The 118,809-nt window shown below is 51.7% G+C and overlaps 2 protein-coding genes and 1 long non-coding RNA gene across 16 annotated transcripts; 1 reads left to right on the top strand and 2 right to left on the bottom strand.

Annotated features, from left to right (window-relative positions):
* Window positions 1–8,086: 8,086 nt before the first annotated feature.
* Window positions 8,087–14,900, bottom strand: Hgfac (HGF activator). Of its 3 annotated transcripts, none has more exons than XM_006985575.4 (14): window positions 14,734–14,900; window positions 14,000–14,171; window positions 13,802–13,898; window positions 13,541–13,620; window positions 12,804–12,926; window positions 12,528–12,659; window positions 12,317–12,427; window positions 12,053–12,227; window positions 11,726–11,811; window positions 11,035–11,290; window positions 9,884–10,023; window positions 9,480–9,620; window positions 9,244–9,392; window positions 8,087–8,342 (listed from the first exon to the last, which is right to left on the bottom strand). In XM_006985575.4, exons 1-14 carry the CDS (start codon window positions 14,845–14,847, stop codon window positions 8,160–8,162), a joined length of 1,959 nt encoding a protein of 652 aa, XP_006985637.1. In that variant the 5' UTR covers window positions 14,848–14,900; the 3' UTR covers window positions 8,087–8,159. The 3 variants fall into 3 exon arrangements, with proteins under 3 accessions (XP_006985637.1, XP_015859511.1, XP_042141786.1); XM_016004025.3 differs by having other exon boundaries at window positions 11,708–11,811; window positions 14,734–14,895; XM_042285852.2 differs by lacking the exon at window positions 8,087–8,342 and adding an exon at window positions 8,357–8,464 and having other exon boundaries at window positions 11,708–11,811; window positions 14,734–14,897.
* A 1,797-nt stretch (window positions 14,901–16,697) lies between these two features.
* On the bottom strand, window positions 16,698–108,881 carry Rgs12 (regulator of G protein signaling 12). Of its 11 annotated transcripts, XM_076545724.1 has the most exons (19): window positions 107,907–108,119; window positions 90,480–92,462; window positions 75,656–75,772; window positions 58,490–58,511; window positions 38,491–38,660; window positions 37,525–37,617; window positions 36,670–36,813; window positions 35,210–35,389; window positions 34,780–34,933; window positions 33,619–33,695; window positions 31,872–32,066; window positions 31,504–31,577; window positions 30,894–31,020; window positions 29,417–29,513; window positions 27,876–27,955; window positions 27,336–27,489; window positions 25,264–25,845; window positions 17,138–17,203; window positions 16,698–17,026 (listed from the first exon to the last, which is right to left on the bottom strand). In XM_076545724.1, exons 2-19 carry the CDS (start codon window positions 92,358–92,360, stop codon window positions 16,977–16,979), a joined length of 4,263 nt encoding a protein of 1,420 aa, XP_076401839.1. In that variant the 5' UTR covers window positions 92,361–92,462; window positions 107,907–108,119; the 3' UTR covers window positions 16,698–16,976. The 11 variants fall into 11 exon arrangements, with proteins under 11 accessions (XP_076401839.1, XP_042141779.1, XP_076401837.1 ...); XM_042285845.2 differs by lacking the exon at window positions 107,907–108,119 and adding an exon at window positions 108,717–108,881 and having other exon boundaries at window positions 16,698–17,203; XM_076545722.1 differs by lacking the exon at window positions 107,907–108,119 and adding an exon at window positions 108,558–108,669 and having other exon boundaries at window positions 16,698–17,203.
* LOC121832726 (uncharacterized) lies at window positions 108,226–117,995 on the top strand. 2 transcript variants are annotated; one of them, XR_013042721.1, is made up of 4 exons: window positions 108,226–108,639; window positions 110,839–110,972; window positions 116,567–116,752; window positions 117,332–117,995. It is a non-coding gene; the product is annotated as an uncharacterized LOC121832726 (long non-coding RNA). The 2 variants fall into 2 exon arrangements; XR_006076420.2 differs by lacking the exon at window positions 116,567–116,752.
* Window positions 117,996–118,809: the final 814 nt, after the last annotated feature.

Below are 118,809 nucleotides of genomic sequence, written 5' to 3' on the forward strand. Positions count from 1 at the left end.
GCTCAGTCTCTGTGTTAGTTTGGGTTCAATGGCTTCATCCTTTGCACCTGCCCTTCCCCCACCTCATGGAGCCTCGAAGCACCCCAGATGACAGATCAACCTAGAACAGCCCTGGCCAAGGACATTCCCCAGTCCCTAGGCCTTCCCCACCCCCAGAGGTAGCCATCCTCGGGGCAGACAGAGGAGGTAGGTGTATCCACTCTTTCGGTCTTGTTCCCTCCCATTCAACTGAGTATCTGGCAGAACAGACCTCTGTGCGAGTGGCTGTCAGGACCAGGGGCCACTGTGTCACCTCATTGCCCATGTCTCCCTGGCTGGTCTCTCCCCCTTCTGAAAGCCAGCTTGCACCAGCCTTGCATCAGGGAGGGCCTAGTGCTGCTTCACAACAGCCTTGCCTAGTCGCGCCTGCCCTGCCAACTGGCCTCTGAGCCTCTGGATTTCTCTTCCTCAGCCTGTTGCTCAGGCTAGAGTCAATTAAGGTCTCTATGGCTTTCTATGGCCACCCCAAGTTACTGTGGAGGCTAAGTGCTTTGTCAGGCCTATGTCATGGACTCCCCAGATATAAGACCGCCTTAAGACCCATGACCTAGGAGCACCCCAGGAGACAGAGAACAGCCACAGTTGGGAACTGACTGCATCCAACAAGATAAACTCAGACAGGCAATGGAGTCCTGTGAATTTGCCCATCCCGATCCCCAACCCCAAGGAGCTCTGGCCCAGGTAGAAAGGGGTTAATGGCCAAACTGTATTCTGCTTGTGCAATGTGTGTTAGTGTTCCTCCATCCTGCACAGACTCCTCAGGCTGCTTCCTGTCTGCTCCATACAGAGAAGCTGAGGGTCAGAGTGGTGGAGGACTCATGGCCAGGTCTGACCCACACATGCTGACCCCAGAGCAGTAGTGAACCTGGGAGCCCTTGCCACGGCCCTTCCAGGAATCTGGAGGACAAACCTTAAGTGGACCATAGGGCTGATTTTAATGTTCTCCTGATGTCTTGCTGGGGCCTGATCCAGGGAGAGGTTACCAGGTCTAGGACGGAGCTCTGTGTGTTCCTCACCCTCCATCTCCTGTGCAACCCATCTGCACCTTCCGCAGAACAGTTGCTGGCCACAGAGCCCCATTCATACTCCCCACACATCGAAGGCCCCTGGGGACTGGCTCAGGACAGCCGGTATGGAGTCCGTTGGGGGTTGTAGCCATGGCCACATCCTCCAGCCCAGAAGCCTGGCACTTGCTCTTCCCTGCAGGGAGGGGCCATGTCCTGCTGCATTCCAAGCGCTGGCCTTGGCCCAAACTCCAGCCACGCCTGGCAGCTGCACCTGCTCCCGCACTGGCCCCGGAAATGCGGGCGCCACAGGGATAAACAGCTTCCTTCTCCCACTCCACGTGGCCCAGGAGACAGTACTGTGGTTACCAAGGCTGCTGGAAGGTGGGAAGAACTATCTGCCTCGTAGAGAAAGAGGTGGTCTGGCCACGAATTCTGTGACCTTGGCTCTCTCTGTGCCTCAGTTTCCCCAGATGTTACAACCAGAGTTGCTGGGGCTCTACATGGTGAAGCTATCTCTGGCCACTGAAGGATGGCCAGTTGACCAGAAGGATGGCAAGCCTCTTGAAGAATCAAGGTGACAGCTGGAAAGAGTGGGATGACAGGAAGGCACCCTCACATGTGAGACATGATGACACTCAACCCCTGCCTGGCACCTGGCACCACTGCGCGCTGGACACCACAAGGCTTTAAGGAAGCTTACAGCTGTGGTCACGGCTGCACCCCTGTCCGAGCTCACAGCCACAGTGCTGCTGCTAGACACTGTGGGCAGCTAAACTACCACCACCACACCCCACGACCTCGGGACGATGCTGTTTCCACAGTGGCCCTGCAGCCAAACCTCAGTGAGATACTGTACTTGCCACTTACTGGGCAAGAGCATGCGCATCATCATGTGGCCTGAGCTTCCTGTTGCAACCTGGGTTTGTTGCCAAGGGTGACTGCATAGGCAAGAGGCTCTCAGATGATCAGTTTACAGGTACGGGGAGGGTGGGACCAGGTGGCCTGCCTGGCTTGGCATCTCTAGGTGATGGGGGATGCTGGGCAGACACACTCCTACAGGCTATGGCAAGCACCAAGCCCCATGTCCACCTAGTCCCATCCCCATTATGCCCTCCACTGGCTGAAACAGTACGGACGACTCTAAGCAGGGGAAGTGGGGGAGAAGTGACCACCACTTCTGAGCCCAGCCGTGAGATGCACTGTGCTATCATGCAAACATTTGTCACTAGTCACATGATGAGAGGAAGGGTATTATGGACTGGATAGCCTCCCACCCCCAGCTCCCCAGCCATTTGCTGACGTTCCCACCCCCCATGTGACCATGCAGACATGGAGCCTCTCTCTATGAGGGTATTTAAGGTAAATGAGGTCATAGATGGGGCCCTAATCTGATAGGACAGGTGTCCTTATAAAATGACAAAGAGATCCCAAAGAGTGCTTTCTCCTCTGCACACAGGAAAAGCCACAGAAGGACCCAGCAAAAAGGCAGCTGTCCATAAGCCAGAAGGACTGGGAGCTGAATTTGACAGCCCTTTGATTTCCAGGCTCTTAAATGGCCGCATTTTTTTTTTTTAAAGGAAATAGGCTTATTGAGTATGCTACAAAGAAAGCTGGCGTGGCAGTAGCAGAAAAGGAAGAGCTACCTGCTTAGGTGTCTGTTCTGTCAGGGCAACTGCTACCCTTTAGACCTGCAGTGGCTCCCAAGGCCACAGGTTAAAGCTTTGGTTCCAGCTCCTATTGCTGCTATTGGGAAGTAGAGGAACCCGTAAGAGGAGAGGCCTGAGAAGGGTCTTCAGGACATGGCAGGGCATATCATGAAGGCCCCAGCAGGCCCCGGCTTATCCCCTTTCTCTTTTGTGGCTTAGCCTTCAAGTGGGTGGATTGCTTTGCTGCATACATCCAATGCAGGCTCAAGAGAAATGAGTCCAACCATGGGCCCAAGGCTCCAAACCTGTGAGCCCAAGAGCCTGCTCTCTATGTAAGCCGATCAGTTCAGATTGTAAATGACAGCCTTTGAGTCACAGCAACAGAGACAACTAATGCCAGCGGCGGCAGCAGAGTGAGAAAGTAGCTGTGCTGGGTTTGAATGTGGTCCTCTATGGTCACCCTTTAGAAATGTAGTACTCAGATTCTTAAGTTAATAGTGTTAGGGGTGCTAGTTAGGATTGGTTGATCTTGGGAACGGGACTCCTTGGTGGAGTTAGTGGCTTTAGAAGAAGAAGAGGAGCTCCATCTCACCTTGTGATGGCCTACACCACATTACACCACAGCATAAGGACTCAGCAGACACCCAGCACATGCCAGAACCACACTCGTGGACTTCCAGCCCCCAGAACTGTGAGCCAAATGCACCTCTTCATAATTTATCCAGTCTCAGGTACTCCATTGTAGCAACACAAACGGCCTAAGACACCTGCAAACAATTCCTTCCTTACACTTACACCCTTTAAAATGGGGCCATGCACCCTCTCCCACTAAGACATGGACATCTTCCCCACCCTCTAAGTCTGGCTTACTTTGATTAAAGGAAAGCTCAGATCCACTTCCCCTTTTGTAGTATTCCCTCTGCCGCATGAACAAGTCCAAGCCAACTTGCTGGGTGATGAGATCCAATGGTCCTTCCACCCTGGGCTCCAGTCGCCAGCCATCCATTCCCGACATATAAAGGCCTACAATCCACTGATGACTCCATAGCCTACACTATGGATACCTCTGCTCAACACAGAAAACCCACCCTGCAGAGCCTGGCCCAGATTATCAACCCGAAGAACTGTGAACTAAGTAAACAGCTGTGGTTTCATGTCACCGAGTTCCGAGTTCACTTGTGGTACAGGAAAGGCTTCTGAAATAATCAGTTATCAGTGGGGGACACCAAGACCTGCAGGTCTCTGGGACCACTGGAGAGATGAAACCCAAATCCTTGAAGCGCCATGGGACCCCTATGGGAACATGAGCCTAGACACAGAAGCAGAATGCTACACTCTCACCTCCACACATATGCCTAGCGCTTCATACCAAGATCAGACAGGATAGAAACCATCCGGGCAAGGTAGTAAAAGTTACAGTAGATTGCTCAGTGGGAGCAATGGAAGCCAGGAGCCAGTGGGATAACTTCCAAATGATGACAGAGTAATCTAATCCTCAAATTTCCATGTTTCTGATATCTGGAGGTAGAAGGTAATTGGGGCTAAATTAGGTCACAAGGATGGGGCCCTGAGATTAGTGGCCTAAAAGAAGAGGGGAGACCTGAGTCAGCAGCTTGCTCCGTCTCACCATGTGATGTCCTGTTCCATGCTACAATGCAGCACAAGGCCTTGAACTCGCAACCTCCATTCTTTGTGACTTAGCTAGTGTCATCATTAGCCCCAGCTGTCAACTTGACACAAACCTATTGTCAGCTGGGAAGAGGGGACCTCAACTGAAGGACTGCCCAGATTAGACGGGCTTGTGACCATGCCTTGAGGCGTTTTTGTAATTACTCATTGAGGTAGGAAGGGCCCAGCCCACAGTGGGCGGTGCCAACCCTAGGCAGATGCATAAGAAAGTTAGCTGAGCCAGCAAGGGGGCCAAACTAGTGACCAGAGATCCTTCGTGGTTTCTGCTACACTCTCTTGCCTTGAGATCCTACACTGGGCTATCTCAATGGTGGATGGCAACCATGAAATAAATCCATTCCTTCCCAAGTTGGCTTTGGTTAACAGAAAGCCACTAGGACTGATGGTCTCCACGTTCAGTTATAGCCACAGAAAATGAGCTGAAACATCGGTGAACACCCTTGCGGTTTCTCCAGCTCTTAGTTGACTTAGTTCATCTTCACTGTTAACTGGATTTGGAATCGCCTAGGAGATACACCTCTGGCCGTGTCCGTGAATCCATTTCTAGAGAAATTTAACTGAGGAAGGAAGGCCACTGTGACAGCTATTCTTGGCTGTCAACTTGACTACAACTGGGATTAACTGGAAACCAGAAATAGAGGGCACACTTGTGAAGGTTTTTTTGCTGGGTTTGAAGTAGGTGGATCCACTTCTAGTCTGGGTTTTGAGGCAGGAAGACACATGCCTTTGATCCGGATCTTGAGGCAGGAAGATCCGCTTTTAATCTGGGCCACACTTTCTGTTGGAAGCCTGAGGACATGGAAGACAGAAGCTCTTGCTCTTTGCCTGCTTGTCCTCCCCTTGCCAGCAAGTCCAAGTCCATTCCTTCACTGCCATTAGAATCCACTTCTGGATTCCACCGTATACTAAGACCAGCTGAGACATCCAGCCTGGTGGGCTGGATGGTTACTGGACTCTTGGACTTTCTGTTTACAGCTAGCCATTGTTGGATAGCTGGATTGCAGCCTGTAAGTCATTTCAATAAATCTCCTTTACATGTGTGTCTGTGTGCATGTATATATGGATATATAGAGAGTGGGAGATCCATTCTATAAGTTCTATTATTCTAGAGACCCCTGACCAATACAACCACCCTGAATGTGGGAAGCACCATTCCATGGGCTGAGGTTCCAGACTGAATACAGGACAAATGAGGGCCTGAAAAGATGGCTTAGCAGTTAAGAGCATGGGCTGCTCTGTCAGAGGATCCAGATTCAATTTCCAGCACCCAACATGGTGGCCAACAAACATCTGTAACTCCAATTCCAGGGAATCCAATGCCCTCTTCTTGCCTTTCTGGGCACCAGGCATGTATGTAGTGCACAGACATACATGCAGGAAAAACACTCACATGCATAAAAAATGACAATAAAATAAATTTTAAAAGAAGAAGATGAACTGAGTGCCATCATTCTCTCTCTGCTTCCTGACTGTGGACTGCCTCAGCTCCCAGGGCCAGGCCTTCCTGGTGTGATGGACTGTACGGGAATAAACTGAGAGCCAGAAATCATCCTCCCTCCTTACCTTTGCTTTTTGTTTTGTTTTGTTTTGTTTTTCGAGACAGGGTTTCTCTGTATAGCTTTGTGCCTTTCCTAGAACTCACGTTGTAGACCAGGCTGGCCTTGAACTCACAGAGATTAGCCCGGATCTGCCTCCCGAGTGCTGGGATTAAGGGCGTGCACCACCACCACCTGGCTCCCTCCTTTTCTTAACCTGCTTCTTCTAGGCGTACTGTCCCAGCTACCAGAAAACGATACAGTTAAGTTAAAAATCTAAATTTTGGAGGATGCAGACTTCAGAAGAAAGAAGATCCCCAGTGAATCCTAGAACTGTTTAAAACCACGAGTCAGGAGACACCACCCTAAAGAAAATTCCAGGCCAAGTACAATTACAGATGCATCCTACCAGTTTCCGGAGAGCAGATCATCCCAATCGTGTCTAGAATCTCAAAGAATTTTGAAGAAAAAGGGAATGCTCTAGAACTTATTGTGTGAGTTTATAAAGCAGTCATTTAAAGGACATAAGAAAAATGATGAGTAGATTCCACACAGAGACATAAATAGATCAAAACAGTAAAACAGCAGAACAGGATGTGTCTGCCACATCCCAGTTGACTGGTCCCCTGGTAGGACCAATCCAAGATGTGGTCAAGATGAGGGGACCAGGAATGGCTCGGCAGCCCTGGACAGCTATGGAAGGGTGCAGGTCCACACAGCTGGGGCCATTCTCCTTGGTTTACTGGCTCATTTTCTCCCCAGATCCAAATACACTCATCCATCTGTGAAGACCTGTGTCTTAACCTTCTCTTCCTGTGCCGACTCCAGTCACACTGGGCTAGGGTCCATCCTAATTGTCACCCAGGGAAATCTAAATCAGCCCACTAGCTCCACTAGCTCTTAGTTGACTTAAAGGTCACTGGACCGGTAGACCAATGTCAGCCAGCAGCTGGCCCGGGCTTCTGTTGCCTGGGTAGAGCACACTCATCTTGTCTACACCATCCTGACCTCTGGATGCAGTTCTAAACTATCCAGGACGCAGAGTTGAGGGTCTGGCGGAGCCTGGGTCCTTCTGACCAGGACAAATGCATTGGGAGAGGGTTCTGCTGGATCAGTCCCCTCGAGAGTCTCACAGGATGTCATGAGAGTGGGGTGCCATCCACAGAGAACCTCCTGGTACCTCAGGTAGCAGTAGAAAGGTTCCTGGGTGGGTAGTGAGCCCACAGGCTAGGCACTTGAGGACTTCTGGGTGGGTTGAGGCAGAAGCATCGCCCAGAACTGAACAGACTCTAGGCAGAGCATGGAGAGACCCTGCTGCCACAGGAAGAGCAGACCACAGTGTACAAGGCTGCAGAGGGAGAGCAAGATGAGCCTAGGTCACCCAGGGAGGTCAGGCATGGGAAAACCTGGTCCCAGCTGAGACACCGAACAAGATGCCATCTGCTGCCCCAACTCAGGCCACAGGGTCAAGAACCATGTGCTTGGTCTCTGTGTCCCAGTCTGAGTGTGCTTGCTTTGGGCACTCATAGGGACAGCTGACCTCTGGCTCATCCTAACCTGTTTCCCTTACCTACCCCAGCTGGTAATGAATTTTCATGCCAGAGACTCTGAAGACCCTTGAGACATACCCAGCTCCTCCCACAGCCTACAGGCTCAGGAAGTCTGTCCCTTGCTCCCCCACCATACTGTCCACTGTCTCTGGCCCCATCTTATCCTTTCCAGAATAAGCTAGCTCCATGTCCTGCCTGGACAGAGGCAATCCTGGCTCCTATGTGTTTAGTAGCAGCAGTAGCCAATTACTATAATCCAGACGGGGGCCCTGCTCCTCAGGTCTCCTCTAGAGCTTTCACAGCCGATGGGAAACTGTTGGCAGGCTGCCATCTTGAAGCTAGGTGCACATCCTTGTTCATGGCCTGGGGAACTGGACTTGGCTTCCACGTCCTGCCTTAGGATGTTTAGGGTGCCTGGACCCTGGCCTGGTATAGGGCCTAAAGGAGTCTGACTTTGCTGGGCCCCTGGGGCCATCTTTGTGAGGTGGAAGGCTCCTAACCACACTCAGGAGCTATGCTGGCTTCAGGCCCCACCCCTGAAGCCACACCATCTACAGTGAAGACCCAAGTCATGGCTTGGGAGCTAGACACTGCCCAGCTGAGGCAGTGCCATTGCTAGGTCCTTGGAAACATTTTTATTGTTGGTAGTAGATAGGGAATTGTGGGCAGTCCCCCCGCCCCCCGCCGGGGGTCTCAGGAGGCAGCTGCTGGTCGCCTGGGTGGTCGAATTCGATCATTGATCCAGTCCACATAATTGGACACACGGGTGTAGACTCCCGGCTTATTGAGTCGCCCACAGCCATCACCCCAGCTGATGATGCCATACAGGTAAGCCACACCATTCTTCTCACAGACCAAGGGCCCACCTGAGTCCCCCTGGAACAGAGACGCGGCTCAGCCACCCATGCACCAGCAGCCAGGAGCCTGACTCAGGAGCACCTGGGCTTCCAACTCTGCAAATGTCCTGAAGTAAGAGGCCAGCAAGAGTCTCATGCTCCCTGAAGACAGAGGATTTTCAAGGCTGACTGCCTGCAGACAGGCGGCTGGCATTTCTGAGAAGTGTGGCCTCTCTTCCTGACCTCAGTCAGTCAGGAAGGCATCTCATTCTCAAACTATTGGAAAAGTATTCTCACCGCCACAACCCACACCTCTAATTCTACTCTATGAGGAACACATGGACAGACACTCTTGGTCCCAGCATGCCAGTACCACTGCCAGAAATGCCTCCCCATGGCCTGGCACACTTCTCTACATCTCATGGAACAAGTGCAACAGCCCCCTCCCCCAGGAAGCCCTCCCTGGTTACCCCGGAATCAAGCTCCACCCACTCTGCCACTTCACACCTGTGGTACCTCAGAAGAGGGATTTGACTTCTCTGAGACTCAGTTTCCTCACTTATTTAAAGGCATAAAGCCCTTTCATGTTAAAGCAGGTTGACATGTAACCATGACCATGGCCTGATCTATGAAGCCCTTGACGAACATTAGCTATTGATTGATTGACTGATTGATTGTTGAGTACACAAGAGAACTGTCGCCTTTGAGGCCTGGACAGCAGGGCTTTATCTGGGCTCCGTGTGATGCTGGGCCTGCCTTTGACTTAGTTTCCCATCTGTTTAGACGGTCCTCCTCCTCCTGCAAGGATGTCCTTCAGAAGTGCCAGGTGGTCCCCAGTGGCACCCTCAGACTCCCTGCTAACCCTCAAGCTCCCCAGGGGCCAGGAAATCCCAGGAAGACCCCATCTGTGTGGTCCTGGTGGGGGCCGGGCAGCAGCCTACCTGGCAGGCATCAGACTTGCAATCAAAGTAGCCAGCACAGAGCATGTTGGGGCTGATGTCGGCACCATACACCTCAGGGCTGCTACACTTGTGGTCGGCAACAAGGGGCACCAGTGCCTCGCGCAGGGAGCTGGAATATTCGCTCACATCTGTGGAGTACCACACTCTCAGGGCAGGCAGGCTCACAGTGCCTTGGCCCCCACCAGGGTGGCACCGGGGACCGCCCCCCCACTCACTCTCATCCATGTGACCCCAGCCTGCAATCTGACACTTGTGTCCCGTAGGGAAGGAGCTGCCAGCCTCAGGCAGGCAGATGGGCTGAACAAACTGGGAGCGGACAGCACAGCGGTCCCCCTTCTTCTTCAGCCGAATCAAGACTGGACAGGAGAGGGGCCAGAGGTCAGCCTGGACAGCGAAGCCATACCCGATAGAAATACATGGCAGGCAATCCCATGAAATGGGCAAGGGGGTGGGGGGAGGTGGCTGGTGGCCTAAGAGACCAAAGAAGGACACCAAGATTCCTCCAGCACCTCTGACCCCTGACTGTGTTCCCCTCGTGTGTGCCTGGCTCCTACCCTGTCTGGACTCTGGTTTGGGGTACACAATCCACACCCCCACCCTGCTGAGGCCCCGAGCTCACCAAGGTCATGGTCGCTGGGGTTGAACACCGAGTACAGGGAGTAGGGCACATACTTCTCGATGCCAAATGTCTGCGTCACATCCGTCGTGCGGTTGAAGAAGTGCTGACCCAGCACCACTGTGATGCTGTCCCTGGGGGGACTGCACAGGAAGCCGGCAGGAGAGGGTTGGGCCCCCAACCCTCTCCTCGGCACTATCAGGCCTCCCCAGCCTTGGACCCATACTTGTTGGTCATGGCCAAGCAGGACAGTCACAGCCCAGGGAAAGGTCTGCCCAAATGTTTTAAACCCAATGTGACAGCAGAGTCGAGACCACCCAGGGTGGCGGGCCACACTGGCTCGGGCTCAGCAGCCCTGTCTTCAAGGACAACTTCATTCATAAGCCAGTGGGGTCCTCAGGTGAGATCTGCTCTGAGTATAGGCCACATGGGTGGAGATTTGATCTGCCTAGAGGCCTGGCCCCAGCCTGGCCTCCTGGCCTGTAGGGTCCCCAGATGTAACTGCTTTAACCCCAGGACTCGGAGCTAGGGGGAATTACCGGCACTTTTCTATTCAGGCCGGTCAGCCTTGGTGTCTCGGGGCTGCAGCCTCGCCGAGTGGGGACATGAGTGGACCTTGGGCCCTCGCTCTGGGAGCCCATTCAGTGGACTGGCCCTCAGTTTCCCTGGCTGTGCGGTGAGGGTTCTATTACCTGTCCTAACTAGCCTCAACACCTAGGCATAGGCACAGGGCGGTGTATGGGATACTCCCCAACTCTGGCACCTTATCGATCCCCACCCCGCCGCTGCGCTCTTGGAGAGGCAGGGTCTATGCAGACACCAGGACTACATCACCACTCCTCCTCACAGGTTTCCAAGGCAGCTGCAGGAGATGCCCCGCCCTCATGCCCCATGACCACATCAGTGCCCAGCACAAGCATCGAGCCACAGTGGGACCAAAGGTGTGTTAGGGGAACAGAAGAATTGGTCAACAGAGCGGGGGACAGAAGCGTGCTGAGGCTGGGTAGGAGCCCATGGGGTAGATAGAGGGTAGGGACATGGCATGTGGGTGGCCCCCGAGGAGGGGTGGATGAAGGCGGAATGGAAGGGTAAGCATGTGGGAAGGGACAGAGGGCCAGCTCTGGTTGCCCTGGAGGGTGGGTCACTGTGCTCACCTGTTGGAGAAGCAGTGGGCGGCAGACACTACCCAGCAGGTGTGGACGAGGCTCCCAGCACAGAAGCTGTTCCCAATGTAGATGGCGGCCAGCCAGGGGTGTGAGCCAGGCAACGATGACGAACCACCGATGATGCGGGGTCTCAAGAATGTCCTCTTCTTGTGCCTCTTGCCACAGGTCGGACGGGCAGCTGGGGCCGACTCAGCCAGGGCCACCAGGTCCTCTTGGGGTTGGGACTGGACTCTGACCAGGGATTCTGGGAGTGGAGGTCATCAGTTCATACCCCATGGGTTTCCCTGGAGACAGGGAAGAGTGGGGGGGGGCAGTCCTACCTGGACCCATAGCCCAATTCCTCAGGCCTAGCCCTGCTCTGAGCAGTCACCCTGGGAGGCGCTGTCCCCTGCTCCACAGAAGGGGAGAATATAATGCAGGCTAGCGGCTTTCGCAAGACCAGATCACCTGATGAAGGGTGAGCTCTGTCTCTGCCTCTCCTACAGTCTGGGACCCCACTACACACCCAAGATGGCCAGCTGTTCCCAGTGTGAGAGCATTGGAGCACAGGCCTCTGAGAGCTGACCACCCCAGGGTCTAACTACAGGGTGCCACCGCGTCTCCTCTACTGACCGCCTGTCTGAGGGGCCTCAGGGAACACCACCCCTACTCTGCCCCCAACCTCTCAGGGTGCCCGCACCGCAGGCTGCCAGTCGGCAATACTCCCACGACAATGCATTGTCCTTCACCACATAGCACCAAGGCCTCTCGTCCTTGTCTGGGTTCCTGGGGGCAGACAAGGGAGTCACACTACCACCTTAACGTCCAACGGGGGTGGGGGGAGCACCCACAGCAATGCCAGAGCTTGCTCTGCAGACCCTGGTGGGCACACTTGCCCCCCTCCCCGTCCCAAGAGGCAGAGGTTACTGGCCATCTTGGCAGTGTTGACCCCCGCTGAGACTGGGGAGCCACTCCGTCCAACCCTTTGCCCACGCAGAAGGAGTCACAGTGGCCATGAGATGCTGACCGACAGTAAGCATGAGGGCCCAGGCCGAGCAGGGCAGCCGCACCCACTGAGTCCACATCCAGCTCCTGGTAGAGCAGGTCGGAGTTCCAGGCCAGGCAGCTCAGGCCTGAGGCAGTGGTGCTGGCCACGCCGCGGTACTCTGTACCATTTCCCAGCATGCAGAGCTGGGCAGGAACTGCGGGCACAGTGGGTGCAGTGAGGCCAAGCCACAGCAAGGCCCCCTGACACCATTAACCCCCCAAGACTAGAGAGAAAGCGGCTCACCAATGTTGCAGAACCGCCCAGCATAGCCCAGTGGGCAGGCGCAGACGCTGGTCCCGGTGCCCACAATCAGGTGGCAGGTGCCTCCGTTCAGACATGGACTGCTCAGGCAAGCTAGGGGAGAGCTCGGAAACTGAACCTGGCCTTCGGAAACTCACAGAGGGGAGCAGAGCTCAGGCCTTTCCCTGTGCCCCTCCCGGGTACCGTGGCATACCTGTGTGGTGGGTGCCTTCACACCGGGTCTGGCCCTCGGTACAGCTGCACTGTTCCACCTGTCCCTTGCTCACGCGGGCCCAGCGGTCGCCCACTTCAAAATACTCGTAGCGCGTTTCATCAAAGCATTTCTCTGCAAACCACACAGTGCTCCCACAGCACCCATGCGGGTCCCCTCCTCCCCCAGGCAGGCACCACCCACCCCAGCCTGGACCCAGCAGCTGCTCTCCCAGCCCCCCAGAATGGTTCCACTCCTGGGCCCCCGAGGTCGCCTCACCTGTGCCACAGTCCTTGCCCGTGAAGGCCGGAGGGCAAGCGCAGTGATAGGACACATGGTCATGGGTACTGGAACATGTGCCCCCATTGAGGCAGGGCCCAGAGGCACAAGGATCAAGGACAGCTGGGTACACGCAGGAGGAGACATTGTGGGTGGTGGCAGCGGTCTTTGGGGTCCCTCCATACCCCTTGCCTGCCAAGGGCCTCTGGTGAACTCTCACACTGCCCTCTCCGGGTTGCTGGGTGAGCAAGTTCCCACCTCCCAATGCCTCCGATCCAGCGTCTGAGAGGGTGCCTCATGGTCCCGCATTCCACACCCTACACATCTATGCACGTTCTGCCTGGCAACAGGGTCCCCTCCATGTATCCTGGGACAGCACACCCACAGATTTCATGGTTTGTTCTTTTGGACTCCTGGCGCTATCCCAGGGCCTGTCCAAGGGATAAACCTCACCACAAGAGGGCGCCCTGGTACCATCAATGGCCACCAAAGCCATCCAGGGTACAGAGAGGCCACGTCCTGTCTGGGTGAGGCACCCTCTGCTGCCCTCTGGGGCTGCTGGCTCTAGAGACCTCCGGGCTCAGACGACTCACACTCACAGACCAGCCCCACTCTGTGCAGAACACGGCCACAGGTCACCGTTGTCTTCACCCTGCTGTTCGAACCTTCTACCCGCAGCCCAAGCACCCTGTCAAAGCTCTTCCTGGGGGCTCAGGCTGGCCCCTCCACACACCAACCTGGGCCTTCCACAGGCAGGGTGGCCTCTGCACAGTAGCCCCAGGCTCGGTCCCGGTCGTAGTTGTGTGTAGTAGCACACCTGAAGGGTCGGACTGAGGATGACATGGAGCCCCTGCCCAGAGCCCCGCCCATCCCTGCCTAGGCACCCTGTTCACCAGATCCACCTGCTTGGCAGTGAGACCTACTAGCTGCAGGGCTCATGAAGGTCCACAGTGGGGACTTGGATGGGGTCCTCAGCCCCTCCCCACCCTGGCACTCACCACTTCCGGTAGGCACTCCCCTCCGAGGTACAGGAGTACAGCATTCGGCCCCCGTAGCGGAAAGGAAACCTGCATGGCTGCCCGGACTCAGTGAGCACTGTGGAGGGTGGAAGTGGCAGGGGACAGGGGCTCCCCCTGGGTACCCACCCCCTGCCCCACCCCTCTTTGGCAGCTGCTCAGTTGCAGTGTCTGACCTACCTTGGCCCCCGGGGGGGCTGCTGGAGGGAGGGAGGAGCCTCCCACCTTGGGATCCCTCAGTCTCTGTCTCTGGAGCACTTGCTATTGAGGTATTGACACTCCCAGAGGTCACAGGGATCGTGGGAGTCACAGGGGTAGCTGTGACATTAGGTCCTGGGGACTCTGTGTGGTTCTAGGAACCCAAAGGGCCACAGCGGTTGTCAGCATCGGACAGCCCTTCACACTCGGACTCTACCAGTCAGATATAGAGTCTGAGCTCCCTGGGACAGGTCCATGGGACAACGGATGTCTCCAAGACCTCCTCTGGCCTTTCTTTCCAAGTTTGAGTGGTTCGACAAGCTAGCCTAGAGTCCCAGGCCCCCAAGTCACCCTGGTCTTGAGATTCAACCCTAGAATCAGTTCTGGGGTAGACGGGAACAGCTGGAAGAACTCAGGTCTCCTACACCCCATCTCAAACACTGAGATGCAAAAGACGCTCCAGGGACCCCACACTCACAGGGCCTGGGCTACACAGGAGGTAACAAGGGGGTCCCCAAAAGTTCAGGTCCCCAAGCCCCCCAGGTCAGCCTAGCCCAGCTCTCCACCTCTCCGTGCCAAGGACAATCTCACCTACCAGACCACCACACTAGGCCCCGACCCACTCCTCACCCCTACTCTGGGGCCATCTCCTCTCTCTGGCCTCTTCCCAGGAACCCCGAGTTGGCCACATTGTGAGGGAGAGGATCATTGCTCACCCTGCCAGCCTGGGGCTGGGCCCCCCGAGGCACCACCAGCAGCAGCAGGAGCAGCAGGAAGGGACATGGCCTGGGTAAGGGACAGAGGCTAGGAACCCAGGCCCACCGCCCCATGGCTCCTCCCGAGCTGGCGGAAAGGGCAGCAGGAGCAGAGTAGCCAGGGCAGGTGGCCAGGGCAGGTGGGGTCAAGGCTGCAAGACAATGATTAACCCTGCCTCCCACGTGCACCCTATCAGGATCGTCCTGACAAGGCCACGGCTCCACCCTGCTGCCCCAGCTCTGCCTGCCCTGCTGGGGCAGCTGTCGTGCCCTCGTGAAGGCTTGCACTGCTCCTGGCCCCAACACCATCTTCAAGTCTCAGCCTCCTCCATGAAGTCTTCCAGGGTGACTTGGGGCAGGTCAGGGTCAGGCCTCCCCGGCACGGTTGCCTGGTCACAGTGCCGGCCACTCCTGTTTGTGAACCCTTTCAGGACTTCCTGCATGCAAGGCCCTAGAGGCTCCAATTCTTCCCATCCTACCACGAACTTGGGTGGAGATGGTACTGTCCCCAATCTGCAGATGTCAATTCAGGGTAGAGTGTGCCTTCTCTGCCCAGGGCCACATAGCAGCTAAAAAGAGTTTCCCCCAATGGCCTCAGAATAGTAACTCCCTCCACTGCTCTGTTTGTCTACTTATCTTAAACCTGGGGTACCCAGGACCCCAAGATACACATCCTTACTAGACAGCCTGGGCACGCTGGGTAAACTTTCCCAGCCCTGTGGGGTAGTCTGCATCACTCAAGTTGGGAAGGCTATACCGAGCATCCCTGAGCCTATAGCTCTGTGGCCCTAGCCAGGCACTGGGGGCCCTGGGCAAGCTGAAGTGGAAATCTCCACCCATGGCTTTAGCTGTGGTGGGGCTGTCTTGGGATTGCCTCTCCAGTGCAGACACCAAGCAGCACCCAAGCGTGTTAAAGTAGGTGCTAGAAGCATGGTGCCATATGGTGGGTACTGAGGACATGGTGGTTCTGGTCACAGAGGTGTTGAGACATGGTGGTGCTGGGGAAATAGTGGTACTGGGGCCCAGTGGGTACTAGGGTGAAATGATGAGTGCTGGGACATGGTGGCCACTGGGGACATGGTACTGCTGGGATGTGCATGACGGGGTACCTAGTATGTATGCTCTCTGAGAAACCTTCCAGGCAGCCCAACTCCAATTCCAAGGAAGGTTTCGGGAGAAGCCTCTCAGATCATTGCTGGAGCCTCTACTGAGGCATCCTGGGACTATGGCAGTGTGTCTTTCGGCCTCAGCCCAACAGCACCCTATGACCCTTCTCCACCACCTCCCCACTGATGTCTCTGGCCATATCAGGACTTCTCGTCGCTCCTGTCTCAGACTTTGACATACTTGGCTCTTGTCTCCAGTCAGGTTTCAGCTCAGATGTCCCTCTCTGGAGATTCTCCCAGGTCACCTGAGTGAGACTAGGGTTGGGGGACATGGCCAGTGACAAGAGGGCTCCAGTGTGCAGTGGAAACTGTAGCTCTCAACCAAGCCCTGGCCTCATCAACCAACCTCAGATGAGACAGAAGAGCACAGGTGTCCAAGAACCCCAGCTCATCAGCAAGGGGCAATGTGAATGGACAATATTGGGGGTACAGCTGTCCTTGTTGTCCCAGGGGCGGTCCTGGAGCCCACACATCTGGGGGCGGGATTCTGACCTTCAGCTCCCAGATGCCAAGCAACCTTCTTCTTCTTTTTCCACAGCTGAGGACCGAACCCAGGACCTTGTGCTTGCTAGGCAAGTGTTCTACCACTGAGCTAAATCCCCAACCCTGCAACCTTCTCCTTGTAGCCACTCTTGACCTCATGGCCAGGCACCATTTCCTCCCTGGGATTCTTCCTTCCTGGGGCCATGTCCAGGAGTGAGGGCTCCTGGGGGTGGGGGGTAGCATGTGATACCAGCACTTAGCACATCGCAATACATGGCACGTCTTCAGAAACGTTTTATTGGGCAAAGTCTGAATGCCAAGGCAGGCTGCTGTGGAGGTGTCTAAATCCAGCCCCTGGAGACGAGGTTGTCCCTTCAATTCCTGCTTTGGTTCCTGAGGAATGTGGCAGAGGGTGCTCCTCTCAGGCCCCTGAGGACCCATTATTGAAAAATAGGCCCCTGCTGTCTCAGAGACATGGCCTTCCCCTCAAACGTCCATAGGAACATGGAAGACAGTACAGGCTGGAGCAGTAGGACTCACGAGATCAGAATAGCTTCAAACAAAGGTAGCATGGTGGGTGCTGGCCTTGGGCCTGGTGGGCTCACCTGGGATGGGGCTCAGGCCAGGATTATTTGATAGAAAAGGTCCATCAGCTTTCACCCTCCTGGGGCCCAGCCGCACCCCCAGGACGCTGCCTCCCCACCCAGGAGACACACCCGCAACGAGGTCCACATCGATGATCCTGTTGACTGGGAGGCTTCCGCTGCCTCGGGCCCTGCCCCCTGTCACGGGGAGAAGAGAAGCTGTCACCTGCTTGGCTCAGCCCTGGGCTTCCAAAACCCACCCCATCCTCCCTGCACAAACACCAAAATACCCCAGATCCACTCCAGACAAGATGATCTCTAGCCATAAGGCATGGACCTGGGCAGGAGGGCTGGGAAGGTCAGAGGGCACTCAGCTGGCAACACCTCCAGGCCAGTCACCATGCCTACCAGGAGACTCCAGAGATGATTCTCCTAATTGGCCATCTTACAGTGATTGGCTCTGATGGCAGGCAGTACCACACAGTCTCAGCTGGGAGGGTCATGAATCACAGGCAGTTCTGACATAATGAATAAGGGACCCAGGGCTCTGGGGACTGGGGAGCCCTGGGCAGTCCTTGACCCTAGTCCTTCCTGTCACAGGACTTTCCTACACCTGTATACCTGTACCCTGGCGTCATCTGTCAGCCTGCTCGGAGGGTGTCACCCACCAGGGGGCATCTCTCTAGATGTTGGTCTTTGCAGCGTCCTTTGCCCACGCTCCTGAAACACTACGGATGCATGCTGTTCCCTCTGGTGGGCATCCTTCCCCAGGCCTGTTTGGCTCGCTCTCCTCATCTTCCAGAATGACAGCTAGCCTCCTTCCTGACAGGCTTCTAGTGGGGACAATGAACTGATTCCAGGCCAGGGCTGTAAGCAGGGCGGTGGGTTCATCCAGTGTGAGGCCGGAGTGGCCAGGAGGGCTTAGGACAACCCAAAGAGGTAGATGCACCCTGGGGTCCAGCAGTTCTCCCAGAGAGCAGGGAGGGGCGCTGTCTCTGAGCTCCTGCTGAGACTCCTCACAGGCTCTTCCTTGCCCCAACAGAAGCTCAGAAGCAAAGAGCCAGGTCACCTGCTTAGGTCCCCAGTCACCTTGTCCTGATTGCTCACCTTCACCTGGAGCCAATATCCACCCTCAGTTTTTCCTGGGTACTGTCTGCATCCTTCAAGCCATGGAGACCCTAGGATCCTCCCCTAACAGGCCTCCCAGCCCAGCTCCCCTAGCCCCCATCCTTCCTCTTCCTAATGTTAGGGTCATCTTCCCCCACAAACTCCTCTGGGTCTGTAGTGCCCTTTGACTCCCATGTAACCAACTCCTGTAGCCACGTCCCTGTCACCGACCTGTTGCCTCAATTGTCACTGTCCCTCCCTTGCTGAGGCCCTTCTGTGCTCTCCCGACCATTCCCCTCTTTGGTCTGAATGTCTACCCCATTGTCCCAGCTGCCCAAAACTGCCTTGGAAGTTTCTAGATCTCAAGATGGGTTTAGAAATCCTCACTCCAGGACGGCCTTGACATATCTGGGGGCTGTGCATGGGCCTTGCAAGAGACCTACCCACCTACGTTGGGTGGGGGTATCCCCACAGCCCAGTAATAGTCTGCAGGGATTTGGGGGTGGCTCCATTTGGGACAGGTCTCAGCCCCCTGCATTGCATTCTCCTGAGATCCTCGCTAGAGGCAGTACCACCAGGGTTAAGGCTCTGAGGGAGCCCCTGAGTACCCCACCTTCCCTCTGGACTGAGATCAGTGCAATGTGAAACATGTTCTGCAGAGATGGATCCCCACTTCCCTCCACTTCTGGGAGTCCACAGGTAGAGTGGGGCCATCCCTGCAAAGCCCACAGTGGACAGACTGGGGTGACAGTTCCATTCCAAGCCACAAGAACCCAGAACATGGGATTGTATCTACCAACCACCCCAGACTGCTTACCCAACTATAACAGAGGGCTTGCCACTAAAGGTGACGATTTTGCTCCCTCCACAGCCCAAGTCCCCTACAGACATAGGGCTAAGGGGGTCTGTGATGGCCCCCCGCTTGTCTGTGGACTCCGAGGCCCCCTGACTCTTTATACCTCACCTTACCTGTGGCCCAAGCTTCCAGAAGTGGCTTCCATGAGGCCTTGTGTGGCAAGTTCAGGCTTGTACACAAAGGTACAGTGTCTCTCTCTGCTGAGGCTCCCCAGCTCATCCTTTGACAAGTCCAGGGGACACATGAAGAGGCTCACTGGCCTCAGCTGGTATCAATAACGGCGCCCAGCACAGTGTAAGACTGGAACTCTCTCCCAGTCTGCTCTATGGTCACTCAGCAAATGCTCTACCAGGGCCTGCTGGGATCGTCTGGCCCCTACCTATCCCGCTTATCATGAGATCTCCATGGCTCCCAATGGCATGGCAGCAAGATGGTTGTGTGTAAAGAGGCAGGAATCAGCCATCAACCAGTGGACACGACTGGGGCATTTATGTAGAGTGTCACGGGGTCCAGAAAGAACCAGTGACCCCACACAGGTACAGGAGGCCTGTGTAGTCCCTTCAGCACTGCGTGGACACTCAGGAAGAGGCGCCAACCTCCAGCAACCCTGTGTACCCAGAAGGAAACATGACAGATCTTCTTGGGATCAAGGAAGTGCACCTCAAAAGGAGAGGCACCCTTACACTTCCTGCCTGCCCAGTCCTGTTCTGAAAATGTGCCAAGTCCCAGCTAGTGAGTCAGACCACAACCATATGTCAGGACCAGCCTACCTGAGGCCCCACAGAGCTCCCTGGGCTGGGTGCAACGCCTGGGACCCCCTGGTTTCCAGGAACCATTGGGCAGGGCCAGTCTGGGGCAGCAAAGCCCACACCACACCCCCTGGTGCCAGTTCCCTCGGGCTCTCGGTGAGTACTCGAGCACCCAGACCAAGGCCACATCAACACCTCATTTCCTGCCCCTTGGGCTACCCACTGGACTCTCCTCCTGGCACACTGGCCCCTGGTTAACTTGTCCTATCCGGTCCACTTAGCCCCACTGAGCCCCAGGGGCTCCTAGGCTCATCTCTGGGAGCCTGAAGCTTTCTTTGCCTATCAGTCAGCACTGGTGGCATCTGTCACCCTCAGGCCTCTTCATTTACCCGTGGACATTCTCTGCCCCAGCTGCTGCTGCCTGCTCTGGGCTGGGCATGCCTATTCCTAAAGCCATGCCCCACAGCTAAGGAAGGTTGAGGGTTCACCCCTTAAGCTGCCCCCAAAGCAAGCCCTCTCTCAGGGTCCAGCCCTAGGTGTCTGTCCCTCTTTCCACAGGGCAAGGATGCTGCCCTGAGCTATGGCCCACTGCTCTCAGGACTGTGTGCACCATCTGGTCCTGCTGCCTCCTGCCAGGACCCCCAGATGCTCCTAGAAACAACCAGGCCCAGGTGAACCACAGATACAGAACACCTGGAGGAGGCATCAAAGGTTCCCACAGGGGCCTGCCAACTCCTGGCTCCTCATAGAGAGAATCACTTAATGTTGCTTCTGCCTCATGACCCCTGTTCATCGCCTGCCTTCACAAAGACCCTAGCTCAGGATCAGGGCTGACAAGCTGGGCTAGATTAAGTTCCTTATTCTACAAACACTTCCTGGGCCTTGGGCACATGCTCGCCTGTAGCTGGGGTGAACAGTGGTACAAGGTACACTGGTGGACAGGGAATGGGGGAGTCTAGAGGATGGCACCTAGAGAGGTGCCTTTGGAGCTGGTATTTCTCAGGAGCCTCCTAGGGTAGGGGCATCCAAGAAGTCAGCAGGATTAGGGAGGGCCTGTACTAGAGGGGGTGGGAGTGGGGCAGATCCGGATGGGGGGCAGAAGGTGAGGGTGAGGCCATTGTAACTCAGGCCTCAAGTGTGGGGGAGTACAACAGGTCCAGGGTCTTGGGGGCATCAACAGGAATCTAGATCCACTTGATACTAGACACTGGACAAGGTCTGGTAGCAGATGTGCTATGGGGTGGCCCCTGGAAGATGGCTTCCTTGGTAACTTGGCAAACTTGAGTGTCAGCCCCAGGGGTGAGGAGTTCTGAGATGTGTCTGCACCTCATGAGGGCTGGGCTTCCAGCGTACAATTTCCTTGAGGACCGAGGGTGCTCTGGGGACCCTGGGAAAAGAACTGGATGGCACTTGCCAAGGAGGAAATGCCTCCTCCAGACAGTCTGGATGGAGCGTGAGTCAGGCAAGGCTGTGCACCCTCACTCCAAGCTCAGGAAGTGTGACACCATGCAGGGCTGGGGAAGCACCCAGGCTGGGGTGGGCAGATAAGCCTGGCACAGACAGGATCTGGCCACAGAGCAGCAGTCACGGTATCTTTACCCCCAGGGTGAGGAACTGTCACAAAGACTTTGTCCCAAGCCTGAGCCATCTCTGGACGGGTAGGTAGGAGGGTGAAGAGCTGTAGTGGGAACTGAGCTGGCGGCCCCAGACAGCCACTACGACACGACAAGCCCCTGGATGGCTCTGTGAAGGCCCCTTCCATAAGGGATCATGGCTCAGGCCTTTGGAAGGCCTTTGGAGCTGGTATTTCTTGGGAGCCTCCCGTGGGTCTGGAGTTGAGGTTGGGCAGGGAGCTCAGCCTAACCAGGTATCCCCAGGAACAGGGCCACCCACTATGGGTTGGGAGGGGTCCCCTGATCTGTCCTTAGCCAAGACCTGAGTCTGGCCTCCAAGTGGCCAGAGGGTGAGGATGAGGCAGGGTAGAGGCAGGGACCTCAGGACAGCAGGTAGGTTAGTGGCGCCACAGTTCAGCCACGGTGAAGAGAGGCAGCTGAAGGGTCCAGTCTCTGGGAAGAGAACCCGAGCACCCCTGGGCTCCACACTACTGCTGGCTCTGTGCACTCCGAGGGTGCTGAGATGGGTGTGGGGCTCTTGCCACGGTCATCACAGCAGGAGACTGCTCTGTGGTTCTCACCTCAGACCCCATCACCACAAGCTCCCTTCTGCAATGCTTCTTTCTTCCTCGAAACAAAGTGTCCTCACGGCAGAACTCCACACCCTCCCAGGACTCAGAGATGGACAGGACAGGACCGAGGCTGCCGACCCACACTGCCACCCCATCCGGAGGACCTCTTCAAGTCCCCAGCATGTTGGCAGGCCAGCAAATAGACAATACTAGAAGGATGGGCAGGAATGACTGTCAGAACAACTCACATAACTGTGAGGGACAATTTCCAGACTTGCCTGCAGGAACTTCCTGCTTGGGAGGCCGTATCCAGGTCCCGTTCCCTTTGCAATGCCTCCTAAAGCAAAACCAGAGCAGCCCTCCAAGAGGGCCGAGAAGGAAGCTCTCCCAGGCTGGGGACACTCATCTGCTTCTCCCTATCATGAAGGAACTCGGGTATTTTGGAGTCTCCTTTATCAAGACACAAATATACATGAAATATTGTATAGAGGCACTTACATGTATGCTGTGGGATGGTCTGTATGTCAAATTACTCTGATTAGTCAATAAATAAAACACTGATTGGCCAGTGGCTAGGCAGGAAGTATAGGTGGAACTAACAGAGAGGAGAAAAATAAGAACAGGGAGGCAGGAGTCACTGCCAGCTGCTGCCATGACCAGCAGCATGTGAAGATGCCGGTAAGCCACGAGCCGCGTGGCAAGGTATAGATTTATGGAAATGGATTAATTTAAGCTATAAGAACAGTTAGCAAGAAGCCTGCCACGGCCATACAGTTTGTAAGCAATGTAAGTCTCTGTGTTTACTTGGTTGGGTCTGAGCGGCTGTGGGACTGGCAGGTGACAGAGATTTGTCCTGACTGTGGGCAAGGCAGGAAAACTCTAGTTACACATGTACACACATGCACATGAGCACATACGCACACACCTATCAAAGTGTCTAGAGTGTTAGTGGCCACATTTCAATGCTTTTCTCACTGGATTGTAGGGCCAAGGTAGCCAACATATCCCTAAAAACTCTCTCACAGAATTAGTTGAGTAGCTGGGTGGATATGGGGCCTTCAAACCCTGAAAACTGTAAGTGGCAGTCAGTTGGCCCACCCACCCCTGCTCAGAGAGCCAGAAAGGACCCTAAAGTATGCACCTGAGGGTGCTCTTAAAGGCAGCCTTCTGCAGCACGTCAACAGTCTCATCCAGCAAGGCTCTCTCCCACATAGAGAGGCCCTGTGACACTTGGTGCAGAGACACAAACAGGGGTATTGGGAAAGCAAGCTAAACAGTGGAACAGCCTCCTCCATGTTGGGCCCACTGCCTCCAGGAGATGGGAAGTTATCAACACCTATGGCCTTCCAATGATACTGGGGACTGGCTGGTGGGAGCCACAACCAATGTCACACAGCCAAAGCCCCCTAATTCTTCTCCTACTGTCAACTTTTCCAGGAAAAGCCCAAGGGCCCTGCTTCCCTATCTCCTTGGCCACCAGAGACTGACTTGCTACAACTCTAGTACTGCCCCTGCTCTTCCCCTATTAGCACATTCAAGGCATGCCAGCGAAGGTCACCTGGCCGGGTACCATACTGGGTGCCACTGTCCATGTGCCCTGTGGGTAAACTACACAGCCTACTCATACTCCAGGTATGACACCGACATCTGAGCTATGAGCCAGTGTGAGCAGAAACAGGCTCCACAGCCACCCCAGAGAGGGGAATAGGGTTTAAGGAACCACCCCAGGATCTCTGCTCTACTCACCTCTTCTGTGGTGGAGGTGCCCAGGTGACAGCAGGAGGCAGCTGTGGAGACCACAGGCCCGAGGTGGGGAGGATCCCGCCTTCTGGGCAGGGGACACTTCTATTGCCACTTTTAAAGCTGCTCTCTTGATGTTCCTGCCACAGAGCTGTGTGTAGCAGGCATGTGAGAGGGCTTTGCAAAGTGAATGGTCTCTCTTGAAAGCCAGTGTATTGGGGCTGGAAAGATGGTCTGCTGGCTAAGTGGCTGCTCTGCAGAGGACCTGGGTTGGTTCCCAGCACCCACATGGCAGCTCCCAGCCATCTGTAACTCCAGCTCCAGGGGATCTGACGCCCTCTTATGGCCTCTGGGGGTACCAGACACTCATGTAGTAAACACACAAACATGCAGGCCAAACACTCATATATACACAAATTGAAAAAGAAATCATTTTTAAAAAGCTTGTTTAAGGTACATCTACTTAGTTTCCCCGAAACGGTTAAGATGTAGAAAGAATCATCTACTTTAATCCTGAAGAGAAAACCCACTCTCACGTGAGGAAGAAAGGAGTGTTCAGCCAGTCCAGTGATGAGGTCTAGAGTTTATTACTCTTGGAAGAACAGTCAGAACACAGGTAGAACTGTAAACAGGGAGCTACAAAGGAACAGAAAGGAGGGTGTGGCATGACAGAGGTGCCCAAGCATGCACGCAGCGTCACTTCATGGCACCTCGTGCCTCCTCGTTGGGTGTAGCCCACTGGGTGGGGCCGTGGAGTCCAGTCCACCGTGTGTGCCCTCCCAAGTGCCCAGATGTGTGAGTGTGTGTGGAACATGCACGGAGACCAGAAAAGACCCGGCCCAGGAAGAAAAGCCTGGACGGGCACCCACACTGCCTGCCGCAGATCACAGCCAGGCATTAGACAGGAACAACAGGAAACATGCACTGAAAGGCTCAGCACTGCCATTGTGGGAAACCGAGCACAGTGGCTGCTGGAGCCCCGTCTCCACTGTGTGGAATCTGGAGTGTTTGGGGTGGGCCTAGAGTAGCGTCCCTACCCCTGGGTCACGCTGTTCCCCTCCGCACACACTGGAAATGCTTGGACACACTGGAGGCCAGCCAGGGAGCAGCAGAGCAGCAGTGGAGGGCAGTCAGTAAGTCCTGGCTGGCCACAGAGGGGCTGACATTGAGAACCCTGGTCCCTGTCTGCATGGGGCCCTTGCTGATTGGCTCAAGACAAATACTATGTTTTTCCATCTTGAGGCTAAAACCCTAAAATGGCAGCAAGGAGGTTTTAAAGGTAAGATCCACACTAGACCTGAGGCTGCACAAGGTGTCACTGGACACGGGTTACCATTCCTATGGCACCTCCGCAGGAACAGCTCAATATGGTGTGTCTGCCTGGGCCTCAGTGACCCTCCCAGGGAGACTGAACCTTGGCTGCCGCCTGCTTTCCTTTCAGACAAGGCAAAAGAGGCCCCATAAATACAAGAGAAGGAGGCCATCCCTCGGCACGTTTCAATACACAGAAGTAAAGGAGGGGCTGCCTGCCTCAGTGGTCCCTTTATTAAACATGGAATGGAGCAGGCTGTGGGCAGTAAGCAGGACAGATCAAGGTTGGAGAGTCAGAACCTGGAGGTACCTGGTCTTGTAGGTCCTGGTGTGTCTTGGGGTATGGGGGGTGGCGGTAGCAGCGTGCTGTTGGGGCTGCTGATGTCCCCCTCCCCCATCAGGGTCAGGTCAGCCACCTGCTCATCCTCCACAGTCTGGATGCCCCCAGCCTCCACTTCTGGCGATAGCCTCCTGCAGGCCTGTGTAGGACCCTCCTGCACAGTGGGGGCGTAGGAGGGCTTTGTAGGCTTCTCTCCAGATTGGGCGGTCCCAGGAGGCCCAGGGGGGCAGTAGGCTGAGCTGGGGCTGTGGGCGGATCCGGGGCTGTGGGCGGAGCCGGGGCTGTAGGCGGAGCTGGGGCTCTGGGCGGAGGCAGGGCTGGTTGCTGGGCTGTCACTGTAGCTCTCCTCAGTCTGAGCCGCTCCCTCCTGGCCATGGCCTGAAACAGCTCTCTTGCTAAAGCCCTTGACTGGGGCTGGGCTGGACAGGGCGAGTTCTGAGGAACCAGAAGGTAAGCGAAGAAACTCAGGCAGCACCAGGTCTTCCTTTCTCAGCAGCCCACGCTGGTCATCGGCTCTGTTGCTCTGAGCTTTGGAAATGAGCTCAAAAAACTCTATGGGAAGAAAACCCACAGTGACCATACTTGAGAGACTCACAGACGCATGCACGCCTCAGCTGACCACTCACTCTTACCAGGGCCTTCTGCTCCCTTGCGCTGCCCCTGGCAGCAAACAGGGGGATGAGGTCAGCTACACTACTTTTCTCACAGAGTCGAGGCCAATGTCTGGCTTCCAGCCCCCCGGGAAATTACACTGTCAGGCGTGGGCCTGAAAACACCCCCTCTACTCAGCAGGTGACAAGCTGGCAAGCACTCACTAGGACGCTGCTGGAACTCTGGCATGTGGCTAGTACTCATACGTGGGGCCCTTTAGACCTGGGCACAGATGAATTTGAGGTATAAGCAATGGCCGGAGTAGGGCATGACAGAGCCAGGGCCCAGCTGCACTGCAGACCAAGTCAGGAATGGATGGCTAGCCTGTGGAAGGCTGAGAGAAAGCCTTAGCCGGGTAGAACGGAGAGCCCTGAGATCCACCTGCCTCCCAAATTCATTGCCTCTGCACGGTAGTGGTGCTCTGGGGCTGGCCCATCTGAAGCTCCCAGCCCTTGGGCCAGAATGGGCACTCTGGGCTGGGCACCTGCCTGGCTTCCTCACTGACTTCCAGAGCATTTTCTTCCTTCCTTCCTTCCTTCCTTCCTTCCTTCCTTCCTTCCTTCCTTCCTTCCTTCCTTCCTTCCTTCCTTCTTTTTTTTTTTCTTTTTTTTTTTTTCTTTTTCAAAAAAAAGGATTTCTCTGTGTAGCTTTTTGCCTGTCCTGGATCTCACTTTGTAGACCAGGCTGGCCTCGAACTCACAAAGATCTGCCTGGCTCTGCCTCCCAAGTGCTGGGATTAAAGGCGTGCGCCACCACCGCCCGGCTCCAGAGCATTTCTTGCCATGAGGCCATGTTTAGTGTGACTCAAGTTCACCATTCACACCACAGCGATCTAAAATGTCTCTGGAATCCTAATGGAATCCTAATCCATAAGGAGTACATCTTCACTGTTGGTGGTTCTCAGAAATGCACATACTCAAAGAGTATGTTTTACATTTGCTTAGTGGTCAGAATGCCCAAGGGAGACATTCAATGGCTCTATTCTGAAAAGGTTCCAGAGTAAGGGACACATCCCACCCAATGGCCCCCAAGTCCCAGGGCACCCTACAGAAATCCTGGGTCAGGGCAGAACAAGCCTTTCTCCAGCCTCCATGGTCAACCTAACTCAGCAAACCCATAGCCCTCAGGCCTAGGACTTTGCCCTCCTCCCTCACACCTGGCTCCTGCCCCCACCCAAGCTGGGCCCCAGCTCATGTCAGGGTTTGGGTGGTGGGGGAGGGGAGCTGCTGGTCTCTGGCAGGGCCTCTGGCTTTCCCTCACAACGGGGGCTTTAGTGAAGTTACACCAGTAGCCTCTGCAAGGAGGACCAGGCCACAGACAGGGCAGAGCAGGTTTAAGGACCATACTGGGCATTTACTGGAAAACACGCAAGTTTTAAAAAGTACACATACCCTCTGCTTCGTCCAAATTAATTTTCTGATATTTTTTTTTCCCAATCTTTGCAATAGATTCTTCTCTCTTTGAAAGCCGGGGATCCCTAGCACTCTTTCCATTTTCTCCTCTTATTTTAATAGAGTTAGACTTGCCTAGTGTTCTCTCCTCTGCCTGCATCAGAAGGAAAGTCAAGTTCTACTGCATGTCAGCACACACACGGTAACATAGCACTCAACGGTACAGGAAAGGCCCTGGGGGCCCAGGTGTCGACGGCGAGTCTAGACACCTTGGCAAAGGAACCCCAATAATGGACAATACAACAGCATTGATGGCCCGCCTACCCGCCCAGGACAAAAGAAAACCAAAGGCTGGCAGCTCCTAGCAAGGTGGAGACTGAACCCCAAAGGGACATGAGGAGAAACACCCACAGGGGGAGGTGCCCAACCTGAGCAGAGCCTCGGTCAGCCAAAGGGGCGACATCAGGCACCCATAGCCCCAAGAGGTGGAGGCCACGGGAGAGGGGCAGGGACAGTGTGGGCAGGCGTGAGGGGAATTACCATAGCCGAGTGGTTTCTGGGGCTGGCGTTCACAGCTGAGCTTTGTTTGACAGGAGCACCTTTCTGTTTGTCTGTGGACACTAAACACATGAGACAAGCTTATGACCAGAGCTCACAGTGCCCTCTGAACAATAAACACAATTTGCCGTGTTCTGTGAGAGCAAAGGCCTCTCCATCCCTTACCTAACATGCACACACAGGCCAGCCGAAGCTTCCCTCTGCCCACCTGAGAAAGCTGGGGGAAGGCAGCAGGGCATGAAGGAAGGTCTATACATTTCCTGGGACACTGAGATGGAAAAACTCATGCATATACCATGTATTACACATGGTCCTTTAGAATCTGACACTAAGCCCTGCCTTTTCCCCTGTCAGGGTGTATCTGGCTTTGGTTGCACTGAGTCTGAGGACTGCTGTCTGGCTAACCAGAATCCTAGTCCACAGCCCCTGTAAGCCTGCAGCTCCCCTGAGAACTCACTTGCACACAGACCCGACTTGCCAGCCTTGGAGGAGGCTGCTAAGAACCCACCAGGAAGACCAAGTTGCCTGCCCCATGGAAGCTGCCCAGAGTTCACCCACCACCAGGGCCAGGATGCAGCATTTTCTAGAGTGGAGGATGACCAAGGAAGGGGAAATTTTGTAAGGAGGCAGAAACAGATAGGGACTAGAGTGCTGTAGCCCAGGCCACAGAACCCGTATCTTCTAAGCTGCCATATGACAGAGACCTATGCTCCTTCTCAGGCCCTGGAGGATCCGCTTACACAAAGCCCTCAGGAGTCATTTGGGCACAAGCCCTGGGGAAAGCCTAAAGTTACCTAGAGTAGCTCCACACAAGGGACCTCCATCTAGATCACCTCTCCTTGGCAGCTTCTAGAAAATTCTCTCCCCTCCCGGACAGTCCTATGGGCCATAAGACGAAGTGCCTCTCCCATGGGTTTCCTGTGCTAGAGCCCTAATAGTATAGGCCCCTGAGGCTTTGGAAGTATGAGGGCCCACGTGAGGACTGACTGACCAGGTCAGGACTGTGGCTGTTGAGGTACTGGGTGGGAAAGAGTTGTGTGGTCCACTCGACCCCACATATGAGGAACAACGAATGCAGCAGGCCAACGCTGAGTACAGTGCCAGTGCCCACTGGACAGGACTCGTGCCCACCACTGCCCTCACTGCCTGTTTCATCTGATCTCAGAACAGGACACTGCATTAAAGATAGGAGACCTAGAACAGGGCTGTTTAGGCCTTGGGTCCCTGCTTTGTAGCAACAGAAGCCTCTAAAGGAAAGAGCACCTTCTAGTACTTTCTGTCACATAAGCAGCCCCTGTCTGTCACTCTTTCTACAGCTGAGAAGACATGCTCAAGGAATCAGGTCCTCCTTCCCCAGTCCCGCTGTCCCTTCCCCTGTAGGAGGCTGGGTGAGGACATGAGAGGTAAACTGCCATGTGAGGGGTCACATGGACAGATCAGTCTGTCCACGGTGTGGTTATGAGACAACTACTGGACCACTGAGCGGCAGGGCGGGGAGCTGGCAGCTGAGGGTGCACTCTTACCTTTCCCTCGGCAAGGATCCCTCTCCTCCAGGATGACCCGCTGTCCATCCAGACTTGATATAGGGGCACCAAGGTCCAGGGGCTCCTTCTCCCCACTCTAGAGGCAGAGACGATGCAGTGAACCATTTACCCAGATTGGAACTTTCTGGAATAGTTGCTTGTAACCCAGCCACTGACAGTAAGACTGACCCAGGCTTAATGGAGCCTCAATCCAGCTGGCCCTGGGGTCAGGTCACCCAGCCTGGCTGACCTGTGGGAATATGGAACCCTGAGAAGCTCGTAGAGCAGGTCTTTCAAGGGTCACTCAAAGGGACAACCCAGAATAACCCAGAGGCAAACTGGGGACTCCTCAGCCCTAGAAAAAAGGTTGACAGCATGTGTCAACACTCAGTAACTTCATCTGATTCTGACTCAACACTGCTCATCATCTCCATCATGGCCAACCTAAAGCCCCGCACTGATCCCCAAACTGCTCTGAGGGGGACCCGGAAGGTAAGGTACAGGGAGCAATCTTAGCAGCTCTAGGTGCTCTTGACTGGGCTCAGGAGGCTCTTCCCCTCGGTTAGTCAGTGTTGCTCTGCCTGTGAGACTACCACAGCTTTAGAAATGGGGGAGGGGAGGCACCCTGGATGCCATGCTGGTCTCTGCAGGCAGATTTCTGAGCTCCAAGCTGGAGTGAGCCCACAGTAGGGAAATGGTATCAAGTTACCTGAAGCTTGAGCCTGTGAATAATTAAGTAGGTTCCTCTTGTTTACTTCAAGGCTCTTAGACAATTCTGAGGACAATTTCAGGGAAAATTAAAAATTGAAGAATGCTTGAAATCTCAGCCCCATACAGTGACGCATGCCTGTAATCCCAGTACTTGGGAGATATAGGCAGAAGATAAGGAGTTCAAGGCTAGCCTGGGCTACATGAAACCCTGTCACAAAAATATCAAAACAGAACAAAAAACCCTGGAAATCAGAGCTTGGATAAAGTGGATGGGGAAGGCTTGGCGGATGCTATACCCGCTGTGAGTCAGCACTACCTCAAGGCCAGAGCCAGCCTAGCTGCTGGTCCATGAACACCCATGGAGGCTGGGAAGGGCCAGGAAGGGCTTGCTGTCTTCTTCCTCAACTCATCCCCATAACGAACCCCCTCTCACAACGGAGAGGGAGCAGCCCAGTGTGCACATGCGCAGGGGACAGGGACCTGTGCTCTGGCAAACTGCACACCAAGGGGGAATTGGCTGTACCATCAGGGGCTTGTCACACCTGAAAATGGTGGCGATGTTTCAGGCGTTTATTGCTTTAGTTGGGTTCACCTGAAGCAACTATCAGTCCTTTCCATAATAAACAATGAGTAAACAAATGACAACAGAGGAGATGGGCAGTACAGGGACTGTCCTTTAACGTAGGGAGGACAGTGACGGCAGATAATATAGGACGAGGTGGGGCACAACCCTGGTGGCAGTGCTCCGACTCCAAATGACACTCACCAGCCTCACCAGGAGGCTACCCAGGTCCAGGCCATACTTGGCCACCACTGGCCGCAACACTTCTGTGACAGGCTTGGTGGGCTTGGCCTTGAGTCCCACTGACCGGTTAATCGGAACGAGATCCAGCCTGGAAGGAGGCAAGAAACATTCTCACGAACCGTCCGGTTCTGGCTTCAGCACATCTCAGCACATCTCAAGGGTCCCCTCAACAGAACAGGATTTCACAGCTTGGGGACCTCGGGAACTCAGTCCCACCTTGTAAGGAGCACTCCCTGCATGTGGAAGCAAGTCCATGAGGCCCCTCCTAGATTTAACACAGGGCTGAGGGATGCGGTCCTCACCCCTCATGATGGAGGACTGAGCAGTCAGGCTGCCACCAGGCACCCACTCTCCCTCTTTCCCCACTGTGATTTTAGGGCCAAGCAGCCTGTGTGTGGTGCCTGCCCCCTTGCCAAGGGTCTGGTGGGGCACTGGCATTCTTTTATGGCCTGTTGTGGGACAAGTACACACTCGTGGGTAAAAAACAGAGATTAGCATGGAACAGAAGTCCTGAGGCTCAAAGTGTGAAGGTTCTGGGAAGTCTCCAGAAACCTGTACGCTGTTCTCTTACCGAAACAAAGTGCGCTTTTCCAAGCGCAGGTCCCTGGTGGCCAGGATGCTGCTGTCCTGATGCAGCACCAGAGGCTGAGGAACAAAGACACCAGAGTTAACGTGGGAGCATGTGGGCTTGACATGCAACAGCACACAGCTGCAAGAACAAAAGAGCAGTTTCAAAATTAGCCTGACACCCTCCAGACAGCAGGTTGTGCTGCCCTGCACCCACCGACCCCCTGGAGCCTCCACTTCCGGCTGCACGGCTCCACAGACAGGGGGTAGTGGCGGCGGCGGTGGCAGGAGCAGGCACTAACCGGGCCAGAAGGAAGGGAGCAGGCAGGGCCAGGACACCGCCCGCCGGTTCACTCCTGCCTGGCACAGTACCTTGTCTCCGCCCACCAGGAAGAGGTCCACAGCAGCCCCATTGATGCCGTGCCGCTCACACAATCCAGACAGGATCTCTTTGATGGAAAACCCGGACTTGACAGCAACCACACAGGACGTCCCATCTGGCAGGTGGACACAGCAGTGTTTGGCAGCCTTATCTTTCTCTAGTGCTGAGGTCCTGCAGGCCTCTGGCTGGAGGGTGGAGGACAAGTGTCAGTATCAGGAGGGAAGGGAGTAACTCCTGAGGAAGAGTCGGCCTGCCTGGTCTAAAGTGCCTAATGACCTGCCTGTCCCCCATGCAGTTCCACACACACAAACTCCGAATCCACCACAGGGCACTCTCTGAGCCCAAAGCTGGTGGTGTGGTAGGGTTTGGAGGCCAAGGCCAGGGTGGGCAATGATCTCTCTCAACTATGGGAACTATATGGCCTGCAACCGAAGCATGGCTGCTGTCCTGCCAGAGGAGACTGCCCTCGTCCTGCTGTACATGGACCCACCTCACCTTGGGAACTGAGGCTGTGATAATGAGCTGCCAACAGGTCTGCAGGCTGTCCTAATCCCCTGCAGGTCTGCAGGCTGTCCTAACCCCCTGCAGGCCTGCTGTGAAACCTGCTTTCATAGCTATCACATTGTCGCTACAGCTTCCCAATGCCCGAAAAGTCTGTTATTTCAGAAAATTGCCTGGGAGGGTGAGGACCGGCTGCAGAAATGGCCCAGACTCCTTCTCCTAAATCTATGTGGCTCCTCCCATGAAGTGGCTGTTTCATCCCTGGCCTTGGAACCTGCCCAGGAAGGACCTGGCAGAATGGGCAGAGCCCGTTCCCAGCCTAACCTCCTCCATGGGGAGGAAACTGGGCTGGCCACTGGATGGCGACAAAAACATGGTCCGGCTGGCCCCACTGCTCTGGCCCACAGCCACATACATAGTCATCTGCTGAGCTGCGAGGCCAGGGGACTGGAGGCATAGATGAGGCCCCCCAAGCACAGGACCATCACCCAGCTGACACTTAGGCACAGGCACTTCATGTTTCCCAACATTAAGCTGGGGGTATTGGTATTGGTGGTAACAGGTAACTGACTCACAGTGGCCTTGACAGGGTATCTGGAGTAATAGAAGAAGAAATAACCTTCTACCACCAACCATCGCCATCTTGACGGATAGTTACAAATATCATGATGCTGACGATCAGCAGGGTTTCCCGAGATTCTTATCAGACAAGAGTTGAGGGAGTAGCAGGTCCTGAACCCTACCCAGCTCCCCTCACAGCACATGAGCAAAGAGCAGGGCAAGCAGGGTGCCCTGGAGAGACCTGCAGAGCCAGGCCTAGCTCTTAAGTGGTAGGAGGCCAGCTCCTAGGACCCCACAGGCCGACCCAAACACTGGAATGCTAGAGTCAACAGGAGGTCTGAGCTCAAGCCGAAGACAAAACCATGCTTCAAAGCATGCTGGTGCTCTCAGTGGGAGTTCAAGAAATATTAACCACATCACAACAAAGGAATTTAAGAAATAAACTCAAGGCTAATTTTAGTCCTTACCCAGCAACCATCCCCACGTACTAAACAGCTTCTCAGGATGCCCTAGGAATCCTGGGCTAGGGCCCCTGAGGCCTAGGGGACCCAGGCCAGTGTCCAACCCTGGTACCGTGTCTATGAAACAAATGCTGGGTTTTTATGAGCCAGACTTCATCTACCAGCTGGTAGGTTTAGCCTGTGACCCTTGGAAGGAGAGGAGGTGGTCACTCACCAGGTCCAGGCTCCCTGCAGAAGACACAGAGCCCTGGGACTCCCGGCGGCAGAGGCCTCCGTTGGCATGAAGGGCATCTTGAAAGAAGGGAAAGAACAGGGTAAATCAGAAGCCACAGCTTTACTTGCCCGCAACTTAGCACAGAACCCCTACCTCACCCCTCAGACTAAAGAAACACATAAAATAAGGACAGAGAGACAGCAAAACATCAGAGGTCCTTCCAGGTGCCACCTTGGGGCATTGGGTTTAGTCAAACAGCTCCCTCACAGCAGAGGCCAAGGAAGTCACCATTGTAGGGGCCCTGCAGGACTCAAGGCATTGCCAGGCACCAGATCACAGGGAGCAATGCTGTACATCCCAGTCTCATGTCCCTGTGTGGACCTGTCTTCAACTGAGCCATGATTTCTATCTCCAAGTGCTAGTTTGGGTCTGAAGAAGACTGTCCCTGTGACCAGCTGGCTGCTCATTCTACTGGTGACTAATTTCCCATCTTCTTCCTCATATTTCTTTCCATTCAGAGGCACCAGTACAACTCTCTGGCTTGTTCTAACTATAATCCAGGCTGGCCTACACACCATGAAGGGCCTAAACACTGTCCTATGCCAAGTCGGACTGACACTCAGGCTCCTGGGACCAGTGACCTGCTCTAAACAAGTGGTCTCTCAGGCATCTACAGACCCTGTACCAGACCGAATGAGTGTCTGAGCTCTGTTGAAATCCTCTGCAAGCCTGCTAGGTATGGGAAGCCTGAATGGGACACTCCCGTTTCCCAATACCGAGCCATCAACACAATGGCTGGCGCACATTCATTGGCACAGGCAACAAGGTGTGCCTGGTCCCAAGGGACAGCATGTTTTCCTATGTTTCTCTTTACTTGATTCTGTTTTCCAAGTTTTCTACTGAAGCACCTGTTACTTTCATAGCAAGTAAGAAAGGACTCCAGTCAGCCAAACACCCAGCATTAAGGAGTCTCCAGAAGGTTCTGGAGCAGGCCTGCTTAGTAGGTTTGCTCATCTCCAGCTTTGCTGTACAGTCAGGCTCTGTGACATTTTCTTATTCCACCAGACAACTCTTGCTATCCTCTGCCTGCCCACCAAGGTCACTCACGTCACCATGGTAGCTGAGCTCCCGCTCACAACAGCATGGTCTGCGTCCACATACCATGGGCATGCTCACCATGGTCCTTCTTCTTCTGGGACCGCCCCGTGCTCCTGTTCCTTGACCAAGAGAAAAAGGCCCCTTTGCGTTTTTTCTCGCTATCCTCATCCCCCACATCCTCATTCAGGGATCGTCCTGATTTCGATTTTCCACTTAACTGCCAGCAAACAGAAACAAGTTAAGACACTGAAGTTACTTGAACATTACATGAAACACCAAAGGGGCTGGATACAGAGCTCTATGAGTAAGGATTCTGAGGAATTATCTAATCCGTCAACGGATTAAGGACACAGTCCTGACCCTCTGGTCCCAGGCATTAGGGGACCAGGAAAGGGCTGGAGGGTATCAGTGGCCTCCATGGCCCCACCCCCAGCTGGTGAAGGGATGAGGCGCCGCAGCCTCACTCTCACCCCCACAAGGGCTGGCCCAGCACCTTTTTCGGTGTGGACACATTGGAGTGGTCGGAGTTGATGCTGTGCTTGGAGGCGGGGCTGCTGGGGACCTGCTGGGAGTCAGGCAGGGTGCGGCCTTCCACCTCGGCCAGGACGCATTCTTGGTACAGCTGGGATTTCAGAAAGCGAGTATAGCTATCAAACTTCATCAGGTTGAAAATCTGTGGAGCAAATGCCATGCAGTCAAGTTACAGGCCCTAGGTGGTGCAGGAGATCTGTTCCCAGGAACGAATGCTCTTTTGGAAGGGTGTCACTTCAGCCAATCCTCCCAGGGCATTCTGAGGGTAACTTTCCAGGGACCCTTCAGCTCTTTCTCTCAACAACCTCTCTCCTTTGCCACTCTGGTAGGAGCAAAGTCCTAGGAGATATGCACAGCCCGAAGCACGGGCAGACTCAGGCCTCTGTTTCCTAACGACTTGGAAGGCAGTTGTCTTGAGAGTTGAGTGTGCCTGGGGAAGATCTTTGCTTTAAGCTAATTCCTGCAACCTAGTGACAGAAGAGCTGTCAGGGCTGGGGAGTGTGCTCTGGGTGGGCATCACTGGGTCAGATCACATGTTCTTCCAAAATTAAGACAGGAACACACAGGCAGGGTGCCATGTGCATGGTGAGCTTCAGGTCAGCCTTGGTGAGCTACATAGTGAGACCAAACAACAATTGCTAACACTACTGAAGCCAGATCACAAGCATGCAGACAGGCTCACTAGTGTGACAGCAATGTGTGTTCATAGAAATAGTACTTGAAGTTTTGATCTTGATCTTTCTCCTGGCTGGTACAATGCAGTACCGTCCTCTCTTGGATGCTACGAGTGACACTGAACTCTGGCTCCAGGTCAGCAATCATGAGACCACTGCCCTTTCATAATGTGCCATGTGGAAAAGCTGTAGCTGGCATGTGCTGCAGGTCAGGTGTGTCCAATGCACTTAAAAACTTTTTAATATGTATTTATTTATTGAAAGACAGGGAGAGAGAGAGAGAGAGAGAGAGAGAGAGAGAGAGAGAAACAGAGAGTGTGTGTATGAGTGTGTGTGAGTGTGAGTGTGTGTGTGTGTGTGTGATGCACACCCGTTATGGTCCATGTGAGGAGGTCAGAGTACAGTTAGTAAAAGTTGGTTCTCTCCTTCCACTATGGAGCTCAAAAGGATTCGGTAGAGCTGAGGAATAAGAAGCCTGTGCCATAGACTTGTACCCCACTGTGAACCAAAGTAAAGGACTATTGTCTATCAAAAGCCATCACTGGGGCTGGAGAGATGCTCAGCAGGTAAAGGCACTTGTCACCAGCCCCAGAATCCTTTTGAGACTGGAGGCCAGTGGTCAGATGGATTCCTCACCATGCCCCCCGCGTTACCAGCAGCCCTCCTCCCCAGCTGAAAGCACGCTGTTCTGACAGAGTCCTGCACCCCAGCCCTGGCTGGAAGCCCCATGAACTGCCTGCAGAGTCACCTGGAGCTGCTGTTCCTTGAACATGTCAGGGTGGGGTGCATTGAGAATGTCATCTGCCAGCTGGGCCTGGCTGTCAATGTTTACAGGAGTGGTGGCTTTGCTGCACAGGAATTTACTGAAAATCTCCCGGGCCCTGTAAGAGAGCTGACAGGTAGAAAGGTCTGAGCAGATCTGTGGACACACCCCCGCTGGACATGCACTTCCCACCTGGGTCACTGTGCACTCCTAAGGCTGGAGAACTGATCCACAGGCCCAGTCTATATCCTGGCTTACAAAGGGAAATAAAAAAGAATGAGCCAGGAAAAAAACTTCCGAATCGCCTTCTCTGCAAGAGTTTCTGAATGGCTGCTTTGTAAGGGCCTCAACAACTGAGAGGTGCTACCTGGAATATGCCTCCGAGTAGGATCCACCAGCAAGCTATGAGCCACAGGGAGGATCGTTCACAGTGCTCAGAGCACAAGAGGCATGAGGCCACTCTGTGAGGACAACTGTTACCTTGGGGAAATGCCACAGGACATGGCCGGGGTAGTCCTGGGGCAGCTTGAAAGGAGCTGCCAAGCTGGCAGGGAGAGGATCCGCTTTGACGGAGTGCTTCTCCAAGTCCCCTCCAGTACTGTTCCTTCCTCCCAATCCCAACACCAAGTGCCACCTCTGCCAGGCTCTGTGACGGGACATTTATGCAGACTATGTTTAGGCAGGATTAAATGTCACACACTTAAGTTTTATTCGGAAGCAGAAATGTCATTTTTTTTAAAGTCACGCAGAAGCATCCCTCGTCAACTGCTCAAAGCCACACTTGACGCAGCCCCGTGCACCTGACCCTCACACAGCCCCCTGCACTGAAGAGCAATCTACCTCTTTTTTGTCGTGTGCAGGGACATGACTGAAGCATTCACAGGCCTGCCAGAATAAAATGTTCTCTTCACTGAATTCCTTCCGTAGGAAATCCTGAGGGAACACAGCAAAGACAGCAGTCGTCACTCTACAGCTCCTCCACGCTGCTGACCCCCACACCCCCATCCTGGCCTTCTTTGTCTACAACACAGCAGAATAGCCACCTCTCAAGAGGCCCTTGAAAGCAAGCGTAGAGGCTGCCCAACACCTCTGAGGGTGCTGTCTGCCTCACAGCTCTTTTCTCAAGAGCTGCTCATCCTTTTTCCTTAAGAAAAGAATTTTAGTTTCTAGTTCGCATACAAAATATGACATTATGTCATTATGACACTGTCCTACATGGGTTGCTCATATTCATCCCATTATCCTCTCTTGTTGCTCCACCCCCACTCCTGGGTCCTCAAGAGCTGTACTTGTCAGAGTGCATTTCCAAGAATGTTGAAGAAGCTCCAGCTAGGACGATGACGCACACCTATAATCCTAGCACTCAGAACGATGAGGCAGGGTTATGAGTTCCAAGCCAGCCTGAGTAACATAGTGAGACCCTGTCTCAAAACAAACAAAGCCAAGAAACTCTGATGTTCCCTGATGCACAGACATCCCAGAGAATGAGACAGAGAGACAGAGATCGAGAGAGAGAGAGAGAGAGAGAGAGAGAGAGAGAGAGAGAGAGAGAGAGAGATAGACAGACAGACAGAGACAGAGAGAGAAAGGAGGGAGGAGGACCTTCAGGAAACTCCAAGGAAGGAAGACTGAACTGAGGGTCTCTACAAATGGACACTCTACTCTGAGTCTTGAGCTTGGAGCAGACGCTGAGACGGTCACACCCCTACAAGGTGATGCACAGTCTCTGATGTCTGAGATGACCCAGTGAGCTCAAGCACCTTTGGCACAAAGTGCCGACACCCCCCAGCAGTCTCCCTTACTCACAGAGAAGTACCGAACACCAATGGGATCCTGCAGCAGACGCTCAAATGACACTGCCCAGCTCGCGACCCTCCTCTCCCGCAGGCGCCGGCAGCTCTGCACGCTGGGAAGGCTGGCATTGCTGCTCAGGCTGTTGTTACTGATGCAGTCCTTCAGGTCAGCTCCCGTCAGCTCTGCAGGATCAGCACAGACACACCTGCACCTCTTGCCTTCCTGTGCCTGCTCCACAGGAGGCCACAGGGACCTACATCCAGCTCTATTTCTTCATACTTGTCCAGTCAATGACATGCACTGCACCTGAAGCCTAGCCAAGGCTTTCTAGACATCAGATAGAGCAGTGAAAAGAGCACATCTCAGCCTCATAGGGCTGCACATGCATGCGTACACACACACACACACACACACACACACACACACACACACACACACACACACACACACTTGAATAATAAGCTCTGACCATGAGAATGAGCCAGGGAAGCTATTACCTAAGGTGCACATACAACACAGGGCAGAAAGCTCCAGGTTGAGTATACAGCAGCGAGGCATTTACAAGTGTACCACAAAGCAAAAGACTCTGAGTGAAGTCCAAGAAGAGGCTTCAGCTGGCCCCCTCACCCTCCTGATGCTGTCTGCTGCACTTTGGAGTCCACAGCTTGTGGCTTGTGCACCTTTCTGTGTGCAGGTCACTTCTCAGCGGAAACATTAAGCCAAGCATCCAAATTGAGTATGTAAGCACGTGCCCTCTGGCAGTTCATCTACTGGTGATCCCAATACAGGAAAACATCACAACTCAATAAAGAGGAGAGGTGTCTAGAAAGACCCCATCTATCACCCCATCCACTCGATGAAGCAGCCCAGGGAGGAGAGGAGGACCACAGGCCAGTGTAGGTGGAGCTCTAGAGTTGTTACACCTGTTGCCTCTGGGCACATAGAACTTCCCTAGATGAGGATGACCCAGGTCAGAGCCAAGGCCAGACCACCGTGGGAGGCAGGACAGGAGCCCTCCTGGGCTATGCTGTCAAGAGGCCTCAGGCTCTGTAGCAGAGCTGACTAAGGTGACTTTGCACACGGCATCACTAAGGAAATGTTGTTAGTCCCATGTTCACACCAGGCTCCATCATCTGTTCTGAGCGCCTGCTGCCTGGCATTCAGGACAGGCCACTCAGGATGGTCTGCCTGTGGTCAGGCCACAGGACAGATTCCTGGGGACAAGTGAGCAGGCCCTAGCTTGAGGTCAGTCACTGAAGTGCCCTTCCTAGCAGGGAGGGGAGGAGGGGAGTGAAGGGGCTGGAAGCAGCGTGGCCACTTAAACTTCTGATCACACCCAGTCCACAGGTGCACCGAGAGCTGCCAATGAGCCTACAACCCAGAAGAGCACAGAGATGGTGTGCAAACCAGAATAGAGAGGACCTCAGAGGAGGCCCAGTGTGGACACACACTACAAGTCTAGAGGAAAGTGACCTGGAGGGCTAGGAGCCAAGCCAGGGATGTGACTACAGCCTCCTAAGACACCTTCCTCAGACCAGCATGACACCCAGATTCAGTATTGGGCAAGAGTGTTCAAAGCCAGCCAGTATTTAGGTTAGAGGAGACAAGGGAAAGACATAAGAGCCATACACTGACCCATCTGCACTGTATGCCACACCTATCCCACTGTACACCATCCCCATCCCACTGTACACCATCCCCACCCCACTGTACACCATCCCACTGTACACCATCCCACTGTACACCATCCCACTGTACACCATCCCACTGTACACCATCCCACTGTACACCATCCCACTGTACACCATCCCCATCCCCACTGTACACCATCCCCATCCCACTGTACACCATCCCATCCCACTGTACACCATCCCCATCCCACTGTACACCATCCCCATCCCACTGTACACCACGCCCATCCCACTGTACACCATCCCCATCACACTGTACACCACGCCCATCCCACTGTACACCATCCCCATCCCACTGTACACCATCCCCATCCCCACTGTACACCATCCCCATCCCACTGTACACCATCCCCATCCCACTGTACACCACGCCCATCCCACTGTACACCACACCCATCCCACTGTACACCATCCCCATCCCACTGTACGCCACGCCCATCCCCACTGTACGCCACACCCATCCCTCTGCACAGCACTTGCTGCAGCACCATACAAGCAGGAAGATGTCTGGAAAAACACCAGACCCATGCTTGGGACAGAAGGCAAAGTTGAGAAGTGGATGATGAAGACTGCAGTGGAGGCGGGAACTGAACCACATCTGAAAAAATTCAAGCTGGGCTCTTGTTTTCCAGAGTACATTAAAGCTGACCTCATAGGGCCATGATTTAGATGTGAAATGAAATTGGAGAAAAACTAGGAAACCCAAGTGAAGAGAGGCCTGGGGGAAGCTCCCATGGCATGTAGCACAGCACTATCTGAACCCCATGGCATTGCCCAGGCAAGAGGCTAAGGGTGACATACAACACACCCAGACTGAGGGCTTGTGCCTTCCACACCACACAGACAGATGAGCCAGAAGAAGGCAGAAGGAAGCACATGACAGGTGCCAGGCTCCTAAGCACATGGGCATGGCTCCTCTCTGAAACCCGCTGCAGGCTAGTTCAAGCTCCACACCACTCTGCCCCATTCTGCCAAAGTCATGGGCTTTGCATAGCCAGTTGTCAACCCAGGCAGATATGAGGACTTGTACATCAAAGAAGATGCTTAGCATCTCTAGGTGCATAGGAATCACACTATGCTCAGTGCAGGCTTTTGGCGACCCAGGCCCCCGAGTGGAAAGTGAGGGTGCTGATGTTGCACCCCACTGCATCTTCTGTTGATGAGGAGACCCTCACCAATGAAGAACCGAGCCCAGCAGAGTAAACACTGCAACTTTTTCCCTCCAGCTTTCCCCAAGGCCACGAAGTCTGAACTAAAAACTGAACAAGGAACAGAAGTTAACTCAAGGAACACAGAAGAATCCTCTATACTAGGATGTGCACACGCAAAGGTCCTGTGGCAGGAGAAATGCAGCACACAACTGTGACTCAACTGAGCAGCAGGAGTGCTGGCAGGCCACATGGGTACCTTGGCAATGTGGCCTGCACCCCAGACAAAGGACTGGCAAGTTCTCTTGTGCTCCATACAGTGGAAGACGGCCTGGAGGACAGGAAGGCAGAGGAGGGAAGGAGGGACTGAGTCACCGAGATACCCACAGACCACATGACCCTACAAGGCTGGTGAAGCTTGTGCTTCTGAATTACAAGGTACGTGTCAGTCCAGCACAGGCTTAGTGTGAGAAATACCCACTTCCTCTGTGGCCAAGGCACCTAAGTGCTGGAGTAAGGGGTCCGGTCCTCCATGCAGACCTCCCAGCTTGATCATATGCAGCCTGTGCCTGCCTGCCAGCTCAACAAGACCCTCGCCATTCCCTTAAACACCCAGGTTCCTGTGCACCCACCTAACTACAAGGGGTCACTGGTCCCTAGTGCTGAAGAAGAAGTGCTGGGTTTGTGGTGCGAGTGAACCTGTGCTCTGAGCCAGTAAGTGAAAGATGGCAGTCTACTGACTAAACTCATTTGTATAACCTGACACAAAACAATGACTTTCCAAGACTCCCAAGTCAGCCTGGCACTATGAATTCTAACAAAGAAGGAATTGTAGCAAATGACTGTGGTGCTGAACTTGGTCCAGTGTGTCACTCGGTGTCCCACACTGTACCGTCCTCCAGGATTCCCGGCTGTGGGTCAGGCTTGCTCTGGGGTCTCTCGGGCATGGACACTGGTCACAGGGGAAGGCGGCGCAGCACCTCAGCAGGCACAGCTCAAGTGGCGATGACAACAGCGGAGAGTTGACCCCACAGGAGGTGAGGGGAAACGGCCCATCTCCTGGCAGCGGGGCTAGAGACCCGCTCAGGTGAGAAGCCTGGTTAGTGAGGGGACAGTTTCCATGGCTGCAGCAAAGCACTTCCCCTAGGACAAGAGGAAGTGTCCTGTGCTCTGATAATGCCTCCCTGAGGCTGTGGAAACAGGGACTTGGCCTTGAGTCCAGCACAGGGACCTAGACAAAGACAGCACAGATGCTGAGGTGGCGCCTGGCCACAGTGTGCTGTGACAGGTCACACACATGCAGAGGCAATTCTGAATCCCCAAGGATGACATACAGGGTTCTTTTAAACAGAGCTCCTAGTGGATGTTTTGATCCCACTGGGGGTACAGGAGGCTTGCAAAGCAGAGAGGTAACCGCAGAGTCCCCTTAAGTTGCTCCTGTGGGTTGAATCTTAGTGCTTTTGATGGGCTACACAGACAAGAAGTCCCCTCCCGCTTTGTCATCCACTTCCGAGTTCAGAACCCACACCACATTCCAGCGCTGCTGGTCACACAGAGAACAAAACACCTTTAGAGTAAGCCTGACCTGGGACAGCAGGCCGTACCTGGTGGGCAAGGGATTCCTTATAAACACATCTATTCCTACACCAAGTTCTAGGCCAGGCCAGGAGGCTGACACATGGCCGGTGTGAGACTCGCCGGCCTGCTGGGAGCTGCCTGCCTGGTCCTCTCATGTGAAGCACTTGGGTGAAATACAGACTGCGTTGAAGAAGATGAGGCATGGTGGCACTCATTCACCTGCACTGCAGCTTTAGTGGGTGTGTTCTAGGTGTTCGTAGTGATGTGGGTTCTCTTCTTGCAGGCAAATGCCGTCCTGGTGAGAACGTGACCCAAGTCTGTGGCAGACTTGCTGGAACAAGCTGGAACAGCTGCCAGCACAGCTGCAGAGGCTGCTTAGAGATGCAGGCTGCAGGTTACACATTTCAGTAAGTCCTTGGGACTGACAGTGTGCTGCTACTTCTGTGATGCACAGCCTCAGCCCACTCCCAGCTCACTGTACTCTCCCAAATCATAACCCTAAGTATCCCAAATGCTCAAGCCTCAGCTCTAAGTCACGTGGCCGCCCATCCCAGCATAAGACCCTCCCCACGCAGCAAACATACCTGAGGACTGCACATGTCAGCCTGCTCTGACACTCAAGACAAGCTGACAGACAGATGTGGGACTTTACCTGGGTAGAGCTGATAAGAGCCACTGTGATGCCATCTAACCAAATACTTCCAACCATTCACCGTAAACCACCCTTCTGAGTCCATACGAGGCTCAGCCTGGATGGCCTGGGGTAGAGGCTTGGGCCACGGGTGCTGAGGACATGGCTCCTTAGCTCAGCCTTGGGGGTAGATGAATTACTGCAGAGCCTCGGGGACCCTCACAAAGGCAGCCCTCAGCCTTCCAGCACGGGCTGCTGGAGAGGCCCTAGAGACTCACAAAGCCTCAGAGACTCATGCATAATGCACAGCCAGAGCGCCTGCTGCAGAGGCCTGAATTATTCACATGGACAGAGACACTGTTCTCCCAACATCGGGGAGGAGCCGCTGTGCAGTTCATTAAACAGCAGCAGCAGCGGCAGCAGCGAGAACACACAGCTCCTCGTGATAGTTATGCGATGCTGTCATTTCCACATCATCTTGAATTTAAGATCTTAAGTCCCATAAACACGAGCTCTAAATTCTCAGTGAGAATGACTAAAGCCATGGAGTCTCCAGGGCGTGCATGTAAGAGACAACCAGCCTGAACTCAACCAGTTCCAAAGCAAAGTCTGCGGCATCAGCAGCGCACCTCTGAAAAGCCCGAGGGGAGCGAGGCGGGCCAGCTTTGGAAAAGAAAGCCTTTCTCTGCTGTCCTCACAAACTAAACCAGTGTTGGGTGGACACTCCTCCCCAAACCTTAAGACTCTGTCAGTTCCAGTGAAAAGGGCATCAGAGCAATCTCAACATCGTCCTCTAAAACAAACCTGTGAAGGTTTAAAAGGAAGCCCTGGTGTGCCTCCCTTCCTTCAGCACACTGCTTCCCCTTCAGTGTCGGAACCGGGGAATACACCCTTACCATCCATGAGGCTGCCTGGAAGCTCACAGGAGTCTGGTTGGTGTGAGGATGGGGAGCAGGAACAGGACCCCCAGTCTCTTCTGGGCCCATCGTGTCTGGCCCTCCTGCCGCAGCCTTCCATGCCCCCTCCAGCCAGGGACGATCACCAAAAAACATACACACACCTTTTTTTCTAAGCTGTTTGAGGGTAAGTTGCCAACAGCAACACACACACACACACACACACACACACACACACACACACACACACACACACACACACACACCTCTGAACCCACCAAGGTGCAGTCCCTGCTAAGCCTTTCTTAAGCACTGTGATCAAAACCCGAACATTCACCACCCACCCTGTCCTTCACAGCGTCATCCCCTCTGTCTAGGACGAAATTCTGAGAGCTGGTGATCACAGCTCTCACACACCTCCCACTTCCCTGCATTGAGACCTTGGTGGGCCAGAGGATCTGAAGTCAGCCATCTATCTTATCTTGGTTTGTCAGAATGTCAGGGAGAGAAGCAGGTCTTACAGGCACCTTTTGCTTGGGTGCACCATGCTGGTTTTGAGGCCTGATCCTGTAGCCAGGGCACCAGGTTTCTACACTATTACTCTTTCCTCCCAGAATACAGGCTGAATAGCCTTAATTCAGAAATCTGAAATTCGAAATGCTCCCAAATCCAAAAATTCTGGGTGAATACCTTGTGTCATATGACAATGTGTCAGTCACCTGCAAGCACACTGAAGTACTGAGTACAATTACCCTCAGGCTCTATGTGTAAGATGAATAAATGAAGCCCATGGTAAGACCTGTGTCTCATCCCTGGGACAGCTCATTGTACATGTGAATATTTCAAACCCAAGGGGAAACGTCAGAAAACTGAAATACCGGTCCCAAGGATTTTGTATAAAGGACTCTCAGTCTCCCACACTAAGGCAGAGAGTGTCTCATGTTCAATGAACTGTGCCCATGGTCTCAGCCTCCTGAGATGGTCTCTCGTGATAGTTATGCGATGCTGTCATTTACACATCATCTTGAATCTGTACTGCTTTTTGTCAGTCAGTGGCTTGCTCTCAATGATCTGGTACCTTTCTTCCCCACTCAGCTCTCCATCAGGTGGGCCTTGTGTCCCTGTGAGTCCTCCCATGCACTGAGTACTGATGGGAAACAGACACAGACCTGCAGACCCACTGTGTGCTCTCCCTGCTCTGCCCAGGAGTTGGCCTTTGGGTATCTTCCTGTCACTTCCTCTCCAGCAGTGGACAGCCTCCTTCTCATTCCTGATGCCCCTACTATTGCCTCAACCAAAGCAGCCAAGCTCTCTAGAGTTCCTCTGCATTTCCCACTCACAGCGGAGATCCTCCTACGAGCCTTGCTGAGCTGTGAAGTCCTGTCACCTCTCAGTGAAGCCACTGCCTCTCTGTAAACATGCTCCCTTCATTCCCACAGTGCTCTTGGAAACATCAGCCACAAGGTCACCACTGTGGACAATTTTGGCTCTGGAAGAAGCCAGGCAGAGACAGAGCCCAACATGACCTTTCTGGATCTAGGTGACAGGACATGATGATCCCATGACCCCTTATGTTTATGTCTTGGCCTTCTTATGGGGAGAATCGAACACTTGCAGGGCTTGGGGCTGGAGAACACAGTAAGGATCCCAAGCTATACATCCAAGTACTGGAGCTGTACCAGACAGAAGCTAACACATCATCAAGAGAGACCTTCAAAGTACCTGGAGGGCCAGGTCTACATGGAAGTCCTGCATGGCATGGGGAAGACAGCCCTGGACTCACCTCATTTCCTGGGTCACAATCTGTGTATCTGACTCCTGTCACCTTACTCCAAGAGCTGCTGACACTTGGTATTAAGGGGTGAGGAGAGCGCAGGACAGTACTAGCTGCTACAGAGGAGTCTGTAGGTTTCCACTATGAAGTAGAAACCTGAGGGCAGCCACTGGCTCCTCACCTGAGAAAACCACAGCCAGCAATGACAGATCCGATGAGAATCAGAATGACGTGCTTTGAGCCCCACAGTACCTCCTCAGAACAGAGTTCCCCAACTGTTGGTCTAATTCTATGGGTCCACTGTGAGGATGAGGCTTCTGAGGTCTTAGGATAGTGGTGGGTAGAACTGGGCAGGCACCACAAACTCTCAGGTGGCGTCCCAATATCAGGTTCACAGTCTCACAGGGAGTGACAAGGCCAGACAGCCCTTTCGGGCTGTTCTAGGATCACATGATTACGTATACTTCAAGGGCCCTGAGGGACAGAATGGGAGAAACCCAAATGTCCTGAAGTGAGACCAGACCCATCTGAGCCCAGCAGAACAAACTCAGCATGTGAAACGACACAGTGTTTCAGGAGAGGAAATGCCAAGCAGATGGGCAAATGCCAAGAGCTTTCAGGGCCGTAAGAGTGGGCAGAGCAGGAGCTGCCAAGGGTCAGTGTGGGAAGTGGTGGGAGCAAATAGTTCCTTCGTTCGTCATGCTGCAGTTTCAGAATTCAGCTGAAGAGCCATCATCGGCTGCCACCATGAGGGTCACTGGACCACAGGGGGCCTAGGACATGCCAGAAAGAGGCAGCATCTCTTTCAAGCCCTGATCAGATTCACACACTGGCTGAAACCAAAAAGGGTCACGATTCCTTAACTGGCTAATTCTTTCTCGAAATAGATTTACTTCATTTTGACAAATAAAAAATTGGTATCATGAAGACATTCTCCTTTCATGTTCACATCAATGGGCACACATGAAACAGCACCTGGCAAAAGAACCTAGACAAAGGAGAAGACAGACACACTGCCCAGCACATAAGCCCAGGGATCCAGAGGCTGGGCTCAGGAGGAAGGCTCCGGAGCCACACGCCCACATGGGAGTTAGAGGCGGTCTTCACCTTCTACATAAACCATGTCAAAGAGGGTGCTTTGGCTGTGCCAAGTGTAATGATGGAGCTAACTTCATAGGATGGGGTGCACTCCACTCCTCACTGGAAAGCCACTTAACCTTTCAATAAAAACCTGGTAATAACTATATACTATCATCACAGGAAAGTTGTGACAATGTTCGGCACACAGGCACCGAATGATGCCAACTAATAACTGGGTCATGCTAGTCCTGAACATTGTGTGAAAGGGCGAGCAACTCCAGCCATGTATCTGCAGTGTTAAGTCATGATTCATAACATATTTTCCTCTTTAAAATTTTAAATATAAATCTAAAACTTCTGTTGGTCAGTATCTAAACTCATGTTCTCATCCCCTCTCCACATAGACATGGCACTTCATTTAAGGAAGGTCCTGCTTTCTCTCTGATGAACCCAATCAGTTGTGAAGGTCAGGGCTGGCCAGGAGCTCTGCTTTGGGTTCATAGATAGATGATGTCAACTGTGAACTGTGCATATGTAGTTGTCTCCTTTCCAGTCCTAAAGACTCTCTTTCTTGTCTTTCTACTCTTAGCTAAGCCTAAAACCTAAAGCTGCTGAGATGTGGACATGCTCGTGGTATTCCGATCGTTGAGTACAACTAAGACAAATCAAGCCAGTGCTCGACTCCATCAGCTGCTCCTTTGGCCTCCATGGTGTGAGTCATCTGGCTTCCCCTCTTCTGTACCGTGACAGATCTGCTTGTGTGCCTGCCATCATCTGCCCTGAAAGCGAACTCTGATGGACTGACTGGGTCTGCCCCCAAGGAGTGTCCGTAAGTGTTGCAAACAAAGCAGAAACTCAAACCCCTCCCCAACACCAGGCAGAAAAGCAGATTCTGGGGGCATTCAAGACTTAAATGTGAGCAATAAAATAGTAACAGTCTTACCTTCATGGTCTCAGAAGAGCGGACTACTTAAAGGGGAGGCACCTGGGACTATCTTAAAAACTTCCGGTCTTCAGAAGACAGTACTGAGAACCAACCACAGAAGGCTTGCCTGCACGCCTTCCTCAAATGCTATCACACCTTCCCTCATTTCATTAGCTACAAAAACCAAGCAGGAATGCAATCCACAATGTAAGCTGTGGTGGTGTGAAGGAGACCAGTCCCCATAGACTCCAGGGTTTGAACCCCTGGTTCCCAGCTGATGACAGTTTGGGGGGAGGGGTCGTTGAGCATTTGGAAGGTAGAGCCTTGCTGGAGGAAGTACATCCCTGGGAGCAGGCTGTGAGCGTCCATAGTCTTGCCTCACCCCCTGGCCACTCTCTGCTTGATGATGTGAGCTCTCCGCTTCTTTGTCCTGCAGCCATGGCTGCCACTTAGAGCCAAGCTTCCCCACCATAATGGACTCTTATCCCTTTGAAACTGGGAGCAAAAATAAACTTCTTCTACAAGCTCCTTGTCAGCGCATTTTATCACAGCAATGGGAAAGTAGCCAATATAGAATATTATCATAATTGGTTCATTCAATCCAAGAATCATTGTCAGAATTTATTATTTTTTCAATTTCCTACTAATCAACTAACAACATAAACCAGCCAAATGAGAAAAAAAAAAAGCAACAAGCATAAGCTTGTTTGTTTTTGGCAGTGTCTAGGATGGAATGCAGGGCCTCAAGCTTGTTTGTCAGGTAGTCTATATTGACACCCATCTAAGCAAAAGTCTGGACTGAGTATTTAAAAAAAAATCAGATGGCCACATACAAACCCTAGCTGCCATGATGAACACAACAGGAAGCTCTGAGAAGGCGGTTTCTTACACATTGCTGGGTGGTGTGCACAGGAAAATGGAGACTATCTACCACACACACCAATGGCCAGCTCATCAGAGCAAGGCACACACAGATGGCCATGCAGAGACCTGCGTGGGCATGTCTTACAACACCACTGTGTTAGCTGAAGTCTGAACCAGCACAGACGCTATCACCAGGGGCAAGAGAGGACAGTGGCCATTTAACAACGGAACAGGGCACGGGAGCCAGAGTGACTGGTAACTGACTCACAAGGCATGTTCACAGAAAGTCGTCAGGCACCAGAGGGTACACATGGCAGCATTAGTCCAAGTGGGTACAGTAGCCAACCTGTCCTCAGTGGGGAACTGGTGCCACCCAGGCCCCAGGTGATGGTATGTATACTTTTCAGTGCCTAAGCTACTTTTCAATAAAAAGTTTTCATTACTTGAAAAGTTGTGACCAAAACTCACGTCAAGTGCCCGAAGCAGGTAGTGTTGTGTACTGTGAGATGCACCTTCTAGATGTGTTTCCCCAACACAGCATAACTTTGTATAAGGGAGTGAGTGCTCTAACTGGGCTTCTGCTGTAGGCAATCTTTCTCAGATGCTGTCTATACGATCAAGTTTGGCAATTCAAATGGCCAAACACATGGGAAGTTGTCTCCAAAAGAAAAGGAGCTGTTATGTTGGGCACAAATGGCCTGTGTGTGACCAGGCTGGGGCGCAGACAATGAAACAGGGACTGTGTATGTGCTTTCATTTTTAACAGATCACGTGGTAGGGATGATACATGAGTCAGAGTGAACGTGGAAGGTCAATGTGCCCTGGGAACCAGGCAGAGACTGAAAGGATGATGCCCCAAGAATAGGTGCCTTCCTCCTCCAGTGCCAGCCGTTCCCCAGTGTGTTGTAAAGATCACTGGCATCAATCACTGTAGTCCCATTAATGTCAACGAACTTGAAAGGATGCCTTTTTAAAGGCAGGAAAGCCATCATTAGGTCATGAGTCTTAGGTTTTGTTTTAAAATATTTACATAAAAGCCTTCCTTCCCAGAGGATGTGGTAAATTGTCCCAGAGATATGCTGTCTGTAAGTGGCCTTTGCAAGCTGGCCCCAATCCCTTCTGTACGAGGCTCACCAAAAAGTCCATGTTACTGGACCAGTATGTGCCTCTTATGTCTCATACCCTGGCAGGTGAAGTCACTGGATAAGGAGTAAGCTCATGGCAGTGCCACCTAGCTGACCTCCATCGTGTTCAGAGCTGGAAGGGACCTCAGGAAGCTCCCAGATCCTGTCCACATCCCTGTTCAGGTCCTGAGAACAAAGCCATCTCTGAGGAAATGGTGGTGATGACTCCCACCAGCCTGTAACACAGTGGGAACGGTCCTCCTCACCAGCCTTGAGACTTTGCAGGCCTCCGTGTCTGGAGCTCAAATGCAGAAGGATCACACCTGAATTACAGTTGCCACTCACTGAGGGGAGGGCTGGATACACTGGAACCTGTGGGTCTAAGTGTTGCTATTTAGACATGCAGCACTACATACAACCTTCCCTAATCTAAGGACACCCTTGAGTGTTACACCACATGGTGCCAGACAGAGTGTCCTCCCAAGAGGTGAGCCCAAATATTCTACAGTGTGCAGAACACTGCTCCCTGGAGAGCTGGGTAGGACACTAAGATGCACCAGAGTGCCCTGGAACAGTAGCAGCTCAGAAGACAGGTTCTGGTGTGGTCAGGGCCATGCCACCACTTCATCATGATGCTCTGACTTTTCATGACAGAATGCTCGGTAAAGGCAGAGAAAAGTAGCAGGATAGACAGGCAGGCAGGGCTTTCTGATTCCAGAATGAGGTATCAGCTCTGAATGAATGATGAACTGATTGCTTCCCAAGCCTGGAATGTGTGGGATACAGGATACCCCAGGCACACTGGGGGTGAGACCTGGTACTTCATGCTTCTAAGGATAGTGTTCAACCTGTGGAATGAGAAACCAGGGGAGCTCTTTGTATTGAGCTCAAATTTTATTCTGAACTTTCTAAATCGTGTTCCAAAACTCCAGTGTGAAAGCATTGCAGTCACAGGATGTTGGTTGTGATGGTCTGGCTGTGACTGGAACCCTACTGCCACGCAGCACTAGAAAACTGAACTAAATGTGTGTAGCAATGACCCTTGGAAGCTGGACCACTGTCACCCTAAGACTGTCTGTCACTCCTGATGGGAAAGCCATCAAGGAGGTGCATGCTTAGATCAGCCCATTTACCAGGAGGCATGCTGGGAACTACAGCAGGAAAGGGTCCCTACAATTGACACTTCATTGAGCTGAAGAGACAAATGAGAACTAGAGAAAGCCAAGAGGCTGCAGCATGCAGTCCAAACACAATTGGAGGAGACGAGGCTGGGGACCACCCAGGACATCTCAGTACTGACTCTAGGCAATGCATGCTCAAGATGATGTGGAGCTACAGGATGAAGGCTGCCAGCCCTTGCACAAGTCTGGGGAAGTTCCAGATCCAACCAGTTCTTATAGGAATCCCTGGAGGGACTCCATCAAGCCATGAACATAAAGGCTCTTTCAGGAGGAGTATCCTTCATATGCCAAGTCAGGAAAGCACCTTGGTCACCTGACAAAGGAACTGCTGCTGCCGAGCACTGAGTCAACAGACTAGGGCAACTGCATCCCGTGTCCCACCACATCTCTTAGCAAAATTCCTGGCAAGTGCCAGACTGGTCCAGAGGTCCAGTCCCCTTGTAATGCCATCACAGACTCGCTGCTCCTTGTCACTCCTTCCTCCTCATTCCTATGAAGATCCTCGTATGTGTGCACTTGAGGCACTCACGTTTCCTTCCCATTAACCAGTTCTCCAGCCAAAGGCTCTACATCGCCAAGGGGGACCACAGGGAGGACAGCACCCTACACAGCTCTATCAAGTGTGAAAGAGCACAAGCCCCAGGCATGGATTGCAAAGGCTTCTGCAAGGGAGCATACTGTGCCAACTCCTCCGAAACGGAGTGCTGGCACATAAGCAGGAAGCCCCTGGGCATCACCTCTCTGACTCTACCCTCCTGGTCTCAGAGCCAGGTTCACAGGGCTTCTCTGCCACGGAGACTCACACAGGGCTCAGTTCCACAGAGTCTTGTCCTCTAGGAATCTAGGGAATGCGTTCCCCTGGTGAGGGGAATGGTGCAGAGCTGCCTTGGTGGGCCTCTGAAGGCAGAAGGGGAACCAAGAGGACCCCACTCCCACTCCAGTGCACTAAGACAAGTTCTGAACATGCCCAAGGTTCCCACAAGCAGAACAGGGGGAGGAGGGAAGGTGAGAGGGAAGGAGGGGAGGGGAGGGGAGAAGGAGTCACTGGCTTTATTACTCTTGAACTTTGCTTGAAAAAAAAATTCACAACATAGTTACTAATAAAAACTCCTTCCAAATGTCTTGTAAAACCAGAAAGAAATGAGTGTGTTGGGAGGCATCTTGGCAGAAACCAAGTCTGCCTGCTTCCCCAACAGTCTACAGTCTGTTTGAGTTTTAAGTCCAAAAAAGCCACAAAAAATGGGAACTACTGAGCCAAATAAAAGGCTCTGATTAAAACACCTGCTCTCACCCCACATGCTACAAATTAACATTCCATTCCCGCTAGTTAGTGAGCAGTGAAAAGTACAAGATCAGGCTGTGGTGCCATGAACCACGCTACACAGTATCGGAGGTTCCACTGGGGCTCCTTTCACGGCCCTCATCTCTTGTGATTTTATAGACTATGGGTTCACCTGCCAAGAACCGTCACAATTGCAATGCTCCATGTGTTGAAAGTGAACGCGACCTAACTCCAAATCCTTGTGGCAACAACGGCCGGCCCTTCATCACCGAGCAGCGTCCGCGTCAGCTCATCACAGCTGTGATGTGGACCACCGCAGCCACTTCTGTAGGACAGAAGATGACATCAGGCTGGAGCAAAGCCAAAGTTGCCAGACAGGAAGGGATGGTGGCTTGCCTGAGTGCAGCCCTGGGCAGACCCCAAGTCTTTACCCCACAGCTTAGGGTGAGGATTAACAGTAAGAAGTGCCAGGGAGGGAGGAGGGCAAAGGGCAAGAGGGCATGGTCAGTTCCAGAACATCCACAGGTGAAGGTAAGCTTTTCACAGTCTGAGACATTAAGCAGCCCTCCAGATCTCGGAGTTGCAAACAGTACAAACCAAAACTAACCGGACTGAGAAGACTGAGAGAGCCTAGCAGCCTCCTCAGGGAGGCGGAGCTTCACAAGGAGGGGGGCTAAGCAGACGTGGCCAAGCCCCCAGCACCTAGCACAGGTCACAGAGACAAACCATGAAACAATGCTAGTCCCCATCAAAGTTGCCCGTCTCCAGGATAGTCTGGGGACTCCCAGCCCTCAGCCCAGTGTCCATGCCAGCCTGGAGTCTAGACAAGTACCAAGTCCAGACAAGTACTTAGCCAAGTGTCAAGCACCTAGAGCCCCATGGGGCACAGCAGGCCAAGAACAGCCCTTGGCCCGATACTCTCTTCCCTCCAGTTCCACTGAAAGTTCCACCATGAAGCAAACCTACAGTCATGTGCACCACTGCCACACCGCTCAGGGGGACATTCATTGGCTCTCCTGTCCACTCTGAACCTGGGCAGAGGGTCAAACAAGAGGACACTCACGCCCATACTTCAGATAAGAAAAGGATAAAAGCAGAGAAAACCTAACCTGAGGCCTAGCAGCCTGGAGAAGAAGATGAAGGCAGACTTGAGGTGCCTTCTGGAATTCAGCCAGGTAGGGGTGCTACAGACCAGGTCACCCACCTGCCAATCAGCCAGGCATTTTCCACCTGTGCTCCAGGATAGGACATTTGCTTGACTGGGTTTAAGAGCATTTTGCTGCTGAAAACACTTTAGAAGCCATTGCCCTAACCCAGCCTTCCAACCTTTGGGCTAATGTCACTGAAGATCACTGGGGCCCAGATCCAATGACCCTCTCACCAAGTGTTCTCCTGCCAGTCACTGGCAGGAAAAAACACAGACTACCACTCAGAGAAGGGCCCGGTGAGGCGGCAGGTGGGGACAGGAGAATGACATCAGGAAGAGTAGAGGGGGAGGTCCAGAGACCTGGAGTGCTGGAGAGCCACTGCAGGGTCACCGGAGCTAGTCTGGGACAGCAGTACACTGTGGCACTGGTCAGATGAAGGGGGGCCAAGTTCAGTGTGGAGACTGGAGAGGGCAGGCGCGGTCAGGGGAGGAGACAGGGCATGCACTGCAGGACAGAGGAGGCAAAGCCTCCCTTCTACACGAAGGATCCGTGGATGTGGTGAGGGCAGGGGAGTTAGAGTTGGAGGGTCTGACATGAGCACATGAGGAAAGGCAGCCTCCAGGACCAGCAGGCCTGCAGGAGAGCTAAGGCTGGACAGTACAGAGAGTTTAGGAAGGGCGTTACACAGATCCCAAAGCCACACCCACCCACTGACGTCACACTGCTACTGGCTGATTAGGTCAGGATGCACCATGCTGACAGTCCTAACTTCTTCCACTCCAATCTATTTCTCTGGCATATTTTAATTATTCTCTCTCTCTCTCTCTCTCTCTCTCTCTCTCTCTCTCTCTCTCTCTCTCTCTGTGTGTGTGTGTGTGTGTGTGTGTTTGTGATTACAGAGATCAGAAGGCAATTTTCGGGAGCTGGTTCTCTCCCTGTACCGTGTGGGTTCCAGGAATAGAACTCAGGTTTTTTAGGCTTGTGTGGAAGTTCCTTTACCCACTATAAACCATCATGCAGCTCTTCTCTGGCATAAATCAAAGGGTGCTACCGTCACAGGGACCCTGGAAGCTAGAAGAAGTTTGTATCTTTCTATCTCGGTGAGGAGCAGGTATGACCAGAGGCTGGGGGAACCCTTCCATAGAAAGGAGGGGTTCTGACCCGACCCAGGCAGGAGAGCCTAGGTGACTACTACCTTTGTGACAAGACCACCTTGTCTGCCCTGGAGTGCTTTCTCATACCTCTCACAGACTCCTCTCTTAAGCTCTGACTTTCAAGCTGTCTGCATGCTAAAACTGGTAGTGATGTCTCGAAAGATCTGCCCGCTGCCAGCTGACTTCATACACCAGAACTACTGAACCTTTAGCAGGAAAGGCACACCTAAACGTCCTCATGCAGCAGAAAGTGGTGTACCCTTCTGAGAACACAAGAGTCGGGTGGGAGGGGGATCCTGGTAGAGCTGCTAATATGACGTTAAAGAGGTTAAGCTCCATGGGAGCACAGAGATGGCATCATGGGAGCACAGAGGTGGATCACTGCGGGAGCACAGGGGTGGGACACTGAGGGAGCACAGAGGTGGGACACTGCGGGAGCACAGAGGTGGGACACTGAGGGAGCACAGGGGTGGGACACTGGGAGCACAGAGGTGGGACACTGAGGGAGCACAGGGGTGGGACACTGCGGGAGCACAGAGGTGGGACACTGAGGGAGCACAGGGGTGGGACACTGAGGGAGCACAGAGGTGGGGCACTGAGGGAGCACAGGGGTGGGACACTGAGGGAGCACAGGGGTGGGACACTGGGAGCACAGAGGTGGGACACTGAGGGAGCACAGAGGTGGGACACTGCGGGAGCACAGGGGTGGGACACTGGGAGCACAGGGGTGGGACACTGAGGGAGCACAGAGGTGGGACACTGAGGGAGCACAGAGGTGGGACACTGGGAGCACAGAGGTGGGACACTGAGGGAGCACAGAGGTGGGACACTGAGGGAGCACAGAGGTGGGACACTGAGGGAGCACAGAGGTGGGACACTGAGGGAGCACAGGGGTGGGACACTGGGAGCACAGAGGTGGGACACTGGGAGCACAGAGGTGGGACACTGAGGGAGCACAGGGGTCGAACAATGCAAGAACACAGGAGTGGAGCACTGTGGGAACACGATGCTGAGGTACCACAGATGACAGCGGGGAAGCCAAGCCTGTATCTGAGGCAGAAAACTCCTTTCAGTAGCAGCATCAACTGTGGGACTCTCACATTTATGTCCCCTCCGCTCTCCTCTCCCTCCGTCTTTCTCACGCCTCCCTTCTTCCCTGGACTGGGATAAAATCCCTGGGCTCAAGCATGCTAGGTAAGGGCTCGAATCAAGAGCTACACCCCAGCCTATACTTGGTTTACACGTTTTCAACCTTCCAGGTTAACCTTGTTTTCTGTTTGGACAAGTTCTCAACAAGTGGGTCACTGGGAATCTCTACGCTAGGGACACCCCTTCTCTAGGCAGGATGTGCTGTCTTAGGGACAGTCTGCCCTCCACAGAAGGCCAATGTGCAGGCTGTGGTGCAGTGGTGGCCTTAAGCCCTTTCCTGCTGAGCAAGTGAAAAGCACACTCTGAGCAAAATCGTAAGTGGTACTGCCCAACTTCCTTAAAACAGCACGAAATGACATGGTAGGACACATGTTACCAAACGTTACCACGGCCTGGAATGACAGCAAAGAGCCACGTCATGTCAAGGGCACGGTTAGCTGGATGAAGGACACTTCTGAAGAGTATGGGATTTCCTGATAACCACAGCCCAGGCTGGATGAGGAGGCAGCCATAGCCCCAACTGGGCACAGACTGAGCTGGCCCCTCATCTCTGCCTACACTTGGAGCATAGTTTTCCACAAAAGCAGTGGATGCTGCGGTTCTGAGGCTCCATGTGGGAGCCTGTCTACTACTGACCAAGTCTATACAATATCTCTGTGTGGAAACATTCAAGCTTCTGCCTAGCCCTTCTCCACAGGCGCCCGGGCACGGCATGGGGGAGCAGGAAAGAGCTCCTGGGGCCCGTGGGAAATGGAAGGCCTTAGCTGGATTAGCAGAGGCTCTTCTCCAGGCCTGAGCCCCAGGGACCTCAACTAGTGATACTTACACTACTTCAGTACCAACATAACCATGGCACACAACACTGACCTCCTAGAACACAGACTGAGCCAAACAGTCTCTTCATTTTAATCTTATAATCAGAAAAGAAACTAAAAGCAGAAAAATAATAAAAGCATGATAAAATACATCCGGCTGTCTAATAGTCACTGAAATTCTCTGCCTCCTGCCATAGCAGGCCCTCCATGCAAGAACAGGACCACAGCCCTGGGGTCTGAGGTAGAGGAGGAGGGGACAGAGGGCGGAAAGCCCCCAGGGACAGGGGAATCACCTGGCCAGGACACCACTTCCTCAGAAAGGCACGGTGGGGGCTGGGAGCCAGGGGCTCCCCATCATTCTGAAGCCTCTGGGACAACGTGAGATGCTGGGGCTGGGGAGAGCTGGCTTCCCCGACTCCTAGCCACAGGGAAGAACTTTGAAAAGCCAATAAGAAATATTATATACTATTAAACTGACGGATTCTGGAAACCTCTCAAGTATATAAATTTCCCACAAGACTAAAATGTCCTCTGCCAGAAAAGAGAAGTCGGAACCAAGGCTGTGAACCTGCATTCTTGGCCCAGGCTTGGCTGCGCGTCCTACTTCTTTTCTTGCATTAAGGAGGCTTTTCCTGCTCCCGGCTTAAGACTGATTAAATGACAGGATCATTATTGTACATAACACAGGCAATATAACCCCTTTATTCTAAAATACATGCTAACACTGGTGCTCAAGCTCCCTGTAGTCGGTGTTCTGGTGTGAGCAGGTTTGTAATTCAAGCTGGATTCCGCTCCACTCAACATTCTGTGAGCCCTACAGAGCTCCTAATGCCAGAGGCTCCGCCTGCACTTTCCTGTGGGAGACAGGCACCAGCCTGAGGTGGGCAGCAGTGAAGACAGACAACAGAAGTTTCTAGAAATTATACCAAGTTTTCTGTTGTACTAAGACTACTACACGCATGAGGAGTGTCTAGATGAAACCCTCCAAATAGTTTTAGGTAGTTTTTTAAAAAAACAAACAAACAAAAAAAAAAAAAAAACACCTCTGAATGAAAACCAGGGATTATCTCAGAGAATGGAATTAAATCTGGCTGGCGTTTCCCTTCCTAGTCAGTAACATTAAAAGAGCCTGTACACAAAATGTTTTAAAGACTGAAAGAAAGGCTTTGATTCTTCTTCATCCCACACTCTCAGTTCATTACTATGCTTTCCTTAAGAAGGAAACTTCCAGAATGGCTCAAATTCAGCAAATGCTTTGAAAGCTGAACTTGCTCGTTTGGAAGCTGGATGTACAAGGGATCAGCAAGCATGTTTTTGCTTGTTGATCACAGGCGTGCAGGAGCATGAACGGCAGCCCAGCACACTACCTGTGCTGACTATCTCGGAGTTTCTAGTGCCCTGTTAGTCAAATACATGCCCAGGCCACCAGGACGCTCCCCCAGCAAAACTCCAACTTAGACCCTCCCATAAGGGAAAGGCAGAGAAAACATCTTTCCTGAGTACATCAAATGGCAAATATATTTTCATAATTTGAAAATGGCAATAAAAATAATAAAATATATATGACTTACCACCATCAGATACAGTTGCAGACTGAAAAAAAAGAGAGAGAGACATGAGTTAATTGCATCTCATGACAAGATTCAGGCAACAGCACTTCACTTCCTCCATCGAGAACACAACCCAAGGTCCTGCGAGACTCCAGACGCAGCTACCCAGGTAGGTGCCGAGAAGCAGACAGTGAGTCAAGCCTTGGGGCTCCAACTCCGCCCCAGCTGGTGACTCCCTGTAAGAGGAAGTTGCCGTCATTTTCACTTGAAAAGAACAAATCCCAGCATGTCTGACATCACAGTCTTATTAACAGCCCTTGTGAGAGCAGCTTAAGACCGATACCCCAGTGAGGGCACCCTGCAGGGCAGGGCTCTCAGTGCCAGACACTGTTCAGCTCAGGCCCAGTGTATCCACCAGTGTCACCTCCACCCCAGAGTGGGACCTGGGCTGTGAGAAGGCAGGACAGGAAGTGTATGTGTCCCTAACCCCCCTCCCCCCCCCCACACACACACAAGAGAGTGGCTGTTACAGGCCTGGGGAAAGGCCTGGGGGGCAGATAAAAAGAGTTGGGGGTTGCTAAGAACTACTGGGTAGAAAGGCTGATCTGGGAATAAAAACTGTCAGCAGTTCTATGAGGGAGCCCAGCCTGGGCTCATGTGGACACTTGGTATTGGTCAAGCAGGTGGTAAGTGGCCCAGGATAGGGACCAGGAGAGAAAGGTAGCTGGATAAGGAGGCAGGCATCCTAGGGGTGGCAGAAGGACCCAGTAGGAGAAGGTGGAGCATGGAAGAGCCGGTGTAGCCCATGGTTATTAGGATCCTGACCTCAGTATGGTTCTTCTCCAAAAGCAGGCAGGACAGCGGAGTGTCAGGGTGGCTCAGAAAAGGCATGTGACACATAGCAGGTCCAGCAGCACTGCTTTCATGTCTGCAGCATGCCAAGATCCCAGAAAACCTCCCCTCCTGTGGCCTGGGCTATAGTTGGCCCTACAGAAAGCTCCCTAGGTCCATGCTCCCAGGCTTTGTACTGCCAGGGTTCTACCATTTTTGCCATAGCACTCAGGATCTTCTAAGAGAACAGACAGCAACTGAGCAGAGCATGGCTCACCATCAGATCTGGGTTTCTCCCAGACATGTTGTAAGACCCCTCTAGTAAAACAATCTACTCAGGTGGCATCCACCAGACACTCCAGTGGCAGTCACAGGCCACACGGCCATAGGACACCGTCCACTCTCCCCAAGTAAGTCAAAGGACATATGATCCACAACCCACCAGGGCACCTGGGTTTGTGTGCTTCCTATCTAACTCTACACCCCATATCCGGGCCTACCAGGCAGCCAGCTAAACTCTCTATCCACCCTGGCTGATCCTGAGGGGCTCTTATCACTACCCTGCTATGATACATGATGAAGGACTCAATGGGTCCACCTTGATAGCCAGCTTCCACCTATGACCAAGAGACTGTCATGGAACACAGAGAGAAGTCATTTCTTACTATGACTGCTATAAGCCGTGATGGGGTCTGAATCCATAAAAACTCAGGTCTAGGGAATCCAGTTTCCCTAGTCACCAACAGGGTGCATCCAATTAATTTTTCATTTTTAATTTATGTATGTTGTTATTTTGCCTGTCTGTAGGTCTGTCACCACGTGTGTGCCTGGTGCCCCGAAAGGCCAGAAGAGGGCATCAGATTGTCTGTAACCCTGGAACTGGAGTTACAAATGACTGTGAGCTGCTATGTGGATGCTGGTATTGAACCCGTGTCCTCTGGAAGAGCAGCCAGTGCTCTTAACTGCTGAGCCACCTCCCCAGCCCTGCAGCCACTTAACTTTCCCCTGCTGGACATCTACAAGCAGTATTCGACCATCCTGCATGCTGGCCTCCTTTACAGGCTGGATTTCCCTGTAAATCCCTGGCCAGTCATCTGCCACCACAGTGTGAGGCTGAAAGGCACCAGAGCCAGCTCTTCCTGGGGACTGTGAGGAAGATCCCTGCTGTTGTGCATATTCAGAAATCCTGTCAATCTCAGAGTGTAAACCTCAACAAGGTGTCACCTGTGTTACTCAAGACAAACGCAGCCCCTCAAATCATAGCCGACTAGACACAGATATCAGGAAATTTCAACACACAGCAGAACCCACAGTTAGAGAAGCAGAGAGGCCTAGAAACAGGGGCCCAGAAGCCAAAGACAGGCAGTGAGAAGATGGCCTTCAAGGACCAATGCCTATAAGAAAGTGGGAATGAGCACAGCGCTGTATCCATCTGACAGTGCATTGAGTCAAGTTCAAGAAACACCTTTTAGAAAAGGTAGCCTTTCAATTTCTGAAACAGTTTTAACTTATAGGAAAAAGTCAGGACAGAGATGTGTACTTTTTTTGTTTGTTTTTGTTTTTGTTTTTTTGAGACAGAGTTTCTCTGTGTAGCTTTGCGCCTTTCCTGGATATCGCTCTGTAGACCAGGCTGGCCTCGAACTCACAAAGATCCGCCTGGCTCTGCCTTCCGAGTGCTGGGATTAAAGGCGTGCGCCACCACTGCCAGGCGAGATGTGTACTTTTTAATGTTATTGCTATAAAAGTCCGAGTCCTCGCGAAAGAGAAGGCAGTCAGGGGATCGGGAGCAGTAAGGAAAAGCCACGGCCACTAGTGAGCATCCCGGCCACAGTACTGTCACTCACTCTGTCTCATCTGAGACGCTCCACTCATTTGACACAGTCCTCGAGGAGGCTGCCCTGGGGCAGGACAGGGCACAGTCCTCTGGGAAGCAGCAATGACCCCACCTTCAGGAGTCCCTATACATGCAACACCAGAGCACAAACTCTGCCATCCCCAAGGGAGGCTCACACATGCCAGAATCAGGAGAAACATGAGCTGGAGCGATGGCTCAGTGGTGAAGAGCCCTGGCAGGCAGCTCCTCCAGAGGACCCGGGTTAAATGCCCAGCACCCACAGGGTAGCTCACAACATCTGCAGTTCCAGAGCCCTCTTCTGATCTCCACAGGTAAAAGGCACATACGTGGTGCACTGACATACATGAACACAAAACATTCATACACACAAAACTAATCATTTTTCAAAGGAGTCAGCAGAAACATCAGCAGTTTCACATACTAGAAAGGTCTCGACAGAATGACAGTCATGAAACCATGCAGAAATAAATGGTGCTATTAGAAGAGAGGAGGAGGCAGTGGTCGGATGTAAGGGAGGGATGAGGAGGCACAGGGAAGGGGAAGAGGCAGGAGCCCCCAACTCATTCCCCCTTCCTTGGGATTCATAACAGTCCCAAAGGATGTTGTCGCAATGGTAAACCAGTCACCTGCAGTTCAATGTGACTTTTTACATTACATTGTGATTTCCAGATCATTTATCCCCCAGGGCATTGGAGGGATGGAGCATTCACAACATGGGCTCAGCACAGCAGTCATACTGCGCTGCCAGGACCTGACTGGGCTGGCCTGTGTTCCGACAACGGAGGGAAATCAGGAGGAGCCTGAATAACCAGCGGTGTTTCTCATACTCCTGAGGGCATGGGAAGGAGGACACTGTGGCTGACTGTGAGAGGTGCAGTCAGTCACCTGTGGTGAGAAACTGCACTCTATGTCATCAGTGCCACTGCTAACAATGCAGTGGTTTCCACAGTAATGTCACAGGGGTGTCACTTTCCTTACAAACTATCCATAAAGGACTGACATCAGTCGGCTGCCCTCGGAGGATGTGGTTATGGCTTCCTTACAGAGAAAGACCATGCATACCTGAAGTTCACAACAGCATGATCACCATACCAGATAGTGTACCCTCACCTTCCAAGGTATCTGTGTGGAGAATCTACTCTCGCCACCCAAGTGTGGGCCCACATCAATGAACATGGGCATCCCTAAGTCCACAGCACTTTACTGACCTGTGATCTCCCTAACGAAGGGCACATGTGATGTGGTCTGCACGTGTTATTCAGAAAACCAGCTCCTCTGCCACTTTGCAAGAAGGATTTCTCTATTTGAGTTTTTGAGACAGGGTCTCACGATGAAGCCCGGGCTGGCCTGGAATGCACTCTGTAGATCAGACTGGCCTCAGGCCCCCAGAGATTTGCCTGCTTCTGACCCTGCCTCTGGAGTGTTGGGATTAAAGGCTTCACTAATACACCTAGCCTGTAAGTAAAGTGTTTTGTTCTGATTTTTTTCTTGTTGTTATTGAGCTGTTTGAGTTTCTCATTTATTCGTTAGCAAGTATTCTCTCGCCTGTGAGATTATCTTTTCATTTTCTTGACATTGCCTTTACTGTAAGGAGTTCCTGGCTTGGGGTCCTTTAGAAGTGGACTGTGACCTAGAAGTGTAAGCTGAAACAAACCCTTTCTCACCTAAGTTGCTTTTGGTCAGGATGATTTATCAAACTGGAACAGTGTGTTATGTGTATGCAAGCATCTGAGTGTGCATCTCTGAGTGTCTATGTGTGGACATGGGTCCATCTGGGTTCACAGGTCCTAAAGGGATGTGAACTTACCTCCCCACAGGGGTTAGTCTGAGGACTGCTGGAGGCTGCCAAGAAGGAGTCAATCCTTTCCTGCTGGCTGCATGCTCTAACCCAATGTGGAGCTGTTGCCCCAGATCACACAGCAGTCTCACCTGGCAGGGTCCCTTCCCTGGGCTCAGATATACTAGCACCTCCTCTGGATGGCCCCCCATTTGCTACCCTCTGGCCAGGTCTTGTCTGCTCTGGGGCTCTTTGGCTGTGGAGGGAGAAGGGTGGCTCTGCAGAGCTCCAAGGAGCCCCAGCTAAGGGCTGGACTGCACTGCTGGGCTGGCATCAAAGCCCAGTACCATAGCTCCAAGCTGCAGCCTACTGGTACTCTTAGTGCTCTTAGACACAGTACATAGCTGCGCCACAGAAGCACAATACAGCACTTCTCTTTTCAAGAGAAAATAAAGGGACAGCTGGAGCCCATGCTCACCTAGGGCAAGGTGGAAGAGGCGCACAGCAGCTGCGCGCCTGGAAGACGTGGACAAGAAGAACTTCTGTGATCCAAGAGCCAAAGCAGACGGCAGGTCAGTGGGAACGTTCTAAGTTCTTTCTGCTTAGAGCGACTCAACAAGCAGGACCTCAGGGGGAAAAAGTTTGGAATGGGGTGTGTGCTTGGAGGGAGGGGCGGGAGGGAGAGAAAGAGAGGGAGAGACTGGGGCTGTAAAAGAGCTTTTCCATTTTCAGTACAACCAGAAGACATGGGGACCAGGGAACTAAGGACAACATCTCTCACAGAGCCTCACATCTGTGCCCCTCTCGCTGCTGAGAAACCTAGAAGATTCCGAGAAGCACTTAGTCCAGACAAGTACTGTGCCAAGGTGGCACATGGCAAGCACCACACACACACAGCTGAGTGTCACATCTGACTGAAATGTTCTCCTGCAGTGATGCTGAGCGGGCACAGGCACCCAGTCCTTTGTCCCAGTGCCTTCTACTGTAAGTCAGGCAAATCTCCATCCCTCTCCCAGCAGCCCCCACTGTAGCTAGGCACCACCCTGGGCTCTGGTAATTGTGAGGCACAGGCCACAGGCAGTCTCTGTGATCAGGATGGGCAGTGTGTAGGGAAACACATGCTAGAATGTTCACACTCACACACAGCCATGGCTGACCATCTGCGCCTGCAGCACTCCTTACAAAACTGAACATGGAAACCCAACCCACAGCCTCAGAGAAGTCCCTGTCCATCAACCTGTCAAAGGCCCACAGACTCCAAGCATGGATCAGCACTCCAAGGAAGGTAAAGGGGAGGGGAGGGGAGAACATGTGAACTTGGCTAGGAGTCTGAAGGTCAAGTTCACAGCTGCTGATGTGAAGCATCAGAGTCTGGGCCTGAGTCCGAGGACAGAGGCTAACCTTTCCTGAGCTAGGGGAGAGATACAGGGATGGGAGATAAACCAAGTCTGATGGAGCTCCCAGATATCCAGGGGAAGACAGGGATATGTGGAGGGTTCTGTGGCCCAGGGAGACAGTGAAGGCTGTAACAGTTGGGGGTGGCAATGTGTAGGTGACTTAGTTTCAAGGTCTGGAACAAAGGCTGTGTTGACAAAGACAGATAGAGTTAGGGACACCACCTCACATGGTGGAGAGGCTGGACCTGCAGGACTAAGAAGACATGTGCCTCTGCAGAAGCATATTCTTGTGAATCCCCACTGTAATATCTTAGTGAGCCACTGCCCAGCCATGGCCTGGACACATGTCAGCAGCACTCTTCCAACTGCACATCAAAGCAGCTTTACACTATTCCACTTTTTACTGCTAGGAAAATAGGTCCGTGGATATCTACCATGGTGAGTGCCCACATAAATGGCTTGGACTGTGTAAATTTTTCCTAATGCAAGTAAGTTGTTCATGTGAACACGCCTAAGCATCGCGGTCATGTTTTAAGCACTGGCTGCTCCTTGCTTCCTAGCATTTTTCAATCCCACAAGCAGCTGACCAGCTTCAACTTGCTGTGCACTTCAGAGCACTGTGTGTCTGCCATGCTCAGTCCTGGTCAGATCATCATTTCAGAGCGCTACAATAGGTAGTCCATGGCATTGGTAGTCCATGGCAGACGAACAAGGGAATTTAATTTGACTAGAAGAGAAACTCAAAGGGGGAAGAGATTCCACAATATTCTTCAAGCTCAGCCCACAAGGCTCAGCCAGAGCCAGGCAGAGGCAACCTCAAACACATCGCCTGCTTTTCTCACGTCCCACGGCTGCCACTGGCGGAGCTGCACTCATCACTGCTGAGCATAACCACACTGCCAGCTCCACGGCTGCCAGTCTCTTTGCATCCAGGACAGGCAGTATGAGGACAAGTCAGAAGGTTCCAGGCACAAGAGGCAACGGGCACTCTGGACCCTGGAACCTGAGCCCCCCTCATGCCACACGGCCCAAGTCCCCTCGACACTCATCTTCGGTGCTATTCGTTTACTTCCCCACGTCCCAACAAGGCTCTGCCTTCACCAAAAACTCAAAGGTCTTTTGCTGTATGTCATGGGTACAGCTAGAGCCATACAGGCAACAGAGCCTCCAGCAGGAGCTGGCGCATGCCCTGTACATGTAACCCACTAAAGTCCCACTTACCACCCCAAGGAGACAATGGGTCTTCCGCACAACCCAGAAAGAAAAGTCATGTATTTTCTTTACAACAGGACCAGTTTTCACTTTCAAATATTAAGCAGAACTCAATACAACCTAATGGCCACTCTCCCACAATGTGGTCCCACGATGACCACATGGCCCAACCTGCGGGTCCTAACATCTGAGGCCTGGGGCAGAAACAGCATCCCACCTGTGGGATATGCTGACTGTCACCCCAATCCACACAGGACCTTAAATGCTTCTGGGTACAACTGCCACTTCCAAGAGACCACCTAGGAGAAGGGAGACCCTAGAAGGGTGTTGGCAGATTGGAAATGCTGCTTTCCTATGATAACTCATATTTCTCTTGACTACAAGTTTTAACTCTCCTTAAGTAGTTCTTATACCAGTGCCCAGGACATCTAATGGTCATGCAGTCCAGCACATGCATGGCAAAGGGGCACGTGTGTTCCCAATCTACACAATCTGAGGAAGCCATGGTCAGTGGTTCCGGCCACTGAGGGACTCTTGGCTCTCTGCGGTCTAATTCCCATTCGGCTGTCCATGTGCCCTGTGCCCTGAAAGACACTGGACAGGACCTAGGAAAACTGGAGAGCTGCTTGCCTCAGGGCAAAGAAAGTACAGATGCCTGCCCTTTAAAAAAGGCTGCAGAGAGCATATACACTATACAGAGAACCCCAGTATTCTTAGGAGCCCCCTATTTTAAAGACAAGCAACCTGAGGCTCAGAGGAAAGAGATTCCCTTGGGACCCGGGGTTTGAGAACAGTCTCTCTACTTTACATCAACACCGAGACCGGAGCACCTGTCTCGCTCGGTCCCCAGCAGAATGTCTCGGTCCCAGCGCCTGGTGGGAAAGAGAAAGCTAGGAAGCAGGGAGCTGTCACCACCGCACACACAACCATGCCACCTAAACGTACTCAACCTGGCGGGAACTGCTCTCCCTGGAAACCCACCCCTGACCCATGGGGCCAGGTCTGGCCCTGAGGCAAAGGAAGGGAACGGCCGTCCTCCTGTGTACCAGCATTCTACACTCACACCTGGCACTGACATTCTAGCAGCTTCTCCTCCAGGAAGTGTGAATTAAGTAGTAGGAAGAAAGATTAAGCAATTCCCAGGAAAGGAAAAATTTGAAATCAGTACCCAGACATTAATGACAATCTTCTATATAAGCTTAAATTTATTTTACCTTCCTATCAACACGGAACTGCCACAAAATGAAAAATGCTCTTTTTGTCTTCTCTTAAACATTTTTTTTTTAAAAAAAACACTGTAACACATTCAACTCCATACACTCCTATAATAACCAAACATTAAACTCTAGTGCTTGTCTCTATGTTCCTGCAGAGCCAATTTGTTATATTTTGAAATGTGAGCTACAAGCTAGCAATTTAACAAGAAGAGAAATGTTAATGTTTATCCACTTGAAACGCAGTATTTCAACAAAACATTCACTAACATCTTTAAGAGCTGTTAGAATTACTCTGGGTAACTAAAAGAAAAACGTCGGCGCTTTCAGACAGGCTCACAGGGTACAGGCAGTACAGGCTCCCAAGGGCTTAGGAGGGACCAGTGTCCCAAGTAGCCACAGCCAGCCTGAGTCCCACACTCACCCATAGAGCTCACTCTGCCCTACTGACCAGCCCTGCACTGGGGCTGTGGTCCTTGGTGTGGCACTCACTCCACTGGGCTCTCGTGATCCCATTAAAGCAGCTTCAAAGTTGACACTTCAAAGCACCTGGAAATTCCACAACTACTATTCCCGGAACAGGTAGAGATAAAGCAGTAACCCGGATGCCAAGCTTTCTTACGGAAGTCCATTTACACAACACACGGCAGCTGGATCACTTACCTGCTGGTCAGTAAAAACATCTGAATCATCTGACAGCCCCTTTTCCAAATTCATCTTAAGACAAGAAAATGTCCATAACGCGCCAGACACCTGGATCTAAAATCTCATCCAACACAGCAGCGTGCCTGTGCATGTCAGAAAAGTTCAGACATTTCAGTTCCATGTGCTCCCTTCGTCACCCATAGCAACAGGACACCGAGGAAGCTGTGGTCTGCCAGGGACTTTGACTCTATCTTGATCGACTCATACAGAAGAGCCATTTATATATAAATCACCCTGTGAGATCATTTTTAAAGCATTTCCTCTACAGAATCTGAAGAGCAACACTAGCTGATAGGGGTAATTTCTCAGCACAACAGCTGCAGAGAATTTGTGTTTTAGCGGCGTGGTATGGTTTGCAACCTTAATTACAGTTGCCGCTGATTCTATTATAAGCCTGCTCCATATGCACGCGCTTCCTCAGTGGCAGCCAGCAGGATCTAGTATGTTCCTAAAAACCCCTCCACCTCCACGCAGCATCTGTGATACATGATTGGCTGTGTTTGCTTCCCAAGTATGAACAACCCAAGAATGTGTGAACCTGATGGATCCTGGCTTGTGAAAGAAAGAAGGGGAGGAAGAAACTGCAGCTATAACCTGGGTCCCACTGCAAAATTACCTGCCGCTTCCGTGAGACTTGGTGAACTGCTCACCTAGGTGTCTCTGGGCATCACAGTCTGGCCAAGCAGGCTCTGCAGTCCTCTATCACCCTAGACCATTGGGCTAGGTGGGGCAGCCCCAGAAATGACAAGTGCAGTGCCTCTGGCCTTTAGGCTGGGCCGGGCCTTGGGTCTGTCAGGCCACCAGCATCAAGGGGCTGAAGCTACAGCACCTTACCTGCCCTTCCATGTGGAAGCTACAGTGACTGCCAGCCAGGGTGAGAACCTGCAACAGCTCAAGTCTCCTTAGACCCCTGGCTGTGGGGGAGCTGCAGTCATGAACACGGAACCAGAGCCAGTGGAAGCAGCAATGGACAGAGCTCACATGCACCACCCTCGTCTCCACCGCCAGCACAGGTCAGGGCTGCTAACACCCAGACAGGGGGCTTACAAGGGAAGAAGCAAACAAGGGGAGTGGTTCCCACAGCTAGAGATGGCCCAGACAGCCTAGTCCTCCCTCTGCAGAGGTGCTCCTTGCTGAAAGGGAGCACCACCTCTGCTCTATGAGCAGCTGGAGGCTGTGGTCAGTCCTGTGAATCCAATGGCTACTGGCCACAGAGTACTGGGAACTGTTTCCATGCCGGTGACACACAGCAGTCAGAGTGACAAGTGTCCGAGGGCCTGGCACTAACCTACAGAGTTTTGGAAGGGGTGCAGAGGGCAGCACATCCTAGTCCACAAGCCCTCCAGACCCTAGAAACAGCTCTGAGTGATCGAGGTGCACAGGTGCCAGGTATGGTAAATGTGCAGAGAGGAACCTGCAGGGACCTTGGGAGACAACCCAGCCATATAACACTTAAGAACTTTATACAGCAAGTGCTAGGTGCTTACTTTCATTATCCCAAACAGAAATGCCTGCATCCCACATATGTTCCATCAGGAATTCGAAAGGAAGAAACAATGGGATCTTGTCTGTATGGATGCTGTGATTCAGCCCCAAGCAGCCCGGAGACTTAAGGCCACATCCTCTCCTCAGACCCGCTGTTTGGCCTAGCCTCTGTACCTGATGAGGTCATTGTTAAGGCTGAGACTGGCCTCTTCATCTGAGGACAGGCCTGGAAGACAACCAGGCCAACACCCAGGACTTGGTGCCATCCTGCTGTTTCCTGACCCACACGTGCTCTGAGCAAGGACTGATTAGCTGCCTGCCAGATCAGGGCCCAAGGGTGACAGATAACAGTGGTGGTAGCCAGAGCCTCACATGCCTTCCTGCCTTCTGCTCACTCCCAGTGCTGGGGGATCGTTTTCAAGTCTGGGCCCACCAGCCCCAGCACAGCCTCACAGATGTAAGCCTATGGCCAGCTCAGGAACCAGAAGCCAGGAAGACAGCAGCAGAGAACCTCACCAAGACAGTGAGATGTGAGCAGAAAGCACTGGGCACCAGCTCAGAGTGAGTCACTATCCACCCTCCAGCTCAGGCCAGCCACCTCCCACACCAGCTACCTGGAGCCCAGAGAAGAGCGAAAGCCACCACATGGCAGATCAGTAAGTGCATGTGGGCTGTCAGGTGGAATACTAAACCTAGAGTACCCAGAAGATGGCTACCTGGTCAGACAAGAAGTACCTACTAAGTGCCCACAGGAGCCCAGGAGTTGCCTACCCCCAGAGCCAGCACCTGGAATAAGGAAGTTGGAGCAAACGGGGACGTGGACAAGGGGCTGGCCAGAAGCACAGGGACAAGAGAGAGTACCAGCATTCTAAGTGGGCAGAAGACCAAGACCAAGTGGAAGTGAGAACTCATGGGAGGTGGGTCCCCCAAAAGTTCTAGTGCAGACAAAAGGCTCCCCCAGCCCAGCCTCCCATTCTTCACTCAAACATTGCCAACTGGACAGGAGGAGAGACTAGCCAGGCTGAGTCCCCCCCACCTACAGCACCATCACAGCAGAGCCTTAGGACCCTCACTGCCTCCTGCCCTCGCCCACTTTGCCAGAGCAGGCCCACCGCCCACTGGTGCTCCCCACGGCCTGCACCCGCGTCAGCTTGCTGTGCTCCCAGACTAAAGGGTGTGCAGAAACGGAAGGGCCCCAGTGAGCGGTAACTGAATGAGGAACTACTCCAGGCAGAGATCCCCTACTGTGTGCCTCTGAGTGAATGAAGACCACAATAATTCCCCTTATAAAGGACGAGAAGACAGGAGTATGAACGACCCAACTAAGCACACTTTTTGAATCGAAACTCTGGGAACAGCGAGGGGCAGATGTAAGAAATAAGAACACAGAGTTTACTCGGAGCTGTCTGCAGAGCCGTCCTAGAGAAGGTAACACGCTCCGCAACCACCAGCATGGGGGGAGGGGGTTGGGGGGGGGCTGCAGTGGAAGCAACCAACCCTGCCAACGTCAAGAGGGCACCTTCCCTTGCGTCCTGTCCTGGCTTCCACTTGGGGTCTTTGCATGCTTTGCTAGGGGCTGGATGACAAGCAAGAAGAGTGGGCTGAGTCTACAGACAGCCTCAAAGCACCCACACAGGGCCTCCTCCCACGGCTTCGTGGCTCTTTGATGGAGGCAAAACTGTGACTTGGGCACCCCCTGCTGCCCAGAACCTGCCATTGCCAGTACCAGCAAAACAGTACTGCCTTTACAGCAACAGGCAACTCTGCAGTAACCCTAGCTTAGATAAAAGAGGTCAAACCAGCTCCTCCCAGCACAGTGCTCTGCAGGGTCACTAACAGATCCCTTGAGTGCCAGAAGGAGTAGAGGCTAGAACATGGGCATTAGCCAGGGACAGAGACCAGGGCACACAGGACAGGCAGGCATGGCCCGTGAATAGGGTAATGTGGGAGCCACAAGAAGGATCAATGTGGAGGCAAGATAGATGATGAATGCCTGTAATCCCATCACTCCAGCGGCAGAGGCAAAGGAGCTGCTACAAGTTCAGGACCAGCCAGGCTACACAGTGAAACAAAACAAATGCCAGCAAGATGACAACTCATTGGATAAAGGTACAGAGCCTGATGAGTTCGATCCCTGGAACCCACACAGTAGGAGAGAACTGAATCCCACAAGTTGTTCTCTGACCTCCACACTGATGCTGTGGCACAAGCATGTATACACATACATACACCCACCCACCACAAATTCATTCACTCGTTCATTCAGTTGTTCAACAGGCTATTGAACAATCCAGAGTCACAGGGAGACAGACAGAGTTCTTTATCCTGCTGTAGCCCTGTAGGCTCTACCTAGACAATTACAGGAAGCTCAGAGCAGAACACAGCGAGCTTCTCTGTGAAAGGCTCAGAGGGCACATGCTCAGCTTTGCAAGCCATCCTAACCCTGCCTTTACCACTCAGTGCCAGTATAATACAAAAACAGCTGAGCTCCAAGCCTGGGTGATATGGCTGTGGTCATCCACTGGAGCAGCTCTAGCTCCCAGACCCTCACAAAGCACCGTCTATCCACCCTGCCCTCAGGTTCTACGCTGCAGCTCCTGTTACATGGAAACATGACAGCAGAATGCCTGCTCTAGACGGCATTCTGAGGGCCCCAGCCCAGGACAGTGCCTCCTGGACTCCCAATGGCTGTGCAGACTGTGGGCTCTTCCCTCTTGCACTGCCCCCCAGGCTTGTCCCCAGGCCTGACGGGTGATGTTGCTCTGTATGCTGTAAATGTGTTGCTCTGATTGGTTGATAAATAAAATGCTGATTGGCCAGTAGCCAGGCAGGAAGTATAAGCGGGATAAGCAGAGGAGAATTCTGGGAAGTGGAAGGCTGAGTCAAGAGATGCCAGCCCGCCATCCAGGGGAGCAGCATGTAATGGCACACAGGTAAAGCCATGGAACACGTGGCAACACATAGATTAACAGAAATGGGCTGAGTTTAAATGTAAGAGCTAGTCAGTGGTAGGCCTGAGCTAATGGCCAAAGAGTTTTAATTAATATAAACTTCTGAGTGATTACTTTATAAGCAGCTGCGGGGTTCATGGGGCTGGGCAGGACAGCAGAAAACTTCAGCTACACAGGCCCCTATCTAACTGCCACTTGTTGCCCCAAGGCCCTTCTAAACACAGCCACACTAAGCTTCCGGAGTGACTGCACATCAGCTCTCACAGGCACAGCCCAAGTGAGTCACAGGCAAGAGCCTGGACCACCCATCCCAGGCCCAAGGGCAGTTGCTCTCCCTCAGCTTCCTGCTACAAACTTACCCAAAGCTCTATCACATCAAGAATAAGATCCAAGCTTTCATCCCAGCCCTCCCTGTCCTGTGACCTGAGTTCTTTGTGGTTGGTTCCTTCTCAGTATGGAAGGCTCGGCCGGTATAGCCTCCTTCTCAAAATAGCCATGCTCCACTCTTCACCCAGAGAGCCTGGCTTCTTGTCTCATTTTATTACCCTGCCTGTTCACTGTCTGCTGATATGGACAGCAGTCCCCTGGGCTCAAGATCTCTCCTGGGCACATCGCTGCCTGTTGTGAATGAATGTCCTCAGAGTTTAAGCAATAGCCATCATGGGGAGTTCAGTTGGGCCCCTACCCTGCAAAAGGATTGTTCCAGTTGGACTTATTGACTGTTTACATATTCTCATGGAGGGGTGGGAAGGGTCACAAGCCCCCTCTCCTGAGTACCCGGTCTCTCCCTACCACCTGGTGTATGCAACTCTGCTTCACTGTGCGTGGCCTGGGGAGGGCCAGAGTATATAAGCTGAGGGAGCTGAGGGGAGGGGAGGGAGCGCCACCTATGAACTATGAGGAAGCCCTCATCCCCGCTGAGTAAAGTCTTTCCAGATGTAGCCCTCTGGGGGAACCACATCCCTGTAACTAACCCTTCATCTATGCTCTGTGAGGGAGTCTGTCTTAGTTAGGGTTACTGTTGCTGTGATAAAACACATGACCAAAGCGACTTGGGGAGGAAATGATTTGTATGGCTTACACTTCCACATCACTGTTCATCATCAAAAGAAGTCAGGACAGAAACTCAAACAGGGCAGGAACCTGGAGGCAGGAGCTGATGCAGAGGCCATGGAGGGGTGCTGCTTACTGGCTTGCCCCCATGGCTTGCTCAGCCTGCTTTCTTACAGAAGCCAGGACCAGCAGCCCAGGGATGGCACCACCCACCACGGGCTGGGCTCTCCCCTATCAATCACTAATTAAGAAAATTCCTTACAGGCTTGCCTACAGCCCAATTTTCTGGAGGCATTTTCTCAATTGAGGCTCCCTTTGGTCTGATGACTCTAGGTTGTGCCAAGCTGACAAAACTAGACAGCACAGAGCCCAATAAACTCTGTTCCCCAGAGTGAATTTTGGGGGAATCCAGTCTTGGCCCGTCATTGGGACCTCAGAAGAAGGGGTTAGATAGTGCTTACATCTTCACCTGGGAAGGAATGTTAGCACCAGTGTCATTTAAAGGAACAGTGTGGAATGACAGGAGGCAGGAAGGACAGGTGGCCGCCCTACCACCCAGCCCTACAGTCTCCTGAAAGGGACAACTGACTATTATGCGATCAGGATTTGCCTGCTGGGGCAACGTCCTGGCTGTAGTCCTCACAAACCCATGGTCTTGGACACAGTATTCCTGGCTTCTTGCCCCAGGTTCTAACTTATTAGAGAAGAAACGCTTATGTCCCTACCCTGCAGGAACTTGGCCATCTCCATATGGAATAAGGACACCCATGTCTCCCAGGTATCTACGAGAGGACCCAATACCAAAAGCTCAGCATGGGGTGATGGGGTGCACTCAGGACAAGACAAGAAGACAACCAGGAGACCTCAAGGCATGGTGACTGCTGTGGGCACTAATGCCACAGTGTGATCAGAGCCAGCAGGCCTTGGAGGATGACAAGGCTTTCCCCATACTTGCACGGTGGCCCTACAACAGCTACAAGACTAAACTCGATGTGACCAATGCCTCTTACTGTTGTGGAATATTATTTTAACTATGTAAAGGTGGGTTATATTTGTTTATGCTGTATTTGTTTAATTATGGAAAGATGTGTTGCTGTTTCACCTTGCCTGCCTAAGGCACCTGATTGGTCTAATAAAAAGCTGAACGGCCAATAGCTAGGCAGGAGAGGGATAGGTGGGGCTAGTGGGCAGAGAGAATAAGTAGGAGAGAGAGAAGAGAATGAGAGGAGAGACGGCAGGCAGGCAGCCACAGCTAGCCAGACACAGAGTAGAACATATAGAATGAAAGAAAGGTAACCTCCCCCCCACCCAGGCACCCAGGCGGTGGTGGCGCACGCCTTTGATCCCAGCACTCGGGAGGCAGAGCCAGGCAGATCTCTGTGAGTTTGAGGCCAGCCTGGTCTACAAAGTGAGATCCAGGACAGGCACCAAAACTACACAGAGAAACCCTGTCTTGAAACAAACAAACAAATAAACAAAAAAACCCAAGGCAAAACATAGATGAAGAGAAACAGGTTAAATTAAGTTATAAGAGCTAGCAGGACAAGCATAAGCTAAGGCTGAGCATTCATAACTAATACTAAGTTTTCCTGTCTTTATTTGGGAGCCGGTTGGTGGCCCAAAAGAAAGCCTGCTACATCTTACTTCCCAAGTGAACACCGAACAATGGTTTTCAATGGAAGGTGGTCCCCATCCACCTCTTCAGTGCCAGAGATCATCCCATTTCAGTTCACGGGTGATGCAGTCAAGGAGAGTTGAAGATCCCCAGACACATACAGCTTTATGGGTAGAGGCTTCCCTGGGAGGCCTATGCCTCCCTTCCAGCTGATCCCTGGCTATGCCTTCCCTGAGCTTCAGGCTCGGCTAAGGCTTCAGTGTAGCTTTCCTTCCAGGACTGGTTCTGCAACCTCCCAGGGCCAGCACAAAGCATTCAACTCCGTCAGTCACTGGTCAATCTTCAGGACCAAACCTGCTCCAACCACGAGGGTCCACAGTGTAAAGACCTCCTCAGCCAGTGCTGGCTTTCATTCCTGGCTGCCAGTATGCCAGGCTAAACACCACCAGGGTTGCAGCTGCATCAGCCCAGACTTCCCCAGATGTCTTCCCTCCCTGTGCCATTTGGTAGGTCTGTCTCTGCTGTGCTTCCTAGAATCTGCAGGGTTTTGGAAAAGCAGCAAATCTATACATGAACAAGGGCTCCTTAATAAATTATTAGAGATGCCGGGCAGTGGTGGCGCACACCTTTAGTCCCAGAACTCGGGAGGCAGAGCCAGGCAGATCTCTGTGAGTTCGAGGCCAGCCTGGGCTACCAAGTGAGTTCCAGGAAAGGCACAAAGCTACACAGAGAAACCCTGTCTCGAAAAACCAAAAAAAAGAAAAAAAAAAAAAAAAAAGAAAGAAAGAAAGAAAGAAAAAAAAATAGCCTTTGATCTGGCTGACCGAGTTTTAGGAAGGGGCAGAAGTGAGTCCTACCTCAATTGTCCCACAGGATTAAACATACTCCTGTCTGATCAGGCTCCCCAGTGTGGGGGTCCAGGTGACTTAGGCATTCTGAGGGATAGGAAAAGTCCAGCTATATGCTCTGGAAGCTCCTGCTGACAGGGAGAGTCCACTGGGCTCCCAGGAGGGTAGGTACACATCCTTGGAGGGGAACAGGGGGGAAAGATTGGCCACAGCACACAGTGGCCAGCAAGTCCAATCCACCTACCTCAAGATCATCGAGGGAGCGCGTGATGCTGAACCTCCTAGACCTTCCAAAGGATCTTCGAGCTGAGGTGCGCTGCGAAGTCTGGGCCAGGGCAACTCCGCGCCCCAATTTTGAGCTCTAAAAAAAAAGAAAAAGATGTGCTAGGTTACCCTCCTGGGAAGAGATCATCAGTTCTATCCTTTGTGCTACACTGAAGGAAAGGCCAAGCCCAGCAGCACAGTGAGAGATTCAATTGAAGTCATTGTTTGGTACATTTTAATTAAAATACTTACCACAAAATATGCAAAACTGCAAGAGTCCTCCCAGGATCTTTAGCTATCTGCTGCTAGTTAGCAACTGTGTACCCTAGATGATAAGGCCTGCCCTGCTTTCCGAAACCGCACACAGACAGCCTGTCTCAGGGGCGGATTGATACTGACGGCTAAAAAGCAGAAGAATGTGAAGAGTAATTCAATGTGAAGGCTGTCTTCATCATGCCTGTGCTCTCCTGTCTTCTTAAAATCGCTTTAAGAAGCTAAAGAAGCCCTAACCAGTGTCTGAAGATCATTCCAGCAAGAGGCTTGTGTTTCTTCCTCCAGGAAATGACAGCGTTGTGTTGCTATTTCTTCCCAATTCAAACATCCCCTCCCGGAAGGAGGAGAGGGACTCAGAAGACTTAGGAAGCTAACAAAATGTACATGATTTCAAAGCTGATAGAACCAGGTTTATGATCTGGAGAGATGGCCCAGAAGTCAGGAGCATTTGCTGCTCTTCCAGAGGACTCGAGTCTGGATCCCATCACCCACAAAAGGTGAATCACAACCTATAACTCTGGTTCCAGGGAATATGACACCCTCTTCTGGCCTCCACTGGCACCCACACACACATGACATACACATACACATTTTAGAAAAGGGAGGGTGGACAGCGAGAGAGTGCAAGCAAGCAGGCAGGTCAGCTGGCTTGGAGAGCTTAGAGAGTCAGAAGGACTCATAAAGCCTCGGACACCCCAGGTTGTGGAGGCGGTGGGCTGTTATGTGAGGAACTCCCAGGATGTAGCTTTCCTGAGTCCTCACTCATGCTGGAATGGGCTTTTCAGTGATACAGCTGCCTAAAGATGTCACAGTCCTGTAATAACCCCTCACCAATAGTTTATAAGTCACCTCAATACACTCACTAGTTCATGGAGCTGGCCTTACATCACTCAGAGAGGGCACACTGCAAGACAGTCTTCAGACATCAGCATTCAGCAACACAAAATTCACCACCACCAGTGTTGGCAGCCATCACCTCCTTCCACAGCCAGAACTTTCTCACCATCCCACAGGGGAACTGTCCCCATGTCTGCCTTTTCTGTCTGAGAATGGTCACTCTGAGACCTCGTGTAAGCAGACTCTCTACGTCCTTATCTTTTGGTGACTAGCTTCTCTCATTGGCCATAATGCCCTCAAGGCTCATTCGTATTGCAGTATGTGTCAGGATTTCTTTCCTTTTCTGGGCGGAATTGCACTGTATGAAGAAGCTATATTTTTTTTCCCATTCTTCTACCCAAGGACACTTAGGCTGCCTCTATGTCTTAGCTACTGAAATAACACGGCTGTAAACTCTGGTGCACAAACATCTGCTCTAGTCTCTGCTTCCAATTCTTCTGGCTATACCAGAAGTGGAATTGCTCAATCATAGAGTGAGTCTATGTAAAAGAATTTTAAAGACTTGCCTCACTGTTCCACGGTGGCTGTCCCACTGTGAATTCCCTGCAGCAGTACACACAGCTCTAATTGCAGAAGTCCTATCCAGGACCTGGCACTTCCCAGTTTTGACCGTGGTCATCCCAATGGGCTGAGGTGTGCTGCACTGCAGTTCTGAGATTGCCTGCCTGGTGCCCAGTGGGGTAGAGCATTCCTCACATGCTTTGGGCATATGAGTATCTTCTTCGGGAAGGTGTCATCTTGAGTCCTTTGCCTGTTTTTAAAATCAGGTATTTGCCTTTCTGATGCTGAAGTCCATGTGTGCTGTTGAGCATTCTCTCCATCTCAGAGCCACTTTCCTGTGTTCTTGGTTGACTCCTTCAATAAGCACAAACTTTGCACTTGGAGATCATGACATTTCTATACCTTTCCCCCACTTTGTTGCCTGGGTTGTTAGAATTTAAAAGTCCTAATGCAAAAGTCTCAACCCTAGACTGCAGGCCCTAGCCAGGAGGGACTTAGTCTGTCCTGGTGGCGCCTATCTCTGTCCTCCCACAGGGCCAGGGAAAAATCAAGTGTCCACTCAGTCTTACCAAACAAATGCTGAGCAAGAGTTCAGCTCTAAACAGAGACCAGACAGATCATCAGAAGGTTCTTGCAGATGCGACACGGGATTCTGCTAAGATTTGGAAGTGACAGGTTCGCTCCTCGTGGCACATCAATCAGGGTCCCCATGAGGCATTTTAGTAGAGAGAACTTTTTATATGGAGCAGCTGATTTGCTGCTGGGGGACAGGACAGGCAAGGAGGCCCTAGGGTGTCCTGGAGAAGGGGGACCATTGGGACTGTTCACACTGAGCAGCTTAAGGGGGGATCACAGAGCTGGGACTCAGACCTTGGGACCACTTCAATTATCTGAGGGAAAGAGATGGAACCAAGGAGCTGGGAAACCCTGAGCTGGAGCCAGGGAACGGAGGGGAAGAAATGGTCCCCAAGGATAAAGATTGCTACGATTGTGACATCCCTGTCCTGCTGGTTCACTCTAACACCCCGGAGACAAAGCCTGACAACACATGGCCGAGGAACCAGAAGATGGTGCAGACCCACTCCTCAGGACACAGAAGGTCTTGGGACTGAGGGTACAGCTAGAACTGGAGTGCTCACTAATGTGGTACAGCAAAGCTGACATGAAGTAATCCAGAACTAAGACCAAAACCGCTTTAGAGTCACCAAACTGTGTCAAAGAGAAAACTCAACGAGAGCTGTGCTGTGGACTGCGTCCATGTGTCTGTGTAGGAGCACATATGTGTATATGCAGGTACACATATGCGCATGTAGGTGCATGCAGAGAGGTCAGAGGGCAAATTTGAGTGTCACTTCTCAGGCTTGCTGGCTAGTTTTATGTCAGCTTGACACAGCTAGAGTCACTTTGGAAGAGGGAATTTCACTTGAGAAAACGCCCCTCAGACTGGCCTGTGGGAAAGCCTGTGTGCATTTTCTTGATTGTGGGTAGGCCCAGCTCACTGAGAGTAGTAGCATCCCTGGACTGTGGGTCCTGGACGCTATAAGAAAGAAGCCTGAGTAAGCTATAGGAGCAAGCCAATAAGCAGCACTCTTCCATGGCCTCTGCTTCAGTTCCTTCCTCTAGGTTCCTGCCTGACTTCCTTTCATGATGGAGTATGAACTGAGTGTTATAAGCTGGAATAAACTCTTTCCTCCTCAAGTTGCTTTTGATCATGGCGTCTTATCACAGCAATGGAAACCCGACCTGAGACAGACAGGCTCTGTCACTGGCCTGGAACTTCACCAAGCTGGCTAGGCTGACTGGCCAACAAGCCCTAAGGATCTCACTATCTCCATGCCCATCCTGTCAACGCTTGGACTGAATTTTAGGGATCTGAATCACTTCACCAAATGAGGCCCCCCTTCAGCCCTACAGTGCACTTCATGCTCACACTACTTAAGAAACTACTACTGGACACTGTGAATCACCTTTCTGAGAAGTAGGAAAATCCAGGTCTTCTACTCAAGAAAGGAATGGACAACTACACAGGAAAGCACATTTAAGCACGATAGCAAATTACATCAATTAGCAAATATCTAAGAGCCAAATGCCTGTCAGGCAAGGCCAAGGACCTTTACAGAAGAAACCCAAGTGTGAACTCCCACACAAGAAGGAAGAAAGGGGACTAAGGAGACAACCCGCACAGTCTTGAAAACAAAACAAGGCACAGTGAAAGGGCCTTCCAGGAGCCCAGGACTCACCTCTCCTCCTACTGCATGGATGGACCACATCTGTAGATGCCTTCGGCTATCACTCCTTATGCTAACAGAAGCATCTCAAATTAAACTGGGAAAGAAATCCAACTATCCGCCTCCAATACAGAAGTGGAAACGTTTCAGTAACAGAGAGTGCTGACGCAGACAAGGTGTGTCACTGGTATGGCTCGATTGCTCTGTTGTGTTTAATAAAAGACCCCAGAGCCAGAGATGTGCCTAAGCTGTGGAACCCTTGCCGAGCACATGCAAGGCCCTGGGTTCATTCCTAGCACAAAAATAGGGATAGAGGTTAATACAAAAAGGGAGGAAAAAGAGAAGGAAGAGAGGGAGAAACACACTATTAATTTGATACAATTTATAATATAATTTATTTTATAAGACAAAAAAAAATTGCTACCAAAACCAAAAACAACGAGAAAAAGGAAAAATTACAGAAGAGTCTCACAAAAAACAGATTTAAAAATTCGACAAAAATATTAGCAAACCAAATCCACTAGCATATGAAAAGCTCATTGTGCTGAGCTGGGTTATCTTGGGAATGCAGATGTGGTCTAACATTTGAAAATCTAATGAAGAGGAGGAAGCCCACACAATCCGATGGATGCAGAAAGAAAAGCTAAACTAGAACACACATTGGAGGATCCGTATTAACAAAGGAAGAAAAGGAACTTTCCAAACTCAGACAGCTGTAAAAAAAGGCCAAGAACCAACTGTACTTTTCATGTATCACCAGAAGTGGCATTTATAATTCATGATGGTACCATTAATAATAGCAACAAAATTGCATAATACAGCTAGGAATGACGCTAATGAAACAATAAGCCTTATTAAAGACATTTAGGAAGGTAATTGCCAAAACTGCTGGGGGAAAAAACAAGGCGGTGGGATGGCTCAGTGGGTGAAGACACTTGCTGCCAAGCCTGACAACCTGAACTTGATCCCTGGACCCACATGGTGGGAGAAGAGAACCAACTCCCTGGCAAATTGTTCTGACCTCCACACACACGCTGCGGTATATATGTGCACTTCTCCACACACACGCTGCAGTATATATGTGCACTTCTTCACACATACATACTGTCTTAAATCCCCACCCCTTGTCAACTTGACACACAGACACATCTCTTTAAGCCATATTCTTCCACATCCTGTCCCCAAAGACTCATGTTTCTTTCATAATATAAGCACAGCACAACTTTAAAAGTATCCACAGTCAGACTGGAGAGATGGTTCAGAGGTTAAGAGCACTGACAGTTCTTCCAGAGGTCCTGAGTTCAATTCCCAGCACCCACATGGCAGCTCACAACTGTCTGTAACTCCAGTGCCAGGGGACCTGACACCCTCATATAGACATACATGCAGGCAATACACCAATGCATATAAAATAAAAATAAATTATTTTAAAAATGTCTCCATAATCTTTAAAAATTCCAACACTTTAAAATCCCGTTTAAAGCTGGGCAGTGGTGGTGCACGCCTTTAATCCCAGCACTTGGGAGGCAAAGGCAGGTAGATCTCTGTGAGTTCGAGGCCAGCCTAGTCTACAGAGTGAGTTCCAGGACAGCCAGAACTGTTTCACAGAGAAACCATGTCTCAAAAAAAAAAAAAAAAAAAACACAAAACAAAACAAAACAAAAATCCCGTCTAACTGTGAGTGCCTCTAAAATAAAAAACAAGTTATATATGTTGAACATATAATAGCACAGTATAAATATATTTTATTCTAAAAGGGAAGAACCAGGAAACAAGACAGTCACACCAAAATAAAACTAAAATCCATCAGATGATACCAAACCCTACACCTTCTTGTCCAGCATCTGGAACTTAGAATGTAATCATCTGGCTTTAAAGGCTGGGGCAGCCCTGAGGCTTTGACTTCTGCCAGCTACGGTACCTACAGCTTCTCTCTAAGGCTGGCTCTATCTGACAACTGCAGTTCTCCCTGCATCCATAGGATGCAGACGCCCTATGGTCTTGACATCTCCAATACTCTGGGGTCTCTCCACTGCAACCAAGGTCTCACCTTCACAGCTCCACACAATGGCTTCTCCATGGAACTATAACCCTGCCACAGGGTACCTGGCCTCAGCTGCTCTTCAGGATCCTTGCATCTTTGTCTTTAAAAGCAGTACCATGTCCACAATGCTTGCAATGCTGCTAAGCTCTGCTGCCAGTTCAAGGTGTAACCAGGCTCCTAGGTTACACGCCATATGCAGACCTTGAGGACATACTCTCCTAGGCAGTTGCCCCTGAGGAGCAGGGAACCTTTTCAGATTAAGTTTCATTCCTTTAAATGAATTTGTTTCTCTACAGGATGAGGCCTCCCATGGGTGAGGTCCTACCCTTGGGATAGCCTTCCTCTTGTCCCAGTACAACACAGGAAGCTTCTCTACAGTGATGCTGAGCTCCTTACCCCTTACAGTTGCTTCTTCAGCACCAGCCTGAATACCATCCTGCGGTGACTCTCCTCTGCCAAACAGTCCATCACCTTCAAACTTAATCCTACTCAAGTTTTCACAAGATGGGAAAATGCAGCCAAATTCTTGGCAAAAAACAAACAAATCACAAGAACTGTCCCATCCGAATTCCTGTTAGAATCCTGTTGTTGGGGTACTGACAAAGCAAGAACAGGCATACATATAGTCTTGCCCTGGAGACACAGAGACATCTTAAACCTACAATAAACTGACAACAGAAAAACAAACTGCCAAGGAACAGACCCATACACATCAGAGCATGCCTGTTGTGGAAGATTAGTTGAAGATGTGGAATATTTGTTTAATGATGCAACGATGTATTACATTCTTTTATGTTGCTTTTGTTTAAGTCTGTGAAGCTGTGTTACTTTACCTGCCTAAAACAACTGAGTGGTCTAATAAAGAGCAGGAGAAAGGATAGGGGAGGCAGGCAGTGAGAATAAATAGGAGGAGAAATCTGGGAAGAGGAGATCGAGGTGTCAAAGGAGGAGAGGAGGACTCCAAGGGACAGCCACCCAGCTACACAGCAAACCATGGAGCAAGAAGTAAAGAAAAGTATACAGAAATAGAGAAAGATAAAAACCTAGAGGCAAAAGATAGATGAGATAATTTAGCTAAGAAAGCCTGGCTAGAAACAAGCAAAGCTAAGGCCAGGCATTTATAAGTAAGAATAAGACTCCATGTATTTATTTGGGAGCTGGGTGGCAGCCCCCCCCCCAAAGAGTAAAGATTAAAAAAAAAAACTACATTTTGGCACCCATTGTGGGGCTCAGAAAAAGGGGAAAATATGTATATATATATGGCCTGAGAAAGCTAAAAAAAATGGATATGGCTCCTTTAACTCTGCACTATAGCAGAGCACTTAAAAAGCCTTTTTCACACTAAATAGAAACAAACAAACAAAAAAAAAAACAAATAAAAAAATCTGCCACAGTGCACAACACTGGCATTCTAGAGTTGGGAGGTTGAATGTAGTTCCTGGTCAAGCATACCTCTGAACGGGCCACCAGCTTTAGGCTTGGCTCTCACAAACCTAGAAGCAGATGGAGCCAGCTGATAGAGCCATACAGACAATCCAGCTGTAGCTTAGAATCTTAAAGTTTGCTCACATGGTCAATAAAGACTAGAGATACGCAGTAAAAGAGGTCCAGACAGAAAAGAACCTCTAAACAGGTTCCAGTGTATTTAACAATGGCACAGGCTTAAGAAAGAAAAGAAATAAATAGTTTAAAAATAATAAAGTCTTTAAAGAGAGAGTAAAAGTAAAAGACCTCCTGAATCTTAACAGGTGGTATATATCAATAAGGTTACTGCTAGTCTTCCCAGAACTTGGCAATTATCTCATTTTCTCAGGGACCCCTAAACGATGCCTTCACCCACAGACAATGAGAAGCAGTCTAGAGAAAATGATGCCCACATTCCCAAAAGATGGGGTGGGTGATCTTTGGATATTTGGTGAGTTACGAATGTTTGTTATAATTTAGGGGAATATAGGATAAAAAGACAACTATTAATCTCAGATGTTTTGCACTGGCATGGATTTTGGTATACTGATATAAATTTAAAGTTATTTTTGTTATGCTATATATATGTTTCTACTCTTGTTTGGGGTATTGTGCTTATGCAGCTCATTTTGAAATGCAATGTATAATTAAGAAATGAGGCTAGTAGTTAATCTATAATAATCAAACTTGAAGTCACATTAGGTATGTTTTCAAGGTGAAACAGGTATATTTTACAGATAGATGATTTTCAAACACTTACTTCAAAGACCTACCAAATATGCATCTAAGATGTTTAATAACCTAAGGCTTTTCATGACAATGAGGCACATCTGCTCCTGACAGCATCAATTTACTTCATAAAAGGATGATGGGCACTGAAGAAACTCCATACAGAATTTGCTTTCAATGTGGCAAGGATTTGCTTTCAATGTGGCAAGGCTAGCTATTTGGGCAAGAAACTGCTTTGCCTTGACTGCTGACAGTGTGCTGTATAAAGTGGACATGCAAGACCCACAGGAAAGTGACTGCTGAACTTTACCAAAACAAGGCAGGACAATCCTTCAAAACTCCTGCTTCATAGAAGAGTCTGCCAGATACTCCAGGCCTGTCGGCTGAAGATGGATGCCCCAATGTAGCAGAGGAATTTCAGGTGACTATCCAGGCAGCCAAATGTCTCTGTTGTCAGGTAATATTATATCCTTCTGGGGTCTTTGATAGAATTGAAGACTAGATAATTATAGTTGCAGTTTTCCTTAATTATGATAGAAAGTAAATTAGGTATAAAACTTTGAAGTCACTAAGATTGATAATGGGGTATTTTCTCTAAATTTTCTATATACAAATGGACTGAATATTGTAAATGTAATTCTTACTTGATAACTGTTTTTGTTGTATGTAATTTTACTATGTTAAAGTTAAAACCTTTCATTTTCATTAAGACAAAAAGGGGGATGTGCCATCTATGATGGGGCATTACTGATGTAGGTGAGAGGATAAACTCAGCTAGAACGATGTCCTCCACAAGAACCTTCCCTCTACCAGATTCTATTCATTAAGTTATCTCTGTGGCTAGGGAGATGGTTCAGTGGACAAAGTGCTTGCTGTGCAAGCTCTCTATCATCACAGAGCAAGCAAGACCTGGGCTTGGATCCCTAATGCTCACAATCACTCTGAACTCCAGATCCAGGGCATATAATAAATGCCTCTGGCCTCTGCAAGTACCTGCATTCATATGCACATCCCCACACACAAATACATACACATAATTTAACATAATAAAATAAATCTTAAAAAAATATAAGCTGGGTGTGTGCTTGGACTCCTAGCAAACAGAAGGACACCAAGGCCCTACTGGCCAGCCAATCTAGCTGAAGTAACAAGTGAGAAACCCTGACTCAAAAAAATAAAGTAGAGAAGCTTATTAAAGACAGCCCAGCATCAGCCTCTGATTTTTACATACACACGTACATACACATGCATACAGTATACACAATACACACACATATGCACACTTACACACACATATTAAAAAGTTAGCTCTAAAAAAAAATTGTAGGATGCCGGGCAGTGGTGGCGCACGCCTTTAATCCCAGCACTCGGGAGGCAGAGCCAGGTGGATCTCTGTGAGTTCGAGGCCAGCCTGGACTACCAAGTGAGTCCCAGGAAAGGCGCAAAGCTACACAGAGAAACCCTGTCTCGAAAAACCAAAAAAAAAAAAAAAAAAAAAAAAAAAAAAAAAAAAAATTGTAGGAGAGAAGAATATCTGATCGTAAGGTAGTAGAATTTTACTGTTTAAGACACAGATTACACATTTGGCTAAAGGAAAGTCAGGAACTTCTAGGTATCCAAAAACACATGAAGAAGTGAAAGGAATCAAGCCACAGGTTGGGGGGGGGGCGGTGAGTGCACATGTGTCTGTAAATGCGTGGTCCTACTATCATCACAGAGCAAGTAAGTCAGCATCTACAGGCCTGCCCTCCCAGAAGAGACAACCTAGCAGAAACAGTGTGCGAGCAAACAAGAGGTGTGAGCAATGCACCAGCAAGGAGAAAGCACAACCGTCATCAAGGGAATGCAAACATAAGCCACAGTGAGCCACCACTACAAGTGGCTCACCAACCACACCTAGACACGGCAAGAATGCCCACCTGGCATTAATAGTGATGTAACAGGGGACTGGGGAGCTGGTTCAGCTAGGACTGTATGCTGCTCCTCCAGATGACTCAAGTTCAGTTCCCAAGACCCACATAAGGCAGTTCACAACTGCCTATAACCCCAATTTTTAGGAATCCAGTGCCCTCTTAGGACCTCTGTGGGCACCAAGCACACATGTGGTTCACAGACATACACATAGGCAAAATAGTCATGTGCAAAAGATAATAAATCTAAGAAAAATAGGACTATAACAGCTATGTGTGACACATGTACACACTGGAACATTCATGCAGTAGAAAGGTGATCAAGCTGCAGCTTCACAGAACATCACACAGGGAAGGCTTTGACATTGTTCTGGGCTACTATAAACAAGCGAAGACTTTTTTTTTTTTTTTGGTTTTTCGAGACAGGGTTTTTCTGTGTAGCTTTGCACCTTTCCTGGAACTCACTTGGTAGCCCAGGCTGGCCTCGAACTCACAGAGATCCACCTGGCTCTGCCTCCAGAGTGCTGGGATTAAAGGTGTGCGCCACCACAGCCCGGCAAGCGCAGACTCTTGCAAAGCATCTGCACACAGTGGAAGGGCAGCAAATGCTCATGTTTGGGAAGCCAATCGCTCAGCTGGGACTGTTCCAGCAGACAAGGGAAAAGGCAAGCAGGCACACCCATCTGCATCCCTCTACCTCCAGGGGCTCCTCTGCAACCCCAGGTCCACCAACCCTCCCAGCAGCACTGTCCAAAGGTCAGACACGGTCCTGGAAGGCTGGCACTGCAAATTTGTGACCTCCAAATGCATGCCATGGCATACATGTGTGCATGTGTGTGTGTGTACATTAATGATGATGATAGTAATAAATAAAATAAAAAAGTTAAACTATCTAAAATAATGTGGTTTTTTTTTTCTCTAGGGAAACTTTTTTAGTCACTAAGTTCACATTTCCATCATAAAAAACGGACATAAGAAGAAAGGTGTCATATACCCTCCCTGGCCCTAAGGTAATGGTTATTACCAGTGTGAAATTCTTTTGTTGATTTGTGTGTGGGAGGTGAAGGTTGAAGTGGGAACTGAATGCAGGGCCTCACACACTAGGCAGGCATCACTCCAATGCACCACATCCTCAACCCTCTTTTCCTTTCTGACAGAGCCTTACTACACTGTCTAGGCTGGCCTTGAACTCTGGAGCCTAAATAGGACTTGAACAGGCTATCCTCTTGCCTCAGCCTAAGAGTAACTGGATCACGGGCCTGCGCTGTCATCTGTGGCATTAAGCATGTGCACACTTGAGCTAGCCAGACGGTTCAGCAGGTAAAATCACTCGCTGCACAAGCCTAATAAGCTGAGTTCAAGCCTAGAACCCACAGTGAAAGAAGACAACCAACTCTCAAATGCTGTCTTCTGACCACCACATATAGCACACATGTGCAGGGCCACCCGTGTACACATACACAATTAATTTAAAAGCTAAAAAATCAATGTGGACAGTTAACAATGGCTTAAGGACACAGAAACCTTTACACAAGAAAGGGATTTAAATGTGCATTTCTTCGGGTGGCTTCAGGGTTCTCCCCCTCCCCTACCAGTCTGGATCCTATCAAGACCCAGCCCATGTCCTATAAATCAGGGCTTCAGCAAGAGGGTGCATTAGAACTCAACGGAGGAAGAAGAGATGAAGTCAGTGCTCTTCAGAGGACTGGATGGGTAGCTGCAGACTGAAGGGACTTGTTCCTGCCTGGGTCTCTGAGACTTCATGGGTCACATAAAGGCAGGAATTTGTTCTGGCTTCCAGACAGTGAGACTACCCACCACTTCAGAGACCTGCAGGCAGAGCTGCAGACCTGCTCGGGAAGGGAAGGCTCCTCACTGAAATCCCAGGGCCCTCGGGAGCTTTGAGCTGCAACCCTCCTCAGCTCTTGGCTAGCAGCCCACTGCTCGTCACAGTTCAACCTTGTTTCATTTAAATCCCATGTGGCAGGCTGTTTTACCTCATTTAAGGTCAGTCCCAAATTGACAACAAAGTACCTCCAATGTGTACTCTTCGCTGTCTGTCCACTTCATTCTTACCAGGACAGGGACAGGAGACAGCTGCCTTACTGGCTAAAATGCACTTGTACCCACAGCTTGCAGGACTGCCCAGCCCCAGCTGCTCCCCTGGCCACAGGGATCGCCTCAAAGGAGCTCTGGCCAAGGCTTACTCAAAAGGAAAAGCTACGGAAGTAGACCCCAGGGGTGGGTGGGGAGAGAAGGGTGAGGAAAGCTACGACAGATGCCTAGGAATCTAGAAAGCTGCAGGAGGGCTGGCTACAAGCTCAGGAAAGACCTAGAAAGCCAAGGTTCTCATCTGAGAAGGAGGAAGGCTAAGGCTGGAGAACTGACTGTCTCAGGCATCTAGGATGTGACATCTCTGTTCCATCATGAGCCAGTCATGAAGCTAACCAGGAAGACACTTCAGGCGTGCACAACAAAGAACACACCCCCTACACTCTGCTCAAGGAGGCCAACTAACAGTCACAGCAGATAAACAAGAACTCTGGGACTCCTCGAGGGGAAAGGGCACTCTCACTAGGAAGCCTGCCTTCCAGGGACACTGGGCTGCTCTGTCTGGTACTGGACAGAGGGTGCCCAGGGACACTGTGTGGCCAGGCAGGGGTGTCATGACAGGTGTCAGGCACCAAGCCACCCTTCATGGCCAGCTCCTGCTCTTGCACCTTGGACCTTGCAGATCACTCCGCCCCTGTCCACAGGCTGACATCCAGGGCTGCCATAGAGGCACAGGAGGGGACAGTCAGGTTCAAGTGTCTATCTCCTCCAAGTGGTTGGGGGAGATCTGCATGCAATAACCCTGACAACATTTCTCTTATATTTTCGTTGTGACTAGCCTTTAACGGCTGAGCCATCTCTCCAGCCCATTTCTCACAGGGATAGCCACTACAGTTCAGCAGCTGTGCCCCACTCCCACCCCCAAGTCTCTCCATCCAGTGTTCCTGTCATTAAGGGATCCACCACCTGCTGCTCCCCACAAGTCTCTCACCCTGCAGAGCCTCCTCAGTGTCTGGTCTCTTCCTTGACTTTTCTAAGGCACACCCCCCTTGCTCACTCACCACCTTGTCTCCTGTTAACTCAGTAGCTTCAGGCCTTTCCTGAGTTACCCTCACACACACTGGACTTCCCTGATCACATCGCAGCACTGTGTTCTGTGTCCCCACCAGATCCTGGCTGGCCTAGCTGCCTCCCAGCAGATGATGAACTTAAGCCACCGTTGACAAGAATCAGGAGTGCTGTGAGCCTGACCACTGGCTATCCACCGCCTCCAGCACTGCCCCCTCCCTTCCCAGCCTCTTCTGTTCCTCTCATTTCCAGCAGTTCAGCTCTCTGGCCTCCCCTCTGTTCCTGACAAACCCCGAGCCCAGCATAGTCCTATCCTTTATTTTCAGCTAAAATTTTAGAGCAGAAACTGATCATGCCCAGAGGCACGAATCTTCTAAGCATGCGCTCCATAATATTAAACTGAGCATGCTCAGGAATGCACGCCTTAACTGAGCATGCTCAGGGATGGGACATTCCCCAGATGACTATCTCTAGACCCCCATGCTTCCTCTGCTCAAGAAGGCACTGCTTTGGGAACGCTCCAGTGTTCTCCTTCCTTCCTGAAGATGACATACTTCCCCTCTTTGCTGTCTGGACTGCACTTACCAAGCTGGGAATCCACAGCACTCATTTACAAAATCTCCCACTACAACAACCTGCTAAGATTTGATTTCTCTTTAGAAAGGGAAAAAGAACTAGGCTGAAAACCAGTACAAGTACAACTTTGTGTGTCCGCTTCAAATCTGCACTTAGCTGCATCGATGTTACCCATGACCATCTGGGGGGGGGGGCGGGAAGAGCACTGGATATAAGTCATAATGAAAAATCACTACAGCTCTGAGACCAATTCCCACCAATGTGACAGTCACAGCCTTGGCTTTACCCCCTGCCCTAGCCAGCTTTCAGAGGGTCTGGGAGATATTTTCCACTACTAAAACTAAAATATGCACCAACACAGAAAAGGTGTCTGTAACAACAAGCGTCTCTGAGAACAGCTTCCCAGAAACAAGGAGGTAAGTGCTGACTGAGCTGCGCTGTGGCCAGCACACCCTCATCTCTATCAGCAGCACCACCTTCAGACCGTCTTCTCTTACGCTCCAAACTTAGATCCCGCAGGAAACCAAAGGTCCCCGGGGGACACTGACCATTGACAGATCAGGTTCTCTGCGGCAGTGATGCTCACAAGGCCCCATCAGCTGCAAGCAAGAAAGTTAAGCCAGCCCAGGAACTTGCCAGGGAGGTCCCAAAGTGAGCCGGCCCCCTGTGCTTCTCGAAGCCTCTCACCTCAGACACTGCAATGACAACCTGGGATCCGAAATGGGCTTCAAAGGAGCTACACACAACCATCGTGGCCAGGAGCCAGAGCGGTGGGGGTGTGGGAGGGGGGTTGTCCTACCAAAGCTGGGAGAAATCACCTTCTCACAGTTACTACCTGTCCAGCACGGATGTCCTGACAGAATCAGCTAGAGAACCGCCTAAGGCCAGGGTCCAGACCAACGGAGAGGTTTCGGAGCAGGACAAAAGCCTCAGTGCAGGGCAGAGCAGATCTGCTGTGACAGTTTGCAGAGGCCACAAGGCCACCAGGTGTAAGCCAGGGCTGTGAGCAGCAACTAGCCATGATACAGCGAAGCCATTCCTCCCGAGACCCCTCCAACGTACCTTTTTGTCCTCTTTGGTCTTTCTAACATTTCGATGGGGCCCAAAAATGTTCTGCATGCCAAAAGCCTTCCTGGACCAGTCTCTCTTCTGGGTACTCAGCGGGGCCTGAGCAAAGCTGCCCTCCACCCGGTATCGGTCTGCAGGAATCTTACTCATGGGAGGGGGCAGTGTGCCGCAGTTGACACTGGACCACCCATCAGTCGAGTCTGTGTAAGACTCCTGGTCACTGGCATGTCCGCACTGCCACTCCTGTAGCACATGGACCGGGAGCCACCTCTGGTTGAAACCACAGCTGGAACCTGTGGCACCCCTCTTGGAAGGGGGGACAGAACTCCTCAAGGAGGCTGGAGGCACCTCTACGTGAGAGGCAGGCCCCGAATGCTTTGTTAAGTCCCAGAACCTGTCAGTGTGGGGGCTGGTTTCCAATGGGGAGCCCACCTCTGCATCGTGGCAGAAAGCTCCATTCCAGGGTGCACCCCAAGTCTGTGGGCCCCTCCCACTCACCCCTTCCCACCCTGGGCTATTGCCCTGGCCGTGCCGGCTTGAGTTCCCGCCCAGGTCAACTACAAGCACCCTGTTGCTCTTCTCTTCCTGGTTGAAATTGCCAATGCCGCTGTCACTGTTGCTGCTGGTGCTATTATTCTGGTGGGCATCGGCATCCCCGTCCAGAAAGGCACGGGCCCGCACGCCCTCAATCAGCTCACCCATGTCTCGGTAGAGGACAGAGATGAACTGAAGCACAGGGAGGGAAGACGCTGGGAACTCCAGGCAGCCGCTCGTGTCTGGGTCGGCTGTGCATGCAAACCCAAACCTCCGTGCGATGCCTTGGTGAATCTTGTGATGAAACAAGTCTGGGTCCACCATAAACACATGGCAGGATGTCCTTAGGGCACCTTCATCCTCCTGGACCAGGCCGCCGTCATCACTGGTCTGCATGGTCACCAGCCCGAAGAACCGCCTGTCATCTGGGCACACTGCACTGAATGCCAGCTTCTCAGCAGGGTACTCTGCCACCACACCAGCCCTGTCAGTGACCAGCTGCACACAGTCATGCATGACCTTCATGGTCACTAGGGAATGGATCTTCTGCTCGGCCCGCAGGCGGCGCATGCAGCCACGAATGGCCTGTAAACTGTCATGCTCCAGGTTGGAACTTGTGGAAGGGAGCTCGATGGAGCCCAAATAGCCCACGACCATGGCAACGTTTAAAATGCTTGCATCTAGTCCAAAGTCATCATGACTGTCCAGCCCCACAGTGAATACAGAATCGTCATTGATAACTTTCGATATCTCTTCCTTGGAGAGCATGCTGGGATGTGGAGCACAGAGACTGTCCTGGCCAACATCAAGCCGCAAAGCAGCTGACTCGGACAGAGACCTCTGCTTCAGCTTCAAGGGCTCAGGGCCACTGGCACAGAGACTTGGGCTTTCAAAAATCATGTTGAAAATCCCACCAGACTGCACCTCTTCCACGACCCTCTCTGCTCTGTTTATACCCAAGGCCTTCGAATCAAGCTTAGGCCTCAGCCAGCCTTTCCCCTCATACAGGCCGCCTTCTTCATCGCTGGAACAGGACTCCACATGACTGGTGCCCTCACAGATCACCATGTGCAGAACTCCAGAGCATTTTCCAATTAGTTTCACCACATCTTCATGCGAGGCTTTCTTCACATTGATCTCGTTGATGGCAAGTATCTGGTCTCCAGCCCGGAGGCCCACGAAATCTGCAGGGCTGCCCCTCATGACACAGCTGAGCACACAGGGTGCCTGTCCTGACAGGGTGAAGCCGTAGCCAGCTCTGCCTCGGGCCACTTCCACGCTCCGCACTCGAGGGGGCGCAGGGCCAGGCTGCCGCTTCCCTGGCTCCCCTGCCCTGTACATCCTGGTGCACAGTCAAGGCCGATCGCATATCCCACTATTCCAGGGATTCCATGTGTCAAGGAATGTTCGATGCTACTGAGTTTTTTGTCTTGAAATGTTGTCCTAAGGAGGAAATGCAAATACTTTGTTATTAAAGATCCCATAATTCCAACCTTAGTGGCATTTTCCGACTCTACAAGGTAATTCACAACAACAACAACAACAAAAAAAAAATCACAAGGGTCTCTACAGTCACCACATAAATGCTCAGGTGAAAGGCAAACAATCTAAATTTGGTGGCTCTGATGCTGGGCTAAGAACCCTGATATCAAAGTGGAAAGCTGTGGTCTCCTTCAGGGTTCCTGAAGAGGATGTACATAGAACAGCCTGGAGGCCTCTACATTCAGCCTGAATAGATAGAAAGAGGGTAGGTGCAGGCCCAGGCTCCCCTGAAGGCTCCAGTGTGAAGAGCAAGGTCTACTGCTGTCCTGGGGTCAAAGGCCCTAAATATCACTACCCAACTCATTGATCTCATCTCAAATCTCTTCTACAAAATGTTCTCCATACCCCATGACTCTCCCACAATTAATTTATTTTGGACAAAGTGCTATGCTAGGAAAACACGTAAATCTGAAACAACCTCAATCGATAAAACCATGGAGGTCATCCAAGAGAAAAGATAAAGACAGCAATTGAACAAGGCAAGGCCATGTTGTTCTGACTTATTCCAGGGGGCATGACTTCACAAAGTACTGGTTGTCATTAAAATCCAGGCCTGAGATTCTAGGTATTTCTGTCCTTTTGGCTGGGAGCCTTAGCCTTTAATGGCTGAGCCATCTCTCCCAGCTCCTTGAGGGTATTTTTTAATCAGCCTTAAGACAGTGAAAGTGTAGCTACTTTACACTAAAGAAAATGGAGCCATTGTAGGAAAAATTCTGTGATTACTAGTTGCCACTAAATGAACTGTAAACTTGAAAAAAGGTTAAACAACAGACCTGTGTCAGGGTCCCCCACACCACCCAGAACAGTGATCCACAGGACTCCCAGGACCCCCAGGACTCAGCACAGAGGCACACTCAGGTTAAGATTCATTACAATGAAGGGACTCAAGACAAAATCAGCAGAGGGAAAGATACACAGGGATGCCCAAGAAACCAGGCACGAGCTTCTAGAACCTTCTCCCAAGGGAATCACAAGGACACACTTAAGTCCCTCTAGCAAGGAGCTGTGACAACAAGCACTTGTGAAATGCCCAAGCAGGGGCCCAGCAGAGACTCAGAGTCCAGGGTTGTCACCACCACTGGTGTCCTCTGTACAACATGTATCACAACTCCAGTCTCCAAAAGAAAAGCAACTATGGACATAAACCACATTGTCTACACAGCCAGCAAAGGCACAAGGACCCTTTCCCTCCAGTGGAGGCAGGCACTGTCCCAGCATGCAGGCAGCTCTTGGATGGGTGTCTAATGCTGTGAGAACTCTACTGCCTAAGACTCTTTCAGGATTATCTTTAAAAACAGCACAGGGGTGAGAGGTGGTTCAGTTGGTAAAGCGCTTGCTGTGCAGACATGAAGAACTGAGTTTGACCCCTAGCACTTACATAAAAAGTGGGCAAAGCAGTGCCTGCCTGGGACTGCAGTACTGGGGGAAGAGACAGGGTACTAGGGGCCATTGGCAAGGTAATGCAGCCTGACTGACAAGCCAGGCTCAGTGAGAAGCCTGTCTCAAAAACAAGGCTGAAGCCAGATGTGGTGGCCTATACATTTAAGGTCAACACTCAGGAAGCACAGGCAGGCAGACTGTGTAAGTTCAAGGGCAGCCATGGATACACAGTGAGACCTTGTTACATATGTACATACATACACAGAGAGAGAGCAACTGGCTCCACATGCACAGACATACATGCCTGTGTACCTGAACATGCACAAACACATACACACACATAAACCACACCCACATAAATAGATATCAACACGAATATATCTATAACCACCACACTCAGAAGGCTGAGGCAGGGGAGCTCTAGAAGGTTGAGGTTAGCCTGGGCTATTAGGAGACCCTACGTCTGGAAGAAAAGGCAATACAGTAGTGGTTAGAGTGTGACAATCCAAACTACAATAGTGAGCTTGGTGTTTTCAGAACACGTTGCTGAATTAATTACTCTCTGAAGACATTCTTGTGTCTTAAGATAGTTTCCAGTAACAGAACAGTGAACAGATTCTAAATGGTTCACAGACAACCAAGGCTAAACAGTGAGAGACCATGGAAGAGCATCGGGAGACTTGTAGAAATGGTCTCAACAGGGAGGGTAAGGGTACACAGGATGAAATGTTTGAGTAGAATTACTTTTGATACACAGGAGCGAAGAAAGAACAATTTATCTATAAAATATGGCATCATTTAATATACAAGTGATGATATTCATAACTTAACTATCGGAGCTGGGAGTATAATTCCATCTAGAGAATGATTAGCATATGAGAGGCCCTGGGTTCCACTCCACACTGAAGATGACCAAGAAGCTGTTTTAAGATCTTACTGGGGGCTGGAGAAATGGCTCAGTGGTTAAGAGCACTGACTGCTCTTTTAAAGGACCCGGGTTCAATTCCCAGCACCCACATGGCAGCTCACAGCTGTCTATAACTCCAGGATCCAACACCCTCACACAAACATACATACAGGCAAAACACCGATAAAATAAAAATAGATAAATTAAAAAAAAAAAAAAGATCTCATTGGATCCTCTCTGGGGAGTGCTAAGCAGAACTGTGCCTCTAACACATTTGCACTGTAATGCCCACAACTCATGCATGTCCCCTCTCCAGCCACAAAGCATAGCAAATGAGCTGATGTTAAGGATGTTGAGATGGGGAGACAGACAGTCCTGATCATTCAAGTGAGCTCCATGGAGTCCTGGAGCCCAGTGAAAGGGATGGGGAGAGGTGTCAGTCAGTAGACAGCATGTGTGTCTGGGAGACCTAAGGGTAGGGCCCAGGACCTAAGATGGAGGCAACAAAGCCTCCAGGAAGAATCAGCCCTGTGACACCATGACTTTAGCCAGGTCACCAGAGCCACAGGTCACCACATGGCAAGCTGTAAAGCCACAGCCTTACAGTTTCTTGTTTGGGCAGCTCCAGAAGCAAACACAAGGGACTGCAGGGGTCACGCCTGGAACAGTACTGACCATGGTGTCACTGTGAAGGTCAGTCACCACTGCAAACTCCAGGACCAGAGATCAGCAGCACCAGACTGTCTTCCTCTAGGGCCAAGAAACCCCTGGCTTCTCTAGACAAGAGTCCATGAACACAGAAGGCACTGACTGGGCCTGAGACAGGCCCTCTGCAGAGCCCGACCTCATCGGCACAGGTGCCGCCAAGCCACATTCTCTAACAGGGACCTACTCCCAGCAGACCCCCGTCCATCTCTTGCCCTCCCCCACAGCAATCATATCCCTACCCCCACCCAGCAATACCTGTGGCTGCCAAACACTCCCCTGGCACCACCTACACCAACATCTACATCAGGCACCCACCAAATACCAACAGCTGTCCCACTGACAACACCCCACAGGGTCAAGATGATGGTCGCTGACATCCCAATTACTGTAGCAGCCTAATACCAACCCCACTTCTAGGCCCTTCCTGAAGAACCTTATGGAGGCCCAGGCCTGTCCTCCTACCTGTCCATCCTCCCGACCCTGGCAGACCTGGATCTGGATCCATGAGAACACAGGATGGAGGTAGGGTCCAGCAGGTTTTTAAGCCATGTGGTTGTCACCAAGCAAGGCCCAGAGCAGCAAGGTGAGAAAAAAAAAATAGCTCTTTATGTGAAGACCTCTCAGCCCACAGACCAGGGGGCCACAAGGCCTCTGCACTAGAGGACACCATTGACTTCTGACACTTGCTGCTTCATGAATTTCTCCCAAAGGCAGTGGCAACCCAGCTGCTCTCAGCCAGGGAGTCCTCCACCCACTAAGGAATCTCCTGTCTGTTCCTTCTCCTTAAGGACCCAACTTCTGTTCAACTGAACTCCAAGCCCCCACTCTGAGCTCTCCCTTAAAAATTTGCTATAGCTGGGCGGTGGTGGTGCACACCTTTAGTCCCAGCACTTGGGAGGCAGAGGCAGAGGCAGGTGGATCTCTGAGTTCGAGGCCAGCCAGGGCTACACAGAGAAATCCTGCCTTGACAAAAAACCAACCAAACAAACCCCGCTTGCTATCAACTCACAAGCCACATACCTTACACACAAAGCCCCCCTCCCCCCCTTCCTCTCCTCCTGTCCCCTCTGGACCTTTTCTCCCCTATACATGCATCAGCCTCCTTAGGAAATCCAGGCCCCAGGGCCTCAAGCTGCCCCACCACGCTTTCCTAGTCACATGGCTGTCCGACACTGCCTTTGCCACAAGGCATCCCACCCACCATAGGGCCCTGGGTCCCCTCTTAAGTCCCTTACACCAGGGTCCCCTCACTGTGCTCCCAGACCTCTGAAACCTGGCTCTCCCATCCCTTCGGGCTCCAGCTCATGGCTGGCCTCCGTCTGTGACAGCCTCTCTCCTCTCTCCCCTTCTCCTGCTCAGCCTCTAGGCAGGGGTCCCAGCTGACCTCATCCCCAGGGATTTTCCATGACTGGTCCCCTATACACTTATCTCCCAAAAGAATGCCCAACACCACAGTCCCAGCAGAGTCCAAACATCCTCAGAGACAGGGCCAGCTCCCCAGATGTCAGAGGAAGGCAGCCAGCCCAGAAGGGCCCCTAAGAGAGCACCCCTAAAACCTTGTCAAGGACATGCAGATACCAGAAGGTACCACCTCAAGATAAAGTTATCCAAACAATGACAGACCACCACAATAGAACATCTCCTAAGCCCAAAACATGGGGCTGAATGGTGGCCATCCATAGCATACAGCAGAGCAAGGGGAGCCATAACGGCTTGGGGCCCTGTCCCTGAGCTACACAGGAGGATGAAACACGAGCTGGCTTTGTCTGCAAGGGGATAGGAGGGCCCCTACCTCAAGGGTATATTTGGGGTTGTCCAACTTAAATTGTAGGTTTGGGTGAATGGAGAATTCTCTTCAGTAAACCCTGGCCACAGCTGAAATTGAAGCCAGGTGCCAGCATCTGGTAAGATGTCTGGCCTTGTTTGACTTTTTAAAGGAGGAGGAGCTGTGAAAAAGAAATCCAGAGAATAATGGGAGGGATCATGTAGCTATTAAAAGAAAGAGAGGGCCCCACCCTCCCCTGCAACTCCAGGGACATAGACTGTAGTGTCAGGACAAGACCCCAAGGGACCCCATTAGTTCTATCCAGTCTCTAAGTGAGCCCCTGGTGGCTTGGATCCTGGGAGAGTAATGATTAGTGGGGGCCAGTGGTGGGGAGGGAAGTTCAGAAGTCAGTGGGTCATTTCCCAGAGCCAAAGATGGACAAGGAGCTGTGCGCTCCAAAGTTCTGAGCAGAGAACAGGGAACGTGGAAAGTGCCCCATAAAACATCAGAGCAAAAGGACAAGAATGTGCCACAGACAACACTTAAGCTGAGAGGACACAGAACTTCAGTGGCCACACCCACACGACCAAAGGCTCCAGGCCCAGCCCACTAACGCACCGGGCTGGCCACTCCTCCCACCAGGCAGGCACCTGTGTGAATGAGCACAGCTGGACCTGCAGGCATCCAGATGAGATCTGTCCTGCTCAGATGACTGCAGTCTCTAGTTAGTCTTCTCCATCTGTCCAGATTCATCATCTGCACTGAAGGGACCAGCTCTGGTCGCAGGGGACAGGTGGACCACTATGAGGGAACCCAGCCCAGCCCAATGTCCTCACACAGGCATCAGCAGAGAGGTGGCCAGATTCCTCAAGCCACTCCCTAGAAACACTAAACAGACCGGTGGCCTGTACAAACTGTCCACAGGTTGGCCCAAGGATGTGAGTGCCTAGACAAGGACTGAGTACCAAGAATCCAATAGGCACCCATAATGCTCTACAAAGCCCTGGCAAATGTCATCTGCCTGGATGGCCCAGTATCCTAGTGAGACACGCCCAAATGCCCCAGGGAAGTCGAGTATCCCCGTCTGCCTTTCTAAAGACTCCCAGTTCCCTTTCTGAAGGCTGCCTTCTCAGTCAGCATGCCCCGCCTGCTTTCCCAGAGGCACCTCAACCAGCTTCACTGGAAGGAGCGGGTTGCTGTGCCCACATCTGTCCCACACATGGACACGAAAGCTTTCTCCACGCCAGGCAGGAGAGAACCAACAGGGACAACCAGGGTCCACCTGCAGAGCTCACTCAGGGAGCCACAGGTCTGTGCAGAGAATCTAAGAAAGAAGGCACCAAGCTGAGGGCAGAAACATGCTGGCTCCACTCCTCATCACCTCCCCACCTCACCTGCACCCGCTTCTTGGAACACTCTTCCCACCTCCCACTCCCAGGGCCACTATCAGAAGCTCAAATCGCATGGGCTTGCTTCCTGCCCTGGTGTACTCGTGACATGCTGAATGAGACTTGTCCCCCTCAAACTCACATTAATTCACCGATGCAAGAGGATTTAAAAGTAACGGGACATTTAACACATTGGGCCTACCCTGTAAAAGTAGTAATGCTGGTCTCACAGGAGTGGGTTAGTTCCCACCAGAGCAGGCTGTTAGAAAGGGTAGGTTTGGCCCCTCCCTGCTGGCTTCCTCTTGCTTGTGTTCCCACTCTGTGGTGTTAGATCACCACGGCCAGGAGACTGACCAGGGGCCAGTCAGAAAGGCTAGTCAAATTTGGAGAGTTACACGATTTTTTTTTACCTTATTGAGTACCCCAGTGTTGGGTATTTTTGCTATAGTGACAGAAAGGGGGATGTCTATGGCAGGGCCTTTAGCAGGGTACCCCATGATCTAGAGGGCAAGGCACATCCCCACCCTCAGAGGAAGAGCTTTGCCAGAAGCTGCTGAGCCAGAGAAAGGGTTGTTCCGCACTCCACTGGGAAGTAGAGGAACCTTTAGGAGGTAGGGCCGACTAGAGGAAGCTAGGTCATCAAGATCTGTTAAGGTTTGGATGTGAAATGTCACCAACAGCCTTTATTTAGAACACTTGATCTCCGGCCAGTGGTGCTGTTTGGGAGGTTGTGAAACCTTTAAGGTGTGGAACTTAACTGGAGGAAGAGGGGTCACTGGGGAGTAGACCCTGAGAATTAGCCTGGTCCAGTTCCAGCCTGAGCTCTCGCCTCCTGATCTGCACAGAAGAACAATCTAACTCCCACCACCAATGATGCCCCAGTCACCATGCCTCCCTCACCATGCTGGACTGGATTCCCTTAAACCAACGACGACGAGCTCGAGTCAACTTCTCCCTGGAATTGCTTCTGTCAGGTATTCTATCTCAGCAACAGGAAAAGTAATGAGACACGGTGTGCCCTTGAAGGGGTACTGGAACCCCAGCTCCTTCCTGGCTGCCATGAGGTAAGCTCTGCTCCACCGTCTGCTCCCCTCCGTGATGACTTCACACAGGCTCAAGCCATGAAGTCCACCGACCACACACATATCTATATCAGTCACCCGGGAGCCTGATGAGCACACATTCAGAAGGAAACCAAACACCAGAGGACTGGCAAACACCCTGGCACATTTCCCAGCTGCCCATAGCGACAGGGCCGTCCATCCTCCAGGAAAGGAAACCATTATGCTGTGCCCACTCCAATCCAAACCCCTAACAAGTGCTGTGAGGATGACCAGCCAGGGACACACGAGCTCTCCCAGCTGGGCAGAAGCACAGCGCTTTGTGGCTGGGGTCAGGACCACTCCTTGCTCCCTGCCAGGTTACCTGTACTGGTCACCCTGGAAGACAGGCACATGCATACAGCACTGCCTCTCTAGCTGTCCCAAGGTTCAGCAGAGCAGACAGCACCTCAGTCAGATAAGTAACCAATGCAGGAGCATGCACTGCACAGGTCTCTCAGCAAGGCAGGCAGGAAGCCTCTGCTAAAGCCCAGTTATGCCAAAGAAATCTAAAGGATTCAAGGAGGAAGGAGGAGGACAACTCCCAGTTTCCTGTTTAGCACACTATGTTTACCACTCCCTGGAACACTCGCCTGCATCCCCAATCCACACTCTCCTATAAACACATCCTGACATCCAGTCCTACTCTGAGCAGCCACCATCCCATAGCACCTAATGCTCCAGAGTCCCTGCTTGTGAAAGCCAGCTAGTACATGGTCTAAACAAGACAGCCAGAGTCCCTCTAAAAGGCCTCTGGGAAAAGAGGACTCCCAGGAAAACTGAGGGGCACGATTCCACATCATACACTGTGAACAGGGATTATCTCGCAGGCCATGACTCAGGTCATATGGAGTGCCAACAAGGAGATCCAGAGAGCCATCAAGTTTCTAAGAAACAATGGCATCAGAAACACTACCAGATGGAACTAAAAAGGCAGAGGGCCTCAGGAGGACAGTGGGCATTGGATCCTGCAAACCCTCCTAACAGGAGGCAGGCGAGGAGTGTCTGAGCTGCAGGAAGAGCGCATTCCAGGAGGCGAGACCAGACTGGGAGGGACACTGCAGTCTTGAGGTTTAACAAGGAACCTGCAGCCATTGCCAGGCCAGGCTTCAGGGTGGCCACAGCTCTGACCCCGACTCGTCTCCATTCTTCTTCCCACTGAGCGGGAAGGCCTGCAGTGGTGGTGGCGTCAGCTGACACTTGTCCTGGGTATGGCCTGGTGGGCTGACGGCTTATCCTTCAGTTTATTCTATAGATGGAGTTCAGCTCTTCTCCAGGGGCTTTAGTCAGGCTCTCATCTGCATCAAAGCCAACTCAAGTGCTAGATTCGGACCTGCTACTGCCGTGGAAGGGCCATAGGGAACATATTCTGTATACAGGATAAGGGCCGGGGATCAGCAATTGGCAGGGAGAGGTGACCTCTGACATGTCCATCAACAGGCCTCCTACTCATCCTGCCTTAATAGTACTCTTGCCTTGGATGAAAATGGACCGAGTGACTCCCTTCCAAGTACTAAAACAAGGCAAAAGTGATGAGGTGTCACCTCCGAGGTCAGGTTACAAAAGGACCGTGGCTTCTGTCTTGCCTCTCCCTTCTCCCTCACTCTAAGGGAGATGGCAGGTTGTGAGCTTCCCTAACTAGACACCCACATGACAGGGAGCCAACAAGATGGGAAGTCTGCCAGCAGCCATATTAGCAACCTTGGAAGAGGATCTTCTGGGGCCAGCAACTGCCACAGGTGAACCTTGGAAGCGGCGCCTCCCACCACAGCTAGGACTGACAGCTAGATCCCACCTGTGTGAGCCCTGGCCACAGAAGCACGCTGTGTAAGCTGCTGTGCTGGGGACAAGCTGCCTGTTCAGTCGTGGATGACCAATGTCACAGAGAACACAAAATGAAATCATCATTTGATCTGCCATCACTCTACTATAAACACACACACAACAGCATTACATTGCTGGGTGGCCAAGCATGGGTAGGTGTTTTCAGACAGGTTCCCTAAAATGAAGCCTGTGACAGGATGACCGGGGAGCCCGGCTGCAACATCAGAGCTATTCCAACAAGAAAGCCGAAGAACTGGCTGGGAGTGACCACCACTGGACAGCCACCTGACAGCTCAAGGTCTCATCATCAAGTCTACTGATCACACTGACCAATGAAGAAATGAACTCAGACACACCATGGCTCCCGATCTCCACTCAAAGACGGTCCTCAGAGTCTGCTGGAAGTCCTTGGCAGCTCATGTCCCCAATGTGTTTGAGAGGAGCTTAGCAGCCACTGCACTGTCAGGGTGCCCAGGGGCTGATGGGGCAGCGCTGCCTGGCTCAGTAAGCACAGTGTCGCTCCCCTCCCGTGCTCCTCATCAGGCAGGGTTCCTCCAGGGTCTCTGTAGAGGTTTCAACAGTTTAGGCTCCAAGAAACCTGAGGTCAAACATTAGGACCACACAGATGCCTTAACTCTGTTCTTGCATAGCAAGCCTTTTTCTCCCTATCCCAGTCGATCTTAATACCAAAGATTCAATCCATTGCTAAGTGGCAGCACAGACCTTAGGCATTAAGAATTCCTTTCAATAGTGAATCTGAGTTCATCTTAGATTAAAACGTTTCAAAGGAGAAAGAAGTAGGGATGGTAGAGAAGAATGTGAAAACATCCACCTCTGGCCTGCTCCACTTCTCCAAATACGCACTATCATCACAGCTGAGGAATACTGACAGGCAGAGGGATCAGAGGCAACACAGCTAGGCTAATGTCACAGCTGTCACATGAAACAAGCTTCAAATGCTGGCTGAGCTTAGATATCGGGCCTCAGGAGACAGGGCATAATGATCGTGGGTGGCTTTCACAGCCCGTCCCCAGAGGACTCACAAGGGCTCAGCTCTGTTGCACCAGCTAAGCTGCCAGGACCCAAAGAGCAGTGTTTCCCATAGAAAGTAGAGCTAGGACTTGCTGCATACCCAGGGACCCCAGAAGAGAGAAGACTAGGAACATGGATGTCCAGAGGCTGCCTCCAGGCAAAGCTCAGCTCACACTTACCTGTTTTCAGATTGAGCAGCAAAGATGTTATCTCAAAATGCAAAAGGTTTGCTTTTCTAGTCTTTGAGCAACTATAATCTTCCATGATATAAAATTCACAACCAGCAAAACCCAAAGGCTAGCCTATTCACAGAAACAAAGATATACAAGCTCCAATATAAAAGAAATGTAAGTGCAAGGCTACCAAGGACGAGCACACTTAGAGATCCAAAAGGTGGTAAAGATCCCATTATCTGGATGCAGACAGGGCCTCCAGCTACTCACAGGGTCACAGCAGAGGTAGGGTGAGAGAACAGTGTCACTGCGGGGGGAGGGAACACGGCAATGGGCACTGCCCCTTGGTCTCCTGGGATTCTCCACTGTAGCACTACAGAAACCGGCAATGCCCACACAGGTAGAGGACCCAATTCTTTGGGCAGGGCAGGGAGCCATGAGCCATACGAGCCATCGAGGACCTGACTGCATGGGGGCCACCTGCCAGAGGTCGAAGACCTTCAAATGCAATAGCAGCAGCACATTGACCCAAGAATCAGCAGAGGAGGTAGCTAGCCTCCATCACTACTCCATGAGACCCCCACACCCGGCTGAGACCAGGGCTGGCCTGGGAATGGATGCCCCCCTGGCCCACAGTCTGCTAGGCAAAGGCCATTTGTCAACTCATTCCTCTGGCTCTGGGCACCAACCTAGGCTCCTGAGTTTTGGGAAAGTGATAGGACATGCAGAGGCCACAGCTCGTCAGAACATGGGTCCTCACTGTCAACGGCTCTGCAGTTGCAATTCTGACCCCAGAAACACACACCAGTTCCAAACCTTTGAAATATTTAAGAGTAAACCACCCCAATTTTTCCATTTCATTTTTATTTGATCTTTCCATTTTATCTCTACTTGACATTTATTCCTGTTTGTGGTATTTAAACCTGTGCAAAGTGAGTCTTTGAAGAGAGTTGACTGATTCCACAAACAAAAACCTGAGACACTCACATCATTAGATGCTGCATAAAAGACAAAGAGCTTTTTGGCATTCCAGTGTCTCAAGCACTATGCAGCACTATTTTCTCTTTATAGCCTAACTATAAAGAGACAAGGCCATTCGTTCCCTGGTGCCCATAGTCCCACCCAAGGAGCCTGAGCCTCCCCATCCTGGGGGCACCCTGCTCTCCTGCTCCTAGCTAACTTTACTACAGTTCACAACTGTCCCCCTGCACCCACTGCACAAAGCACAGAGCATAGCTGTCTAGGATTCTATACCCAGCTAAACTAAAAAGGAACTAGATGGTAAGGATGGCTTCAAAACCAAGAGGAAAGGCTCTCGGTTACATTTCTTAGCTACCAAAAAGAATAGAGTTTTAACAAAACAAGGATGGATCTGAGATCACACAGGAACCCAATACAGAGCAGTATAGCACAGACAACCCTAGGTGACAGCTCTGTGCAGATCTTGGGACGTCACAACAGACTGGAGCAGGGTCTTTCAATACCACCAGCTGCGGGGGTAGACTACATGAGGATGTAATGAAATCCAGTTTGGGTACACCAGTGACAGCAAGATCAATCCATAAGTGCATGATGGGAGCTGTTCTACAGGTCCTTGCTCAGCTCAGTGATGACAGCTAGTTTAAGCAAGAGGCCCCACTACAGAAAGGGGTATGGAGAGATGGCTCAGTGGTTAAGGGCTCTTGACTCAATTCCAGCACTTAATGGTCGCCAACAACCACCCATAACCACAGCTTAGGGGATCTGACAGGAATGCACATGGTTCACAAACATGCATGCAGGTAAGAAGACTCCACCCACCTAGGGTGGCCCCTCTAGGGCTAGGTAAGTGGCACAGAATGCCACTGTTGAATTTAAACCCATGGGTTAGTTCCCAACAAACAGGTGTCATGGAAGGACAACTAAGACTATGGCTCAGAGATAGATGAGTGATGTACAAAACATATGCATGTAGCATACAGTGTGTACACATGTATGTAACTGCCTGAACAAGGAAGGGAACCATGGGGATGTCCTTATTACAAAGCTGGGACAGTGCACTCATAAGAGAACAAGGAAAGAAAACAAAGGACAGATGACATTGAGTGGGGTCACTAACCAGGTTTGCTCCTTCCTGGAACAAGTGACTTCTCCATGGGAGAAACTGGGCACTTCTAAAAACGGTAGCCCGTGAAAATCAGAAGCAAAGTGCATATTTGAGCTTGTTTGCATTGGGGTTTGAAGTTTGGGGGCTTTTTTGACAATTCTGGGGTTTTTTTGGAGGGGGTTGATTGTGTGTGTGTGTGTGTGTGTGTGTGTGTGTGTGTGTGTGTGTGTGTGTGTGTGTTGTTTTGGAGACAGGCTTTCCCTGTGTAGTCCTGGCTGTCCTGGAACTCAATTTGTAACCAGGCTGGCCTCGAACTCAGAGGTCTGCCTGCCTCTGCCTCCCCAGTGCTGGGAAAGATTGTTTTCTTAACTACATGTATATGCTCATGAATTTCAGAGCCTTAGGAGGCCAGAGGCATTAGTTCCTCAGGAACTATATCTACAGGGAGTTGTGAGCTGTCCACAGCAGGTTCTGGAAACAAACATAGATCCTCTGCGAGAGCAGTACACAATCTCAACCACTGAGGCATCTCTCTAGCCCAGTGATTTTTGAGATGTCTCACTTGACCCAGGCTCCAGCATCCAACCCATCATCCTCCTGACTCAACCTCCTGAGTGCTGGGGTTACAGACTGCTACTGAGCAGACTTCTGGAGACTGTTGTTTTCACTGGACTGCTGAAGGAGTGGGAACCCCACCTCCCTAAAGAGAAAGAACAAATGGACACTGCACCCTCTCACAACTGGGCGTGCATCCAGAAACACTTCCACAGGGCAGTGCAACCACAGACTACTGCAGCCCTTGGTGGGTGGGACCCTTGGGTCCATCCCTGTGTCCCACCCTGGGGAAGATGCAGGACACAGCTGTTCTTCAGTGAGAAGGGAAAACACACCAGGGGCTTTGCAGATGTAAACGGAGAACTTTGGATCTCCTGGCAACCCTCAGTGTCCTCAAAGACCAAGGCAGAGGGAGGCTTACGGCGGAAGAGAAGGTCACATGGCACTGGAACCAAGCCCTGAGCCCAGGGATGAGATGAGGGTCCACCTGACATGAGAAGTGAGGAGATTCTCCCCAGCCCCAAAAGACACGTGGCCAGTGAGACCCACTGCACACTTCTGGCATCCAGAGCCATGAAGAATAAACTGTTGTTTTAAGCCACTAAATTCAAGTCTCTGCAACAGCTCAATACGAAACTAAAGCAAGTGCTGACTAGTAAGTAAATGTGTGCAAGGTTTCCAGCAATCTCAATCTCTCTCTCTCTCTCTCTCTCTCTCTCTCTCTCACACACACACACACACACACACACACACACACACACACACACACACACACACCACCGTTAAGGGCCCTCGGCCACCCCATACCATCATGGTGCACTTGCTGCCAAAGCAAGGCAGGGAGCCCACAAGTAAGGCAGCACTCTCCCTTGGCCAGAAGGGACCTGCATGTTGGCTCTGTCTCAGATACAGATGTCAAATGGCAACAGGATTAGAAATGCAGGGCTCAGCCTCAACCTCTCCCACTTCTGGGATCCTCAAAGGACCTACTGCAGCAGCAGGTTCGCCAGGCTCGGTATCGCCTCTGTGACCACCCACCATCCCATCCTCTTGAGGTTGCTGTTCTAAACATAAGGCAAAATGTGAGCCAGTCCTTGACCCTGGGCCTCTCCTGTGAGCCACAAAGAACCACAAAGTGCCTCCTGTCACAAGCTGGCACTCGGTGATGCACTACAATTAGGTCCTCTCAGTACGGACCCTTGCCTTCTCCTGACTCCTGCAAAGCCTAGAACACACATGCCACCCCAAGTCTGAGGGCCTTTTCTCAGCTCTGGTATTTGCGGGCCTCCTCTGCCAGCTCTCCAGCCTCTCCCTCTCCTCTTCACTGTCAGAGGCAACCCTCCTTCTGAGTCCCCTTGGGGGTACGTTCCAAGAAGCGTCACAGAAATGGCCTTGCATCTTTTAAAGACCCAGATTCCTGGGCACCTGTTCCCTGTCTTCATCATTGCAAGGTCCTACCCCAGAGCCTTACCCAAGCCATGCCCCTCCACCCCCATGACCTTCCCTGTCTCAACAGTGTCCCTGAAGCCCCAAATAAAAAAGGTGTAACATTTTTATTCCAGTCTTTCTGCAGAAGAAACTTCACACCGACGAGCGTGCTTCCTTTAGAAACTTTTAAAACTTAAGCACAATCCTTTGATTCATCATTGATTTTGCTCCTCTCCCCCCACCCACACACACCAGTTGCTTGCTGTAGGCTCAAGGCTTCACTCCCAGGATGACTTACTTCCCTTGTACCAGCTTTCCCTCTTATCTACACTCCGTGGATCTGAGCCCATTCCAGGAGCTTGGGCCCCTCCATTTGTATTCTATGGGTCAGAGCCCCTCCGTCTACACTCCAGGGGTCTGAGCCCTCCCCCCCATCTACATTCCACAGCTGAGTCCCCTGTCTACAATTCACAGTTCTGCACCCCGGTCGATACTCCACCGGTCTGGGGGCCCCTGTCTACACTCCACGGGTGTGAGCCCCTCCGTGTACACCCGACAGCTGAGTCCCCTTGTCTATACTCCACAGCTCTAGCCCCTCTGTCTATACTCCATAATCCTCGCTGTGGACTGCCCTGCGTTCTTGCCCTACATTTCCTCAGTTCGGGTCCCTTGGAAACAGTCTCTGCCCAAACAATGCACCCGCGGGCTGAGTTGGACATTAAATCCCCCTCATGGCCGGCCGGGCCCGCTTCTAAGCCGGGTCAGATCCCGCCCGGGTCCTGTGGGCTGGGGCTCGTGCAGAACCTGCACCATCAGGCCTGTGTGGGACCCCGGCCACCGGCCGCGCGAGCAAGTTCCCGGAGTCCCGCGCGAACAAAGAAGGCGCGGGCGGCGCCCGAACTCGGCCCCACCGCCGCAGGCCGACCAGCCCGGGCCGTGCGGGGGCGCGCGCCAGGGAAGAAAGACGCGCGAGGAGGCGCGCCGGCCCCGCTCACCTACCGGGCCGCCGCTTGCTCCCGCCGGGCGCCCGCCGAAAGCACCAACGGTCACCGCCGTCGCCGGGCCGGGGGCGGGGCTCCGGGAGGGGCGGGGTCCGACCCCCGATAGCGGAGCTCCTGCTCCTGGGGGCGGAACCCAGTCATTGTGGGGCGGGACCCAGGGTCTAGGGGGCGGGGCTCGGTGAGGGGCGGGTCAGGCCGTTGTGGACTCCGGGACTCGGACCCGCGAGGTCCAGCTTCTGGGGGCGTGGCTCAGGGAAGGGCGGGGTCCAACCAATTTGGAGGGTGGGACTCGGTATCTTGGGGGCGGGGTTCACTCTGGATCCTACGGGCTCAGGGTTTTGGAGGACGCGGGGTTTGGGGGACCGGGTTTGATGAGGAGGCGGCTCAGGCACCGACAGGGTCCCGCTTCTGGGGGCGCGGCTCCTGGTAGGACAGGGTCCGGCTATTGGACAGCCGCTCGGGGGCACAGACGGCTCCCAGGACTGGAGTGCTCAGGAAGTAGGGACGTGCCCGGGAAATAAGACCTAACGGAAAGCACAACCTCCTAGGCAAAGGGATAGGCAGGGGCAGGGCGGGGCCTGCAGGCCGGGGCGGGACTTCCGCCCGGTGGAGGCGGATTCGGTCTAGCTGTGGGGCTGAGTTTCCCTACCGAGCCGCAAACCCCTGAAAGGTTTCTCTTTGAGTGGCTCCGGAGGGCTGGAAAGTTTGGTCTCCTTCGCGTGTAGAAAAAGGTGATCACTTCGTCCTCCTTCAGGGGACAGGGCTGAGACCCGATGTACTTGGGAGGGGTGGGAGGGGAGTTACCCACCTGCCACGAGAAGGGCGATCGATAGAGGTGTGTACCTTCCCTGCTCCAAGCACGCCCCGGCTCTAATGCAGTAGTTGTACAAAGTGGTTTTCTAGCTCCTTCGCCCAGCCTTTCCAGAAACGCTGGGCCTCGTCTACCCCAAGGAGACCTTGCTTCGAGGAAAGATGACGAAGGCGGGATTCCCCTGCCCTTCTCAAGTTGGCTTCCTAGCAACCACAGCTTCTTCGGAAGTTTCATTCCGAGTTAGTCAGTGACTAGCTAAAGTACTTTCAGAAAACAGGCCACTGGGCGTTTTACTGAAAAATCTAAATGTTAAGAAAAAAGGTCCAATCCAGGAACTCACTGGCTGGACTCTTTTTCTCAAACACTACCCCAACCTGGCTCAAGCTTCTTGGACTTGAGATTAAATCATCGTGAAAAACCCACAGCAATAACCTTCAGCATTCACTTCCTTAAATCAGGAAATGTAAGTCATGACTGGTAGTCCCTTCAGGGCTCCCAGAAGGACCGCAAACCGCTGGGTCAGTGTGCAGCTTCAGGTTGCTACGTAGGTAGACACATCAGTTGTCAATGTGGGTAGGAAGCCCCGGGACATTGGGCCAGCAGGAATAGCATAGACCCTGTTTCTGTGCATGCGGCACCACCTCACACCTTTCTCTCACCGTGGCCTCACCTACCTCCTTCAACCTCCTCAGCCAGAATCTCTCTGCCCTTTCCTCCTTGGCCCTGATTCCTCTCCTCTTTTTTCCTCTTTAAACGTTCATTGCTGATCCATTCTCCAGGCTGCAGCCAACCCCGCTCCTCCGCACAGCCCCGTCCTCTCCTGTGGTCACTGCTCTTTCTGCCCTCTCCCCTACCCCATGGCCACTCTGTCCTTGCTCTCAGCCCTAGAGATGCTGACAGTCCTCCTGTAGCCTGTAACCCTGACCGTCTGCTCCCTGGGAGAACTTCAGCCATGTAAGACCTAATGTCGAGAAGCTGTCCTGAAAGTACAGAGGAGGAGGTAGGGAGAGGCAAGGCGCCTGCCTCTGCTCCGCCAGAAGGAAGCCAGAAGGAAGCGGGCCACAGGGCCCTGACTCCCAGAGCTGTGGGTGGAGCAGAGAAGAATGGAGAGCAGCCAGCAGAGAAGCTGTGAAGGATGTCCAGCACAGGGGACACTGGGCTGGCCTCCACATGCCTTATAGACTTGGGGTAGGAGCAAGGAGGAGAGCTTAAGGAACAGTCCCCAAGTCTGTCCCAGGACCTGGATCCTCAGGCTGATGGAGAAGCTGTTTACAGTGTGGAAACTCTACTCCTCCAGCTGGGGATGAGCAGACCATGTTCAGCCCATGTTCTGTTCCTTCACTGCCTTAGGTTGCCAGCTCTCTGATTTGGGTAGTGCCCTCCCTTACAAGGGCAAGCATGCAGAGCCCAAGACAGCCACAAATCAGTCACCTGTATGAATCATCAGGCAGGGAGTTCAGAGGTGGGTCCAGCATGAGGAGCCACATGAGGAGCTCAAGCTGGACAGCTTTGCGTTTTGGAAGATGGGGAAGTTCTAAAGATGGACAGGGAGATGGCTGCACAGGGTACATGTGTTTGGTGCCAGTGAACTGGTGATGGTGGTGTTGATATGGAAACCACGTGGAGGTTCCTCAAAACATTAAAAATATAAGCATGTCATCTAGCAATCCCACTACTGGTGTGTATCCAGAGGAGATGAGGTTAGTGTGTCAGACACTGCACCCCATGCTCACTGCGTCACTGTTCACAACAGCCAGGATATGGAACCCACCTAAAGCACGGGAGTAAAGAAACGGTGGTATACAATAGCACTCTATGCAGCCTTGAAAATGATCTAGAGGACATCATGCTGAGTAATAAGAGACCTAGAAAGGCAAGTACACGTGCCTGCAGCTTTGGTCTGCCCTCCTGGGGCCTCCCATAACTTACTTGGCTATGTAGTGAAAGCATGGAGACTTGGCTTGGAGTGCCTGAAACGCTCCCCTTCCAGAGCAGAGCTGTGACCCTTGCATTGGGGAAAACTTTCCCCTGGAGCAGAGCTGTATCACTTTCACCGGGGAATCTATCCCCCTAGAGGAGCGGAGCTACAACACTTACATTTGGTTCTGTGCTCCGATAGGTTATTCTGGTGCCTATGCGCCCCCTCAGGGTCTGAGCCACACTGGACCCTATCCTTCATCTATGCTCCGCCCACAACAAACTCACCTTTTGGTTCGCCAATCACTTGGCATCCCATCCACCAGCTGCAATTAGGTAAGTTTACCCTTTGGTAGGTGTAAACATTTCCCCGAGTCTGAGGCAGTGACCGTGGAGTGTCTGGCACCCCTATGGTATTCTTGGAGGCTGAGGTATCCCCAGCCAAGGTCTTTAAGGCTACAACTAGCCCTCTTCACCTGACGCCATCTCCTACCCTTGGCTCTGCAATCCTGCAGTTTCCTTAGGCCCAGTCAGGCTATCGCCCCTTCCTGCCCTCTTCTCCCATCTTCCCTTCAGGGCTGCCACAGCTCCTCTAGGCCCGTGTGGCTTTTGCGACTGTGGATGAGACACACCACCCCCTCCAGCTTGGTTTTCTTCCTCATCTTCTGGCCTCTATGAAAGCCCTGGTACCAGGCGCCGAGTCTCTCCTCTGGCTTAGCCAGGCTAAGGCCCTGACCCCCACTGATTGGAGTGATGACCCGCTGAACAGCTTGGTCCTCATTCGGTCCTCCCTAGTCCTGGGGACACCTGGGACTACAGGCTGTGGTGACATTTTCCTTCTCATCTCTCATCCATGGGAACGGTGTCTTCCATACCCTCCATTCCCCCTTGGGATGCCTCTTAGAAAAGCCTCCAGCCTCTAAGCCTGGCACCAAACCTGAGGGGCCCTAAGTTGATTCACCTTTCCAATCAGATTTGGCCTCAATACCCCTTAGATAATTAATCCAAATGGCTGCGTAATGGCACCCTGGATCCCAATATTATTCGGGACCTGTACAACTACTGTGACGATGGGGGAAATGGAAAGAGATTCCCTATGTCCAAGCTTTCTCTCACCTCCACTGTCTGTACTTTCTCTTCCCCTTCTCAGCTCCTAGCTATGACATCAGGGTCAAGATGTCTTTCCTTGGCCCTGGTCGTGAGGTCAAGTTAGGGTCAGGGTGTTCTTTCCCTGGTCCTTTTACCATATACTGTCCAGGTGTCCAGCAGCCCTCAGACCTTCGGCCAGGCCCCTCTGCTCTGCCGAAGACGCTGCTCCACCCATTAGCCACCCCTTTTACGTGTCATCCGCCCACCTGTGTAGGCTCAGCTCTGGGGTTGTCCTGTGGAACCCGCTCTCAGCCCCACCCCACCCATAACCTTCCTGGGCACCCGCCAGACTGTATGCCTGTCACTGAAGGTCACGTGGGGAAGGCAGCTGTGCAGTACTGCCCCCCAAAGCCACACACGTACAAATCCCCAGACCTCAACTACCAAATGCTTTCGAACATTCACCAATGCTGTACAACAGCTAGGCCGTGGGGATACCATGTCCACACAGGCGAGCATAAGCCTTGAGGAGCTGCCAGTGGCTGGCCCAGCAGGTGTGATTGCCATCCATGGTCCTGGCAGGGCCCTTGGCTGGGGAGGAGGGACAAAAGTTGGAGCCTTAGCACTAAACCGGGGAGCAGATTTGAAAACAAGTAGAGAGGCCACCCCATGAGAGACAGCCAAAGGTTTGCTTGGGACTTAGCGACTTTGAAGATAGAGAGGAGACATAAGGAACTTAGAGAACAGTAGCTGAGAACCCCCAGTCCAGCTGAGGTGCACCCCCTGCCAAATGCCTCCCAACCATATAGTTGATTGAACCCCCTTGCCTTTCCTACCCTGTCCCCACCTGAAATGCCGGCTCTAAGAGCTCAGCCCCTCCCTCTGGAAAGCCCTCCTCGGGGAGCACCCCTTCCCCACGGTCTGTCGGCACCACCAGCTGCACCCTGTGTTACAGAATGCATGAGGAGCAGACAGATGAAATACATTAAATGAAGCATAATGTTTTTCACCAGAACACATGAAAGAAATTAAATAGGGCATACTGTTACTAAATAGAGCCTGTGTTAATTAGAAAGACTGTTACCAAATAGAAGATGCATCAATTAATAGACCATATTGTTGCTGAGCAGAACATAGAATCATTAACTACACCAGACTGCTCCTGCGTGGAGCTTTCTATTTCTCTTCGTTCTCAGCAGGGCTGGGGAATTGGGGACAGGAAGCTCCTACAGGTATAGGCCCGGGGCAGTTTCACAAAGCCGAAAAGGGCTTTGCTGCACAGATGCATGTCCACATGCATGAGAACATCAGCATCCTGTGTAGCTCCTACTTTGAAATGCTCTCCTTAAAGGACCCATTCATGCTATCACAGTCACACTGGAAAGTTGCCAGAATGAAGCAGGGCATGGTGGCATACACCTTTAATTCCAGCACTTGGGAGGCAGAGGCAGGCAGATCGCTGAGTTTGAGGCCAGCCTGGTCTACAGAGTGAGTTCCTGGACAGCCAGAGCTGTTACACAGAGAAACAGGCCTGAAAAAAAACAAAAAGAAAAAAGGAAGTTTCTTTCAGAATGGTTGGGTATGGCAGGGGTTTAGGACTGTAAAGCCATCAGTCTGGGAGAGCTGTAGTTGGGGTCAGGGCAGCAAAGCCGTGGGGAGGGACTCCCCAGAGCCAGGCCCATCCTGGGTGCCCAGAACTCAGGACCTGGGGATGATTCTCCAGCCTCAAGATGGTCATCCTACTGCTCGCTTTGGACTTGAAGCCTGTGTGAACTTTGCATTGCTGTGAAGAAACACCAGTAAACAAAGAAGTGCATTAGTCAGAGCTCCTTAAAGGAACAGGACCATAGAGTGAGCCGAAAGAGATTAAAGGGGTGTTGTTAGAGTGGTTTACAAGCTGTGGTCCGGGTGGTCCAGCAGTGACTTACCTCCTGATAGAAAGGCCAATAATACAGTAGTTGTTCAGACTGCATGTCTCAGTAGTCCCAGGCTGGTGCTGGAATCCTGGAAGACTCCTAGAGAGCTGTGGGTCTTGAGTCTGTGTTGGAGTCCTGAAGGAGTAGGTTCTACCACCAGGGAAGGAATGCCTCAGCAACAGGATAGATGAACTTGCTAGGGAGAGTGAGGACAAGCTGGCAAAAAGCAAAAGCTTCCTCCTTCTGTGTCCTTTTATGTGGGCTGCCACCAGAAGATGTGGCCCAGATTTAAGGGTGGGTCTTCCCACTTGCAGTGATCCAGTCAAGAAAGTCCCTCACAGATGTGCCCAGCTGCTTGGGTAGTAATCAATTTGGCCACCAAGATCAGCCATTTACAGGAGGTTATATTTTGGCTCATATTTCAGTGGTTTCATTCCATGGTGGATTGGCTCTATTGTTTGGGGCCTAACGGTAAGGCCTATGCTGGTAGAAGGGTGGGGTACAACAGAGCTGCCCACCTCATGAGAGAAAGACAGGGGTGACTGAGACCAGACAACACCCAAACATACCTGTGACCTACTTCCTCCAAGTAGGCCACGCCTTCCAAAGTCTCCCTCACCTCCCAGTGGTGCCATGAAACCATGAAGCCCTTGGAGAATCAGCCACTGATGACAGCATGATCCATTTCAGTGACTGGATCCACCAGCTGGTGACCAAGCCTTTCCGAGACACACTTTCTATTCCTCCCGGAACAGAACCTGTCACCCTGCTTTTGCACTTATGTCCTTGGGGAATCGGAATGTCCAACCTATGCTTGTCCCTCCCAGGGTTTTGGTTTCGTTGTTGTTTGTTTGTTTGTTTGTTTGAGATAGGGTTTCTCTGTGTAGCCCTGGCTGTCCTGGAACTCACTCTGTAGACCATACTGGCCTCGAGCTCATGGAGATCCGCCTGCCTCTGCCTTCTGAGTGCTGGGATTAAAGGTGTGTGCCACCACACCAGGCCAAGGGTTTTGCTTTTAATGTATTTTTTAATTAATTTCTGAAGGTTTTGTATAAACAGATTATTTTGATCATATTTAGCCCTCAGTCCTCTCCCAGATCCACTCCAGACCCCCTCCTAACTCTGTGTCCCCTTTCCATTTTTTTGATGACCCACCAAGTCCACATACTCAGAGGTGTGGCTCCACCCACTGGAGCAAAGTTGGCCTACCAGAGGCCTCCCCATTAAAGAAAACTGACTCTCCCTCCTCCGGAAAGCTATCAAAAGTCCCCAGCTCCTCGGTTGCCTTAGGCTTTAGAAGCTCGGAGAATCTGCCTCGGCCTGAACCACTCCTTGAGACCCACCTGCGCCCTGCTTAGCAGAGGCGCTGGGCTGGTGTAAAACTAAATGAAGGCTTTGGGGCCTTTAGACACTCTTATGAAGGGGATTATTAGCATCACCCTGTGTAGATGACGACGACACAGTGGCTCAGGGGGTAGAGCATAGGCCACAGCAGCAACAGAGCCAGGGTTAACCCTGTGTGACTCAGCGTTGGTTCATTTCCGCGCTTGGCCACCATCTGACAGCGAACTTTCACCTTCAGCACGGTGAGGGCTCTGGAGTGCTGAAGAGAGCACAGAAGGGCAAACCAGCTACAACCGAGGACCCCCAAAGCCTCTGCATGTGCTCACGGTGGAGGGAGAGCTGATGAAGGGCAGCAAACCACGGGGAACTGCACAGGCCGGGCCTCACTCCAAGCCCATGCATGGAAGGAAGTGTGAGACGTGTAAACATGATGCACTGTCTTTTCTACCAAAGGCTGTGCTGGTTTTTGTCAACTTGACACAGGCTGGAGTCATCTGGAAAGAGGGAACCTCAACTAAGAAAATGCCTCCATCATATCGGCCTGTAGGCAAGCCTGTGGGATGTTTTCTTGATTAATGATTGCTCTGAAAGGCCCCAGGCCTAGGCATGTGCTGTCCCTGGGCAAATGATCCTGGATTATATAAAAAAGCAGGTCAAGCAAGCCATGGGGAGCAAGCCAGTAAGCAGCATTCCTCCATGGTCTCTGCTTCAGCTTCTACCTCCCTGCCCTGGCTTCCCTTGATAGTGGATTGTAATGTAGAAGTGTGAGCCAAATAAACCCTTTTCTCTCCAAGTTGTTTTTGGTCCTGATCATCATACCAACAGGAAGCAAATGAGGACACAGAGTAAATGAGGCAAAGGAAACTCTATTTTAGAAAAAGATTCATTTGGTGAAAATTCCACCTAAGCAATTCCTGGAGTCAAAATACATGGTCAGGTTTCATTTCACCCAGAAACTGTGCCACTCTGTATTAGCCAATCATGGAAGAATGTGAGTCTGAGCCCTGGCCAATTAGAGTGAGACACAGGGCCTCTAGGTGTGCCTATTTATCTTGCTGAAATACTTCGAATTATGTGCTCATTTTCTCGGGACCTCAGACCCATTTCTCACAGTTTGGGAACTCATCTGGAATTGCTCCATGGCCTCAGGGGCGGGATGGGGCAGGATGGGAGTGTGTGTGTGTGTGTGTGTGTGTGTGTGTGTGTGTGTGTGTGTGTGTGTCAGAGACTGGGAGGTGCTCCTGGCTATGTTATTGCCGCTCTCAAGGTAGAAACATACCCTAACCTCAGAACTAGTGGAAACCCAAAATCGAAAGTCAATTGGCCACATTGGGATAAGGGCCCCAAGCAGGTACTGCGAGGTGACCAGATGACTTCATGCACAAACCAAGGTAGCAATAAAATTGAAGTTTCAGTACTGCTTTGGTAGTCGGGACAACCCAGAGGTTGGTGAAAGTCAAGGAGACATGTGGTCAAATGTTTACCAGGTGCAGACACCCAAAACATGGTCCCATTCTCCCCTGAGGGGCCTGCTCAGAGACCTGGTCAGGTAGAATATGAGAAACTTTATGTGATACCTAGGGAGCTCCTCTGGATGATACTCTCATACAGCATATGAGTCTGCATGAACTCTGTCTGGGATCAATCCAGTAGGGGTCTTATATTGACCTACCAGCAGCCAAGAAGAGCCTCTGTGACACTTTCTGAGGGTTTCCACAGAAAAAAGCAGGGTGAGCCTGTAATCAGAGCATCACAAACACAAAACAGGTAAGAGAAATCAAGCTTCCTCATTGAGTAGAGGTTGGGTTAAAGGTCTGAGACCTGGGGCTGGAGAGAAGACTCAGTTAAGAGTACTGTTGCTGTTGCAGGAGACCTGCATTTGATTCCTAGCATCCACAACCAGCTGTAACTCCATTTCCAAGGGATTTGATACTCGGTTCTGGTCTCTGCATGCACCGCACACACATGGTACACAGACACACACAGGCAGGCAAACCACTCATGCACATGAAATTAAAAAGAGAGAAGGATGGGGGAGAGTCCTGTGTAGGAGTCAAGCCTCCTCCCTGAGGACTAGCTCTCATAGCCTAAAAGGAGCTACGTGTGGTACTAAGGGAGAATGCCACTGTAATATCTATGAACCTCAACAATGACCAGCAAAACAAGACATATATTGGGGGTAACCAATAGCTTTCTAATTGGTTTTAAGTCCATCAATGGAAGCAACTCTAGCCAACTCCCTATGGCTGGCAAGGCCATGGACCCTATAAGGGAAACTACCACTGCCACTTTCCTAAGCCAGTATAATTTCTGAGTGCATTCTAATAGTTATTCTTATACCCACAGGTAACTGTCACTCTTGCTCCTCATCAATGAAGCTTCTTTTTGCAGCAGATCAAGACCATTGCAGAAATCCACAAAATGCTGAGAATAATTGATCACTGGGCGTCTAGCCCCAGCTGATATACGAACAGCACAGCTGCTATATCTAAGGCTCAGGCAACACCCTGGAAGAAGCAGGCAGAAAGATTGTAAGAACCAGAGGACTAGGGTATCTGCTGTGAGACGTCTTTTATATAAGAGAAGCTACACCCATGAAATGTCAACAATTTGTCACCTGAACATGACCTGCACAATGGCAACACTAGTTGACCTGCCATTGTGAATGCATAAAATCTCACAAGGCCCTCTCCTTAGATAAGGAGCTATAAGCAATTAATGGCTCCTAAGAGAAGGAAAATCAGTCTTCCCCAGAGATGAGCTCCCTGATGGGGTAGCCAGTCCCAAGTGGTCAGCCCTAAACACGTACAGTCATGAGCAACACCAAATGGATTCATCAGGGGCACATGCCGCGTGCATGTAATGGTAATGAAAGAATAAGAGGTCATGCGTTCAAAAGGGGTGGGAAAATGGGAGGAGCTGGAAGGAGGAGGGGAAGGAGTGACATGGTGTAAATAAAGAACTCATGACATTTTCAAAAATTCAAAATTAAAAAATATTCTCTCTCATAGATTCTGGGTATCCCTCTTGCCGGTGTCTCCTCCCCTCTCTTTCCCTTCCTAGACAACCTGTATCTATCTGTCTCCAGTCCTGGAGGCGGGGATAAACCCCTTGGGAAAAGACTAATGACTCAGTGGAGGAGAAGGACCACAGACAGAGCTGCAGACAGACAGAGCTGAACTTTGCATCTCTTTTTGTCTCTTCGTGGCTCCAAGCTGCTAAGGCAGAACACCAGATGACCCCGGGGTTAAGCAGGGAAACAGGCATGGCTGCGGGCCGTCCCTCTTCAGATCAGCCTTCCGGCACTGGGTGAGACATTCAAAGGAAGCAGCACACATTCCTCAGGAAGGGGTGAAAAGATTGACTCCAGTTAGCAACAGTCTTCCTGGGGACGGGGGCCTTGAACCCCAAGACAATACCCCAATAGTCTCTGTAAGGGGAGCAGATGGAGCTTAATCCACTGTTTAAGTTTATTCAAGTTCATAGACTTGAAGGCTGTAAACCAGATGGCCCAGGGCAGCATCTGGTGTTCCCAAAGCCCTACACCCTCTTGTCAGAGATTCCTTACGGTCACAAATGGCTCAGTGTAGTCAGCCTTGAAGATGCTTTCTGGACTTGTATTTGGCAGAGGAAAGTAGGGACTTGTTTGCCTTTGAATGGGAAGATCCAGAGACCGAAAGAAAGCAGTAGTACAATAGACTACCCTCCTGGGAGGTACACAGAAGTCTCTTCCCATTTTCACACCACGGAGACTAAAGAACAATTTATCCAAACTATGTCCTGGGTCTCTCCTCTACTTTTTTTTTTCTCTTAGGATACAAGAT

The sequence above is a fragment of the Peromyscus maniculatus genome, chromosome 10, assembly GCF_049852395.1.
Source record: "Peromyscus maniculatus bairdii isolate BWxNUB_F1_BW_parent chromosome 10, HU_Pman_BW_mat_3.1, whole genome shotgun sequence".
Lineage (NCBI taxonomy): Eukaryota > Metazoa > Chordata > Mammalia > Rodentia > Cricetidae > Peromyscus > Peromyscus maniculatus.

Excerpts from the sequence above, each read along its gene's own strand:
- Hgfac (XM_016004025.3), bottom strand. The coding sequence starts at position 14,847 with ATGGGGCGGTGGGCCTGGGTTCCTAGCCTCTGTCCCTTACCCAGGCCA. Across the intron at positions 13,621-13,801 it reads GGGAGTGCCTACCGGAAGTG|GTGTGCTACTACACACAACT; the intron begins GTGAGTGCCAGG and ends CCGACCCTTCAG. Across the intron at positions 9,621-9,883 it reads CCCCAGCGACCATGACCTTG|TCTTGATTCGGCTGAAGAAG; the intron begins GTGAGCTCGGGG and ends TCTCCTGTCCAG.
- Rgs12 (XM_042285845.2), bottom strand. The coding sequence starts at position 92,360 with ATGTACAGGGCAGGGGAGCCAGGGAAGCGGCAGCCTGGCCCTGCGCCC. Across the intron at positions 58,512-75,655 it reads GCTCCCTCGATGATCTTGAG|TCTGCAACTGTATCTGATGG; the intron begins GTAGGTGGATTG and ends CTTTTTTTTCAG. Across the intron at positions 31,578-31,871 it reads TCCTGGTGGGCGGAGACAAG|CCTCTGGTGCTGCATCAGGA; the intron begins GTACTGTGCCAG and ends TTTGTTCCTCAG.